Source organism: Narcine bancroftii, chromosome 9 (genome assembly GCF_036971445.1).
Source record: "Narcine bancroftii isolate sNarBan1 chromosome 9, sNarBan1.hap1, whole genome shotgun sequence".
NCBI classification, from domain to species: Eukaryota; Metazoa; Chordata; class Chondrichthyes; order Torpediniformes; family Narcinidae; genus Narcine; species Narcine bancroftii.
In genome coordinates, this window is record NC_091477.1 from 24,130,513 (window position 1) to 24,274,691 (window position 144,179).

Below are 144,179 nucleotides of genomic sequence, written 5' to 3' on the forward strand. Positions count from 1 at the left end.
ATAAGAATGGACTGATGCCAAAGAAAGCTTCCGCCTCCCCCTATATTCAGGCTCCCCACATATTGAGGCAATCTCTATCCAACAAGGCAGCAGGGCCAGACCACATACCCAGTCAGGTACTGAAGGACTCTGCAAATCAACAGGCAGAGGTCTTCACAGACATCTATAACATGTCATTGCAGGAGTCCATGGATCCTGTAGGTTTCAAGACACCATCATTATCCTGGTACCAAAGAGGACGACAGCACAGGCCTCAATGAGTACCATCCGAGGCATTAACTTCCATTATTAAGAAATGCTTTGAGTGTCTGGTGATGGAACACATCAAAAGCACACCTCCTAGAGACACTGGACCATGCAGATGGGAACATTCTACTGATGATGTCCCTCCACTCCATCCTGTCCTACCTGAAGAATATTGCCTCATGTGCCAGACTACTGTTCATTGACCAGCTCAGTGTTTAATACAATCATATCTTCTTATGGAGAAGCTGTCCTTGCTGGGACTCAACATCCCTCCCTGTAGCTGGATTCTAGACTTCCTAACAGAAAGACCGCAGACCGTCTGGGTAGGCAGCAGAACATCGGGCACCATCATGCTGAACGCTGGTGCATCTCAGGGCAGTGTTTTCAGTCCTGCTCTTGTTCATGCTATTGACCCACAAATGCAATCCCAGAGACAGTTCCAAAAAATCAACAGTTGTTGGCCTCATCAGCAACAACGATGAGTCACTCTCCAGAGAAGCCGTGGAAAATCTCGTGAAATGGTGCAAGAGTAACAACCTAAGTCTCAACAGACAAAATATAGGAGATGATTGTGGACTTCAAGAGTACCAGGGACAACCACCCTCCATTATACATTAAGAGCTCAGTTATGGAGAGTGCAGAGAGCGCCAAGTTCTAAGGAATTCATTTAAGAAGTGACATATCCTGTACACACAACATCTGCCCACTTGTCAGGAAGATGCAACTGTGACTACACTTTCTGAGAAAACTGCCAGGCAAGACTACCAGCCATCATCCTGTCATCTTTCTATGGAAGCTCTATCGAGAGCATCCTGGCCAGCTGCATCGCTGTGTGGTATAGTTGCTATAGATCCACAGGACCATCAGTCTTCCATCCGGTCCCATCAGGAATGAGTTACAGGAGTATCAGAGCCAGAAACACCAGGCTGAGAAATAGCTTCTTTCCATGGACAGTGAGACTGCTTTATGACTGATGAACTGCTCATACACATCCACTGTGACTCTACTATGTATTTAACATTAATATTTATTTATTTTAATATTTGTATACACGTACTGTGCATATACATCATTTTTTATGTGTCTTATGTTTGTTTGTGTATTTTAAATGTTTTGTCATGAGGGCCGGAGAACGCTGTTTCATCATGTTGTACTTGAACAAACCAATGATAAATAAACTTGAGGGGAAGGTAGAGTTGGTGGCAATGAGAGGACAATAAAATGGGATTAATGTAGGATTAGTGAAAATGGTGTTTGATGGTTGGTGTGGTCTTGGTGAGCTGCAGGGATTGTTTCTGTGCTCAATGACTCGATCACTGGGATAATATCCTGGCATTAAGCATGTTGCCTTGCTGTGATTGAATCACAGCTGCTTCAAGTTCCTGTTAAAATACAAACACAAGATACTGCTGATCCTGGCAATCTGAAATCCACAGTAAAATGTCTCTCTACTCAGTAGGACAGACACCATTTGGAGAGAGTAGCACATTCATTTTGTAGGCTGATGACCAGTTCTATGGAAAGATCTTTAAAATTCAACATGGGTACCAGAGACCTGAACTGTTCCGTTACACGGAATTGTGTTGGACCTGACTTGTGTGCACCACCCATGCAACCCTATGACTGGACTTAATCTTTCATACCTTAGCAGAGACCATTGTATAGGCTGCCTCGTGGCTGTGGCCTTTTCGCGAGGCAGAGGTGGCAACTGAGCATCGGGTAATAGATTCTGATGTGGCCACTCTTGGACCACTCTGATAGCCAGATGGTTTGAACCAAATATTCATATCATGTAATCCCCAGAACCTTGGGTCATCCAACATTACAACTAGCCTATTAACTGCATCTTATTGTTTATTCTCACTGAATTTTTTTTATCCAATTGTTATATTTTCCGCTAACATTACTTTGCAGCAACCAAGAAATGATTTCTGCTTTACTCAACAAAAAAAAACAGTCACATTTAGCACAGATTCCCAAGGGCTGTCAAAAAGAATTTAGTTTTACAATATTTAAATGCAATCTTTCATTTCTTTTGACTTTACGTTTAAACTTTCTTTCTGAATAAAAGTGCAATGTTTTAAGTTTTGATTTAGAACTCAATTGCAAGTTCATTTACACTGACATTTATTTTGTGCAATCAATAGACCTTCACATCTTTAATGTTTTCTCTGGAAATGACAATAATTGAATCCACACTGGATTTTTTTAAAAATGAGGCTGCTTCCTTACATACATTTATCTTATTTAAATATTCATTCCTCTATTTGTTTCTCTCTATCAGAATTTTGGGTTTTAGAGAAAATGCTCAGAAACAGCCATAACATTCAATTTATGGAGAGTTTTTTGACTTATTGCTTACTGGGAATGCGGCACTGGTCTATGTTCAGAGCAGTACTGAAAGAGGCAGATGGTAGTACAATGGTGAAGGCTGATTAACCCTCTTTGTCTGGCAGATCAAAGCTTGGTAATATTTCAAATCAGAAGTCATTGAATTTTTACTATATCTTTCACTCCAACGGGTTCACAAAAGTTTAACGCCATCCATGCATGCTTGGCACTTTAACGTTCAGTTCACCTCTGATGTCACTACTGGTGAGCCAGAGAACTATCACCCTGTTGTTTGACAAATAAGAGGGTGCAGCGGCCCGTGCACAGAGTCGTGGACTGGCCCACAAAATGGTCGACGAACACGCGGACCTGGGAGTGATACTGGCTGTCATCCCAGGTGACCTCCCGTTCGGCAGGAAGGTGGTGAACTGTGGCGGGAACGCTGGCCAATCCCAGGCTGGCGCTCCCATGACGTGGGGCCCTGACGTCAGTGCCTGGGGCCCATATAAACACTACAGCCAGTGCAATAAACCAGTCTCAATTTCAAGGTTTTGGTGCATGTGTCATCCTTCTCCGTGTTCGCATAGCATGAACACTACATTGGTGACCCCAACAGATCCAACCAGCAGTTAGACCCAAAGATGTTAGACCAGGTGGAGCCAGCAACCATCCATGTGCTCTCACTCAGGCTTCCAACATTTTGCATGTCGCAGCCATATGTGTAGTTCGAGCAGGCTGAGGCTCAGTTCCAGCTTTGACACATCGCTGCCAGCAACCCCTGTTACTTCTACATTGTGGTCATGAGTGCAAGACACAGCGGCAAGAGTTGTAGACTTCCTACGAGAGCCTCTGGAGCAAGGCAAATATGCGGCCCTCAAAGAGCTTTTAACCACACTTTCCTGTCACGAAGCGTTGCCTGATTGCTGCATGTGGATGGATTGGGGGACAGGGCCCTGTCCGCCCTAAAGAGTGAGATGCTCACTTTGACTGAGGGCTATAAGCCTTGACTGCTCTTTGAGCAGATCTTGCTGGAGCAGTTGCTTGAGGATGTACAACTCTTGTTCATGGGCAAGGACTTCAGCGAATCTCGGAGGTGGCAGCCTAGGTGGACATGCTCTGGAGAGTGAAGAAGGACACTAGTGCTATCATAGACCACGTCAGCAAGCCTCATGAACAGCTGGCTGTGAGTCCAAGGGCAGCAGAGAGGAAAGTTAATACTCTGGGGCAAATCTGCTACTATCATCAGTGATGGGGTGCGGAGGCCCATCGATGCCGCCAACCCTGTGTGTTTCTGGCAAACGCCCTGGCCAACCGTCATTGAAGGATGCTGCGGTTGGCCCATGTGATAGCCTCCTCTACTTTTGGGACTCCTTGCCGGGCAGACGTTTCCTGGTTGACATCGGCGCGGAGATAAGAATCCTATATCCCACAGGCCTCAACACCCAGCACTGAGGGCCACCAACAGCTCCTCCTTTTGGTACCTGCACTTTCCCCCTTCAGTTCGACAACAGCCACTTTACATGGACCTTTACCCTCGCAGCAGTGGCACAACCACTCTTGGGGGCCGACATTCTTCATGCCCACTGCCTGCTTGTCGACGGCAAGGGACAGCACTAGGTGACATACTGAATCTCCTCACAAGGTATAACTGCTGGTGAGCCTTCTTCGTGATTGCTTCATGGAAGCTCAAGGGCAGATCCTCAGAGATGTTGACAGCCAAGAATTTGAAGTTCTTGACCCTCTCCACTACTGAGCCCTCGATGAGGACTGGGTTGTTTTTTTCCTGACTTCCTCCTGAAGTCCATAATGATCTCTTTGGTTATGCTGACGTTGAGTGCAAGGTTGACATTATTACACCATTTAAAGAGCTGATCTATCTCCCTCGTGTAGACTCCCTCCTCCACCTCCCTTGACCACACCTTCACTGTCTTCACCACTGGTACTGTGGTCTTCAGTTTCTGCTTGTTCGCTGGGAGTAGAAATACAACCAGGTGATCAAACTTGCTAAAGTGTGGTCGTGATATGGCTCGGTACGTGTTCTTCATGGGGATGTAGCAGTTATCTACTGTGTTGGTTCCCCTGGTCTTGCATGTGATGTGTTGGTGGTACTTTGTAAGAGTCTTCTTCAGTTTGGCCTGACTGAAGTCTCCCTCAATGATTGGGAAGGCATCAGGATGTGCTGTCTCATGGCTCTTAATCCCTCCAGTGCCAGCCTAATGCTAGCCTGGGGCAGAATGTACATTGTGACCAGGATAATGGCAGTAAACTCCCTCAGCAGGTAGAATGGATGACATTTGATCACCAGATGTTCCAGGTCAGTGGAGCAGGACTGGGACATAACTGTCACATCTGTGCATCACCATGAATTGGTGATGACACAAACGCCTCCTCCCCTAGATTTTCCAGATGCCTGTGTTTGGTCAACACGATGAGAGTGTAGCCCTTGGGCTGCAGCGCTGTGTATGAAATCTCCGCATTTAGCCATGTTTCTGTAAAGCATTTCACGCAGCATTCCCTGATGTCTCTCTGGTGTTGAAGTCTGGCTTGGAGTTCATCAAGTTTGTCCTCCAAGGATTGTACATTTGTCAGGAAGATGGCAGGGTGTGAAAGTCTCAGGTCCCAGTGTCTCAACTTGACCTGTAGCACTTCCCCCCCCTCCCCCTCCTCTGTATCCACATGGTCGAGTCTTCTTTACCTGTCCAGTGGATCTGCTGCTGGTAGTTCCCGTCGTGTTTAAATGGTCTGTGCGCTGTCCACTACCTGTCCTGCTGAGTATTCCTGTGTCTTCGGCTTTCATTATGTGGAAGGGAAAGATAAATAAGGGGCCATTTTCTCTTGGCCCTCAATATTTTAGACCTGGCAGCTCCTATTCCCATTTCCTGGTAAAAAGCACCAAACAAGAGGCGTAAATGGTTATAAGAACCTTTCTTCAATTTCAATACTTTGTGACTGAAACATCCAAATGAAAATTTCTGCAAGAAATTTGAATTCCTCTAAAATCAATCGCATTTCCACCTACACTCATCTCTCGTTGTTGCTTAAAAAGAAAACACTCTGAGAAGTTGCTAACGAACAGATGGAACTAATTCTTTGTCTCTGTGAAGCTGTGTCAAATGCCCTCAGCCGTTAATAGCTAATTCTGCAGCAAAGACGTAGGGTATTGGGCCAAGGGAGCTAAAATAGGGGAAAAATTATAAAGATTTAGGATATACTATTTGGCTTCAAGATCTTCCACATATCTAACACTTACATTACTTGCAGATAATTAAATGTTAAAAATTTAAATCACCATATAAGTATGAAAAATGGCAGCCCTGCCGGAGCTGCTATAAAGGCAGCGCTGCCACTGGTGCAGACCCATGTAGAGCAGGGAGTGGAATCACAGCGCTCCTGCAGGATCCATCCACCCTGACCAGCTGCTATCAGCTTTGTACAGGCTTTAACAGCCTGTTAATGGAGCTGATGATGTTTTTTTTTAAATTCAGTTACCTTGGGGCCTGCGCTCAAAATGGTGATGCCTATGGTTGGCAGTAGCCACGAAGGATTGCAGACTCCGTGGAGGCAGAGGCACCAGAAAATCAGGAGAACACCTTTGAGAAGAACAAGCAGAGGAGACAATCCATGGGATGGTGACCACGGCGGCGGACCAGTGAGGATTCTGCAGCTGAAGAAGTCAGTTTAATCAGGTCATAATGTATCAGGCCTCCTTACCTTCTGGATCCCCTAGGCTTCAGCCTACTCAATCTAATGGTTAACTCACCACTGACGGCAACTCCAGTGGAAGATCCACAGTAATCCCCAAGAAACTATGTAAAGAGTATTTATATGAATTGTGTTATGTGAAGCATTTTATCAGCTATGAATTGTAAACCCAGGAGTATCATTTGTAGAATTTAATGGAGCTGACAAATTGGGTTACATACAAGTCTTACTATATGTAGTGCAGGAACAGAACATTATTAAAAGTGTCGTTAATAGGACCTTATTGTGCAGGTCTGACCGTCATGAATTGCGAAACCATTTATATATTACAGATAATTCTGAATACCCTCATAATCCCAAGCATTTTGCTGCCCCAATGAGTTGATAGAGGGAACATGTATTTTTAATCAGTGGCTAAATCCACAATAATTGGTGAGTTTCCCCAATATTACACAATTGTGCTCAACCATTCGAAGAAGCAGATGGGCATTCTCATCAATCTCCTTGTCAAAATCAGTGAAAACAACAATCCTCTTCCATCGAAGGAACAAAGGAATGGTTTGCTTCCAGTGATTCCAATCCACCATCTTCTCTCTCCCAATCTTTCTCCATAAATGGGTGAACACCTTGGAAAATATTATCTGCTGTCCACTGACTTCCTGCAATAAAGTCGCAACATTTTGAAATAGCCTCTTTCTGGACACAAAGAGCATTAGTTCTCTATCTGTTAACTGATCACAAATCAATGAGAAACGTGCATCTGACCTTACATTCAGAACCTGACACTGCATTTTACATGAGTTGATAGTGAATAGTTGATAGTGAGCAAGATGTTGAATCATTCATCCAGATGTACTGATAGCAATAAATGAAAAAGGCAACAAATTGACAAAATCCCCTTTAGTGTTTATCTGGAACCAGGAATCATAAACTCTTATTTCCCCAAACAATCATGTATGCTGAAGTCCCGAACTCACCAATTATAAGCTTCTCCTGCCTCCATCCTCTTTCTTCACCTATAAGCTGATGGCACCAGAGCAAGCATGAACTGACAAAACAATGTGGCACTTACCTTGATTCTATAAGTTTATTTAGGTAAATTAAGTTTCATGATTTTACAGAATTACTTGACCAAGGGAAGAGTGAGATAATATAGTCTACCAAGAAAATTTAAATGATTTATAATGTTGGCAGAATAGCCATGATGTATCTACAATATTGGTGTACTTGTGATGGTAAAATGGTTCAATCTTTTTCACAGAGCGGAACAATTTGCAGCCAACATGCTCTTTAGGTCCAGAACACCCGATCAATTAATTGGCACTGTAGTTATTGTTTGGTCTGCTGAGAAAAGAGCTTTACAGATATTGAATATTCATTTATGCCTATGTCAATATATGAAAGTTAACAGACTTTACCCCCCAGAAAATAACTGAACAAAATAGAAAAACAAGTTCTCAAAAAAAATTAAGTTTGGTGATTCTCTTAAATTTCTGCTGTCTATTCAATAAAGTGTGCTGATTCTTGTGTTCTATTTAACAAACTAAGATCCCAGCTCCTGTATTCTCTTGAAACTCATCATGTTTTTGCTATATAAATATTATACTATTGCACATTATCCAAATATAAATAAATTAAAAATATGCTGGAGAATTAATTGGATTTAATTGAAATCTGTGAATCCACTAAAGTCCCCAGCAAGCGCAATTAACAACGTTTCACTGCACTAGAAAGATAATTTCTACTCATTGATTGTTTGTTCTGCCCCACAGCAAAGGATGTCACTTTGTCTGTTCCTGAACTTCTTTCTTCATTTTGTTTTGTGCTCAGGACAAAATAGACACAGTTAACAATCTTAATCCTCTGTAGCATGTTGACTCACTACATTGAACATAGAACTATCCAGCTAAAAACACAATGCTGGGGAACCCAGCAGGTCAAACGATGTCCATTATATAGCAAAGGTAACAATACGTAACCAACATTTTGGGCTTGAGCCCTTCATCAAGGTAAGGAAAAATGTCAGCAGGCATCTGAATAAAAAAGGTAAGGGGGAGGAGCATGGTCAGAAAGGGAGGAGGTAATAGGTAAAGAAGGGTGGGAGGGCACAGCAGCAAGCAAGGGGAGGAGGGATGACTAGGTGAATAGAGAGGGAAGGGGTGGAGAGCTGAGGGAAAGAAGACAGGGGGGAAAGGAGAGCAGGTTAGCAGAAACCGGAGAAGTTGATGCTAATGCCATCCGATTGGAGAGTGCCCAGACAGAAAATCAAGTGTTGTTACTCCAGTTTACAGGTGGTCTTAGTGGAATAGAACACAAGGCCACAGGCAGACATGTGAGTGTGGGAGTAGGATGCAGACTGACTTGGCTGGCCACTGGGAGGTTCCTGTCACTGTTGCAGACAGAGCAAAGGTGCTCATTGGGGTGATCTCCCAGTCTGCGCCCAGACTCTGCGATGTTAAGACCACAAAGGGAACAATGGATGCAGTAAATCAATCCAGTGGAGACACAAGTGAAGTGTTGGTTCACTTGAAAGGCTGTGGTGAGGGAGAAAACGAGGGCGCAAATGTGGCACCTCCTGTGGCCAAAGAGAAAGGTTCTGGGGTTTGGGAGGGAGGTGTGATTGGTAGGGAGGAATGAGTGTATGAGGGATTCACAGCGAGAGCGATCCCTACGCAAGGCAGAGAGGGGATGAAAGGGGAAGATGTGTCTGGTAGTGGGATCCTGTTGTAAATGCTGTAAATTCCAGAGGGTTTTACTTATATTTGCTGTGGTCCTCGGTGGGGGGGTGGGGGGGGGGGGCAAAGGGCCCCTGTTAAGATGACTAGTTTAAATAACCTCCAGTAAGTGCAAGAATAACAACAGCTGGCAGACTTAAATAGAAGCAGAGCCAACATAACTAGTGAAAGATCAAAGAAGATCAAATGGAGGCAGGAAGAAAACCAGTCGTCGAATAGAGTCATCCATAGATTTGAAACAGAAGAGAACAGAAGTAGAGGCCATGGAGACAAGTTCAATTAAAGTGAATGGGAGCACAGCATTCCAATGGATAGCAGGAGATGTAACAGGAAAACATCAATTCTAACTAAGAGTGTGTACCAAACTTTCACTTCTTTACTTAAAACCATACAAACTGATTGGCCAGTTTATTTATGCATATCCCAAAATAATCCTCAACTGAATTTTAAAAAATAAGATTTTTATTAGCTCTGATAAAGACCCAGAGAGTACACCCAGAGAGTTATCGTAAATATCAAACATTGGCCAGTAAAGTTTAACTTTAGCTAGAACCTCTGCTTACCGAATATGTCACAGCAAATCTCATCGCTGATAGCATCAAGAAGGAACATAATGCAAACTAAATATTTGCTGACATGTCGCATTGGAGGAAGGAATTATTCAGAAGCCAATAATAAAAAGTTAAATTAATAAGCTCATTAAAAAATGACTTTCCCATTCTTGTTTAGAATGAATCTGGTTTTAAGTATAATGCTTGTGTCCTAATCAATATCTTTATAATATTCATTTTAACCTTTTGCTAGGAAGCCAACATTGCCTACTTGCACTTCATTTCAAAACATTCACAAATTGCATGCTTCATACTTCTAGATATATATTCAGTCAGGTCTGGCTGTTCTTTGATCCTTGCATGCAAGTTTCCATAAACAGTTTATTTTCTTAATAAGGAAACAGCTCGAGTCTTGGTAGCAGTCCAAATGATGGTACATCTCACAAACCTTGGGGAGTGAAACTTTCAGCAATAGGTTCCAATTTGTAAACGTACTCACCAAATTTCTGTTCATTTGCAGGCATCTGCGACAAATACTTGCACTGAACGAAGCATCTAGCTCATGTACCAAATATACTTCAGAGGGTACTTCTGCCTAGTTTCAAAGTGTCAGATACAGAATGCAAGGTCAGGTGTAAGTTTATCATTGATTTGTGATCAATTAACCAATAGAGAATGATCATTCTTTCTGTCCAGAAAGAGGTTATTTCAAAATGTTACAACCTTTATTGCAAGAAGTCAGCGGATAGCAGATATTATTTTGCACTCTTCACCCATTTCCATTTTATGAGGTAAGAGGGTGGATTGGAATCACTGGAAGCAAACCATTCCTTTGTTCTTGAGATAGAAGAGTGTAACAGCTGATTTGTGATAGCTTATAAAGAATACACTCACTCGTTTAATTCAGCACACCATGAAGCCGACTTTCTGTTTTTATTATTCACAAGACACAACAGTGTATTCTTCAACTCCCAACCACCACCCAGCTAAACTCCTCTGACCCTCTCCTTGGCTCACTGCCACACAGGTGATCCTGGCACACTCACTCTCCTCCTCCTGTATACTGACACTTAACACACCTGTGTATACCCACTATTATTCTCATGTGTTGCTTCACTTACATCAACAGCGGCTGGTATCATTCCCGACAAAGATAAATACACAACTGTGACAAGAGGATTACCGATTTCACTGATTTTGGTAAGGAGATCAATGACAATGCCCACCTGATCAAATGTTTGAGTACAATTGTGCAATATTGGGGAAAACTCACCAATTATTGTGAATTTAGCCACCGATTAAAGATACGTATTCCCAGAAATCAAAATATCTATGCAGGTATTTAGTTCCAAATGCAGATAAAGTATCATCAAGAAGCATTCTTTCATCTGTATTTGACCACACTCCGTTAAAATGACTATGTGCAAGGAGAGTGAACAATATCGTAGGCTTACTTAATTGGACTGGGAATATTGAGCAGAAAGTTCTCGTTTGCCCTGATCATGGCCACACAAGAAATGTTCAATAATTGAATTTGAGTATCTGGATGGTATATAACTACTACTGAAGTAAATAGTTTATGGTCTTTGGAGACCAAGCTGTGATCAACCAAAGTTACTAAAATTGATTGCTGTTCTGTGATTATGATTGCTTTTTGTTTCATTCTTTAATGAATATTTTACTGGATTATGTGATATGGTGTCAGCTTCAGTTTAAATGGTATTTACTCATGATGATTGAACAAAATGCCAACAAATTCTGAAAATTAGCCAATAAGTTATTTGTTCTGAATTGTCAACAGAAAATACTTTACAAGATGGTGGTGGTTCACAGAAACTGGAGGCAACAGATTATTCTGTGTGGCAGATTTCATTTGAACTTTACATTTCATTTCCAATCAAAATAGTAGTGATTATTTATATTTACTTATCAATTAAAAAAACGAATTATATAGGCAGAGGTGAAGAGAAAATTTATATTTATAAAGCACTTCCTGCATGTGTGATATGATATTGCAAACTATCGCTTAATGTAGACTTTAAATACAATGCTTTTCAGCTGCTTTTATTATGCAGACAGTTATGACACAGAGTTTGTAATATATTCTAGTTGGGTGGAATTTTCAAGAACTTTGGGAGTAACATTTTACACTTAAGGCATAATTAGGAATAGCTTAACAATGGTTTTCATTGGGAGTATTAAAAGATGCAGTTGTATCAACTGTAGGAATCTCACATTTCTCAGTTAATATTTTTGTCCATGTCATTGTTGAGACAGAGAAGAATAATGCTGATAAAACATTATCAAATCATTATCAAAATACCTCAGTCCTGATGGAGGGTCTTGACCTGAAATGTCAACAATCTCTTTCTCTCATAAATGCTGTCTGACCCATTGAGTTCCTCCAGTAGTTTGGTTTTTTTTTGCTCCAGATTCCAACATCTGTTAATGTGCCTCCATGATCAAAATGTATACATTTGAACTGGATGCCAAATTCAACTCACTTTGCACTGATCAACATGAGCTGACCTTTGCTATCAAAGGATCAAACCTCATTCAGCATCCTACAGTAATACAATGCATTACAAGTGAAGCTATTATAAATGAGAATCTTCGGTCGTTCATCCAGAGAGATTCTAATACCAGTTAAATCTTTCATTTAATGATTCCAGGGTTTTTGTTTCTCTCATTCAATTTGGAAGTTTATAGTAATGTGCAAAAAAAGAACGATGTGTATTTCATCCTATAATTGCCTTTTCCGATTCGAACAAGGATCTTTCTCAGAACTTAATAGATGGCTTCTTGTGATTGTCTTCTTTTCTTGGTGACCACAAATGGATTCAAAATACAGGTTCACATTATCCTCTCATTTCTCACCTAGCCCGAATAATCCAACTTTTTTTTTTATCTTGGGTGATTGGATCAAAAATCTGTCAAATCTCAAGATTCTTCCAGCTTCAAATGTAGAGAGAAGATGTGGCACCTACTTTTCTGCATAGCATTTTATATTTTTTTTAAACACACTCTCAGGAATGAATATAAAAATTAATCAAAAGCTTAATATTTACAGCTACATTTTCAGAATCCCACCTCTTGCATTCATAAAAATATTTGTTCTGTGATAGCTTTCTGCAGGTCATATCTGGACTTCCTGAAGCGATCTGGATTACCAGCCTGAGACGGTATTTGATCTCACCCTCACCAGGTCGCAAATGTTTTGATCCATCCATGGCTTCTAGTTGAGTTATGTACGTGTGGTCACACACTCATCCATGCAGGTCTTGATGGTCCATAACAGCTGTGGCACATACCTTCAGGTTTGAGGCTGAGTCCTTCAATATGGTCCATTTCACCAATTCAAAGCAATCCTGCAGGTGTTCCTTCACTTCCCTCAACCACACTTTCACCATCTTCACCACAGATGCTGCTGTCTTCAGTCTCTGCTTACACATCAGAAGAAGTAGTACAGCTAGGTGATCAGACGTGGGATGACTCGATAGGCATTTTTCATGGTAGTCAGGTGTTCCAGCTCCTCTGGTTTTGCAGGTAATGCGTTGACTGTCCAATTCTCTCTGCGGATGCTGCCTCACCCCTGAGTTCCTGTTTGTTTGCTCAAGTTTATAGATTCTACAGTTCTTGTCTTTCTCCTAAAAAATCTACTTCCACCAGGAGTCATTTGAAAAAGCCAATTAACTTTCAGGATGTGGAAAGAAACTGGAGTATAAAGTGACAATATATAATATCACCAGGAGAATGTGCCTACTCTACACAGATAGCTTCAGGGTTGAACCCACATTAATGGAGCTGTGACGCAGTAGCACTCTTCTGCTTTACATCCCAAGCTTATGCCCCATGACCCCTTTCCCAGCTTGTGTCTTGCATGTGTTCTCCTTTCAGCTGTGCTCTGCCTCTCACAGCTGAAATTGTTAGACAGTCCCAAGCCTCTGCTGAGTATTCCTTTCCAGCTACCTGGGTGTACCTTTCTTGTGCTGGATTGCGTACAAGACCATGGCTGTCCCAATCACAAACCTACACGACCTTACACAAACTAGTATTGCCAGGTTCCTATATCTCCCACCTTCCCATGAGAGATTAAATTTATTGAAGTCAAATAAAAACAGAAAATGTTGGGAATACTCAGCAGGTCTGGTTACATCTGTGGGGAAAGAAACCAAACCAATGGCCCAGGTCAAAAGCCCTTGGTCAGAACTGTGAAATTTCTGTTTCTGAGCCCTGGTTTGGAATGGTGAAGTAGGGTTTTAGGAATTGGCTAGGGTTGTATGGCAGCATCCTGCATGGTTATTCCTTCATTTCTAGTCCAAAACCTTTATCCAATTGCTATATCTGGGAGATTGCTTAGACACTAGAAATCACCAATATATTCAGTTTATTTATAATCCTGAGAGGAGTGAGCCTTATTTTCCCATGATCCTTTAAAAAAAGTGTGGACTCAAGAGCCTGCAGGACAAGCACTTCCCTAACTTAGCAAAGTAAAAGGCAAGCGACTGTACAATTGTAGCTTGTAAACCTCTCACGAGCACTACATATTGCTGCTCTGATTTGGCCTCTCAACTTCTTCAACAAAATGCCCCCAGACCATTGCTTTGAACATTGGTTGCAATTTAAAAAAACAATTTGGCATAGCTTCAAATGATTGTGGAATTATTTTCTTCGTCTAATTGCAAAAATGTTTTCTATGATTAAACTTTAGAAATTCAAACCTTGAAATAATCAATGAAGTACGTGATGTGAAAGATTACAGAAACAATACCATTCAATCATGTGGATTTAAAATAAGTATTGTTTAAGCAGGGGGCCCCAATGATTCAGTATCTAGCATCAGTGGCAATATTCTGACAGTGATGGATATTTCCATTAAACCATCTCTGTATGTTTGCCAATTTATCACCAGGATTTGGTTAAATTAGAGCCAAGTTCAACGTACAAGGCAGACAGATAGGCTCGCATTAGAATTACGTGATTAATTTGCTGTAGTTGGAAGGATTCCATTGTTATGGGCAGATTGTAGACTGTCAAGCTGCACACCAATGCTCATTTGGTCAAATAAAAAAAATAATAAATATTCAGTCATAAATAATGTGCAAAATAAAAACCCCTAAATGATTCTCTGAGCCTGTTGCTGTGGAATCTGATGGTAGAGGGTAGCCACAGTTCCTGAACCTGGTGTTGTGAGTCCTGTGGCATCTATACCTCTTCAGATGACAGTTGTGAGAACACAGCATGTAAGGTGAGCCTTACATCAGTAGTGGGCAAAATGATGGAATCCATTATTAAGGATGTAATAGCGGAACATATGATTAGCAGAGAAGGGATCGGACAGAGTCAACATGGATTGACAAATCTATTTGAGATGGTGACAGGTGAAATAGATGGGGGAGACCCAGTGGATGTGGTGTACCTGGACTTCCAAAAGGCCTTCGATAAGGTCCCGCATAAACGACTGGCTTACAAAATCAAGGTTCGTGGGATTGGGGGCAAAGAATTGATGTGGATTGAGAACTGGCTGGCAGGTAGAAGACAGAGAGTTGGGATAAATGGCTCGTTTTCTGAGTGGCAGGCGGTGACCAGTGGGGTGCCACAGGGATCTGTACTGGGACCCCAGCTGTTCACAATTTACATTAATGATCTGGATGAAGGGATTGGATGTAATATCTCCAAATTTGCAGATGACACTAAGCTAGGAGGGGTTATGTGCACGGAAGTGGGGGGTCAGGAAGCTCCAGTGTGATTTGGATAAATTGAGGGACTGGGCAGATCCATGGCAAATGCACTACAATGTGGATAAATGTGAGGATATCCACTTTGGTAATACAAACCGGAGGGCAGATTACTATTTGAATGGCAATAGATTAAGAGATGGGGAAGTGCAGAGAGACCTAGGGGTACTTGTACACCAGTCTCTGAAGGCGAGTATGCAGGTACAGCAGGCAGTTAAAAAGGCAAATGGTATGTTGGCCTTCATATCAAGAGGGTTTGAGTATAGGAACAAGGATACCTTACTGCAGCTGTACAGGGCCTTGGTGAGACCCCACCTGGAGTATTGTGTGCAGTTTTGGTCACCTGATCTAAGGAAGGATGTTCTTGCAATGGAGGGAGTGCAGAGGTGATTCACCAGGCTGATACCTGGAATGGCAGGAATGACTTAGGAGGAAAGATTGCACAAATTGGGATTGTACTCGCTGGAGTTTAGAAGATTGAGAGGGGATCTCATAGAGGCCTATAAAATTCTGGCAGGACTGGACAGAATGGATGCAGATGGGATGTTTCCAAGGATGGGAAAATCCAGAACCCGGGGCCATGGTTTGAGGATAATAGGCAAACCATTTAGGACCGAGATGAGGAGGAATTTCTTGACCCAGAGGGTGGTGAATCTGTGGAATTCATTGCCACAGAGGGCAGTAGAGGCAGGTTCATTAAATCTATTTAAGAGGGAATTAGATATATTTCTTCAGTATAAGGGTATTAAAGGTTACGGAGAGAAGGCGGGGACGGGGTACTGAACTTTAAGATCAGCCATGATCTCGTTGAATGGCGGAGCAGGCTCGAAGGGTCGAATGACCTACTCCTGCTCCTATCTTCTATGTTTCTATGTTTCTATGTATACTTGGTGAATGCTGCTTTTCTCCAATGGTAGCATTTCACGTAGATTTTCTTGACGGTGGTGAGGGTTTTGTCTATGATGTACTGGGATGTGACAACTACCTTTTGCAGGACTTTCCACTTAGAGATATTGGTTCCCCCATACCAGGCCCTGAAGTAGCCAGACAGCACACATTCCAAGCTTTGTAAAAGTTTCCCAAGGTTTCTGATGTCATACCGAATCTCTGCAAACTCCTTCGAAAGTAGAGGCACTGATGTGCTTTCTTCACAATCACATTCATGTGTTTGGTCCAGGAAAGGTCCTCCAAGATAGTCATTCCCAGAAATTTAAATTTGTTGATCCCCCCGGTGATCAGTGAATCGCACACCTTTGGTTTTTCTTTCTTAAAGTCTAAAATTCTCTCCTTGGCTTTGGTGACACTGAGTGAGAGGTTGTTGTTAGTACACCATTCAGTGAAAGATGAAAGTCTGCAGATGTTGTGATTGTAGTAAAAACACAGAAATGCTGGAGGATCTCAGCAGGTCTCATAGCATCTATATGAGATAAAGTTATATAACCGATATTTCAGGCCTGAGCTCTTCTTCAAGGTATAAGTAAAGAGCAGGCAGATGCCTGAATTCACGTACTTTCCTTCATCGGGAGTAGTGCCGGCCGCCACTGATGAAGTAAGCGATGCGATGTGCAGGGTTGATAGCGTGCATGTGCAGGGGTGTTAAGCATCATATAGGGGTGATGAATTTCAGACACAGGAGGAAGGGAGTGAGAGTGTGAGGATCACCCATGTGGCAGTGAGCCAATGAGAAGGTCAGAGTGGTGCCAATGAGCCAATGAGAAGGTCGGGTGGTGTTTGGGGAGCTGAAAAATGCAATGTTGTTTCTAGTAATTAATAAAAAGAAAGTCAACTTCATGATGTGCAGAAACAAATTATTGAGTATATTCTTTATTTTCTTGTAAGCTGTGGTAAATCAGTGCCATTACATATGCTTCTTTGCAGCCCAAATGTTCCTGGTTTTTACGGAGAGCCAGTTACATGACATCTGCCACAGACCTGTGGCTATGGTAGGTGCATTGGAACAGATCCATGTCGCTGCTCAGACAAGAGCTGACATGCTTCAACACCAGCCTCTCAAAATACTTCACTGTGAATGTGTCACTAGTCGGTAGTCATTTGGGCAGGTTATTACCCTCTTCTTGGGCACTGGATTGCATTTTAAAGCATTTTGAAGGGAAACTAACAGAAGAGTTATAGAACAGATGGAGATTAAAGAGGAAGAGGTGCTTGCTGCCTTACACCAAATAACGGTAGATAAATCACCTGGGCCGGATATGATATTCCCTAGAATACTGAGGGAGTCTAGTGTAGAAATTTCAGGGGCCCCGACTGATATATTCAAAATGTCCTTAGCCACGAGTGAGGTGCCAGAGGATTGGAAGTTAGCTCACGTTGACCCTTTGTTTAAAAAAGGGCTCCAAAAATAAACTGGATAATTATAGATTGGTAACGCTAGTAGTGGGTAAGTTATTGGAAGGAGTTCTGAGAGACAGGATATATAGGTATTTGGACAGTCATGGGTTGATTAAGGACAGTCAGCATGGCTTTGTGCATGGTAGGTCATGTTTAATAAATCTTATAGAGGTTTTCGAGGTTACCAAGAAGGTGGATGAAGAAAAGGCTGTCGATGTGGTCTACATGGACTTTAGTACAGCCTTTGACAAGGTCCCACATGGGAGGTTAGTTCAGAAGATTAATACACCTGGTATTCAAGGAGAGGTTGTAAACTGGATTCAAAATTGGCTGTGTGGGAGAAAACAGAGGGTGGTAGTGGATTGTTGCTTCTCAAATTGCAGGACTGTGATTAGTGGTGTGCCTCAGGGATGTGTGTTGGGACCATTGTTGTTTGTTGTATATATTCATAATCTGGATGATAATATGGAGAATTGGATCAGCAGGTTGCTGATGACACAAACATAGGGGGCGCTGTGGACAGCGAGGAAGATTTTCAAAGCTTGCAGAGGGATCTGGACCAGCTAGGAGAATTGGCCAAAAAATGGCAGATGGGGTTTAATGTACACAAGTGTGAGGTGATGCATTTTGGAAGGGCAAACCAAGGTAGGACATATATGGTAAATGATAGGGAGCTGAGAAGTGCTGGGGAGCAGAGAGATCTGGGAAAACAAATACATTGTTCCCTGCAGGTGGCCTTGCATGTGGACAGGGTTGTAAAAAGGTTTTTGGTGTCTTAGCCTTTATAAATCAAAATATTGAATATAAGAATTGGGATGTTTCATTGAAGTTGTTTCAGATATTGGTGAGGCCAAATTTGGAATATTATGTGCAGTTCTGGTTTCCAATCTACAGGAAGGATATCAATAAAATTAAAAGAGTGCAAAGAAAATTTACTAGGATGTTGCCAGGCTGGGTCTTCAGGAATTGAATTACAGGGAATGATTAAATAGGCTAGGACTTTATTCTTTGGAGCAAAGAAAAATGAGGGGAGATTTGATAGAGGTTTACAAGATTATGAGAGGTATAGACAGAGTGGATGTGAATAGGCTTTTTCCACTTAGATTGGGGGAGATAAATAAGAGAGGTCATAGTTTTTAGCTGAAGGGGGAAGGTTTAGGGGGAAAGTTCTTCACTCAGAGAGTGGTGGGAGTGTGGAATGATCTGCCATCTGTTGCGGTGAATACGGGCTCGATAGTTTGTTTTAAGAATAAATTGGATAGGTACATGGATGGAAGAGGCTTGGAGGGTTATGGAACGGGAGCAGGTCAGTGGGACTAGGCAGAGACTAGAGGGGCTAAATGGCTTGTTTTCTGTGCTGTAGGGTTCTAAAATGCTTAAGAGGTTCTTACATAATTCCTAGGCACTTATCTATGCATCACGACATGTGAGTCTGTGTTTGAAACCTACTCTCACTGGAGTTGAAGCAGGCCCTACGGGACCTACAGGAGCAGAATGAACAGATAAATATTTAGGTTTTCTTCTTTCCCACTTCTGATGAAATACTGCACTGCACCCAAGGACACACATACAGACATTTTTTCCCCAAAATACTGTAAGAGCAAAGTTGATTATTGTTGCTTCTATATAAGGATTGAAATGTATAAATAATTTTCAGAGCAAAAAATATTGCAAATTTAAACATAGATTACAGGTTATAAATGTCCAAGTTACTAGTAACTTATGCATGGGTTACACACGGCTTCTGGTGCATTGGCTCGAGTAAGGAGAACGGTGTCTGCCATTTTAAGTCGGATTGCATTGCCATTAACACTGCGTTGAGTGTGCCTGCTTCAAGAAATTGACTCCAGTAGTTTTATATGAATAGGAAGGTAAAATATGTACTATATACTCAGACAAAATTTGATTAACTGATGCTAAGTAAGTAAGATCAGTATGTACCTGTTCTGACTTACCTACAAATTCAACTTAAAGACAGACTTAGGAATGGATCTCGTTCATAACCAAGTGACTGCCTGTATTCCATTCTTCCCGGTCTATGAAGACTCATTACTGTTTAATTCTGTGCATTCTGGGGAGGGTGAAGATCCTATGAGGGATCCATGGCCTTTACCAATAGGGAGGTAGGTGGAATATAATATTGTAGATGGGAGGATAATTTGATATGGTTTTTAAAAATATTTTATTTAAAATTTAAAATCACATAACAATATTAATGACTACATATTGATACAGACATAATGTGAATAGTTATTTATATATATAAAAACCCCAAGCCCTCCAACCACCCTAGTAATACCCTCCCTCCTCCCTTCCCTACCTACAAAGAAAGAAAAAGGAGATCATCATCTAATACAATCATATTTAAACTTTTTGGCTACAAGAACGGTGGCATCCATCGAAGCGGACTGAGAGATCAAATTTTAACACCAATAATTTTCAAATAAGGGCTCCAAACTTTGATAAAGAAAAAATATTTATCTCTTAAATTATATGTAATCTTTTCTAAGGGAATACAGGCTTTCATTTCATTATTCCATCTTTTCATAGCTAAAACCGAATCAGATTTCCATGTATTAGCTAAACACTTTTTAGAAACAGCTAGGGCCAAATGCAAAAATTCAATTTGATATATAGTCAGTCTTAAAGTTATTGACTTAATATCTCCTAGTTAAAAAACAATGGATAAAAAGGTAAATTTGATATGTTGTGCACTCTTTGTTTTCCCAAAATATATTTTTTTAGCAGTAGCTACACTGTTCCTGCAATAACACACACAACCAGACGGGTTGAGCTCAGTGAGCAGACTGGTCTATTGCAGGCTGCTGGGCTGTACTTGTACTCCCAGCCCGGATTTGGATGAGAACCGTGCTGAAGGGCGCTGACGTCAGCTGGGCGTCACATGGTCCCCTACCACGGGTTTCTGAGCCCCGTGCTGAGAGGAAGGGAAACTCCCGATGGCGCCATTTTGGCTGGCTGCCCCACCGCGTGGCTTACAAGTGGGGCCGGTTCATCTACCTAGTGGTGAGCCTCCACAGTCTGTTCATTCATAATAAATGCAGAATTACAATCGACACATCATCCTCTTCATTCATTATACCAATTCAATAAATTTACTTACCACACGTTATGTCATCCTTAAATGAAACAGTTGAGAGGTCATATAAAAGGCCCAGGGATCATTGTCCAGGAGCAGCCACAATTGAGCCCTATGGACACAATTCATTTTGGATCTCCAGAGATCACCGAGCACCCGAGCACCGTTCCCTCTGGCAATCAGGAGGAGGGAGCTGTACTGCTATAACTTTGGTTTCATCTTGGCTATTTATTCCAGTTGGTTCTTGCTGCACACCCTCAATCCACTGAATCAGATTCCCAGCACTGTCAGGTAATTCAGTCTGGCAGTGACAGGAACGAAGGATCAGTTAGAGCAGTCCGAAAGAACATGGTAGTCAAGGCCAGTTGGAACTGGTTACAGCTGCTGATCAATCTGCAATGAGACTGAGAGCTGTCAGCTTTAAATTAAGTGCCCAAACTATTTGTGATCATCTCCTTTTATATTCCATGTCCTTCCTAATTTATTTCCCTCAAGGATCAATACAACAAAGAGAGAGAGAGCAGGAAGAGAAGAGAGATCAGCCTTATCTAGTTCCAAATATGATGCGGAAGCTTTGTGCTTTCTGCCGATCATTTGAACTACACTATTGATAACTGTGCAGAGCAGATGCATCCAATTACAATTTCCCTGCCAAATTTCATTTTGGAGTGTATCAGGTACATATGATATTCTGTTCAAGGCTTTCTCCTAATCCATGTTAAGTGAGCAAATGTTCAACCACACGTGTGTGTGTGTGTGTGTGTGTGTGTGTGTGTGTGTGTGTGTGTGTGTGTGTGTGTGTGTGTGTACACTCTTTCAACTATTGTGCATGACCTCTATGTGTTGCCTTCATAGATACTCAAGCAGTCATGGGCCTGATATTCCCATAAGTGAATGAGGCTGCTACACTTTTTCAAGGAGACTTTGAAAACATCCTTGAAGGACTTTTTTCTGTCCTCTTTGAAATTTCTTGTCATGATGCAGCCTGGAACAGAGTAATTATCTTGCTCCACTCTCTCTCTCATCCTTCCCTGCTGCAACACGTGTCTCATCTGCAGCATTTCCTGTTGATATGAATTAATTGACAGATGAAATGGGGAACTGTTCAACCTTTGTCACCAATACTTCTGAACAAAAAACACTCTGATATCAGTCATCAAATTATTCAAGAGGAAAATGTTTGTGTGTATTTTGGTCAGTATGGTTCATAGTGTGAAAAATTTAAAAAACATTTTTAAAAATTACTGCATGCTGACAAACAAGCATATTTGTGTATTTGAAATCCAAGTTCCAAGTCACTGTTGACAGCCTCACTGAGGGATATGAAAGGATGGGACATACACTAAATATCCTGAAGATAAAGAGCCACCTCTTCAGCCACAAAATGTGACATCATTTAACCCTCAGATATGTGGTGAGACTGAGAAAAATGTGGATTATTTACCATGTCTTATGAATCCTCATGAAGGGTTTTTGGTCCAAAATGTTGACTGTCTCTGGTCTTCCATGGGTGCTGCATGACCACTGAGTCCTTCCAGCACATTCTTTGTGTGTAGGGGTGCAGTGCTAATTTTTTAGGTCCAGGAGCTCACCAAAAATAGCAACAAGGTCTTGCAAGACCTGCCCTTGGTGGCTGCCATGTTGTATTTGGCGTTGTATAATTGAGAACATTGTATACTTTAATAATATGTCAAATCAACAAATAAAGAAATAGATAGCAATCCTGTATTTTACCAATTTAAAATTAATTACCTTTCTGCCAGAAATAAAGCAATAGGTTTTTTTGCAGCTTTAGCCACCTAAATTGGAACCAAGTATGAAAAATGTATGTCTGATGAATGATTGCTGTTCTGGCTCCGGCTACCCCCCCCCCACCCCCACCTCCTGCTGTCCTGTCCCAGATGTCCCGGCTTTGGCTGCCCTGGCCACAGTTTCCGCACGACGCACCACCCCCTGACTTAATCTGCCTTCCTGACTTCCCTGGACCCAGCCCCCTCTGGCTTTGGCTTCCCCGGCCCCTGCTTCAGCTCCCCTGCATTCGCACCCCCCCCCCCAGCTGAACCTGCCTCCCCGATTCCCCAGCTGCTCCTCAGCCCCCTGCCCCCTCCACCCTATCCTACCCCTTGGTTCTCCCAGCTCATGCAGCCCCAGCTTAACCTGCCCCAGCCTCCAACCACCCCCCTCCCCCCGCCACCCCCACCCCAGACTGGGCTCTTCTCACATTCTCTCTTTCACTTTAATGTTTCTGTTACTCACTTTTTTATCGTTTTCCTCTTTAGTTCCTTCATTTTCTTTTTCCCACTGCTGAGCATGTGCTTTCGTCAGAGGGGCTGGAAATGATGATGGCGCCAAACTCCCCGTAGAACGAAACTCAGTATTTCAGATGTCACACGCACGTGACTCGTGCATGCACTTTCCCATAACATTCCCCATCCCCCACTCCAATACCTGCTTCCCAGAAATTACTACTGTGATTTATACACAACCACTGCCCCCACTCTTTAATCCCCACCGCAGTAGTTTAAATTCCCCACCTTTTTTTGCCATTTTTTTTTAACCGAGGAGCAGGAGCAGCTGTCCCATACGATCCTGCAGCACGGCACTTCTATTTGTGCATTACTTCACTTTACCTCGGGTCACATTTCTGTGGGTGGGCCTCATTATTTGCATGTCTGACTCTAAACTCAGAAATAACACCATGGATTAGGGTTTGTCAATACTATTTATTCTTGGCTGTTACTCATTTGCACAGTTTCTGTGGGTGATACTAACTATTTATGTGATTCTTATTTGGGATTTATTCATTAATGATAACATTTTGTTATGAAAAATTTATATACCACAAAGTTCAAAGAGCCAGACATTCAAATATTAAATATTTAAGCTAATTTTGATCATACCAGAAAATAAATAAAAATTTAATTTTTATAAAATTAAAATTTTTTTAGTTTTTAAATTTAGATATTTTGCACAGTAACAGCCCCTTTCAGCCCTTGCCATCCAATTACACCCAGTTAACCTACAACTCCGATAGGTTTTGAAGGGTGGGAGGAGACTGGAGCACCCAAAGGAAACCCACACAGACACAGGAAGAATGTTTAAACTCCTTCCATACAGCATAGGATTTGTACCCCAGTTGCTGGCGCTGTAACAGCATTGCGCTAATCATTACACTAAAACTGCCCTATTGATAGGGAGATTATTGTGCTAGATTACCCCTCATCTGTCTGACCCAGGCCAAGGCAGAAATAGAAATTTGCTTGCACCTTAGTTGTCATGTTTTCAGTGATCAGAGAGTAAAGAAATACTCTGCCTAACATGGGATTAGCAACTCCACCAGGCAACGGTGACGAGAAGCCCAAGGACAATTTTGCAGAATCCCACTTTAACTTTCCTTTAGTTTTTGCAGAGATTGGGATTAGCATTTCTACAATGCCAGTTCTATTTCAAACATCCAGCCATCATGAACTATCTTAAGGCTGAGGTCTCAGCTGTACCTGCAGCACAACAGGACTATCCAATGGAACTTCAGCAGACTTTTGCCTTACAAATGTAGCCTAATGCCATCATGGCTGGTCACCTTTGCTCAGAGCAGCAATGAAGGCAGATCTTCGTTCCATCCACCCTTTTGTAATGGTTTACAGTGATTGTTCTTGCTGAGTGTCAGCATGGATGGAATTAAATGCCCAGGTCTGGCTCTGTGCTGCCATCCTGACCATTATTGGACACCGTGCTCACCTCCCTTTAGGAGGGTGCTTACATGATGTCAATTGACATGGGTTAGTTTCAGATGCAGTGTGGGATTTTTAATGTTACTTGTGATCATTGTGCACTTATGAAGAAAATGCTATGATTGGAACATCCTGTTTCAAAATATCTCCCTCACCATAAACAATGCCTGAAGGAAATAGATAATACATTTTAAATAAAATAATGTTGTGCTCATGGAAGTAAACCTAAATTCATAGTACCTGATACATAATTCTCGGCGACACTAGATATTATTCTATTTAGGAGAATCCTAGCGAAGATTTTGCCTGCAATGGAGAGCAGCGTGATTCCCCTGTAGTTTGAGCAGTCTGATTTCTCGCCTTTGTTTTTGTACAGGGTGATGATGATGGCATCACGAAGGTCCTGAGGCAGCTTTCCTTGGTCCCAGCAGAGCTTGAAACACTCATGCAGTTTGGCATGCAGAGTTTTGCCACCAGCCTTCCAGACCTCTGAGGGGGGATTCCATCCATGCCTGCTGCTTTGCCACTTTTCAGTTGTTCAATTGCCTTATATGTCTCTTCCCGGGTGAGGACCTCATCCAGCTCTAGCCTTAGGGGCTGTTGAGGGAGCTGGAGCAGGGTGGATTCTTGGACTGAGCGGTTGGCACTGAAAAGAGATTGGAGGTGTTCTGACCATCGGTTGAGGATGGAGATCTTGTCGCTGAGGAGGACTTTGCCGTCTGAGCTGCGCAGCGGGCTTTGGACCTGGGGTGAGGGGCCGTACACAGCCTTTAGAGCCTCGTAAAAACCCCTGAAGTCGCCAATGTCAACACTGAGCTGGGTTCGTTTGGCGAGGCTAATTCACCACTCATTTTGGATCTCCCGGAGTTTGCGCTGATGATGGCTGCATGCGCGACGGATTTCACGCAAACAGAGGAACTACTGACATGGTCTTTGCCCTCAGACAGCTCCAACAAAAGTGCAGAGAACAAAACAAAGGACTCTACATCACCTTTGTTGACCTTACCAAAGCCTTCGACACCATGAGCAGGAAAGGGCTTTGGCAAATACTAGAGCGCCTCGGATGCCCCCCAAAGTTCCTCAACATGGTTATCCAACTGCACGAAAACCAACAAAGTCGGGTCAGATACAGCAATGAGCTCTCTGAACCCTTCTCCATTAACAATGGCGGGAAGCAAGGCTGCGTTCTCGCACCAACCCTCTTTTCAATCTTCTTCAGCATGATGCTGAAACAAGCCATGAAAGACCTCAACAATGAAGACGCTGTTTACATCCGGTACCGCACGGATGGCAGTCTCTTCAATCTGAGGCGCCTGCAAGCTCACACCAAGACACAAGAGCAACTTGTCCGTGAACTACTCTTTGTAGACGATGCTGCTTTAGTTGCCCATTCAGAGCCAGCTCTTCAGCGCTTGACGTCCTGTTTTGCGGAAACTGCCAAAATGTTTTGCCTGGAAGTCAGCCTGAAGAAAACTGAGGTCCTCCATCAGCCAGCTCCCCACCACGACTACGAGCCACCCCACATCTCCATCGGGCACACAAAACTCAAAACGGTCAACCAGTTTACCTATCTCGGCAGCACCATTTCATCGGATGCAAGGATCGACAACGAGATAGACAACAGACTCGCCAAGGCAAATAGCGCCTTTGGAAGACTACACAAAAGAGTTTGGAAAAACAACCAACTGAAAAACCTCACAAAGATTAGCGTATTCAGAGCTGTTGTCATACCCACACTCCTGTTCGGCTCCGAATCATGGGTCCTCTACCGGCATCACCTACGGCTCCTAGAACGCTTCCACCAGCGTTGTCTCCGCTCCATCCTCAACATTCATTGGAGCGACTTCATCCCTAACATCAAAGTACTCGAGATGGCAGAGGCCGACAGCATCGAATCCACGCTGCTGAAGATCCAACTGCGCTGTGTAGGTCACGTCTCCAGAATTGAAGGACCATCGCCTTCCCAAGATCGTGTTATATGGCAAGCTCTCCTCTGGCCACCGTGACAGAGGTGCACCAAAGAAGAGGTACAAGGACTGCCTAAAGAAATCTCTTGGTGCCTGCCACATTGACCACTGCCAGTGGGCTGATATCGCCTCAAACTGTGCATCTTGGCGCCTCACGGTTCGGCGGGCAGCAACCTCCTTTGAAGAAGACCGCAGAGCCCACCTCACTGACAAAAGACAAAGGAGGAAAATCCCAACACCCAACCCCAACCAACTAATTTTCCCTTGCAACCGCTGCAACCGTGTCTGCCTGTCCCCCATTGGACTTGTCAGCCACAAACGAGCCTGAACTGACGTGGACATTACCCCTCCATCTGATCTCAGATGATCAGACATATGCATTTAGATTCACAAGTGGAAGTGGTGACTGTGGTGATACAACCACTACACTGGCCGTACTTCTACCAGCCTACTCCAGTGGCCAACCATTTGGCAACCTGGGAGGCTGGGCTGACCTGCCCACTATCAATCACCAGGCCTTATAAAGACTTGAGCCAGCTCCTTTGGGAGTCAGTCGGGCACATGGAGCCAGGAATGTACAGACACCTGGTGTATACAAGTTTAAGCTCATTAAAGTCTGTTGACTTTGTGTCTGAATTCTTTGCACAGGAGTGCTTGCAGTCACAAAAACTACTCCCAAATTATTGGTTCATTGTTAACCCTGATATTAATCAATCCTGCATTAATCGTGTGAGATCCTGTGAAGTAAAATCCTGATATAATTTTTCTGAGATGGCCACTGGAGGCAAATAACTACCATGACCAACTCCCACTGTCTTTTTCCTTAGCTTTCTCTTCACTAGGAGTAATTTATTTTGAAGGAAAACATGTCTGAGTCTGTTTCATAGCACTGACCATCTGAACTGTTTGGAGATGGGAGCACTTACAAACTCAAAGAACTTCCTAGATAAGATGTATGCTGCTTTGAGCTGAAGACACATTTTTGGCAAGATAGGTGGCAAGACCTCAGGTTATTCTGTGAAACAAGAAAGTCTTAGGTTATTTTGATAGTTTAGCTAAGATTCTTGATCTACCAGATATCCACATGAGTAATGCAAGGTATCTTATTAAGTGTTATTGCATTATTTTTTATTATCCTTCTCCCCAAACACACTGATGAAGTAGATGAAATAGAATGTACCCATATATTCATAGATGCAGAAAGCTGTGTTCCTCCCTCCTCTCTTCTCTTCTCCCCCCACATGCCTGCTTTTTTGCTCAAACCTTGATGATGGGTTCAGCCCCAAATCGTTGTTTACAATTTACTTTCTGTAGATCTGAATTTCTCCAGCACATTTGCATATTGCATTTCCATCCCAGAATCTGTAGACTTACCTGTTTAACAGCAAAAAATTATGGATGTTTCAATTTGTTTATTTCTCTTTATTAATTTCTAAATGGTTTAATAGAATTATAGAATATGCTAAGATTGAGGAGAAAGATGGCACAAAAATATTCTGGGGCATTCTGTACAATTGATATACAGATAATAAAATAATGTTCACTTTGCCAATCTGAGAGATATTTATCTCAGAAAGCCATTGATGTATTGATATTCCAATGTAATTTCCCCATTGCCAGAGGTATAGTGAACTAGATTCCAATAATGTGCATCTCCTCTCAAACTGTAATGATTTAAAGTCAGAATGGCTCAGGCCTGCACCAGCCCAACAGAGGTTTGGTTGGAATTCCACAGGTAGACTTCACTTTCTAAATCAGCCCGAATAGTATAATGTGGGCTAAGTAAATTCTGTCCCTTCCCAAGCACTAACAGAAATAAACTTCTCACAGTGTGGCATTCTAAATCCCAAAATGGTGTAATCTATTCACTTTCTGTTATCTATTTCAAAAAATGTTTTAGGGAATTACTCATTTTTGTCCCCTTGGCATATTCCTTACAATGAGCACACTTCAAACTACTTGGGTTATGAAATGGTTTGGGAAATTATTTGTGTGTGTGTGTGTGTGTGTGTGTGTGTGTGTGTGTGTGTGTGTGTGTGTGTGTGTGTGTGTGTGTGTGTGTGTGTGTGTGTGTGTGTGTGTGTGTGTGTGTGTGTGTGTGTGTGTGTGTGTGTGTGTGTTACACGTAACATCCATTTGCATATGTCCGTGCTCCCATAATTATTCAGTTACCATGAACAAGTCCACAGCAATTTAGAAAAAGCTATCGCTATCTATAATAAATTGTGAACTGTATACCCACACTGATCCCATTGCCTTTCTCTCTCCTCACAGCCCTGTGTTGGTCCCCACACTGATCCCACTGCCCCGCACTTTGCCCACAGCCCTGTATTTGACCCCACACTGATCCCTACTTAATAAATAAAAAGTTTACAGGTGCACTACAGTATCCCATATAGCTTTGCTAAGTAGATAATATGACATTCGTACAACGTCCACCTCACATAACGCCCAATTTTACAGAATGCGAGAACGTATCGTGGATGTTAAACATCAGTAGATAGGCAAGGCAGAGTTAAGGTCTCATGTCAATGTCCTTTCTTTGAAGTAGTTATTTTATCCACCTATAACTTTTTATTCTCTTTACAGATGCTATCTAGTCTGCTGACTGTTCCTAGGGTTTTATTTTATTTGACTGGGTGTGTTGTTTCATGTGCTAGAACATCAGCAATCTGACTGATTTGTGCATATATAGTTTTTTTTATTTATAAATATTGTGCATTTCAATATACTGTATTTTTCATTATACACGTTTTCAAACATTACAGCTGTCAGTCACACAATTCTTTTAGTGTCCGTAATTTGTAAACCAAAACAGTGCAGTACCACAGAAATATTGACCAGTCAGATGGAGGTATTCAAGAACACTGTGCAATATATCACCTTAATTCACAAAAGCCGACATACCAGAGAATCCAATGAGCTCAATAGTTAAAACCTATGTCTTGGTGGCCTTTGGATTCGGCTGATGTTTTTCAGATTTTGAATCTTTATTTTGAATGACATAGGTGATCTTGATAATCCACAGAGAAAATAAACTGGAACCGCCAAATCGGCAATACTTTTCTGTCAATAATTTGCCACTGACAAGACGCACGTTATACCTGTGGCTCAATCCAGGCTGGGCTAACTTGTTTGAAAGGAGATACTTTGGATGTCATTCCTCACCACAAATGATATTATTACAATGAGGAAAAACCACAATTTCAAACTGGCAATCAAAATAATAGGAATAGAATGGGATGTGTCATTTGAGGGACCTTTACAATTTGGGACAGGAAATGGAAAATAACCTCGAAGACCTACAAACGGTATTTGTCACAACGACATCACACAGAAATGGGTGATATTTCAAACAACACAAAATTACTCCATCTGAATGCACATTTGAAAGACAGCAGGTTTAAAAAGTGACAATAAAACTTCTCAGTTTAATAATGCACCTTATAAGCCTGACATTCTTCAGTGGGCCTTTGTAAGATTTAAGATTCCTTTGAGTTATATCCAACTGAAAGAGAGGAGGAAAATTAAAGGTATGTGTTGTCTCATCCAAGGATTAGTTCATTAATTTCTAGATTCTGCACTAATATAATAACGAGGGGCACAGACCACAAAGAGACCAAAGCATCACACATAGATCACAGCTTTCAGTACCAAACATTCAAACCATTGAAATATAAAGAATCTATTGTTCAGACACAGTGTAGGGATACTACAATAAGCCCTCAAAGGGTTTAGTTCATCCATTTAACCCAAAATTGGTAAACTGATCATCAGAGACCACCATTGTTGCAATATTTCTTGGAAGAGACAGACTTGTGCTTCAACATCCCAGCAGGGAAACAGGTATCATAAACGCAATGGAATTTTTTTTTTAAAAGTCACGTGTTACAAGAGAGCTGCACAAATCTCCAAGGGAAGAATACTATTCATCAACAGACCGTCAATCATGATCCAATTATAACATCACAAAATGAATACTGAATCTCACAGTCACACTTGGTTTGGCTAAGTCTGCTTTGCACCAAACATGTCCTGTATAATTTTCAAAGGAAGTCATTGTCAACTTCAGCAACCACTAGAGTCAGGGCATTTGAACAGTCAGTGTATGGAATGTCTGCTTAGACCCTCATTACTGACACAATGTAATCAAACCTCTCAATGTGCTTTTTGTTCTAAGATGCATAATACCTTTGCTAATTTAAGCAAGCTGGTGACATTTGCTTGTGATGCAGTGTAAGATATTTCAGAATGGAATTGTGGAGTAAATTAAAACATTTTGAGAGCACTTCCATATGAGAGCAGATAACATTTTCTCCGTGATAAATACCAACATCGTTACAATGGACAGCACGTTAACTGAAGTCTGATTCACAATCTGCACACTTAAAACATGCAGGTGTCAGAGCAGGGAGCAGGAGGGAATCCAAACCAAGAGACCGGTATGACCGGGAGCACAATTGCCCCCTCTTTATTTTCAAACAAACATTTTGCTTTTCTTTTGAGTGGCAAATCTGAAAGTTTAAAATGTGACACAGCACAAGTCCCATTTTCTCACTTTCTCAGTGTATTATGATCTTGAATTGGTGATTAAGATTGCTCATGAATTTTGATCAACAGCAAATAAATGATCAGAATTCATGCCACATCTTTCTTCATCACCATGTCCTCGTTTAGTTCAGGACTCAGTGAAAGGAATTAACACTTCCCAAAAAACAGTTGGCGATGAGAGAAGGAAGCAATCTAAAGTTCGAAGGAACATTGAGCAAGGAGGGTCCATTTGTGCTGTGGAGAGGGAAATAGCAAATAGCTGCAGGCTGGGAAGAGGGAACAACAAGGCCCCAGGGGAATCGACAAGGAGAGAAGGAATAGCAGTCCAAATTTGGCAGTTATTACACCAGGACCTGGCATGGATTCTATAGATGATATTTCCGTAGCAGTTCTAGTTGCCATGGATATTTTCGCTCTGGGAACTTGTCAGGTATTTTAATTTTTAGAAAATCTTGGATACATTTGTCTAGCTCTTCCTCAATAGTCAGTTTCTCTTTGACTTTCTTTTTGCCTGTGTTGGACTCCCTGGATCCACTGGTGAGTGTCCTCAGCAGATCACTTTTCCTGCGGAATTCACTTTGCTGCACCTGTTTTACCGGCCCTTTCTTGGCTGGACGATCCAGGGTCTGGATGTTGGATTGCCGGGTCACTGGGCCACAAATCACCGTCTCCTGTGGGGAGCTGGCCTCAGACTGGCTGTCGCAGCTCGAGGTGGACAGTTCATTGCAGGAAGTTACACTTTCTCCATCTCGTTCACTTTTATCATTACTGCAGCCACATTCACAATGTGGTGAAGGCCATCGAGAAGAGCCACCTGCAATAGAGGTCACAAATACCATGAAGAAAAAGGAAAATCAGAATTATAGTATTCACAATCCAGTTTAATTTCTGCAATAGTTCATCAAAACATACTGGGTGGTCAGGAGTAATATTAATGACTGAGGCCCTGGACTGAAGGAATAAAAAATGAAAGAGTGTCAGTACCACAAGACTGGCTGTGGTGGTGGGAGTGTGGGACTTATCTCAATAGTTCCCTGTCTCACACTGTGCTACAAAACCTATTTTCCTCAGGAACAACAAGCGATAGTTAATCCTGGCACCACATGATCTAATTTTCCTCATAATAGTCCAAAAGGAATATTAGTTACAGAAATATTTGACTTTCTGAGGTGAAAGTCACATCAGGCATGTAAGAACAAATAAAAGCAGAATGCTTGATTGAATTTGTGGAGAAAGATAAAATGGGCCTGAAACATTTATAATTGCATTTCGCTCCAGGGCAAAATATTTTTTTTTGTTTGTGCAGCAATGAAATAAAAACACAATTTCATTTCCAGGTCTTAATAGACTATTTTTCAATGCTTCTGTTTTTTTTTTCCCATTAGAGCAACAATATTTTTGTACGTTACTCAGGTAATGTTTCCCAGGTTACCTGGTGGTCCATCTACACGGGTTTCTGTTAAACATCATTGTCAATTTGTATCAAAAATAGTAGATTCAGATTTCCTTGCCTGTTTTCCCAGTCTGTATCCAATTTCATCTAACCTACAGGTAGGTAATAAACCTGAGGTAATATTCTGTGGCGATGCTCCCATCACTTTTTGCCCTAGCACTTTGAAGAAGTGGTTTATCTTCTTCAATACTTAGGATGCAAAGGGAATCATGGAAAAATTCAAATAACACCATTCCAGAGATATTTGAAATTATCAAGCAATACTTCTTCTGCACGTTTTGCTTCTACACTTGAGCAAGCTGTTAAACTTTATAGCATTGTTTAAAAAAATATTGTTCCAGATTGGTTCACCAGATGAAATGGCAATTTTAAAATTTAATGCCCAAATTGAATTTTGTATTGCCTCTAAAGTGAGCAATGTGGTCATGGTGCACAATGGTCTTGTTTTGTATCCAGCAATAAAACATCTACGGCATGAAGCAACAAGCCAAGAGAGAGTTTTAATTCAGTTGTGACTATCTAGTCATTCATATGAACATAAGAAAATGAAATAGGTGTCAGCTTGAGCCTGGTTTAATATCTATGATCCATGGCCCCAACTATACTCTTCTGTATGCAACCCCCTTTTCCCTCATAACCCCTGACTCTAGTCCAGAAATCTATCAGTCTTCAATGATTCCCTCTCCATGGCTCTCTGGGAGAATGAATTCCAAGAGCTACACTCATTTATATCTTAAATGAGCAACCCCTTATTGCAAAGTTCTGGCATCTAATTTCACCCACAATGGGTAACAGCCTCTCAGCATTTTTATATATTTCAATGAGATGACCCTTTATTTTTCTACATTCTAGACCGCAGAGGATCACCTTACTCTAGATTTGCTTGTTATATTACACACTTTCTTATTTCACTTGAACATTTTTAAAATCAAGTTACAACATTACAAGTCATGAAGAAGTTCCAAGGAAATTGGTGGGGGAATAGGATTGTTGGGATTGCTCTGCCAACCAGCATAAACCTGATAGGACAAATGGCCTCCTGTGTCTTTTGGAAATGGAAATAGCCTGAGATGATGAAAAAAAATATGATGACCTTGGATGGTAGAAGGAAGTAATTTTAATAAGAAGTACTCCTCACATAAACTTGAACATTTAAAAAACTTCAAGCTTACTGATCATCAATACTATGGCCAGGTTGTCTACTGAAATATCTGTATCATAAAGTCATGGCTGGATTGTGCTGCTCTTCAGTCAATAGTTCCTTTTATAACTTTTGTTTAACATCTCTGTGCCATTCAGCTTGTTCCTGCTACTGTGTATTGTAATGTTTAATTGAGGAATTAACTAAAATTCAGGCAGCTAAATACTGATGCTTTTGAACTCCTGCTCAACCACTGGACTCAATCACTATCAGATCTGGGTAGCTGCTCACAGCACTTATGCAGTTGACACAGCTACACTAGTTGTAGCTCTGTGGATTCATTCATGCTGGAGGCCTTGGTGTTGACTATGAAGGCTACAGGTCAAGAGTGGCAACCAGGCCTCGTGATGGGTCCAGAGGGATTTGCTAGCAGACTCTGACCAGAAGGCTCTTAACATTTCACTGCTAATCTTTGATGATTATGGATAATGTAAAGTCTTCAAAATTATTTAAAAAATAGATTTTTTAAAGAAAATTGAGGTTGATATATTTACTAGAAATACTAAAAAATGTAAGAAGTCAGCTACTAAGCTTTATACCATGATGGGCCGGTATAAGAGATATTGTAGCGGCCCGTGCATGAAGATGCAGGCCAGACCAGAAAATGGCTGACGAACATGCGGACCTGGGGGTGACACTGGCCGGCATCTTGGGTGACCTCCCGCAAGGTGGGAAGATGATGGGCTGTGGCAGGAATGCCGGCCAATCCCAGGCTGGCACTCCGATGATGCAGAGCCCTGACATCAGTGCCTGTGGCCCATATAAACGCGACGGCCAGTGCAATAAACCAGTCTCGACTGGTGCATGTGTCGTTATCCTCCACCCCTGCGTAGCGCGGATGCTACAATATAACCCTGTTCAGTTAGATAGGGTTGCTGGCTGTGATTGAACCAATTAAGTGCATTTAAGTATTTTTTTTAAAACTTAATCATAATGCTTCAATTACATTTTTTAGTATTTCTAGTATATATCAACCTCAATTTTCTTTGAAAAATCTATTTTTTAAATAATTTTGAAGACTTTACATTATCCATAATCATCAAAGATTAGCAGTGAAATGTTAAGAGCCTTCTGGTCAGAGTCTGCTAGCAAATCCCTCTGGACCCATCATGAGGCCTGGTTGCCACTCTTGACCTGTAGCCTTCATAGTCAACACCAAGGCCTCCAGCATGAATGAATCCACAGAGCTACAACTAGTGTAGCTGTGTCAACCGCATAAGTGCTGTGAGCAACTACCCAGATCAAACACAAGGCACTTTCAGGTGGCCACAATACCTGACTGTAAAGCCGCACATTGTACTCCTGTGCGGATGTCAGGTGGCCATCTGAAACTGGAGTACCCAGTCTACTTACCTAACCCTTCACCAGTAGGTGGAATATCCAGCTCGGAGTATTCCCCGTGGCAGCTGAAAGCAGCTGGGCTGATTACGTCATCAGCCATTGACTCTGGGTTTCAGTTTTTTTAAATTACGCACAGCACCAGCAGCGCAAGTCGGGCGGGCGAGGGGGGAAGCACCTGCAGCGTGGGTCGGGTGAGGAGGAGGAAACATCAGCACAGGTCGGATGGGAGGGAGACCGGCAGCGCGAGTTGGGTGAGCGGGGAGGGGGGGGGAGACCGGCAGCGCTGTAAATGATGTCAGGGCAGCATGTGCGGGACTAGGCCACAGTCCCGAGGTGCCAGCTATTGCTGGTAGATGGCTATCCATCAGCTGGCACATTCAAGTGACAGAAAGGCGTCCTCTCCACGGCCACCTGAACGTGCCAGCTGCACTCTCCCAGCCACGACTGCTGGCACATGATCTTCCCTGGAGCACCTGAAAGTGCCTACAGTCTCACCGATTTCATAAAACTAAACAAAATCACACTTCTAGAGGGAGCAGCATTTGAGGGGACCACGGATCATTATTTCATAATGCAACTGTCTTCAATCCATCTATCCTTCCAGTACAAGTCTCGAGTGGGAGTATGACAGATGAATCAAACCTTTTATGTAGCGACATAGCCTTCTGCTATAAATGGGAAAACCTTGTAGAGCATCCTATCACTATCCTTTATCCCTTTATATATGTCAGACTTCTGAAGCTTTAGCCTGCGACAGATCTCTGTACCATCTGTTGTACTACGTTAATGTGTCTCTGTCTATTGTAAGATTCTATGGTAAAAGGAAATCTCTATGGATACTGCCTGCCATTTTTCCCAATCAGAGTCATCAGGTAGAACTTTAAATATCTCCACCAACACTTCTCTACATATCTCTCAGCTTATCAATGGCAGTTTTTTCTGACTGTTCCCTATAATAAGTTTTAAAGGCTACCTATTTAACCAATCAAGGCTGCCTGTCCTTAAATTTGGCACAATCAGATGAGCATCACGTATGCAGTAGAATCCCCATTATCTGGGACCTACGGGAATCATGGATGTCAGATATGCAAATTTTCCAGTTGACTGAGGCACACTCTTACAATGCCTCGCTAAGACACCTGCAATATGAAGAGACAGTTTAAAAGACAGTACAAAATATAATTTGAAAAAAATCAGTATTGTAGTATTTAATTATTTAAAGTTCACTTTAATCAGGTAATTCCCATAACTTAGAAAATTTAAATTCGAACCCCAGTCGCTGGCACTGTAACAACGTTGCACTAGCTGTTACACCAACCATGAAACTGTCATAATTAACCCACTATCTCTCAAATTTACAGATAAAGCCTACTAATATACCTAATATGAATAAAGATAAAGATTCTTACTCGGCAGGGAGACACTATGAGAGAGTTGACTAGGCTGCGAGCAGCATTGGCCAGCATTTCATCCTGGGCGGTGCCATTTTATTCAAACACAACTTTATTGAAACTTTATTCAAACATCTGCTGCGGGCAGGGCATGACCAGAGCTCTGCTCTGGCTGAATATTTGCTCCTGTCTTCACCAAGGGGTTGTGTTGCTTTGGAGAACATCTACTTTTACAATATTAAACTTTTATTTAAACTTGAATTTAAAATGTAGTTTATTCTTAGTTATTTTTAATTTTATTTATTTCCTCTATTTTTTTTGCTGGTTGTTTGGTGTGATAGTACAGATTCTATCACCAATGTACATATGTACAGATGGTAGTGTAGGATGATTGTGATTGGCTGCGAGTGTAGCCACACCTACTGGCAGGTCTTAAAAGATTGCTCCTAGCCAGACCAGGTCATTCTGGACTGGTCGACCTACTTGTGATATGCTTCAGTCTTTTAGTTAATAAAAAGCCTTGGTTTGGATCAACAAGTCTTTGGTTCTTTCGACACGCACGAATTTGGGTTTCCAGTTGAATGAAGTGGGGATAATGGGGATTTCACTGTATTAATAGAATGTTCTTGTTCAAAAATATTTTGCCCAGTTGGAATATTTAATGTAATTTAATTAAAAAAGATTGATGCTTTTAAATTTTCATGTTAGTTAAAAATATTGAGACAGAATCAGAATTTATTATCATGAACAAGTCACAAAATTTGGTGTTTTGCGGCAGTGTTATAGTGCAAACATTCATATTAAAACCATCTTACAACAATAAATATAAAAAAATGTGCACAAAAAGTAAGGCAGTGTCTTTGGCTCATTGATTATTCAGGAATCTGATGGCAGTGGGGAAGAAGCTGTCCTTGTGCTGCTGAGTGATCGTCTTTAGGGTCCTCTACTTTTTCCTGATGGTAGCAGAGTGAAGAGGGCATGGCCTGGGTGGTGGGGGTCTTTAAGGATAGAGGCTGCTTTTTTTTTTAAAGACACTGCCTCATGTAGATGTCCTCGACGGAGTGAAGTCTGGTGCCTGTGATGTCGCAGGCCGAGTTAACAACCCTCTGGAGTTATTTTCTTGTTCTGCGATTTGGCACCTCCATACTAGACTGTGATGGAACAACCAGAATGCTCTCCACGGTACACCTGCAGAAGTTTACGAGAATCTTCGGTGATGTACCGAATCTCCTCAGACACCTCACAAATGTATAGCTGCTGGCAAGCCTACTTCATGATTGCATCAGCATGGAGGCTCCAGGACAGATTCATGGAGATGTTGACACCCAGAATTTGAAGTTCTTGCCCTTTCCACTACTGAGCCCTCGACGAGGACTGGGTTGTGCTCCCCTGACTTCCTCCTGAAGTCCATAATCATCTCCTTGGTTTTGCCAACATTCAGCGCAAGGTTGTTAGTGTGACACCAATCAATGAACTGATCTATCTCCCTCCTGTACACTTCCTCATTGCTGTTTGTGATTCTGCCAACAACTGTGGTGTCATCGGCAAATTTGTAGATAACTTTGCAATTGTCCCTGGCCACAGTCATGGGTACATAATGAGCATGCATCCTTGGGGTATGCCAATGTTAATTATCAGTGAGGAGGAGACGTTTCCAATTCGTGCTGACTATGGCCTTCCGATGAGAAAATCCAGTTGCAGAGGAGGGTACAGAGGTCTAGAGTTTGTAGCCTCAGGGAATAGTGGCTGTAGTTAAAGAGCATGCGCATGTATGAGTTGCTGTTTGAGATGATCCATAGCTGTGGAGAGCCAGAGATATTGCATCTGCTGTGGAGTGATTTTGACGATAGTCCAATTGCATTGGGTCCAGATCTTTGCTTAGGTACATGTTAATTCTGGCCATGACCAGTCTCTCAAATTATTTCATCACAGTAGAAGTTAGTGCCACGAGGCGACAGTCATTGAGGCAGCCCACTCCGCTCTTTCTTGGGCACTGGGATGATTGAAGCAAGTGGGAACGTCTGACTGTAACAATGAGAGTCAACCATGATTGATCCTTGAATATAATTTGAGAGTATCCACTTGTAGTTCAGGAAGTGCAACAGCAGTTTATGGAATTGATTCCTGCGAAGGGAAAGGTTAAGCAAACTGCACCTACATTCTCTGGAGCTTGGAAGAATGTGAGGTGATTTGATTGAAATGTACAAAATTCTTATAGTGTTTGACAAGGTGGATACAAAATGATTTTTCTGGTTTGGTATCGAGAAACAAAAGGCATTGACTCAAAATAAGTGGCAAGCTGTTCAGAACTGACATCAGTGGACTTACTTTCAGTGGTTCTCGACCTTTATCTTTCCACTCACATGCCACTTTAAGTAATCTCTATTGTCATCGGTGCTCTGTGATTAGTAAGGGATTGCTCAAGGTGGGATGAGAGTGGGAAGGTTGAGAATCATTGTTCTAGACCCAATTGTTACTGAAATGTTTTGCTTGAGAAAAATTGTCACTGGCCCATTTCCTTTGAGTTATGAAACTGTGCACATAACAAGTCAATTAGGTACAGTGCCTGCCTGTCCCACATCGGACTTGTCAGCCACAAACGAGCCTGCAGCTGACGTGGACATTACTCCTCCATAAATCTTCGTCCGCGAAGCCAAGCCAAAGAAAGAAAGAAAGAAAGAAAGATGTGAGTGGAAAGAAAAAGGTCGAGAACCACTGACATAGATGTTTTAAATCTTTTGAATTCTCTACCCAAAATGGCTGTGGAAGCACAACTGCTGAGTATATTCAAGACAGAGGACCATTAGGTTTACAAATATTAAGGGATGGAGAGATAGTGGTGGTACAGGAAAGAGATACTGAGGTGAAAGATTTGCCATAATCTTATTCAATGGTGTAGACATGAAGGACCAAATAATCTACCCCTGTTTCTTTCCATTTCTTATGAAAGGATGAAACACTCTTGTTACTGTTTATGTACCTCAGTACCTGAACAATTTCAAGTGACTGCTTTTAGGAAACAAGATTTCATTTCACAACATGAATGTTGCAGATTCTTATGAATTTTATATAAGTCACACCTGAAAGGGTCACATATGGAAGTCAATGTCACATTTGCTCTTGACTGACTCAAATATCACACCCACACAATAGCAATAAACAGGGTTCATACCTGATGGATGAGTAGTTATAAAAGCACTTCAATATGTGCAGTGTGAATAACTCCTGGCTGATGCATGTAAACTAGTTACAGCAGATCACTTTTCCCTTGAAATGTGAATTTAAGTATTTACTCCATATAATTTTTTTTTAATTGAGATATGCTAAGAGCCAAAGAAATGTAGGTGTCTATGTTCAAGGGTCACTAAAAATATTGTAGCAAAGTGCAAAATTAATCAAAAATTTGCAAGGAAAAGTAGCCTTTATAACTGGTATTTATAAAGAGGATAAGTTTTTTCTACAAGACCTGTTAGGCTGTGTTCAGTCTGGCAACTGTATTCTGGAAGCAAATAGTCCTCATAAGAATCGTTGCAGGCTGCTCATGTTTAGAATATTGTTAGGAGGGATTACCAAAACTAATTTAGATTCCTTGCAAGATGCAAGCTTTGAACCTTTGGGTTTTGAAGGAATTTAAGAGGACAGAATCTTAAAATCAATGACAAATGATATAGTTGAGATGTTAGGAAATATATTCTCACAAAAAAGGTTAAAAAAACACAGACTCTCTACTGTAAAAGGACGTTGAATGCTAGTCTCATAATTTAATGTTTGAGCTAGTTGTGAGCAAAGTATATGAAAGAATATGATGTCATGTCATTGAAATGGAGTTAAGATGTACATTAAGCACAATCTCATTGGATGGAAGACCAGACACATGGGAATAAAATACCCTACTTTTGTCAGGACATTATAACATCAGAGAAAAGGCTTTCAGCCATTTCCTATTTCAATATGACCTCAGTTTCCATTTTACATTGACTACAACTTGCCACACAGTCTCTAAAATTCCTTTCTATCAAGCAATAAACAAATATTCTAAATACCACAGATTTATAGTCATTTATGTTTGAACTAGTTGGTAGAAAAGTATATGAAAGAATATGATGTTGTGTCATCAAAATGGAGTTCAGATAAACACAATACCATTAGATTGAAGAACCAGCATGAGGGATAAAAGGACTTATTTCTGTCAGGACATTAAAACATCAGAGAAAAGCAGAGAATTTTCCATCATCTCAGACCTAAACGAATCTGAGTGACAAACTGATCACCAGAGAAAATATCCTTTCAGAATCCTCTAAAGAGTTTTGTAGGTTTCAATTAGATGACTTTTCATTTGTTTCAATCGAAGCAAATATAGGCCCAATCTTATTAGAGGAGAATTTCACATTCCAGAAATAAGTCCAGTGAGCCTTAATTGCTCTCTCTCTAAGACACCATACTTTTTCTTATGATACTCCAGATGTAGGCAGTATTGCTCATTTAAGCACATACTCTGAGGTAAAGTTTCAAATCACCATCAGCTTGTACACGAGAAGGAACCTTACACTAAACATTACAAAGCAGCAGTTCTCTGCAAACCTCCTCCACGCCCAATCTCTCCTTAAAAAGTTATCAATAAGAATTTTGAAATCCAGACCACTTTCTACATCTCGGGACCTACCTCTCAGCAAAAGCAAGCATCAGTGCTAGCAGAATATTTGATGATCTGAGGACAAGAACAAGACATCGAAGCTCATGATCTATTAAGCAGCAGTGATTTCTAATTTCCTTCAACAGGTGTACCATGGAAAGCATTCTGCTGGCTGCACCACTGTTTAATACAGAGGAACCAACTCTCAAGGCAAGAATAAACTCCAGAGTATTGTTAACTCAGCCTGCAACATCACAGGCACCAGACCTCACTCCTTCAAGGACATCTACATGAGGCAGTGTCTTAAAAAAGCAGCCTCTATCCTCAAAGACCCCCACCACCCAGGCCAGGCCCTCTTCACTCTGCTACCCTTTGGAAAAAGACATGCCCTCAGTGGCACAAGGACAGCTTCTTCCCCGCTGCCATCAGATTCCTGAATGATCAATGAACCAAAGACCCCGCCTTCCTTTTCGTGCTCTATTATTGTTATTATTTTTTATATAAGTAAGACCGTAAGATCGTTTATAATTTGCATTATTACTGATGCTGCTGCAAAAACTGAATTTCACGACTTGTTCGTGATAATAAATCCTGATCCTATCCAAGAGCAACGTAAGTCTCACTCAGAATCTCGAGTTTCTTCAACGTAAGTCTCACTCAGATTCTCGAGTTTCTTCAACGTAAGTCTCACTCAGATTCTCCAGTTTCTTCAACGTAAGTCTCACTCAGAATCTCGAGTTTCTTCAACGTAAGTCTCACTCAGATTCTCGAGTTTCTTCAACGTAAGTCTCACTCAGAATCTCCAGTTTCTTCAACGTAAGTCTCACTCAGAATCTCCAGTTTCTTCAACGTAAGTCTCACTCAGAATCTCCAGTTTCTTCAACGTAAGTCTCACTCAGAATCTCCAGTTTCTTCAACGTAAGTCTCACTCAGAATCTCCAGTTTCTTCAACGTAAGTCTCACTCAGAATCTCCAGTTTCTTCAACGTAAGTCTAACTCAGATTCTCGAGTTTCTTCAACGTAAGTCTCACTCAGAATCTCCAGTTTCTTCAACGCAAGTCTCACTCAGAATCTCGAGTTTCTTCAACGTAAGTCTCACTCAGAATCTCCAGTTTCTTCAACGTAAGTCTCACTCAGAATCTCGAGTTTCTTCAACGTAAGTCTCACTCAGAATCTCCAGTTTCTTCAACGTAAGTCTCACTCAGAATCTCCAGTTTCTTCAACGTAAGTCTCACTCAGAATCTCGAGTTTCTTCAACGTAAGTCTCACTCAGAATCTCCAGTTTCTTCAACGTAAGTCTCACTCAGAATCTCGAGTTTCTTCAACGTAAGTCTCACTCAGAATCTCGAGTTTCTTCAACGTAAGTCTCACTCAGAATCTCGAGTTTCTTCAACGTAAGTCTCACTCAGATTCTCGAATTTCTTCAACGTAAGTCTCACTCAGAATCTCCAGTTTCTTCAACGCGTCTCACTCAGAATCTCGAGTTTCTTCAACGCAAGTCTCACTCAGAATCTCCAGTTTCTTCAACGTAAGTCTCACTCAGAATCTCGAGTTTCTTCAACGTAAGTCTCACTCAGAATCTCCAGTTTCTTCAACGTAAGTCTCACTCAGAATCTCCAGTTTCTTCAACGTAAGTCTCACTCAGAATCTCCAGTTTCTTCAACGTAAGTCTCACTCAGAATCTCCAGTTTCTTCAACGTAAGTCTCACTCAGAATCTCCAGTTTCTTCAACGTAAGTCTCACTCAGAATCTCCAGTTTCTTCAACGTAAGTCTCACTCAGAATCTCGAGTTTCTTCAACGTAAGTCTCACTCAGAATCTCCAGTTTCTTCAACGTAAGTCTCACTCAGAATCTCGAGTTTCTTCAACGTAAGTCTCACTCAGAATCTCCAGTTTCTTCAACGTAAGTCTCACTCAGAATCTCCAGTTTCTTCAACGTAAGTCTCACTCAGAATCTCGAGTTTCTTCAACGTAAGTCTCACTCAGAATCTCGAGTTTCTTCAACGTAAGTCTCACTCAGAATCTCCAGTTTCTTCAACGCAAGTCTCACTCAGAATCTCCAGTTTCTTCAACGTAAGTCTCACTCAGAATCTCCAGTTTCTTCAACGTAAGTCTCACTCAGAATCTCCAGTTTCTTCAACGTAAGTCTCACTCAGAATCTCCAGTTTCTTCAACGTAAGTCTCACTCAGAATCTCCAGTTTCTTCAACGTAAGTCTCACTCAGAATCTCCAGTTTCTTCAACGTAAGTCTCACTCAGAATCTCCAGTTTCTTCAACGTAAGTCTCACTCAGAATCTCCAGTTTCTTCAACGTAAGTCTTACTCAGAATCTCCAGTTTCTTTACGAGGGGTGCATGAAAGCTCAGCAAAACTGAGAGGAGTATATCACGCCCTGAACCATCCATCCTCTGAAGAATATCTTGCTCCGCCTGTATTAGAAATTTCCAATTCTATATCAACAATCTCAGGAAGCAAAGCACGGAGGTCTATCATGAATCTTTAGCATCAATTTTTCTTAACCCCCTCCCCCCCACCCAATCTCATTTTTTTTCCCCTAACACAGCAATTTCAGACCAGCATACTTAATATTCAATGATTCTTTCAGATCTGATTAAATGTTTCTTCCTTCTCCACAGTTGAGTATTTGCGGCATTTATTTTTTGTTTTTTTTAATATAATAGATTCTCGCAGTTTATCTTGTTCCTACTTTCTGGTTTTCTTCTTCCCTTCTTTCTTGAGTAACTCTCTTTCTTTTTAAAATATTTTATTAAGTTTAATATGCAAGCATAAATACAAAATTGACAATTTTACAATAATCCATCTGTATACAAGCAAGCATACATGAAAAAATACTTCAATTGATTCTCAGTTTCTCAAGTAGCAATTAAAACATTGCCATTGTAGAAGATACATCAGGGCTTGCATTAATTGTGACGGCAGTTCACTTTGATTTTATCAACAGACAGTTAGGAAACAATGTTTCACTTAAGTATGATATACAAGCTGAAGTTTCTTTTGGAAATGGAGTATATGCAGATTAAATATGGCACAGTGACATTTGTGAGTTAATGCTTAATATAATGCCGAAGAAATCCATGCAAATTTACTGTATCACTGCATGCAGATGCTGGATTTATCTACTTATTATTCATTACTTTGATATTTTTCACTGGGCTGCCATTCATTTTCCAGCAGAGTAGATGTAAAGAGATGAAAGGTTCTGAGGTTCAACCAATCAAACGCAGGCTGCCTGGAATCTGATGACTTGTACAAAGAGAGCTGTCGCCGTTATCTATACAAGATAAAGGTTCACAATGACAATATTTATTACAAAACCAACCTTTTAAAAAAATATATAATTCAGGTTTGTCAAGTCATCATACTTCCCACATTCCCCAAGTATACCTTCATCAACTTTAAGGGACTGCGGTCAATTCATTAGGCTTTGTATCTTATTCAGAAAATGGAAAATTTTCAAACTTGTGTCAACTTAAAATTAATCTTCACTTCTGTCCATTCGTATAAAATGTACATTTGGTTAAAAAAAGTATTTTTCATATGGAAATAGTTCACAGTACTGACAAGTTTATTTTCTGATCAGTGTGATCTATAATTGCCATGGACATCAAGATGAAAAGCTGATAATATGTTCAAGAAAATGGAGCAAAACACACACTGATAAATATAGTTTTTCTATTTATCTTCTCCATTATTAACTATCATTTAGCTTCTTTCTCCTAGTTATTTCAAGAAGGGATATCAGGGATATCAGAAACTGAATGGGATCAAAGATAAATGGATCTTCTTCAGGCAACAAAAGGTGTTGTATTTTGAAGGTTACCAATTTGAGCGGTATTATTAATAATGACATTATTTTGCTTGTTGTAATAATGAAGTCTTCACAAGGGACCCAGGGCACAAATATTATTGTATCTCATGATTTCCATCTGGCGTACATGGATAGAGAAGAGTGGAAAACTCTCATACGTTCCAGCACTAAATCCCAGATCCATACAGAAATGGGAAAAGTGCTTCCAATGGCAATTAATTCAGTTAACAAAGGATGCAACTGTAAGATAATTGACTGAAAGTTTAAGCCTCCCTCAAGACACCTTCATTTAGCCTACAAATTGCTGTATTCTGAAAGAAATAATAACAAAATTGATTCAATCCTAAATTTTCGAACAATTCTTGTCTGGTATTTTTCTTACTGGTATTGTATTGAATCCAGAAAGAAATAAAAATATTTAGGCTTATGAGAAGTGGGATTAATTAGAATGATCCATCAAATTTCTGGCACAGTTAAGGAAGACGCCACAGGGACCTTTTCTCTGTGATATGATTCTATGAAATACAATTTGTGAGGGAAGAATACTGAGAAGGAGCTGTCTGCCAAAATTAAAAATGATGGTCTAATGAAATAATTTAGTAGGAATATCTTTTGTTTGGAAAGTTGATAGTTCCAGGGAAATGGAAGCATCAATGTTTCAGACACTGGCCAATGTGGCCACCCCCTTGCTCATTGCGCCTGAGGCTCCTCCTACTTGCCCCTGAATAAAGGTGACTGTGCCACAGCTCCCTCTTCAGTTCAGGGAAGTCGACCAACATGGGCTGTAGTTAATAAAAGCCTATCAGTTTCTCGACAACCTCTAGCCTTTGATCTTATTGATGGTGCATCAGTCAATTCATAGTGAAATAAATAAGTTTTCTAATGAGTGCTTCCTTTCTCATCTGATGTTCAGCAACTCAGCCCTGCTCAGGATATCTTGCTATATCTTAAAGATGATGTGCAATCATTTTTAAGACAATAATTGTCACTTTTTAAAATAAATCTTATATTTTTCAAAATATGTTAAATCTGGTATTTTCCCCAAATATAATTCTTGCACAATTAATTACTCTCATAAAATTGCTTATAAAAATAGTTTATATGAAGAAAAGACAGGAGGGTAATTCTGTTGACAAAATATATTGTGTGCAGTTTTGGTTGGTGATGGAGGCTTTTAGGAAGGTACAGAAGATTCACTTGCATGTGGCCTGAATTGCAGTGTATTAGCACTAAGGAGAGGCTGGACACACTTGGACAGTTTTTTTTTCCTGGAGAGTCAGAGATTGCGGAGCAACTGGAGAGAAGTTTATAAAATTACTAGATATCTTTCCTTAGGTATATGGTGGAACAGATAAGGTTTAAAGCAAATGCCCAGAATGTGATTTTCTTTATTACCCAGAGAGTGCTAGGTGCCTGGAACCTTCTGCCAGTGAAAATGGCAGAGCAAATACAATAACAACACTTGGAGAAATTGACTCAAATACATGAACAGCCTGAAAATAATGGGCCATGTGCTGGCAGATGGAATGGGTTAGATTGGCATCATGGTCAGCACAGACATGGTGAGCCAAAGGGCTTCTTTCTCTGCTACACTGTGCTATGTTTTATTTGCATCATTGCACATTGGACACTAGCAGGGGACTAATTAACTTTCTGAAATGTGAATTATGTTGCTAATGACCAAAGACCTTCAGCTTGGCAGGTTAATTGACGACTGTAAATTGCCCACAGTGTGATGAGCAGCAGACCCTGAGGGGAGATGATGGGAATAGGGTAGGGTGAAATGAATGTTTGATGGTTGGTGCAGATTCAGTGGGCTGTAACCCCATTTCCATGCTGCAATTCTACTTCTCTCCTTGACTTTTCTTAAAGACTTTCAAATTACAACTGGGAAAAATGATTACTTTAGCAGACTTTAGATCAGAAACCACAACCACTGAACATAACCTTGGATCTAAAAATATAGAAACTAATTAGAACATCACGTTAGACACCAATATGGTGAATCATTCTGCCAGAAAGATTAGCTACCTCTTCATGTGGAAAGCAGGACAAATGGTATGCCTGTATTGATTGAAACATGGAACATTATAAACATACCACATAAAGAGCAGAAGTGTCATCAGTTGACAACAAGATGGATTAGTTTGATTTAAGAAGGCAGTTAAGAGAATAACCTTAGACATTTATTTACAAGTCAGAATGAATCAGGTGCAATGCTTGTGGAATTGCAACAACAATGCGCATTAGCGGACAGTGTAAGTGGAGGTTGCCTGCCCCTGTCATATCTATCAGAGCCAGAGCTCTTTAAAGGAGGGTGCAGCTGCCATTAATAAAATTAATCAGCAAATACAGCAGTGACCCTCCAAGTAATTCAAGTTCCTAATTAAAGATGTGTGTTTTCCTGGTTGGTCTGAACGCTAATGTTAACATTGCCAGAGAGCTGTTGCCTTGTGCTCCAGTAGCTCATTCTCTCTGCGCTGCCTTCTGGTTGAGAAATGGCCTAATTGCTATCGCTGAAAAATAATGGTGAAATAGTTCCACAGCCCAGGTAGGGAGATGATACAAGAATTTTATGAATACCTATAAAGACTAAGGAGTTGCACTGTTGAATATATTATCCTAATGCTTGTCTTTTCCTTGCATTCAAAGCTTTAAGATTTTCAGGAAGAGGAATCAAATAAAAGATTTCTATTTTGTGGATTAAATTAATGTAAAAATATTGAAAATTAAAAAGAATCACTTAATAAATTCAAAATCAGTCATTTGTAATCTTAATTATTTGCTTAAACAACAAGTAGTTAATTAACAAAAAGAGAATTGATTCTCCACTGCAGTCTCCCTTAGAATTATAAATCATTGTTACGTTTATCCTTCACACCATTGGGAGAAAACATTAGTTCATTAACGATACAAGAAACATGGACACTAGCTTAAGAAACAGAAAATAAACTCAACAATAAAGTCAGTATACGGGGTTGCTCTTGAATACTGTTTGCAATTATGATTCTGTAACACTGATGGCTGTTATGATAAGAATCAACAAATTATGCCGACCTTGTTGACTTTTGGAGAAACGTCACAGGAGGTTGAGCATAGTTGGTTTAACCTTCAAATTCAGAATGCCTTAATACTTCAATCAGGCTTACACGGAGCTTCTGTCCTTATCTTTGTTGCCACCTGGCACCAAATGCAAGGTCTCAGTTGGGTGATGTCCATTTAGCATTCCTGTTGAATGTCTATATATTTTATACGCTCTGATGAATCACAGGAAACTATTGCCAAAAAATAATAATTTTTTGAAATAGAAGTATCATTTTTTTTGTCTATACGACAACCTCTTATACAAGAGATTAATTTAGCCAATTCCAATGGGTGTATTCAGTGTTAGAGCAGATTGGGACTGACATTTGATATCATTCTGCAGTCCACCATTATTATGGATCCAATCTTAGTACAAAGGCAGATATCCAATTGGGTAGTGTGGGGCAGGAAGGAGGAAGATGAGAAAATGCTTGTATGTAAGCTGGAATTTTTTAAAAATAGCAAACGTTATACTCAATTTGGATTGGATTTCATCATTACTTTTTCTTGTTGTGTTTTGATTCCCCAAAGAGACGCACGTCCACTCCGGTCCGCCACTGAAAGGACAGTGGAGAAACTAAATGGAATTTGGAGTGGGGGGGGAGGATTCACAAAAGAAAAGCAAGAGTGGCATCTGGTTCCTGCTGCAGGGTCAAGTAAGAGAGAGATCATTTTCCTACTAATGCAAAGCTGAAAGCTGAGCTCTTAAGAAGTTGCGATTGGAGTTAAATGAACTGGTAAGCAAATTCAACAGTGTTGCAAGTTTCGAGTACTAACCAGTACATTTGTTGAAATGCAGACATCCTGTCATTTAAACCATATTGTCCCCATCCCCTTTAATCTTCTCCTTCCATCACCTCCATTAGCACAGTCTGATTGGATTATAAAATTATCGTTTTACTCAAATGTTTGAGAAATTCACCAAGTCCAGCAGCATTCTTTATGTAGCAATGATAAAGGTACATAGCCAATGTTTCAGGCACGTACCACTCATTAAGGTATGAGCAAAAAAGCTGTCGGTCAAATGAATAAAATGGTGGGGGGGGGGAGGGGGAGGAGCACAGGGAGAAAGGCGAAAGGTAATAGTTGGCTATGGGTGGGAAGGGCACAAGAGAAAACAGCTGAGAAGTGAGGGGAAGCTCACTGCTCCTCCCTGCACCATTTTATTCAAATGCCTGTCTGCTTTTTGCCCCTACCTTGATGAGGGGCTCAGGTCCAAAATGTTTGTTAGGTATCTTGATCTTTGCTACATTAGCGACCTAAGGTTATGCAGCATTTTTGTGTAAACAACAATCATAGTGTTTGCAGATTTTCTTGTTTAACTATTAAATTATCTTGATGTCCTAGCTCACATTTATCTCTCAAACAAAGAGATTAAACTATTTTCCCCAGTTGCTGATTCTGTGCCCTTGATATCTACAAATTATCTGTTGTGTGTGCCTCCATCACCACTTCAAAAATAATTTGTTGCAAACAGCTGTGGGATACCCCGATGATATTAAATATGCAATGCAAGTCCATTATTGTTTTCACAATAGGCACTTCACAGAACAAAGACCACCATTCATGCAAAGAGCTCACAACACAAAGTATCAGGTATTGTTTATTTATCGCAATTAAGACCATACAGCATTAAAACCGAAATAGTATTTCCCCAAAAGAACCAGTGAAATACTATTACACCAAGTGCCAAATCAACAATAATCAATACACTAATTCTCTGCATACTATTTCTGCATTTCTATTAGCAGTTGTGTACAGATTACCTAACACATTAAAGAGTGGTGCTCATTTGCTTCTATCTGCAATTATATTCAATAGCTAACACTATCTACTTATAAACAAATAGCTCTGACTAATTGCACATGCAAGAAATTGTTAATAAAAATGATACGACTCACTTGACAATAACTGTGGTGCAAATTACAAGTGAGCTGTTGCGCAGAGCTTTCTTTGCTAATATAAAATAAGCCACTTTAATTTTAGGTATCAGAATGAAACAGCAAGGAAAAGCTCTTAAATTCATCCAAATTGGTGATGAAAGTTAGCAATGTTAAGGCCTGGAAACAACTTTAGAGTTTGCCTTAAGGTGAGGTTAAAAAAACAGTCCAATCCATTGAAGAACTTGCAAGTTGCAATGTTTTGACAGTCAAGCTTCATTTAGATTTCACTGTCAGTCTGTTCACACATTTCCCTGTTGATGAGCAGCCTGTCTGACTTGAAGAGCCTCACAAGATCTCAAGTCCTTTCAAGAATGGATGTGGCTCTAAAAATGAGACCTCATTGAGCACTCTGATGGGATTTCTGGGAATAAAAACCACATTGCCTGCAAAATTGCCTTGATTCTTTAATATAGTGCTGGAAACAGCAGAAGAACAAGCAATTATACAGACATATAGCACAGTAACAGGCCATTTCAGCCCATGAGTCCATGCTGCCCAATTTATACTCCATTAACCTACACCCCTGGTACCTTTTGAATGGTGGGAGGAAACCAGGGCCCCCGGAGAAAACCCAAGCAGACATGGGGAGAATGTACAAACTCTTTACAGACAGCACGGGACTCTAACCCTGGTCCAAAACCAATAACTGGTGCTGTCAAGGTGTTACACTAACTGCTACACCAATTGTGCCGCATCCAGGTAAGTTCAGTTCCTCTCTAATGACATTGGGATACTTGAAAAAAAAACCTGAAGGGAGACGAGAGAGCGCCATCAGAAGATTTCAGTGGACTCAGCTTCCATCGAGGACACAGGTGGTGCTAGCCTGGATAAGATGGCTATTTCCTTATCACTGTTTCTGATATTAGTCCACAGGGCCCAGAATCTTTAACTCTTGCCTGGTAGCAACTACAAAAAAATTCACTCCTTGATGTCTGCATTACCATTTTACTAAGGACCATTTCCCTGTTTATTATCACTGACCCCTCTTCTGGCTCACATCTTCTCAGCTCACACACACACACACACACACATTACCCCAGTCCTTTCGAACGAACGCACACAAATCGTTTTGTGAAAAGAAATGTGTCATGGAAAGAGAGGACCAGCATGTGAAAGAGGCTTAAGGTTCTCAAACCCTGTGAAGGCCAAAATAAAATCCTTAAATGAAGAAGTTTAAGGGATAAGACCATATTAGGGTATATGAAGTTTTTGCACTGCTGCTTTAGTTGGTGGTTTAATGACAAAAGAACTTACATCTTACTATTATAATTTTTAAATTCGATCAGTTGAAGGATGCTTTCTAAAAGCTTTGTCTAATAAATCCAACATTCCAAAATCATGCGTTAAATTTATGGCTAGAGTAAAATTGCTGTCATCTACATCATGGAAAGTGACTGTTTCCAGTCCCAAGCCACCCACCTCCTGGACTGTATTTCCATTCACCACAATTCATGAGCACTGATTCATAATATGCAGACCCTTTAGCTTAGAGACCTGGATGCTAATTCCATTTTTTTCTGTATCAAATGGAAGGGATAGAATTAATGGTGATAATTGCTTAAGGGAATTATCTACCTTGCAAACACATCCTGCAGAGTTTACAGGGACCAAGTTGGATAGGGGTTGAAATCATGAGCTGTGAGCACGAATAGGATTAAATACGGGTGTTTGACTTGATAAGAGGAAGGACAGAAACTGTATTGCTATTCGATTCCTGCACCCCCGGTTATCCTCCACATCATGCAAACTTCTGAAGGAATTCAGTATAGATCAAGCAGCATCTGTGGGGGGAAATTAATTGTCATCTACATCGATCGTGATGCAGGGTTTCAACCTGAAACGTCACCAGTCCCATTCTCACCACAGATGCTGCTCAATCCATTGCATTCTTCTTGGGACAGGGTTACCTTATAGAGGGAATAATTCCCTACTGATTTCTAGAAATCTCTCTCCCATGACTGTTCAAAGTAAAGAAAGGAATGTCCAGATTTTTGAAAAAAAATCTGCAACTGCTGGAAATATGATACAAAAACAGAAGTCTGGATACACCAGCAGATCAGTCATCATCCAGTGGAAAGAAAAGCCAAGTTAGCATTTCAGCTTTGTTAGAATTGATCTGCTCAGTTGCTGCCGACCTGATGAGTGTTCCAACATTTTCTTTTGTGTTTCAGAATTGAGGAGGCAGTATGAACAAAAGTTGAAGATTGGAATGTATCAAATGGCAATTTTTTGCCTGGAATAACACCAAAAAGAAAATGCTAACAAATTGCTGGAGAAATGGGTTTAATTTTGTTCTGATCCCTAGGAAAATCATTGGTTATGACACGTAGTGAGAACAGAACTTAATCTTGTATTTATTTCAAGTTTAAACAGAAGCAGACTACGTGTCAAGAGGAGTCAAGGACATCTGCTCTAAATTACTTAGTCCTAATGACTGAGCACTTCTTCCAATCAAGTTCATGAACTGCATGTGCACCCATATGGTTGTCATTGATGTGAAAGAAGAGAATTAGGAATGTTCATGATAGTACACTGGATCCTGGTAATTAATTAAAGACCTACAATATTTGGTAGTTTGATCAAGTAAACTTCTGTGCCAATTTTCTAGAACAAAGCAAATCTTTTCTTTTTGTTTTTTTTTAATTTACAGCACCGTAGAAGCCAATTCCGCCATTTAAACCTGTGCTGCTCAATTGCACCCAAGTTAACCGACAACCCCATAAGTTTGAAGGTGGGAACACCTGAGGAAACCCACACAGTCAGTGGTAGAACAAACAAACTCCTTACAGATAGTGCCAAATTTGAACTGTTATAGAGTCATGTTACCTGCTAGACCACAGATTCAACAGAAGAGTGATGCAAGAATAAATTTAAAACCTGGAAAGGAGTGGATAGAAAATAAGCAAGGCACAATGTACAAGAAAAAAATAATTAATTGATGCATACAATCTTAATGTTCACTTTATGTCAATAAATTTACAGACATTCCTAAGCAATGAATAAACAGTTGTAATCTGCAAGATTTTTAACAGCTTGCCATTACTTTATAATATACTAAATTTATCCTTAACAATGTTTTTTGAACAAGATTACCCATCACATTGTACCATAAAATTATATGCATTATGTTCAAATTAAGCACTCCATCAGTAAGGAGATATAATTTTCTCAACATGCATTCAAGTTGCCATTAGTTTAATGTCTTTTGGATTGTTGATGTTGGGTCTTTAATTTAAATACAGATGAAAAGCCAAGAATAAGCAAGATAAAGTTAGGCATTATTTATTCTATCCTGAAATATAATCAAAACATTGATTAATCTGACAAAAATTTCTACAAAGTTCTTACCTTCCTTTGCCATAGAATAATTTCAACAGTTAAGCAACTAATAGGAAATTTAATGGCCAAAAACTTCCATTGCTTTTCCTTTTACCAAAGTGTATATGGTGCATTCCAGATTGGTGTGACTTGCTTCCTATAGATTCAGCATTATAAGTAGATTTCCCTAAAATTAGTTTCACTTGGATAAAGGAATATAAGGGGGTGGGGGGTGAAAAGGATCAATAGCAGTATTCTTGGTGGCAACCATTGTACATATTGAAAGACGACAGGAAAATAACTCTTCCAGGAAGCACCTAACTTCTTTGTTGCCTCCTCTTTCCAGTCTGCTCTCCTGCCTCCAGTAACATAGCAATACCCCCTCAGACTTGCATGCTGTTTAAACTGGCAATAACCAGTTTAACAACCAGGCAGCCATGATATTAATGACCGTAAAACTTTTGGCATAAAGTAAAGGCAACTTTTTCTTTGGAACTTATTTGAAGACATTAAAGAGGAACTCTATTAGAAGAGTTTAAAAAAATGACAAAAGTGTGTATAAGATCAGCATGAAGAATATCTCCAAGGATGTTGAGTTGACAGTAGATTCCCAGTCTTGTTATATTTTCAGTCAATTGGCTGCTGAGATAATCCCAAAAAGAAATTTAAAATGGAGACATTGAAAATAAGATGAATACTGTGCAATAAAAGGGAATTTTATTTTTCAGTTTTATTTAATTATCAACTTCACATGTTCTTGAATCAGTTCTCATCTGAAGTAACTACTTCTGCAAGGTTTTTAAACTGATAACAAGGCAGACAAGAAGGTATCAAAATAATGTGTGGGAGATTATTTAAATCTTATAGGTAAAGCAGAGAAAATTTCTTGCTGTTTAGGACACGGATTTCATGTACAGCCAACACTGGGTATTAGCAAAGATTATTGTGTCAAGATTTGGCAAGCCTACCACAAATTCAGATCTGCTTGAAGAATGGCATCATCAACAGAATATTCTACATTCCACAGACTGCATGTCTCACACACGCAAAAACAAACTGAAGTTCAGATACTGATAAAAGCAATTCACCCGAAACTAGTTCTGGGCCAATCTCTTTAATCTGGGGTAATTCTATTGATGATATTTATTCTAAGCAAGGACTAAGGCATTTGTTTCATGTCTAAAAGATAACAGAAAATCCACTTCATGCAATATGTAATCTGTCCATTTCAGTTTCTTTACCATGTTAAAATCCAAGAAACCAGTTCTATTTTGTCAAAAATTATTGCCAATAGTCAAATCTGAGGTGGTTCTTGGAGTTGGTGAGTACCTCAACCTCACTTCTTCAACCCATTCACTATCTCCATCACATCTGTTTCCAAGATGGTCTTCCAGTCCAGATCTTCTGAAATGTTCACCTTTTTCCATAAGAATATAGCTTCCCCTCCACCACCATCAACTCAACGCTCATTCGCATCTCCTCCATTTTCTGCTCATCTGGCCCTGGCCTCCTCTGCCCCCAGATGCCACAGGCGGAGGATTACTCTGGTCATTACCTACCTCCATATTAGCCTCCACATCCAACACATTATCCTCTATAATTTCTACCGCCTAAAACATGATCCCACCACTAGATACATCTTCCCATCTCCTCCCCTCTTTGCCTTCCATAGGGACTGCTCCCTCCATGACTCCTTCATCCACTCATTCCTCCCCCACAAATCATTCCACCCTTCCCTTGGCACCTATTCTCTAGGCCAGAGGAAGTACCTCACCTCCCTCACCACTATTCAGATCCCCAAACAGTCCTTTCAAGTAAAGCAACACTTCACTTGTGTATCTACGAGTTAACTACTGCATCTGTTGCTCCCTTTGTGGTCTTCTCTACATCAGAGAGACTAGGCACAGACTGGAAGATCACGCCACTGAGTACCTTTGTTTAGTCCGCATCAGTAATAGGGATCTCCTAGGGCTCTCAGTTCAATTCTGAGCTCTACTCACATAACATGTCTGCCCATGGCCCCATGACCACCCGTAATTTTGAGGAACAATACTTCAGGGCACCAGATGGCATTGGCATTAACATCAACTTCTCTGGTTTCTCCTTGCCTGCTCTCCATTCTCCCTCCTTTCCCTTTCCCATTATCTTCTTTCCTCAAGCTCTCCGTCCCCTTCTCTCTCAATCCACGGAGCCATCCCTTCTCTCCCTCCTTGCTGGTGTGTCCTCCCTACCTCATCCACCTATTACCTCCTTTCTTTGGGACCATACATCACCCCCTCCCCACTTCCCCGCCATTTTGTTTGGGCACCTGTTGACTTTTCATAACTTGATTAAAGGCTCAAGCCTGAAATATTGGTTATGTATTTTTATCTTTGCTACATAAAGTAGCCTGTTTGACCTACTGAGTTTCTCTAGCATTATCTTTTTACAAAGACATAACCACTTGCTGTGTAAGAGATTTATCAAGTCTCTTTTGCTGCCAAACACCTTTATTCTTTATCTCCTGGTTTTTGATAGCTCCATCAATGAAAAGCTTCTCTCTATTTAGAGTGTCAGTAACTTTCCCTGATTTTAAATAGTGTTATCTGATCTCCTCCATTCTAAGAAGAACAGGCTCAAATTTTTCAATCTATCCACGTCCATAAAGTTTCTCATCCCTAGAATCTTTTTGTATATCTTTTCTGTACTCTAACATATTTACATCAGAGGAGAAGTGCAATGCCAAAAACAGAATAAAATACTTCAGTTTCATCAAGGTTTGTCATGACTTCCCTGTTTATTCTGTCTTTATTAATAAAACACAAAATCCAGGATGTATTTAACCACTCATTCCACCTTCACTAGAACTTTCACTGAACCTGAAAAATATCCCATATCTCTCTTCCGTGAATCTCTTTCAGAACTCTGCCTCTAGGTTTTATTGGTTCTTCATTCTTCTTTTTAAAACTGAACCCTTTGTAGTTCTCAACAGTAATTTTCACCTTCCACCACAATGCCTGCACCTTCTTGATATCCTTTACTCTCCTCCTCATGGTTCACTACCCTCCACATTTTTATCATTTGAAAATTGTGTCCTGTACTCCAAAGACCAAGTCACAAGTCACTAATACATGTTAAGAAGAGCAATAATTCTGGAGACCCCTTGGGAACTTCCACTATGCATTTTCCACAAGTTTTAAAAACGACCTCTTAGTTACTACCTTGTTTCTTGTCACTTAGCCAGTTTTCTATCCATGTTGCTGCATTCCCCCTTTATTCCATGACTGTCAATGTTAATGAAAGGATGATTATGTAGGTCTTTATTAAACAATTTTTGGAAATCTATAAAAATCACATCAATTGCATTTCCCTCATCAGCTCTCTCTGATACTTTATTTAAATCTCTGCATTTAATGAATTCACGCTGGCATTCTCTAATTAATCTACATTTAGCCAAGTAATTGCTCAATCTGTCTCAGATTATTGTTTCAAGGAAATTCCCACTAATAGGGTCTGTCGTTATTGGTTTTACGCCTAAAAACAAAAGAACATGCTGTAAAAAAATAGAAGCAGATGCAGGTCATTCAGCCCTTTAAATCTCTGTGACTATTCAATCAGGGCTGAATTTTCAGCCCATTCCTCCTTTCATACACGGTCTCCCTATTCTTTGAATCTTTTAGTAATGATAATGATGAGTTTATTGTCATACACACAAGTACAACATAGGTAAAATGTACACATATACCAATATTCCTCCATGATGAATGTCCTATCTTCAGGAGAGTGAATCGAGGAATGGATCCAGCCCAGACGGAGTTCTTGGCTGATTATTAAAGATCTATGCTGACCAACTTATCAATGTATTACGGATACCCACCTGTTTCAAACAGGCATCAATCATATTGGTACCCAAGAGTGTAGAAACCTGCCTTAATGACTATCAACCAGTAGCACCTACATCAACAGTGAGGAGTAATTTGAAAGGCTCGTGTTGAAGCACATAAGCTCCGTCTGAGAGGTGACATAGATACGTTCAAGTTTGCCTATTGAAGCAACAGGCCAATGGCAGATGCCATCTCACTGGCTCTACACAAAACCCTGGAACTCCTGGACAGTAAAGATGCATTCATCAGCAAACTCCAAGACCTGGGACTCAATACCCACTGTGTAATTGGATCTTAGGTTTCCTCATTTCCAAACCATAATCAGTTAGGATTGGTAAGAACATCTCCTCCTCCACAATCTCCATCAGTACTGCAGCACCACAGGTTTGCATTCTTAGCCCCCACTCTACTCACTTTGCACCTACGACTATATGGCTTGGTACAACAAATAATACTATCTACAAATTTGCTGATCATACCACGATAGTGGGTTATATTAAGGAGACGAGTCAACATACAGGAGGGAGATTGAACAACAACCTCGCACTCAATATCACCAAAACTAGAGAGCGGATTGTTGACTTCAGGAAGGGAAAACCAGAGGTTTTCATTGGGGGATCAGAGGTGGAGAGGGTGACAAAATTTAAGTTCTTGGGACTAACTATCTCAGAAGATCTTACCTGGACCCATCACACTAATGGCTTCATGAAGAAAACATGTCAGTGCCTCTACTTCCTCAGGAGTTTGTTGAAGTTTGGTATAACACCAGAAATCTTGGCAAATTTCTACAGATGTGTCAATGGAAAGTGTGATGACCTGCTATATCACGGTCTGGTATGGGGACACCAATACACCTGAGCATAATGTCCTCTAAAAGGTAGTGTACACAACACAAGGACATCATAGGCAAAACTCTCCCCACTATCAACAACACCCACAGGGAACACTGCCCTTGGAGAGTAGCAGCAGCAATCATCAAGGATCCACGTCACCCAGCACACATTCTATTCTCACTGCTGCTATCAGGAAAGAGGTATAGGTGCCACAAGACTCATGCCCACTAGGTTCAGGAACAACTACTACCCCTCCACCATCAGACTCCTCAACAACAAATTCAATCAGGAACTCGTTTAAGGACTCTTACATTGCACTTTATTGATTTTTTAAATTCTCTATGTATTTCACAGTTTGTTTACATGTATACACTGTCTACAGTTTTTTTTGCACCGCCAATAAGAGGTAATTCTGCCTCACCTACAGAAAAAAAGAATCTCAGGGTTGTAGGTGATGGCAAGTATGTACTCTGGCAATAAATCTGAAATATAATTTGAGTGAGGACCTGTAGAAAATTAGGCATATCCTTACTATTTAAGTAAATGAATAATAATCATTTCAATGTAATCATTGATTGTGACTTTATTGCCTTGCTTGGCAGAACGTAAATCAACCACTTTCCGTGCAAAAAAAACTTTCTCTCAAGTCCCCTTTAACACTTTCCTCTCAACTTAAATCTAAACCATCTTGTTTTTGAAACCCCTCTCATGGGGTAAAAAAGATTATAGCTATTTTGTCTATACCTCTTATAATGTTATATATGTCAATCAGGGCCTCCTTGGCTCTAAGGAAATCAGTCTCTATCAATCTCTTCCCAGAACTGCAAGTCCTTCAATTCAGGCCACATTCTATCCTGTATACTCCAGTGCAACCACACTCTTATAATAGTACTACAGCACACAATACTCCAAATACAGATTGACCAGAGTTTTGTCATTTTGTAACATGAAGTCCTAACTTTTATATTCAGTGTCCTGATCCACAAATGCAAGCCTTCTTCACCATCCTGCCTAGCTGTGTTGAAACATTCAGGGATCAATCGACTTGAATTCCACTCCTTAAGGCTATATCATTTACTGTATTTGTCATACCCATATTTAACTTCCCAAAATGTTCACCTCACACTTATTGCAATTAATTTCCATCTGTCAATTCTCGACCCAACTTTGCATCTGCTCTGCATGAGGCTGTTGTCTTTGATAATCTGCTTAATTATCTACAAGACCAGCAGTTTTTGTGGCATCCGCAAACTTACTAAATGTCTTCTATATTCACAACTAAAACAACAATGCATTAAAAAAAAAAACAAGAGTCTCAGCTCCAATCCTACAATAAACCATGGCTGCAAACCTCCAATCAGGAAAGCATCCACCATTACCCTCTGCCTCCCATCACCAAGCCATTTTTTGATCCATGGTCAGCTTTCCTTGGATCCCACGTATCTGAACCTCCTGGACCAGCCTATCCTGGGGGACCCTTTCAAAAGTCTTATTAATGTCCACATAGACATTGCCTATCACCTTGGAGAATGCCTGCTGTTGGGCTGAGAGTTTCACTTACATGCTGTGAAATCTCAACTCAGACTCAACTTTACTGGCAACAATACCTAGGTTGGAACCCCATCTCCTTCACTCAAAACCTCAAAGATAAGTACGTCTTACTCACGAAAGGGATACTCTGCTTAGACTTCAATGATTCAAATGGCCAAATTCAATTGACCTGCCTAGAAACAACATACAGTAAAATCTTCAGTATCCAGATTCAAGCAAGCGGCAAAGCAAAAAAATGAGGAAATAAATAAATAGAATTGAAATAAATAAAAATGTAAATAGAAGTTTAAAATTGCAAAAGTAAATATTGTCTGAAGCGACACACTACCCATTGGTGAAGATGGGAGCAACCATTCAGCCATCAGACAGCCCCCATCTTGCCCCGCCCACTGCAGCTGTTTGAACAAGGTTTCAATATAGTTGTGCTTGAATAAAATGGTGGTGATCATGAGGAATAGCCGGCCGATGCTGCTCGCTGCTGGGGCAACTCTCCCAAAGTGTCTCCCTATCCCTGTCTAGTAAGAGTCTTTATTGGTATATTATTAAGTATATTTGTAAACTTGGGGGAAGGTGGGATTAATTATGATGGTGGCATGGTTAGTGTAGCGGTTAGCGCAATGCTGTTACAGTTCAAATTTAAATTTTGTAAGTTAGGGAATTACTTGATTAAAGTGAACTTTACACAATTAAGGACCATAATACTGATTATTTTTAATTACTTTACAGTTTGCTCTGTCTTTTAAACTTTATTCTTAGTTCAGGTGCATTAGTTAGGCGTTGTAAGAGTATCTCAGGCAACTGGAAAATTTGCATATCCATCTTCTGGTGATTTTGCTGTAAATCTTTGATTTATTACAAGGTTGCCTAGAATATTCAAGCTTTGTCATTATCTGTTACTTTTATATTTTATTGAGAGACCCTTTACACTAGACAAATCTATTTCATTTACAATATTAATGCAATAGGTCCTTATTCCCTGAGGTCTTCAGACTTTGCAAATAAGTGATTGGAGAGGAATGAAGTTCCTCTTCATCCTGATTTGTTACCAGGGGTAACATCAATTTCTGTGCAGAGTTGAAAACTTTGGTAATAATTTGTAAGGACAGAATAAAGAGTTGAATCATCACCCACTGGTTCTGAACCTCCAAAGTGAATAGGAAGTAGTCAGCGCCCAAAACCCTTCAGGATTTCTGCTCGCCATCGGCACCCTCACGAATCCCAGTCCCTATTCCTGGATCCCAGAAGCTGGTTGTCAGCAGCCATAGCCAGCTGTGAAGCTTTAAGCTGCCCAACTCTGCACTGGTGTGCTGCTGTGGTTTCCAGAGCCATAGGGTCCTTTGACAGGCTTCTCCTTCCTGGCAGAGAGGGAGGGATGCTATCCTCCTCCGGTGCACGGTGCCAGTCCACTGCTTCATCAGTATTTATTCCCTCACAGGTGCTAAGTTAAATTGTCGATAATTCTGTGGTTTCCTACATAATATAATGCTGTATGAACTTTTGCAATCTAAAGGAGTAGTTGTTGAATTGACATTTTAATTGCAACTTCATTGTCATATCACTGACTCCCTTTAAAATTGCAATGGAAACCATTTGGATCTTTTTAGTGTTGTTAGTTTCTTCATTGTTATTCCTTTGTTAATGTTAATATTAATGAATTATCTTCCCTGATTCAATACTGTACATCTGTTTCAGGTGTGGAATTCTAATTATCCATACCATGTACATTTATTTCCATTCTTTTATATTCACTGTCATTATACTTAATTAGAAGAAGGACCAAGAACTATAATTTGTAATCCGGAGTTTTAAATGCTGAAGGAATCATTAAGCTAAAGATAAATTCAGTAACAAATTATACTGTGTCAAAACAGGAGACACCAGAAGAAATTTATTAAATCTGTAACACCTACAATTAGAAAGCATGTTCAGTTCAAGTTTATTTTCCATCCGATTATACCAGTACAACCTGAAGAGTCTCGTTCTCTGGTCTACAGTGCAAAACACGTGTACAGACATAACACACATAGACAAATGATACATACGAATATTAACTCTTCAAACCCTAATGTACTTAGCCTCACATTTATTACTATCATTTACAGAAAGAGTTCCTGATGAATACTTCACTATTTGTATTTATCAATTATCCAGATCCTGTACATTACTAAGGAAAAATAGCTATGAATGATCCATCTGTTTCAACCATGAAGTGTCAGATTCAATACCCAGATTTGTCCCTACTTGAACTCTTTTGCTTCAGTCAGGGGAATTCGATCACTTCTCAGAAGCACTTACCAATTAAGAGCTATGCGATTCAGAAGCCTCCTTTTATAGTGAAAAGTAGAAAAATCAGACACCCTTCAATGTATTTGGTTTGATTCATGCTTTTTCCTACCAAATAGGCAGGGATTAATTGGAATCATAAAAGATTTACCACAAACCACAAAAGTGGTATCATGTTTCTGGGTCAGTTAACAGTGGGAAGGACAGATAATATGCAGAAAAAAATGGAAATCATATAATGTATGTTTAGTTTAGCAATTTGCAGCTGGGTCATGTTCTGAGAAAATGGGTGTTTTGCAGTCAATTTGTGATAAGCCACGGAATATTTCCAGCATTGGATCACTAGTGGCAAATTCAGTCAAGCTTGAAAATGAAGGCATTGTGTTCTGTGAACTTCATACATTTAAGGCAGTTGAATAGTTTCAACAGTAAACATAGGTCCCCTTCATCACACACTGAAGCAGATTGCACAGGCACTGGGAAAGCTTATTTCTGCCTGAGTAGCATGTAGCATGCACCATGCACGTGTGAATGAAGTGGTCAAAATGGCAGACCATGCATGTGTGAATGAAGTGGTCAAAATGGCAGCCAGGTATGCAAAGCACAGAATTCTACACTACTGTGTATTTCTGGAGTCTTTCATTCATTGGTCTATCAAATAAAAGAAAGATCTTGACAAAATAAAAGGCAACTCCCCTGAAATCCCAGATTTCAAACAGTGTTTGATTTTTTTCACTGAAATTGTCTGAGTATTGCACCTGATATTCCAATTTCTGCCACAATTTGATTAAAAACACATCTTTCAGTATTAAAAGGACATATTTGGATTCAAAATTATTTTTTCAACTTACCTTAATGTGAAATGACGTGATAGTCTGGCAGGAAATAGACAATAAATGGATGTAGACAATTCATGGTCAACTTACTTAGCCAAAGATATGCCTGCCTAGAAATTCACTGCTGCTCAGCAGTGGAAGCCAATGGATCGAATTTCAACAGAGCAATGTACAGATTCAACACCATTGGTTGGACCAATTAATCTAGTACACCTTTGGAAAATAGGAGATAACTGGAGGACCCAGAGGATGCCCACGCAAACATGGGGAGAACATACAAACGCCTTGCAGACTGTGGCAGATTTAAACCTGGGTCACTGGTGTTGCGCTGCCATTTCACACTAATTGAAATTTCTACTTTCTTGCCCTCCTTTTTTTCATCCTCAGGTCCTAAGATTGTCATACTGATATTATTCTCAAGTTTTTTTTCATTGTTAATAGCCCCTGTACCGTTTCTCTCTTCAAATGGTAGTATCCTACTGTCCCGTAGTGCCCTTTGTGCCATAGAGTTTACTTCTATTTTCCGTGTCCCTATCAATACTGGTTGTCCCTTGCATTGTTTAGCGACAAGAATATAAATTCTAAATAGAGTAAGATTAGTCCCTTAACAGGCTGTTAGCAAAACCTTTGTGCATTTAAATTTCTGAATAACCTGATATCTGTTTGCCTTTTAATTGCTTTGATACTGAGCCTCAACATTGAGAATGATGTTATTCTAGGGTGGCCATTCCAAAAGGAGGACAAGGCCATAGGTTATTTTTTTTTTAAATAAGATTTACACGATATTACAAAAACAACAAATGCATACACACTGCATATGGGAAACCGTTGACCATGTCCTCCTTTTGGAATGGCCACCCTATTACCAAATCTGTTGTAAGTTTCTCTCTACTAATTATATTTCACTATTGCAAACTTTTTTTAATTTCCTCATTGGAGGCCTAAAGCTTTACATATGAATTAAAAATTTAATTTGTATTTCCAATTGTGTGATTGACCCAAGTCCTCCTTCAAATCTTAAACATGAGGAATTTTAACTCATTCTGTCTGCTAGAAAGAGCTACAACTATTGTTGGGTTTATGCACACAAAGATTTGGACACTTTTGTCTCCCTGGGTGACTAAGATTCCCACATTACTCAATCTCGTAATAAAAGCTCCTCCCCTACCCTGAGGATCACCATTCATGCTTTTATAAATATAGCCAATTTCACAACACCAGCATTTCCCAAAGACAGATACAGAAGTCTCAGGCCTACAGAAAGGATTTGGTCATAGGAGCCAGTGTTGGTTGGATGTCAAAATCACCTTTTAATGTAAATTTTGTCAGGTTTCTGAATTTAACTAAAATTCAACATTTAAAATTAACTGGACCTCCTACAGTATCCCCAGCCAGTTTGACCGCATGTCATGAACAGAAAATTTCTCGTCTGGCTCTACTGCTCTCATTTTAGAACTCTGCATATGACCATATTCATTTTGTTCTACTGACCATTTTTATGCAGATTGGAAATAACACTGGACATATGTTTTTGGACACATTTTATGGATTCTTGGCTGCTGATCATGAAAATCACTAAAAACCTTTTAGATATAACCTTTTTTTGTGATTTCCTGTCACATTTTTAAACAAGCTTCAAGTATTCAAAACCATGTCATTGAAAATTCAATTTCTGCATTCGCAGTTGGACTTACTCCTGGCTGATCTTGGTGCAGTCAGTGATGAATAGTTCTGATTCTGACCACAGTGAAAGGTTTCGCCAGAACATTGTGACCATAGAAAAGCGGTATCAGGACAACTGGATTCCATCAACGCTGGCCGACTATTGTTGGACACTGACACAAGGGTCATCAGATGCTGAGTACAAACAAAAAGTAGCAGCAAAACACTTTTAGGTCATTTGAACTAGTGCAAAGTGTCATGCGATTAAACGTTCTAAATTCAATCAAAGTTAATTTAATATTTCTTCAACCTCCTTCATGATACAGCAAACCTGAAATGATCTTTGTGTTCATCTTGAAGTTGTCTATCATAATCCCCACTTTTTTTCAGGAAGGAAACCTTTAAAAAAGAATGTTGTCCAGTGTAATAGGTCCAAACGCTGCTTTCCACACGACTCTGTTCAATTCACATCCCACCTCCCACTCCATTCCACTCCACCTGTTCCAGTTCTCTGGCACAGCAACACTTAGATGAATTCCAATAAAAATTAGATTCAAATCCAAGTCATATTTAACCTTGAAATAATTTATAGTAAAATTGGAGTTTTCATTTGGAACTCTGCCCACATCTTGCTGTATGTCAAAAGAATCAGTAACTATTATCAGTTAATCATTTGCTCTCAGTCATCAAGATTTATTTGAAAGGTACTTTTTCCTCAAATTCCTAGATGCATTTCATTCATCAATATCTATAAAAGTACATCAACATCAAAGAATTACTTCCCTAAGTGTTCTGGAGGCACAGAATTGCAATTGCTTTGGTTTGCCTTAATCATTTTTTCATTATCCATGAGCTATTACCCTACACAGAATCTCGCCAGCTTCCCATGTTGTTTAACACCCCAAATTGGGCAATAGCTGCACCTTAGGACTCTTATATTGCCATTTACAACCCAGTCAAGAGCAAAATGATAAAAGAGCAAGATAATATTATATGATATTATCTGGTAGCGTGGTGAGATGGGCCAAATCGCCGACCCAGTCGATTGATACAAGATGGCGCGAGCCCCCTTTCCCTTCTCAGGAGAAGCCCGCGTTTGGTGACACACGTAGTCTGGGAAAACTGGCCACTTCCTGGCTGTGCATGGCTGGGCAGGCAGTGACTCCGCAAAGCGTTGACGTAACTCCTTCCAGACGGGACGTGGGTCGTCCCCTTAAAGCAGCATGAGAGATTCAAATAAAGTTCAATTACTGGTTCACCCTCAAGCTCGTGCTCCATTCCAGTAGCACTGCTACGAGCAGCTGCTACAATCCTTCATTTATAAATACTATCCGATATTTTCCCAATTACATTTTATTATTCTGCTTTCAACTATTCGGCAGCAATTTTTATTGTTTAGAAATCTAATGATTTGAATATCTCATTATCTAATGTTTGGAAATTGCTTTAGGATAAATTAAAAAATATTTGAAAGATATTGAACTTTAAATTTTATTTTCACAGCCACATTTGATAAGGTTATAGATTTATGAAAAGAATCTCCATTCTAAAATCCACACACAGCTGCAGCTGGGCTAAGGTCAAAGATCAATCTGCTTGTCTAATGGCTGAAGTCTCAGAGTAAAGTCGTTGACCTTCCACATTAGACGAGGACCTCAATGGCCCAAGATTTGATATTGATTGAGGATTCATGATGATCTCAAGGTGAGGAAGATGGGTTGGGGGAAGAAAGGTCCTTCTCCTGCCGTCAAATGAAAGAAAACTAAACAAATAAGCTGAACACCTTAGAGAAGCACAAAAGTTGCAGATCCTGGAATTTGGGCAGATGAATTGATGGAGGAAATCAGCAGGTCAAACAGCGTCCATCCATGGGCAGAATTGGTCAGTCAACATTTCAAGCTCGAACCCTTTAGGGTTCGCTCATTGATGTCTGACCTGCTGAGTTTCTTCAGCAGTAGATTCTTAATCCACTCAATTAAAGCACCTTCCTGTACTTTAGATTCTTATTTCGCTTCATTTTCTTTGGCCAGAAATGTGCAATAGATTTTCCACTTAGGTTGGATTTAAAATGTCCTGTCTGAACCCCAATCTGGAAATTTAACCAGCGAAGAGTCAATACTGAACAAAGCAGGAACCAGGTCAAATCTGCTCAGTCAATTTCACAAGATTGAAGTTCTCAGAGGGTGTGAAGTGGAAGGACAACAAGCAGACACTCACTGCAATCAAGACTAGTACATCTGAATGCACCTAGGAGGATTCAATAACAGATAGCTGAGGTAGAAATGTTATGAATTTGGGTGGTAAATAGGTTGCAAATTCAGCTCAATAAAATACTGCATCATGATAATAAACTAGTTAATGATTATTTTTCAATAGTTTTGAAAATATTTTTCTCTAGAACTAGGGTATTTTCAGCCGTACAGTATCTCTCTGTTATCCATAAGTCAAGCAAACGGGGGGGAAAAAAATCATTGAAAATAAAGAGCAAAAAAAAATACGCAAGCTTAAAATTGGTACCCCTCAACATTAGTTTACCAATCACGCAACACACAATCTCAAACAACTGGAAAATTCACCAATCCTGTATCTACCAATTCACATAGGTGCTGGATACCAGAGGGTTTACTGCATAATTCAGACTGCATGCTTTCTACAAGAGCTCATATGCCCATCAACTCCAGCTGGCTGTCGGAGTAATCCCCTCAAGCCCATTCTCCCACTTGTTTCCCTGCAACCCATTCTCTCTTACCTGCCTCTTAACTCTTCCGGTTCCACAGTCATCGACCTTGTAGTGTAAATTCCTCACAGACAGCAGTGGAAGTTAGGATTGAATCCAGATCACAGCAGCTGCAAGTGGTATCCCAAGAGCATTAAGCCAATCGACCACTGTTTTAGTTCAGCTCAATCCATTAAGGTTTTGCTTTTTAGAAACCATCATCTGGATTTCATGATGGCGACACAATTAATCTATCAATCCTGGGATGACTGCACATTGGTGATTCAGCCCTCATCACTGCAATCAAGACAAGTCACCTGCAGTGTCATGAACCGTAGGTTTTTTTAAAATTATCCACAAACTAGCCACATGATAAAAACCTTGAACATGTTACACTTCGTTGCATTAAATGTGAGAACACCTTAAGAGGCATACTCAGTTAAAGTGACAAGTTGGCAATAATCTGTACTACTTTTGTAAACATGGATTGTATTTTCCTAGTATTATATCAATAATGTAATCAATTTTAAAATTAAAGAAATATTTACTTGTGATATTTACCATTTGAATTACATTCAGGAGTACATGTTCCAATCTTAAATTAGCATACTTGTGGTGCGCTGTTAGCCAGAATCAGACACACACAAGGTAAAGACTGTAAAATAGGCTTTAATCCACAAAGACTTCCACAGAGCCAGGCTGGCTGTTGCTGCAGCAACTCTGAGTGAGGCCTCGGGAGGCCGGCGCAGGCTTATATCCCGGAGGGTGATCAACACCCGACTGGGTGGGGCTTGATCCATTCTGCCCAACTGATTGACAGCTGGCCAGATGTTGTCCTGTCCCCTTACACTCCTGCAGGTGCAGAGATTGCCCCCTGCAGTAGGCCAGCAATACACTCCTGCAGGTACAGAGGATGCCGCCTGCAGTAGGCCGGTGGTGTACTACCACATTGACTACCTTCTTAAAATTTTCCTGGGGGGGAGGGGGGGCAGTAACAAGGAATCGTACCCATGATACAAAATACAATATTTGCAGATTGAGGTGATCCGGTGGCCTCTGGGGTCTCTGTGACCGTCATAGGACTGACTCCTGGTCACTGGTCAGAGGGGAAGTGGGAGGGATGGCAGCAGGGGTCTGTGTGACTGGTGTGGTGCCACGCAGAGGGGTAGCCAAGGGGGCCAGGGTCGAGTCATATTGGATGGGTGAGGGGGCAGGTTCGTCCCCCAGGGCTGAAGCGGGCCCCTGGTGGTCAAGGACGTCCTGTGCGCTCCATAGCTGCCTGGGGACAGGGATGTATGCCAGGTCGGAGTCGTCCTGGGCTGAAGGATGCCATGGAGTGGTGGATGAGCCTGCTGGTGACAGGTCCCTGGTTGAGACTGTGTCCTCCCTGCCACCGCCGAACCTAACATAGGCATAATTGTGGTTCGCGTGTAAGAGAAAGACCTGCTCGACCAGGGGTTCGGCCTTGTGTGTCCGAACTTGTTTACGCAGGAGCACCGGTCCCGGGGACATGAACCATGCTGGGAGAGGCATTCCAGTCGCCAACTTCCTGGGGAATGTGAACAGATGTTCATGAGGGGTCTCGTTGGTAGCCGTACACAGCAGCGACCGAATGGCATGGAGCACCTCGGGCAGGGCATCCTGCCAGTACTCAATGGCCCACACTTTCGACTTGAGAGCCAGGAGGACTGCCTTCCAGACCATCCCGTTTTCGCGTTCCTCTTGCCCATTGCCTCTTGGGTTATAACTCGCCGTGCAGCTAGTCTCGATGCCCCTCGCTGTCAGGTACTGGCGCAGTTTGTCACTCATGAAACTAGACCCCCGGTTGCTGTGGATGAAAGTGGGGTAGCCAAACATGGGGAAGATCTGCCCCAGGGCCCTGATGACAGTGGCTGTGGAGGTGTCCAGGCAAGGGATAACAAAAGGGAAGCATGAATACTCATCCACTACTGTGAGGAAGTAGACATTTCGGTTCGTGGAAGGCAGGGGCCCTTTTAAGTCCCTTTGAGGGCCAAGTGACCTTTACGACATGGGCCTGGGCCGGGCAGAAGAAACGGGGTTTACATTCCGCACTGGCCCGGCAGGCCTCGATTAGGTGTCTGATGTCCCTGATGGTATACGGCAGGTTCCAGGACTTAATGAAGTGGTACAACCTGGTGACACCCTGATGGGAGAGGGACTCATGCAATGCCTGCAGCCTGTCGTCGTGCATAGACACGCAGATCTGAGAGAGGGCATCGGGGGAGTCGTTAAACTTCACAGGGAGATACTGGATGTTGTAGCTGTAGGTTGCCAGCTCGACTCTCCAGCACAGGATCTTGTCATTCTTGATCTTGCCCTTCTGGGTAGTGTTAAACATGAATTCCACGGCCCGCTGGTCCGTGAGGAGGGTGAATCTCCTTCCAGCCAGGTAGTGGCGCCAGTGGCGGACCACTTCCACAATCGCCTGAGCCTCCTTTTCAATGGCGGATTGCCCTGGGAAGAAAGTGATGGGGCGCCCCCCCCCATCCTTGGTTGAGGGTAGCGGCAAGGATTACCTCGGAGGCATCGCTCTCCACCTGGAAGAGGGAGTCCTCATCCACGGCCTAAATCGTGGCATCCGCGATGTCCTGCCTGATGCGGATGAAGGCCGCCTGTGCCTCGGGTGGGAGGGGAAAAGTTGTAGCTTGGGCCAACGGGCAGACCTTGTCCGAGAAGCAAGGGACCCACTGCGAGTAATAGGAGAATAAGCCAAGGCACCTGCAGTGGGCCTTAAGCGGTGTGGGGTGGGGAAGAGTTAGCTCCATTAATGGGCGCATCCTTTCTGGACCTGGGCCAACGACCCCATGGGCCACGATGTACCCCAGGATGGCGAGGCAGGTGGTGCTAAACACACACTTTTCCTTGTTGTAAGCGAGGTTCAGCTCCCCGGCCGTCTGGAGGAAATTTTCCAGGTTAGCATCGTGGTCCTGCTGGTCACGGCCGCAGATAGTGACGTTATCCAGATACGGGAACGGTGCCTTTAGCTTGTGCCGGTCTACCATGTGATCCATCTCCTGCTGGAAGACTGAGACCCCGTTCGTAGCCCAAAGGGAGCTCAGTGGAACTGGTACAGGCACCCGTCCACCTCGAAGGTGGATGGAGATTTGGTGATACACCGACTTCAGGTCAATCGTGGAGAAAACCCAGTAGTGGGCTATTTCGTTGATCATGTCGGCGATCCTAGGCAGGGGGTAGGCATCCAGTTGGGTGTACTGGTTAATGGTCTGGCTGTAATCCACGACCATCCTCAGCTTACTTCCCCCTTTGACCACTAGGACTTGGGCTCTCCAAGGGCTGTTAATGGGCTCTATGACACCTTCTGCCAGGAGTCGCCGCACCTCTGCTTTGATGAAGTCTCTGTCTGCAGCACAATAGCGCCTACTTCTGGTGGTGATCGGCTTGCAGCCTAGCGTAAGATGTGGGAAGTGCATCGGTGGGGTGATGCTCAGTGTGGAGAGGCCGCAGGTTGGCCGGGGCTGGTAGGTTGGCATGCTGTATAACGTGAGTGGAGGTTGGGGCCCCCCAAAGGCAAGGGTGACACTCTGCAGGTGGCACTGGAAATCTAGGCCCAGGAGGACTGGGGCACAGAGTTTGGGCATGACCAGGAGCCTGAACCCATTTAGGTCTTCCCACCTACAGTTATATCGGCCGAGCAGCGCCCGAGGATACCAACAGTCTTATCCTTGGCAGCGAGGGTGATCGAGAAGGTGGTGGGCTGGACTTTTAATCGCAGAGAGTGGGCCACGCTCAGGTGAATTGAGCTCTCGGGGCTGCCACTGATGAACAGGCATTTTGTTAGCTGTTCATTGATGTGCTGTTCATCAAAGAGCGCCCGAGGTCATGAAGGATGTCCCTGGTCAGCGTGGTGGCAGCCAGGAGTGTCTCGGGGATGGAGTCGTCACTTCAATCCTGTTGTGCTCGGTGATTTATGGTGTACGGAGGCATGGGGAGGGTCGGTAGGGTGACCTGGTCATCACTCATATTCACCACGTTCTTCTCCTCGTCATCGGGGGCCCTTCGTGTAGGCTGCTGCCTGGCCCAAGATGGCAGCAGCACATGGGGGGCCCACTGCATGGCTGGCCTCCTTCCCCAGTTGTGTTCGTTGCACCGGGGGAGGTGACGTCATCGCATCCAGTGGCAATTACGTCATTATGTCTGCCGGAAGTGTCATCACACTATGGGCCGGAAGTGACGTCGCTGTAGTTCTCGGCAAGCGGCGCTGGCAAGGGCTGGGGCTGGTCTGGGTACTCGGGGCACATGCTGCAATCATCGCTGGTGGAGCCAGATGCTGCACCGTTGGAGTTGTGGAAGGCAGAAGTTGTAGCAAGGACAATAGCGCCACCCAACATGCACACGTGGAGGGGTCTGCGGGGTAGGTGGGGAGGTCATAGAGGGCCACTGAGCTGCTGGCTGGTTTCGAAAGGCACACTTTTGCAAAGTGGCCTCTCTTGCTGCATCGGAAACAGTACTGGCTCCTAGCTGGGCAGTTTCGGTGCGATCGTCGGTCTGACCCACACCAGGACCCACAGTACTTACAGGGGCGCTGGGCACCTGCCGCAGCGACGTTCTCCTCCCCAGCTCAGTCTGGGGCTGCAGCTGCAGTGTGAGAGGGCCATAATGGAGCCTGGGGGATCCTGGAATCGAAGGCTTCGATGTGCAGGGCTGCAGCTTCCAGGGTTCGGACCACTTCCATTGTCTTGGTCAGGGCATAGATATTGTCTTCCAGCAGCTTCGGCCAGATGGCCCTCGAATGTAGCCGTCAGACGAAGGCGTCCCGGATCAGCCTTTGTGCCTACCCCTGGGTTCAGCCAGACACAGTTGGGCCAACTCTCGCAGGTGTCCCAGGTAAGACTCAGCCGTCTCCCCGGGTTGCTGGCCTCGGGTGTTGAGGAGGTACCTTGCACAGACTGTATTCATGGGGGGGCTTGTACAAGTTCTCGAGAGTGTCCATTGCACTCTTGCACATGGAGCAGCCTTTGATTGCCTGGAAGGCGTGGGGACCCAGCTTTGACTGGAGTAGGACCAGCCTCTTCTGATCTGAATCCAGAATGCTGCCTGCGTGCGCCTCGATGATTGCCTCGACCATGTGCTGCCAGATCTCGAAGCGTGTCTGGGCTTTGAGGCTCCCTGCGCTCAGGAATTTTTCCATGGCAGCCGTGGGAAAATTTTGTGGATTAAATTGTGGTGCGCTGTTAGCCAGAATCAGACACACACAAGGTAAAGACTGTACAACAGGCTTTAATCTACAAAGATTTCCACAGAGCCAGGCCTCTGAGCGAGGCCTCGGGAGGCCGGCGCAGGCTTATGTCCTGGAGGGTGATTGACACCCGACAGGGTGAAGCTTGATCCATTCAGGCCGACTGATTGATAACCGGCCAGGTGTTGTCCTGTCACCTTACACTCCTGCAGGTACAGAGGTTTCCCCCTGCAATAGGCCGTGGTGTACCACTACCATACTATCTTTGGAAAATTAATTACAAGTTGTACTTTTGCCTTTCTGGCTTGCAGTTCAGAAAAATTCTACAATGTGTCACCTCAGTTGCACAAAAGCAGAGAAACTCTTTTAAATTAATAGCTAACAGCAGGTGGTAGTGTAATAAAATCACCACCAGTTACATCTTCCCCTCTCCTCCCCTCTGCACCTTCTGCCGGGACCACTCCCTCCTCCCTCATTCATTCCCACTAATTGTCCCCTTATCCCCCTGTAACCCCAGAAAATGCTACACTGACATCCTCACTTCCTCCCTCACCACCATTTGGGGTCCCAGGCCGTCCTTCACTTATGAATCTGCAGGGGTCATCTACTGCATCCGGTGCTCCCCTTGTGGCCTCCTCTACATCGGAGAGTCAGGAAGCAGACTGGAATATTGTTGTGTTGAGCACCTTCGTTCTGTCGACTAGAATAACAGATCCTCCCAGTGGCCAACCATTTAAATTCTGTAGCCTACTCCCACGCTGACATATCTGTCCATGGCCTCATGAAATGCTAAACCAAGGACACCCGCAAATTGGAGGGACACCCGCAAATTAGAGGAACAACCCCTAATATTCCATCTGAGCACTTTCAAAGCAGATGGCCTTAACATCAAATCTGGTTTCTGTTAGCTCTCTTTCTCTCTTCCGCCCCCCCCCCCCCACCGCACTCCCCACCTATCTCCTTTCCTTCAGCTTGCCCCTCTCCATCTCCATTCAGAGTGCCATGCCCTTCCCATATCATTTACCAGCTTCTTTTTCACCTGCCCTCCCACCCACATCCACCTATAACCTCTCGGTCAATGCGTCTCCCCACCATAAGCAGATCCCTCTGCAAGTTAAAATTGTCCATTTTTTTAAAAAATCACTCCCTATTGGAATCACTCTACATACATGATAATATTTTTTAATTTCATTCAGTAATCACCCTAACTCTATCCAAAATTAGATCAATAGAATGTATTCAGTAATCATCCATTGCTGAATACCAGAAAACATTTTATGATGGAATTATTAGCATGAAAAGTGCTTTAAAAGGAAGAAATAGAATGAATCTGGATTTCCATAAGTCAGATGATTCATAACTCAATGAGCCCCAGCATTTTGATGGTTTCTTTTAATAGTTTTTTTAACTCTTGAAAATGATTTAAGTATTTTTACTATTTGGTTTTTTTTTTAAATCACTGACTACATATAAAACTGGTTTTTAAAGCTCTTAATTTCCCTTCTGCCAAGGATCATCTGGTTGTTTTGGGGGCCAGGGTCTCAGAAGTGAGCTACCTAAACTTGGTCACAAATAAGCTTTAAATGCCTTGCCATTGTTGGAGGGTCAACTTATTTAATCCTCTGCATCAAAAAAAAATTATTTAAAGAAAATAGCCGCGATGCCAGAGCTGCTGTAACAACAGACCCATGGAGAGTATAGACACAGCGCTCCCACAGGGTCCTCATCAGCTTTAAACGGCCTGTTACAGGCCGACCGTTGTTTTATTTAAAATCCTGAGACCATGGGTCTGCACCCAAAATGGTGGCACCTATGATTGGCAACAGCCACGAAGGTGGCAGACTCTGGAGAAGTGGAAGATTGGTGCAGGGCACCAAAAAACGAGGAGAATACCCCCGTCTGAGAAGGAGAAGCAGAGGAGACGACCTACAGAATGATGACGATGGCGGTGGTCTAGTGAGGGGATCTGCGGCTGAGGAGCACATAGGTGGCAGGCTGTTGGTGACTTGAGGAGAGGGATCCATGCAGGCTGTGGTATGCTGGAGAATGCGGCCAAGGGACTCGCACCAAGTGATGGCCTGCAGGAGTCTGGCAGAAACCAAAATGTGAGAAGGTGCTGAGGGCACTGAAGGGTTCCTAATCATGTCAGAAGTTTAGATCTGGAGCTCGGCTTGCCGATGATTTGGACACTGTGTGGCTGGAGAGGCTGTGGGAGAACTGGAGATGAATCCATGGACACTTGGGCGACGGTGGGGGGGGGGGGGGGGGGGGGGGGGGGACCCATTCTCTTCTGCTTCTCTTTCTCTGACTGTAAGAGGAGCTTCAGGCAATTACTGTCAATGGTGAATCTGTCTGCCTTGTAACAACTGAAGGCAATTTTGTGCAAATTGGCAATGTTTTTATTACTTGATAATAAATTGAAACTTGAATCAGGAAATGTTGAATAGGAAGGGCAGCAATTCAAATCCAGGAATATTTGTCACATACTTTGATTATAATACTGTATTATTATAGGATTCTTAATTATCCTTAAATGAGCAGGTGGACAGATTAACAATGGCTTTAAAAATTAAAACTGAATGTCCAGTTACTGCTGGACCTCATCAGCAAGGAAACATGTTGCTAATTGCCTTTGATGCACTTAACAAAAAAATTGCACTCTCCACCATTGTTTAACAAATGGTTAGACCATTAGATTGGCCTATAAAACATTAATGCATTATTGCTACGTGTTTCATAAGGGCTACTATCTCTAGATTGTATTTTCTCAACTTAAACACTTCAAAATTTTGTAATCGCACAATATTGCAGATTTTGTTATTTGTTACAAGTGCAGATGGGGTGCAGTGCTATTTTTTTAAGGTATGTTTTTGAATAGGGCTTCTAATAATGTCAAGCACTAAAGCAAGATAAAAGAAATAAATGAATTCCAAGGCTCCACAGTTAAGACATTAACAAGATTATAGCCCCTCACTACATTTCAGTGTATAAATGGTACAATAAAACATATAATACCTAATTTAATAATATGACGAAGTATTGCATGGATGCTCCCACTAATTATCTGCAACGGTTTGGTAGATTAATTCTAATGAGGAATAGATTGTCTAATCCAAAATTTGTCTGTTTCTGATCCTTGCTTTCTCAGGTCTCTCCCTTGTTTCTCTCTTTAAAGTGCCATCTCTTTCTGTACATACCTTGAGTCTATCTTTCCACATCATGAGCTTTTTTCTCTGTCTCTCTACGTCTGTCTTTCCTGGCCATTCTTTCTCTCTGTGGGGATTGCCTCTTGGAACTCTGTTTTATTTGATTCCTTCCTCTTGCTTTCCTCGTCATTCTTTCTTCCTCCACCTCAAACCCTCAGGTCACAACTCTCATTATTCTTATTCCATGTCTCCACTTTCTTTCCCGAGTCTCTTGCATCTATCTAGGCCAGGTCTCCCTCCAACCTGGATTTTCCTTCTTTCACTATGGCACCCCTTTTTTCGTTCTTTTCTCTTCCACCCCATCCCCCACATGATTTGGGTCTATCTAGAAATCTCCCTCTCCCTATTTATCCTAGATCTCTCTCTCTCCCCCTCCATTTCTTGTCCCAAATCTCACTCTATCCATACCCTAGGTCCCACCATCCCATGCATCTCCCTCTCTGACCTTCCCCCTAACCCAAATCTTACACTATTCAAGGTCTGTTGATCTATCTCCCCAGTTTCCCTCTATCCCAGGACTCTCTCTCTCATATTTCTCCCTCTTAGGGTTCCTCACTCTGTCCTGCATCACTCTATCTCAAATCTGAGGAAGGATATCCTTGCCTTGGAGGAGATGCAGAAAAGGTTCACTAGGCTGATACCGGGAATGGAGGGACTCGCATATGAAGAAAGATTGGATAGACTAGGCTTGTATTCTCTGGAATTTAGAAGATTGAGGGGGGGATCTTATAGAAACATAAAATTCTTAAGGGTTTAAACAGACTAGATGCAGGAAGGTTGTTTCCAATGCTGGGAGAAACCAGAACCAGGGGCCATAGTTTAAGGATAAGGGGGAAGTTTTTTAGGACTGAGATGAGGAAAAATTTCTTCTCTCAGAGAGTGGTAAATGTGTGGAATTCTTTGTCAAAGGAAGTAGTTGAGGCCGGTTCTCTGTCAATATTTAAGTGTAGGTTATTGTGGCCTAGGGGATTAGGGGATATGGGGAGAAACCAGGAACCGGGTACTGATCAGCCATGATCATAATGAATGGCAGTGTAGGCTTGAAGGGCCAAATGGCCTACTCCTACACCTATTTTCTATGATTCTAGGTTTCCTCTCTCACGGACCCAATTCTCCTTGTCGATTTATCTTTCTCACTATCCAAGGTTTCTCTTTCTCTCCCAGGTCTTTTTCTATCTCTCCCTCTTGATCTTGGGTCTATCTCCCAGATTTCAGTTCCTTCCCCCCACACCTCCCAATCTCACACACCCCACCTCCCACGTCTCTCAATTTCAACTCTATATTCCGAGTCTCTCTCTCTCTATCCTATGCTTTTATCGATCCCAAGCTTCTCCTTCTCCCCCTCTCTATCCAGTGCCTTTCTTCCTCCTCCCCCCCCCCCACCTATCCCGCATTTGTATCATTGTCTGGTATGGAGGTGCCAACACACAGGACAGGAAAACACTAGAGAGAGAGTTGTCAACTGAGCACCATCATGGGCCTTAGTCGTCACTCCATTAAGGACATCTACAAGAGGCGGTGTCTCAAGAAAGCAGCCTCTATCAAGAATCCTCACCACCCAGGCCATGCCCTCTTCCCACTGCCGCCATCAAGAAGGAGGTATAGGAGTCTGAAGGCAAATGCCCATTGGTACAAAGACAGCCTCCACCACTGGATTTCTAAAAGGACAATGAACCACAGACATTACCTCACCTTCTTTTACTCTATTTTATTTTTTTTTAAATAGTGTATTTATAGAAATGCAGTTTTAGCAGTTTTGTACTGGCAATGCAAAATAATGCTGCCGCAAAACAACAAATTTCATGGCACGTTCATGACAATAAATTCTGATTCTACAGCTGGTTCTGATAGAATCACATAAATGAAAACAGGACTTTCGACCACACATGCCCATGCTGACTGAGTTGTCTATCTAAGCTGTTCCAATCTAATTGCATTTGGCCCTTATCCCATGAAACCATTCCTTATCTGTATATCTTTCTCAATGACTTTTAAACATGGCAATTGTTCCTGCCTCCACCAGTTTCTCTGGCAGCATGTTTCACATATTTACCACGTTCGATGTGAAAAGCTGCCCCTTAGGTTCCTTTTCCCCTCTCATCTTAAATCTACAGCCTCTAGTTTCAGACTCCTCCACTCTGGAAAAAACAGCGTGGCTGTTGACCTGACCTATGTACCTATAGGATTTCCCTTCAGCCTCTTAGAATCTAAGGAAAAAAGACCCAGTCTATCTCATCTCTCCTTCTAACTCAATCTCCTCAGCCCCAGTAATATCCTCATGAATATTTTCTGTATATGTCTAGCTTTCAGCACATCGTATTGATTGTAAATCATCACGTTGCTCCATCAAATACTTCAATTTTATTATTGTTTTTCAAGAGACCAGAAAATCCAACAACAGTGCAGCTCTTCAGGATGGTGGTGTTACTCTTGCAGCTGCTAATCTCAACCTTTTTAATGCACAGTTAGTAATTAGATTTTTAGATAAGGATAATGTTTCCAAATGTTTCCTGAAACGAATGAGTAAGAAATCTTCACTTTGGGAGATATTAAAAAACATTGAAGCTGTAATGAAGTTTCTGCTACAGGAATGTTGGGAGGGAATGTATGGCAGCTGTCTCTAACAGTCAGTACTACATTGTGTACATGGAGAAACAAATGTCCTCAATCAGCATCCTGCTGCTACATTTATTCACAGTGCAGGTTTCGAGTTAAACCCCATGCTGTGCCAGTTCAGAGCATGCAAACGATTGTTACTGTAGCAACAAAGCTTCAGAATAATGCCTCTCTTGGCAAAAGCAGTGTTGCCAAATCTGGGTTCATGCCCATTCGGGCTTATTTTGTCTCCAATTGTGTCAGACAAATATTTGCCCAATTTTTTTTTCTTGTGTTGCGCAGAACCTCCTTCTACTCTCAGCTTTAAATCATCAGCGAGTGAAGCGCTACCACACAGTGTCCCTGATTCATGGCAGGCTTGCAGATTTGAAAGCATATCAAATGCATCTCTTTCCTCTCCATTTAAAAAAAATTACTATTTTTCAACAATAATCAAGCCTAAAACATAACCACAAACCATGTGCATCTATAACACAGATGCTGCTGTACATTGAGCTCAGATAGCAGACATTTCAAGTTGACGAACCACCCAAAGCAGTAAAAGATTTACCGTAAATATTTGTGTTTCGAGTATAATGCGAACTCCGCCCCCCCATTTTTAAGGGGTAAAAGGGAGAAAAATTTTACCCCCATGTATAATAGAAACCCCCCCCTTTTTATTGGGCCAAAATCATCGTGGAGGTGCCATTTTGAAAGGTTGTTTCAAATGGCGGCCACCATTACCACATTGCCCAGATTTAAGCCCACCCAAATTATGCTGCCGTATCCACCCTCTTCCAGTCACACTGGCATATTTCTCCCCCCCGCCCACCCAAGTAACGCTCCCATCTCTCTCTCCTCCCTCCCAAGTCGCGCTGCTCTCTCTGCTCCATCCCGAGTCGCACTGCTGTCTCTCTCCCCCCTTGCCCCCCCCGAGTCGCGCTACCATCTCTCTCCCCCTCACCCGCCCGAGTCTCGCTACTGTCTCTCCCCCCCCCCCCCCCCGACCCAACCTAGACACGGTGCCATCAATCTAGGCAGCTGCTGATAATCTTACTGATCATTAAACCCAACAGAAAAAATTGTTAAAATTATAACCTCGTGTATATTGCGAGCCCCTACTTTGAGCTCGAATTTTGGTACAAAATTTTTCGCATTATACACACACATTTACATTATACCTCATTTTGTATCACCTCAGGGTGCCCCAAAATGTTTTAATAACTAAGTATTTTTGCATTTTTGGAAATAATCCAATCAATTTGCCGATGCCAAAGTACCACAAATAACGACGACTTGAATGGTCCAATCTGTTAACCACTGTTACCTTCTCAGCTTTCATTGACAAATTGGGGCCTCCGAGCATCTGCTCATCAGCCACTAATCATTCATTGGTCCTTTGCAATGCCTCTGGAAGTGGGGAGTCTCCCATCACTGACAACCTAGAACTTACAGCACACCTGCATTGATTGGAGCTCTCCAATTGAGTGAGACCCAAGAAGCCTGAGACACTCACTCTGACTGAGATTAATTTTAATATTTTATTCTTTGATACCTGCAATAGGAAATGTCAATTTACTTCATTTATGTAATTTACAATTATGATGTTTGAAAGACATTTAGATAGATATCTGGAGAAGACAACTTTGGAAGGAAAGGGGGAAAATTCAGTCAAATAGGATGAACTTAGAAAGCCAACTTGGTCAACGTGGACAAATTAGGATGAAGGGCATGTTATGTGCTGTATGACTCTACAGCTCTATGACTGAATCCAACATCCATTACCAAAGGAAGTTTGAGTAAGTATGCATTGACTTCCACTCCCCTCTAGTTTATTGAGTGTCCTGTCTGATATTGAATGAAGAGAGTTCAAATCCAGACCAATATTTAACTGGTGGTATCTTCACATTTCCTTTCTTCCCCCACCGACCCTAAGTAATCTTGTTTAAGTTCAAGTTTATTTATCTGACTGTACATTTTCAACGATGAAGCTGCCTTTCTTGGGACCACAGTGCTCACACACACAAACACAATACACAGTGTATAATTATCACATATATGCAAAAAGATATAATTTTAATCTTGGGAAGATTTACTCTGCTACATCAGCAAGTGCATTGAGGATGTCACCAAGATCAAATGCTTCATAACAAGGGCTAGCCAGAAACTATGGTTGGATTCAGAGGTGTCAAGGTCAGGTATTTACTTTCTTTGGGAGGGGTTCAGCTGCTGCTGGTCATGTAAGCGACGTGATGCATGGGAGTAATAGCATGCATGCACGGGTGTGTTAAGTGCCAATATATGGGTGATGATTCTCAGATCCAAGAGGAGGAGAGTGAGAGCATCAGGATCACCTGTGTGGCAGTGAACCAATGAGAAGGCCAGAGTCCATGTCGCCCAATTAACCTACACCCCCAGTACATTTAGAAGGATGGGAGGAAACCGGAGCCTCCCCGGGGAAAACCCACACAGACTTGTGGAGAACATACAAACTCCTTACAGACCGCATGGGATTTGAACCCCAGTCCCAATCACTGGCACTCTAAAGGCATTGCGCTAACTGCTATGCCAAGTGTGCCGCCCAAGCTGGGTAATGTTTGGGGAGGCAGCAATGCTGAGTCTAGTGAATGATAAAAGAAAGTCAACTTCATGGTGTGCTGAAAGAAATGAATGAGTGTGTCCTTTGTTTGTAAGGTTTGGTAAATCAGTGCCATTACAGAGGTCTAGGCATTTCTCAGAACTCGTGATGATGCCTTCAGGACAGGAGAGAAGATGACACCAAGATCAGCCAGGGCTGAGCTCAATCATGGAATCCTAAAGGCAAAGTGGGGTTATACACAGAGATTCATAGATAGCTATGTAACAACGGTGATACAAAACATGTGTCAAGGGATCAAAACTATAACGAGACAATATCGCGAGTCAAAGATAACTATGCCTCCCTTCCAGACAGATGGAACATCTTCTATACACATTTCAACAAGAAGAGGCTGAAACCAAAGAAAGCTACGTTCCCCTGATGAACGAGTCCCCTACATAGTTGCATCCAAGGTGAGTGGATCCCTATCCAAGTTGAACCCACACAAGGCAGCAGAACCAGACAACATGCCAGATCAGGTTCTGAGTGACTGTGCAGATGAACTGACCAAGGTCCTTATGAATATCTTCAATGTACCACTGCAGAAATCCATTGTCCCCATGGGTTGCAAGACAGCTACCACTATTCTGGTACTAAGGTGGCCTCATCTACTACTGACCTCCATCATTATAAAATGCTTTAAGCATCTGGTAATGAAACACATCAAAGTGCACCTCACAGAGACACTGGACCCAATTCAATTCACCCTCAGACAGAGGGTCCACAGGACCATAAAAGTGGCAGAGAGAAGCACAGGGGTCTCCCTCCCCCCATCTTCCCCCCCCCCCCCCCACACTCCCCAATCAATGTGATCTATCAAGACTGTTGCTTGAAGAGGACGCACAAAACCATAGAGGATGAGGATCCCTATCACCCCTCACAGAACATCTTTCAACTACTCATTGGAAAAGAGATACAGGAGAATTAGAGCCAGCACCACCAGGCTGAGAAACAACTTCTTCCCATGAGCAATGAGACTGTTGAACAACTGAATGAATTCCTCACCTTCCAAGACTTTATTTATTTATATATACTCTTACCTTCCAAGACTTTATTTATTTATATATACTCTGTGTGTGTGTGTGTGTGTGTGTGTGTGTGTGTGTGTGTGTGTGTGTGTATCATTTGTGTGCATACATATCTTGTGTCTGGGTGTGTATTGTATTTTTTTGCACCAAGGACCAGAGAACACCGTTTCATTGGGTAGTTTTTGTACAATTGGATGATAATAAACTTGAATTGTTCATCAATCTCACAGCCTGTGGGAAGAAGCCTGATTTTGATGCTCCTGTACCTCCTTCTAGATGGTAGTGGGTCAAGATGCTGTGTGCTGGATGGAAAGAGTCCTCAATAATTCTTCGAGCCCTATTTAAGCAATGTTCCCGGGTAATGCCGTCAATAGATGAAAGGGAGATTCCAGTGATCTTCTCGGCCATCTTCTGTATTGACTTTTGGTCCAATGTTTTGCAGCTACCCCCACACCGAACAACGAAGCCGTCAGACATTAAACTCTCGTGTAAAATGGGTCCAGATTAGGGACCTGTAGCCTCGCCCTCTTCAACTTGATAGAAAGTCTAGGTGCTGCTGTGCCTTCCGTACCAATGAAGAGGTCTTGTGGGTTCAAGATAGATGATCCTTTACATGCACACCAAGGAACTTTGTGCCTCCACTCTCCCCGCAACAGAACCATTGATATGTAGAGGAGAGTGGCTGATTATCATCCTGAAGTCAACAATCATCTGCTTTGCCTTGTCCATGTTGAGTCTCAGGTTTTATTCTCGCACCACTTTATAAGCAATTTAACCTCCTCCCTGTAAGCCGATTAATCATTGTTGTATCGTCCAGAAACTTGATGATCTGTTAGAAGTAAATTTGGAAATACAATTATGGGTCAACAGCATGAGCATACACCCTGAGGTGCACCGATGCTCAGTGTGATGGGACTTGAGAATCAGACTGTAGACTCAGCTTTGCTGATTCTAAGCACAACACTGTTTATTTCTTACCTAAACGCCACTGAGTATTTTGTACTCATGCTTCAAAACATGGGGTGGGAATTGTACTTCAATGTGTGGTATGTTAACTTAGACAACAGAAAACCTAACAATAAATATACATCATAAAATAGAAAATAAAGCAAATATTTCCTGCTGCTTTCTTCTGAACCTCATTACGCAACCATTTCTCAAGAAAGAGGATAATTTTTAAATATGTATCTAGGGATTAAATTCCCAAAAATAATTAACCAAACAGGACGTTAGTATGTATGTTTCTTTTACCAAAGTGGATGATGAATAGCCAGAAAACATTTTTGGCATCCCTGCCATGGGAAAATTATTTTGATTACCTTCAAGCACTTCAAATTCAATTTCCCTTTGGTATTAAGCTGTGTTGGAATTTCAACAGATGCAACAAATCAAGGAAAATCAGAGAGGGAGGATTTTGTGTCATTAAGAGAGTTTATTTAAATTCCTGTCTGTTTAAGTGGAGATAAAATTAGATGCGATGATTGAGTGGTTCTACTGAGGAGGTTCAGTATAGCATGCTGAGGAATAATGAATGTGTCACATTGTCTCTACAGTATGTAACATCAGTGTTATCTTAGTAACCTATAAGTGCGAAAACTCAACATTTCAGAAAGCAGTGCCCTTTGCAATGGTAGAAACCATAAATAAAGAGTATGAGTGGGTCATAAATGATGGCATACATGTTGCATGTAGTGAGTGGATCTCGCCCACAGTTCACATTCCCTAGTCCCAAGGGAACATTCACGTGCGCGGTGACTACAAGCGCATGAACTAGGTCATTGAGGATAATGGCTACAATCTGTCCAATGCGCAAGATTTGTCCCCGAAACTCGCACAAGATGGTACTATGCCGAAAGTGTATTCAGTCATTGACCTAGCTGGTGCATTTAACCAGTTCTTTATTCGATGGAGTTGGCTGAACTCCTTGTGCTCAAAACTCACTTGTTTGCTTGCACCCAAATGCTTGTTCCAAGTGACTGTGGACGTTTTTGTTACATCGATTACATTTTGATCACGACTAATACCTACAACCAACACTTGAAGGTACTAGCCTACCTGTTTGCTTGGCTGGACAAACACAGTGTGTGACTTAATCATGAGAAGTGCCAAGTTCTGAAGCCATCTATCAGTTACCTTGGACACATTCTCACTGCTGACAGCATTAAGCCATTGCGGGGCAAAGTATCGGTGAACAAAAATGTGCGTTGACCTGAGAATGTCTCTAAACTGAAATCTTTCCTTGGGATGATAAATTACTATGGGAAATTTGTGGCGAATCTGAGCTCAAAACTATACCTACTCTATATGCTGCTACAGAGTAGAAATGGTGCACAAAATGCAAAGACGACTTTGATTATGTTAAAAAAAAACATGCTAGCAAGTGACCACATTCTAGTCCATCATGATCCATTGAAACCATTAGTTTTGAGTGAGAATGCAAGTCCCTATGGGCTTAAGGGTTGTCCCAAGTCACAAACTGGATGAAGGCTCAGAAAAGTCAACTGCATTACCATCGAGAACTGAGCACTGCTGAAAAGAAAACTGTCCTAATAGACAAGGAAGGCTTGGTGATTGTGATAGAAATTCATTTATTGCAGACTGTCAGCCTCTTACAAGCATTTTCAGTCCTCCCTCTGGCTGTTGCTCACTTGCAAAGAAAGGCTTTGCTCTTCTCTGGCTATTGATATCAAATTGAGTATCAATCTTTGGCTTGCAACACAAATGCAGATCTTTTGAGTAGGTTACCCCTGACTACCGCTACTCCTCATCCAGAGAAGGTGTATGTGCACTAAGCTACCAGTACTCAGGTACCAGTAACTGTACAGCAAATTGCAAATCAATCCAGAAACGATCAGTTGCTTGCAGAGGTGTATGAACACAGCTGCTGGGATGGGCAAATCATAGCATATTTCATGCATCGGCACGAGCTGTCCTTGGAAGATGGATGCATTCTATGGGGTAGATGAGTTGTCATCCCAGCACATACTCAATGAGTTACATGAATGTCATCCTGGCATGAGCTGAATGAAAGCTCTCATACAATCATTCATTTGGTGGCCTGGTACCAACCAGGATATCGAAGACAGTGCGCACTTGTTCTATGTGTAATGAAGCTCATAATGCACCTAAACAAATCCCATTGCTACTCTGGCCTTGGGTCACAGATCTATGGCAGAGAATTCCCATGGACTTTTCCAAAGTCAAAGGTCAGCAATTTCTACTTGTACTGGACAGCCATTCAAAGTGGCTGGAAGCATTTTCAATGAGTAGCACTACATCAGCTGCTACCATCACTGTGCTGTGATCCCTATTTGCCCATTTGGATTGCCATTACAGGTAGTAAGTGATAATAGCTTGCAGTTTACATCTGACGAGTTTGCTTCATTCCTCAAGGGTAATGGCTTCAAGTATACCCTTTACCCACCATATCACCCAATCAACAATAGATAGGCAAAAGGCATTTTCAGACTTTCAAGTGGCTTGTAAATGATGAAAAATCTGAGAAAAAGTTACTCATCCAATATAAGGTAGCAAATGCATTGTTTCATTACAGAAATCACTGCACACAACCACTGGAAAAAACTCCTGCAGAATTATTCCTCAAGCACACTCCACAAACTCAACCATCTTTAGTGATGCCCAGTCTCAAATAGAAGATAGAGGAGAAACAAATTGCAACCAAAGATCAAAGACACAGTGCATCCCAAAATGTGATAATTTGATCTTTATCAATCAGTTAGACACAGAAACATGAGAGAAGGGAAGGAAAGAGGGGACTATAATATTGATAAGGGGGGGGGGGGGGGGGAAATGGGGGGATGGACTCACATATTAAGTTAAAGTACCAGGAAACAAACAATAGAAGAGTTTTTCATGCAGAGCATCTGCTCCCAGATGACTCTAGGCCTCTAGATGCAGGTCATCTGATCTCAGACAACTCTTGAAATAATGAATCTGTAGATGACACATCTGAACTGCACACCCTTGTTGATTTAGATGATGATGTAGTCCCAATATTCAGTTTGCACTCAACTCCTAATTCTGATCTCAGAGACCAATCACTCCCAGCTCAAATTGTCAAAGAAATCCTGTTCATAGCTACACAATAAGGCAGAGTTGTTCAACCTCCAAAACGTTATGTTCCTTAAGCTCATGGTATAATTCAAGTCGGTGTAATGATCAGCTTATGTATGTTCTATTGTCATAATTCCAGATTTAATGTAAGATCTGAAATGACCCAGTGCACTTCCTCAAAATAAAAATGTACTGTAGTAAGCAATAATACTCCATCGTTGAGCAATTGATTTGTAATTGAAACAGCAGAAACAAAATCTTTGATTTTATTAAAAGGATACAGTACAATATCTATTTTTGTATGCACTTGTACAAAGTTGAAAAATGTGATCACGTTTTCTTGAAGATGACTAAAGGGTTAGAGAAGTCATGATCCTATAATTCAGCATCAATGCTGATATTATGTATCTCTTGACTATGCAATTATGCCAAGTCATTAACCTCAATGTTATGTCAATAATCTGGTTCATAATTAGTACCCAATGAATGTCCATTATAACCATATATGATACAATGCAAGCTCTCTACACTTATCACTGAACCAACTTGGAAAGCAACTTGACCACTTCTTGGTCCATGTTCTATGTGAATAAACCATTCAAGTTTTAGATCTCATTATCAAGTCATATATGCTTTGTCTCTGTACTTTTGACTGTATATGTTAACTACTGGAATGTCAAACTATACTCAGTGTTTTGCACTAACACAGGAACAGCAATGGCAAATTCAAAATAACCGTTTTTATTAAACTATTAGTGTGTGTGTGTGAGTGAGTGAGTGAGTGAGTGAGTGAGTGAGTGAGTGAGTGAGTGAGTGAGTGAGTGAGTGAGTGAGTGAGTGAGTGAGTGAGTAAGTCCTACACTGAAAATCAATCTTTAAAAGTTCACCAATATTTTAGTCTTGCTTAAAGGTCTTAAATTCTCAGTTCAGAAATAATTATAAAGCACTTTTAAACATTATATCTTCAGGAATTTTTACCCACATTGTGCTTATTTCCTCCAACATGAATTCACAAAACCAGACAAGGATTAAGCAAAGTGGCCAAACACAAAAAGAGACCCAGTAAAATTCTGTCCTCTTTTCCAAAGAGACAGCAAACTAGTCTTCATTAATTCAAAAGTCACTCTTTCCACGTTCCCCTTCTTCCAGGAGGAACACACAACAAACAGAACCATAGCTCTGGTTACTATAATTTAACCCTGCCTTTCACAAGGTCTCAACCCCTGTATTTCAGAGGGTTTTGACTTCTGTAAACTTCAAGCTGAACTGATCCAAAAATTGAACTCAAAATGTTTGAATTCAGTACTATATTTCTGCAAATCACGTGACTGTTACATCATCAAAGCTAGTAATAATTCTCAGAAACCACATGACTAGTTTTATTTCTACCAAAATTCTGTTCCTTTTTCAAAACCATTCCATATCCATAACAATCTCAGACCTCATCTCTGTTCAAGAGCATAAGTGGCTTTGATTAAAAACAGATGGCTTTCTCAGCCTTTCTTGAATAATGAAGATCCACTTGAAAGCCATTAGCTCTGACTTTCCAAGACTCATCCAATGAATACTCTTCTCTCAAAACAATGGTTCTCTATAAAAATGCTATGACCTGTATGTGACCCTGTACCAAACCACAGCAAATGTACCAAGAAGACAGATACAATATTTTAACTATCATTTACTTTACTAAGACATTTTTATAAAAAGAAATATAGTTTAATATTAAATGTGAACACAAATCTGTTATACTTCCTTCTCCTGGAGAAAAATTTTGAACTTATAAAAAGATCAAAATCTTGAACTGCAATCTACCATTTGTTTTTAATAGATTTCACAGCCTTAAACAAATATAGGAGAAACATACAAATTCAACATCTAGATATGCAATAAGCAATGACATTGTTTCTTAAAGTCATTATAATGTCTTATAATGAAGTTATATTGTTGTAAAATTAAACTCCAGTTCAATAATCATCTATACTTATTTTTAATTTTGCTCATAGTTTATGGTCAATGTAAACAATGCTTAATCACATAGCAATACAAACATATACTTCAAATTGTTGCAGAGACAATAATTATTTTCCAATAGCAGAATAGCTCTTGAGCGTTTCTTGAATTTCTTAGATATATAAGCCATTGGATTTTCAACAACATCACTGTCATTTCTTTTTAAAGAATACAGCACCGGCTGCATTTTAAGCACAGGTTTATGACATGACATGTCATTTCAGTTTGTCAAATGCTTCTTGACAAATGGCCGTCCAAATAAACTCTTCATTCTTCTTTAGAATATTAGTCAAGTGAAGAGCAAAATCAACAAAGCTTTTACATAATATCCAACCATTCCTAAAAATTTCCCAATAACTCTCCTACCCATGGGCATAAGAAATTTAAAAATTGTCTGAACATGCTCTAATTTTCCCTTTGCCAGTGACATAATAAAGATAACTCAAATGGCCATGACAAAATTCAATCTTAGCTAAATTAACATTAAAACTGGCTTTCAAAAATCTACCAAACTTCTTGTCTTTAAAATCCAGTGTGTTGTCACATGACCTCTCAAGAGTTTTAACTATGTTGGTAGCTTTATTTACCTTAGCTGTTATCTCACTGAACCCAGAAAATCTTGCTGCAAGATAATTAGACATTGTTGAGAACAGAATTGACACTTTATCTCCTGGTTCAAAACTTCTCTGACTTGCTTTCCTGTCTTTCCAGGCTTCCATTTTATCTTTCGCCATCTTTAAATCCTCTTCAGATACCTTACAAATTCTTCCCAGTTATCTTTAAACTTTGAAATATAATCCAACAAATTCAAATGCACATCCTCATTAACCCACTGTTCTTTTAACAACATTAAAGGTTTCCTAATCTCATGTCCAAGTGCTTCATCCCAATTCTTTTCATTTTCACAGCAATAAGTTCTGATCATAGTTTTCAAAGTTGGATGATAGGCAGACAACACAAATTGTTTAGCTCCCAGTTTATAAACTAACTGTTGAAATACACCTGTCATACAATTCTTTCCTTCATCCAATTTGATTTCCTTACGCAGACCAAACAAACTGAAAATGTTTCCTAGAGCCCTAGTTTTTGCTTTAATGTTCCTGAGTGGAACAGATAATTATTTCCAGCTTTTGCTTTGGGCATTGGACCAACACAGTCCACAATTACTTGAGAAAAAAGTTCTCCAAAAACAGGAATACATTTTAAAAATGCCACTGTGGGACATTCATTTCGGTTTCCCCACAACTCGACAAGTCTTACAAAATCTCTTAACGTACCTTTTTTTAAAATTAGACCAGTAAAATAGTTTCATAATTTTGTAGGTAGTTTTCTTTACCCCAAGGTGCCCACCTAAAAGTGTTTTATGAGCCCTGTTTAAAATCTCTCCTCTATATGCTTTAGAAACTACAACCTAGTAAAACACTGCCCATTCTTCATCTAACCTATATTTTCTCATTAATAAACCTCCTTTGAAATATTATCCAACTGGCACTTTCTTAACTTTTTATCCAGAGAGTGCTTTCCCTCTAACTTCAGCAAGATCACTATCTTGTTTTTCTATCAGTTTTGCTCTGGATTCTAAAAAATAATTTCCCAACTGCTGTGCACTGTCACTACTAAGTTTAAAATCAGAATCAGAATTCTCACTTCACAGAGAAATATTTAAAGTGAAATATTTAAAGTGACTGTTGATTCAGAATTTATCACTTTGATCTCACAATCAGTTTGCTTCTACACCTGACAGCTTGTTCCTTGTTTTATCTCACAGCTTGTTTCTTTCGGGACCTGACAGTCTGTTTCTTTCTGCTGTTGCATCGCACAAGCTTTTAAATCACTTTCTCCAGTATTTTTGTCACTGGGAAGATTTTTTTAATTAAACTTTAAATCAACAATCTCATTGGCAACAGTATCCCTTCAGTTTCAACTTTAATTGGATACTTTATTGCAGAGACAACCTGACACAAAAGATTGAAATTCCTTCCTAATTTTACCAGCAATTCCTTTTCCACTTCATCGTATCTTTTAATACAAGCATCTGGTGCTAATTTCCTGTTCTCTCTTTTCAAGGAAAACACAATTAGCTACCACATGTCCCACTCTCTCACAATAATTACAAAATGAACCAAAAGGTTTACCCCATTTATTTTCTACCTTATTTTGGTTCCTCATGTTACCCTATTGAAAATGTATTTTAGGCACAATTTTCACATTGTGATAATTGTCTGCCAATGCAGCAGAATTTTGTCTGTTTTGAAAAATTTCACTTGGCTTTAATTTAAGATCTGAATTTAACACATAACCAGCCGTTACCTTAAATTAATTTTTCAAAATCTCAATTTCTCTCTCAAATTCCCTCTGTTTCCTATCTTCCTCCACTCTGTTTTTCTAATTCTACCTCAAACTGCCTCTGCCTTTGTTTCCTCCATTTCTCTCTCTCTCTCTTCCTCCAACTCTTGTTTCTCTCTCTCTCTCTCTCTAGATCATGCTTTATCAGCTGTAACTGCTGTTCAAGACATCTACTCTCAAAAAATCATTTTAACTCCTTCTCATCAAAAATACCCTCTCTTACATAATAGCTAAAATTTTATGAATCACTAATTTTTTCATCGACACTTTTACTTCCGTAAGTTTCAATTCTTTACAGTTTTAAAGTTGTAATCAAACAATTCACATGTGATTAAAGTGCACATTCCGGATTTTATTCAAAGTTATTTATATATATGTTGTTTTGACCATGTAGAAATTACAGCACTTTTTATATACTGTCCCCTCATTTTAGGCACCATAATATTTGAGATATAGCAATGGTATGTATATTAAAGTTGTCATATTTAGTATTTGTTGCATATTCCTTGCATGCAATGACTGCTTGAAATCTGTGATTTATATACATCTTCTCTGGTGATCCAGGACAAGCTGAAAGCCAGATCACAGGCATTGACAACCAGAGATCCAGATCAATACAGAAGGGCAGGTATGACCTGCAAAAAGCTATCTCCCAGGTGAAGTGGAGATTCCAGATGAAAATGGAAACAAGGAACACCCAACAGCTGTGGCAGGGCCTAAATCCCATAACCTGCTACAAAACCAAATGCAGTGAAGTAGCAGATGGAAAGTTTCACTCGCAGAGGAACTCGATGCCTTTTATGTCTGATTTGATGACACTAACAGTGAAGAACAACCCCTCCACACCCCCACGTCCCCTGATGATCCCATCCTGTCCTTATATGAGCATGACGTGTGTTGCCTTCAGGAGAGTGAATTCAAGGAAAGCATCCAGCCTGGACAGAGTACCTGGCCGAAAATTAAAGATCTGTGCTGACCAACTTACCAATGTATTCACAGATATCTTCAATATCTCACTCCAGCAGGGTGTGGTAAGGGTGTCAATCATACTGGAGCCCAAGAAATGTTTAGTAACCTGCCTTAATGACTATTGACTAGTAGCCCTTACATCAACAGTGATGAAGTGTTTGAAAGGCTGATGATGAAGCAGATCAGCTCCTGTTTGAGGGAGACATGGATCCATTCCATATCGACTATCATAGCAACAGATCTATTGTGGATGCCTCCTCACTGGCTCTACACAAAGCGCTGGAACACCTGGACAGTAGAGATGCATTCATCAGGATGCTCTTTATAGCTACAATTCAACATTTAACCCCATGATCCCTCAAAACTGATCAGAAAACTCCAAGACCTGGGACTTGACACTTGACTGTGTATTTGGATCATGGATTTCCTCACCTCCAGACCAAAATCAGTGAGGATTGGTAAGAACATCACTTCCATCTGTACCGGAGCACCACACGGCTGCATTCTTAGATCCCTCTTCTACTCACTTTACACCTACAATTGTGTGGCTCAGTACGACAATAACATCAACTACAAATTTTCTGATGATACCACAGTAGTGGGTTGTATAAAGAAAGGTTATGGGCCAGCATACAGGAGGGAGATTGAAAACTTGGCTGAATGGTGCACCAACAACCATCTTGCACTCAATGTTACCAAAACTAAGGAGCTGATTGTTGACTTCAGAAAGGTAAAGTCAGGGGTCTACAATCCAGTGATTATTGAAGGATCAGAGGTGGAGAGGGTGATCAAATTTAAGTTCTTGGGGGTCACTATCTAGAAGGATCTCTCCTGGACTCAACACACCAATGGCATCATGAAGAAGGCACTCCAGTGTCTCTACATCCTCAGGAGTTTGTAGAGATTGGGTATAACACAAGAAACTCTGGCAAATTTCTACAGCTGTGTGGTGGAAAATGTGCTGACTGTCTGCATCACGGTCTGGTATGGGGACACGAATAACCCTGAGTGTAAAGCTCTCCAAAAGGTAGTGGACACAACCCAGGACATCACAGGCCAAACCCTCCACACTGTTGAAAACATCTACAGGGAACACTGCTGTCGGAGAACAGCAGTAATCATCAAGGATCCACACCATCTAGCACCTTGCTGCTGCCATCAGAAAAGAGGTAAAGGTACCACAAGACTCCCACCACCAGGTTCAGGAACAGCGTTACCCCTCCACCATCAGAATCCTCAACAACAAACTCATTTAAGGACTCTTACTTGTGTTCTTTATTGATTTTTTATATTCTCTCTGTATTGCACAGTTTGTTTACATTTGTTATCTGTTTACAGTTCTTTATTTATTTACATATATATGCTGTGTACATTTTTTTTGCACTACCAATAAGTGGTGATTCTGCCTCACCTGCAGGGAAAAGAATCTCAGGGTTGTATGTGATGTCATGTATGTACTCTGACAATAAATCTGAAATCTGAATTTGATGCTCTGCCAGGTATTTACTGCAATCTTTCGCTCCTGCTTGTTTAGGGAGTTGTCCCCTTAAGTTTTCTCTTCAGCATATAGAAGGCATGCTCAATTGGATTTAGATCAGTTGACTGACTTGGCCATTCAAGACCTTTTCAGTTTTTAGCTTTGAAAAGCTTTGTTGCTTTAGCAGTATGTTTGGGATCATTGTCTTGTTGTAGGATGAAGCACCGTCCAATGAGTTTGGAGGTGTTATCTTGAATGGATAATTTGTTTGTATACATCTTAGAATTCATTTTGCTACTGCCATCAGCAGTTACATCAATGGAGGTAAGTACGCCAAAACCTGCGGCAGCCATACATGCCCAGACCAAAGCAATCCACCATCATGGTTCACGGATGAGGTGGTATGGTTTGGATCTAGGGAAGACAGATGCAGGTTAATCTTGGTCTCATCTGTCTACCAGACCTTTATCCAGAACTCTGCAGCCTCTTTTAAGTACTTCTTGGCCAACTGTAATATGGCCATCCTGTTTCTGTGGCTCACTAGCAGACAAGTGTTTGGAGATTTTTCTTCATTACGATGAGAAATCTTCTGTCATCAGCAGTGGAGTCTTCCTTGGCCACCAGTCCCTTTGTGATCATCAGTACACTCTTTCTTCTTAATGAAACTGTTGGTTTGGGAAATTCTAAGGTTTGGCTGATGTCTCTTTGTGTTTTATTCTTGTTTTTCAGCCTCATAATGGATTTTTTGACTTTCATTGGCACAACTCTGGTTCTCATGTTGAGAAATGTGAGCTATAGATTCCAAAGGTGATCAAAAATTTAGAAGCAAGCCTATCTCTCTTACACCTACACCAATGAAACAATTAAACATACCTAAGTACTTACAAACACCTGTGAAGCCAAATATCCCAAATATTATGGTGCCTTGAAATGGGGAAACTATATTTAAAAAGTGCTGTAATTTCTACTTGGTCAAAACAAAATGTATACAAATAAACCTAAATAAAATTGGAATGTTCATTCAATCACGTGAATTGCTTTGATTACAAATTTAAAATTGTGGAACGCTGGGGCAAATAGAAGGAGAAAAGTGTATTTGTTCCAAACATTATGGAGGGCACTGTTGATAGGTTAGGAGGTCAAAATAATGTTTCACTGTAAGAGGGTATCAAAATAAGAAGGAATAGTTTAAGGTGGGAGGAAAGAGTTTTAGAGAGTATCTAATGAATTAATTTTTTACACTGTTGTTGATATCTGGAATTCACTACCAGTGGAGGTAATGGAATCACTACATTGAAGAGATTTACAATCACTACATTTAAGAAATATTTAAATAGACCCTTAAAGATGCAAGGCTTAGAAGTTTACAGTCCTACTGCAAGCAAAATAGATTAATGTAGATGGCATAAAGTCAGCATCGATGAGGTGGGTTGAAGGAACTCTTCATCTCTGTGACTCTATGACCGAAAAGAAATGTTGCCAATGCCAAATGTTCTTTTATTGGTTGAGCATTACTACTGGTTTGTTTTTGTTGTTGTTGTTGTTGTTGTTGTTTGTGGAGTTACTTGTTCAGGGAATTCATATCTGCAGATCCAACAGCAATGTGCATCAGCAAATATAATTGACACATTTGAGACTAAAATCAGCACCTTCATGTGCATGAAAGATTGAACAGGTTAATATTATAAACAAAGCAGAAGACACTACACTCAAATATCATTAAAATATATCTGTTTACAAGATAAGTTCTTGGATTTAATACTGTAAAGTTGCCTTCTATGTATTAAGATTCATAATATAGGCTATAAAGCATTTTCCTGTGTTCACAAAATGATAGAATTCACAGTGAGACCATTTTTATTCCCAGATTCCCTGTTGATAATAATGGAAAATTAGGTCAGACATTTCATACAACATGGAAATCGTCCAATTTGTCAACCTGAGCTATCTCATTTTTCTGCATTTGTCTAGTATTCCTCGAAACTACCCTATCCAGGGAACAAGACTTGCCCCTCATGATTTTATAAGCCACCTCTCAGGCTCCTACGTTCTAAGCATAGAAACCCCAACCAATTCAATCTCTTCATTTTACCCATGACCTCCAGTTCCAGTAACATCCTAGTGGATTCTTTCTGCATCCTTTTTCATCTTATTGACATAACAAAGTAATTGAGAACTGCAAATGAAACATCAATTTTCTTAATTCCTAAAAAGAACAAGGACCTTTCTGACTGAGCTTCCTATAGACCAATATCATTACTGAATGTTGATTCTAAATCCTTTCCAAGATTTTAGCTAATAGATTGGAGAATATTCTTCCTAGATTATCTCTATAGACCAAACAGGATTTATATATATTCACACTTTAATGTCCATATATTAATGAATATAATTTATTCCCTATTGCTTAAAACTCCAGTATGTATAGTGTCATTAAATGCAGAAAAGGTTTTTGATAGAGTGGAATGGAAATAACTGTTTGAAGTTTTGAAAAGATTTCATTTCGGCCCTGGTTTTATCTTTTGGATTAATTTGATTTATCAAGCTCAAACCACTGCTGTAATTATGAACAATCAAAATTCTTCAATTTTTAGGTTATTTTGAGGAACTAGACAGGGTTGTCCTCTTAGCCCTTTATTATTTAATTTTGCTTTGGAACCCCTAGCAGTAGCACGTCTGGATTCCAATGACATTCGGGGAATTAATAATGGAATTCACAAAATATCTTTATATGCAGATGATCAGATCCTGAGAGAGCTATTCCTCTAATGTTGTCTTTGCTTTCCCAGCTTCTCTGAATGTAACTTGAACCTTTATAAGAGTGAATTATGCCCAATAAACATGCATGTACCTGTTTATAATCATGAACCTTTTAGAGTGGTTGAAGACCCTTTTACCAATCTTGAGGTTAAAATTACCAAAACATTTGAAGATTTATATAAATGTAACTTTCTTCCTTTTATAGATTTTGTGAAACAATCTCTTTCTAAGTGGTCTCCGTTGATTTTATCTTTACTGGGTCTTATTAATGCTTATAAAGATCATCTTACTTAAATTTTTGTATTTATTTCAAGCAGTCCCAGTTTTTATTCCAAAATCCTTTTTTGACAATATTGACTCTAAAATATCTTCTTATATTTGGAATAAAAAGAATCCCAGAATGAGTAAATTCCATTTGCGGGAATTAAAGAAAGATGGTGGCATGGCTTTACCTAACGTTAGATTCTATTAATGGACACTTAACATCCATTATATTATTTTCTGGACCTACTATTCTGATCAATTTGAATCCCCTTATCAGGTAGATTTGGAATTGAATTGCATGCAGAGGTATTCAGTAGCCTCTTTCTTCCTTCACACTTTCAAAGATTTGTAGACATAACTTCAACCCAAATCTTAAACATACATTACAGATTTGGTTACAATTTTGGAAGTTCTTTGACTTGAAAATTTTAATTTATCTTGCAGTATTTCTCTTAATTATTTTTTTTCAACTATTTATAATTAATCAAGCCTCTTTTTGTAAAGTTAAAGGAATCATTTCTTTTTTCAGATTTGTTTATAGATGGTAGCTTAATGTCTTTTGAACAATTATCTAATAAATACCTGTCACATTTGTTTTAGATACTTCCAAATTAGAAATTTTCTGAATTCTTTACTGCTTAACTTTCTAACATCGTATCAACTGTATTTAGTTGATACTTTTTTTTTAAAATATGAATCCTTCTCATAAGGGTTTAGTAGGCAACATTTATAATAAGTTTTAAGATTGCAATCAAATTCTAATGACAAAAAAAAAGGGCCTGGGAAGAGAAACTTCAGTTACATCTTCCAGAGGAATCATGGGAGAAGATCTTTGGATTGGTTAATACCTCTTCAATATTTTTTTATTCTGTACTCCTATTCTCCTCATGTATTATTTACCTATAATATGATTAATAAAAAGATTGAAAAAGAAAGGCAAAAAATGCTCCAAGTGTGGTCTCACCAACAACTTATACAGCTTGTACTCAGTGCTCTGACTAATGACTGCAGGCATACTAAATAGCTCTTCACCACCTTATATGTTCAACAACATTCTCCAGGGCCACTGCCATTTACTGTGTAAGTCCTGCCCTGATTTAAATGACCAAATTACATCACATTACACTAGGTAAAACCACAATGCTGGAGTAACTCAGCAGGTCAAACAGTGTACTTTATAGAGCAAAGATGAAGATATTAACCAATGTTTTGGATTTGAGCCCATCATCAAGGAATGAGCAAAATGTAGGTAGGCACCCAAACAAAATGGTGATGGGTTGGAGGGACAGGGGGAGGGGCACAGTCCTACAGGCAGTAAGTAATAGGTGGATAAGGGAGGGCACTCCAGCAAACAGAGGGAGGGGGGGTGGCTCTGTGAATGGAGAGGGAAGGGGTGGAGAGCTGAAGGAAAGAAGACAGAGGGAAGAGGAAGAGAAGGAGAACAAGGAGTGGGCGAGCAGAAACTAGAGAAGTTGATGTCAATGCCATCTATTTGAAGAGTTCCCAAATGGAAAATTAGCTGTTGCTCCTCCAATTTACAGGTGGTCTTGGTTTGACAGTACACGAGCCCATGGACAGACACATTACATTGTCTGAATTAAATTCTATCTGTCATTCCTTGCCCATATTTCGAGTTCATCCAGATGCTTCTACAATCTTGGAAAAATGTTATCACTTTCAACTGCTACTTGTCAAGTGGGGAAGCAGGTTTCTGGAGGACATGCTGGTAATATTGGTTTCATCAACACTTTAAAGCCATTGACCACATCTGGTAATGACAACAGCACAAGGTTCAAACAAGGGAGATATTGCTGAATTCCTTTGGGAGATCAGGAAGGATAAATAAAGCTTTGTTGAGATGCAGTGTTACTGCCAGGTATGAAGTTGATCTTCCAGGCATTGAAACGAAACTGTGGAAGTCTCAGGTGGATTGAGCAATATGTAAAGTCATTAGAGACCACACGGGAAACGGTAGATACTGGAATCTGAAGCTAATCTGTCGGAAGAACTCAGCGGGTTATGCAGTACTGTGGGAAAAACGAATGGATGACATTTTGAGCTGAAATATTTTATCGAGTCTTATTAAATGTAGTAAAGATGCCAGTGTAAAGAGGCAGGTGGGAAAGGGGCCCCATAGGGATTGTTGAACTATATAGAGGGTAAACATGATAAGCCGAGGTAGAGGAATAGCAGATGCCAAACAAAAGGAGAGAGAGAGAGAGCGAGAGAGAGAGAGAGAGAGAGAAAGAGAGAAGAAAGTCAAAGAGGTTGGATAGAGGAAAATGAGGGTGGAGTGGGTATTTATCAAAGTATATATTGGCTTGGAAGGCTGTGCAGAGGAGGTTCACCAGGTTGATTGTAGAGATGAGGGGCTTAGCCTATGAGAAGAGTTGGGACTGTATTCACTGAAATTCAGAGGAATGAGAGGGGAACTTATAGGAAAATAAAAAGTTAGGAAAGAATTCACAGAGGCAAGAAAGTTGTTTGCAATGGTAGGTGAGACTAGAACTCGGCGACATAACCTCAAGATTCAGGTTTAAGATGGGGATGAGGAGGAATTGCTTTTCCCAGAGATTGGTGAATCTGTGGAATTCTCCACCCAGGTAGCCTTTACCTCAATGAATATATTTAAAAATCAAGTAGATATATTTTTTTCAAAATTGGGGAATTAAAGGTGATAGGGAAAAGGCAGGTAGGTGGAGCTGAATCCATGACCATCAGCCATGATCTTATTAAATGGTGGAGCAGGCGTGGCAGGTCGAGGGGTCTACTCCTTTCCTATTTCTAATGTTCTTATTAAAAGCCAAAGGTTGTTCATGCTTTGATCTGATAAAGAGAAAAGGTGACAGTGTGGTATAAAGAGAGACCAGCTGAAAATGGGGTGAGAGAGGAGAGACTGGAAGAATATACCAAGAAGATGCAGGTAGAAGGCAATAGAACCAAAGAGGAGGGGGATTAGATTGGGAGAGGGCTGAGAGTGAGAGGGTAGCTAATAGGACAAAAAAGGAAGAGGGGAGGAGCAGAAGAGGTAGGGAAGAAGAGAGGGATAACTCATTACCTGCAATTAGAAAGCTCTATGTTCATACTATTGGGCAGTAGGGTGATAATAGAATTCTCTATTCAATGGTATTGGTCCATTGTGTTGAAAGGTAAGATTAACAACCCGTGGCGAGAATCTTGAAATATTCCCCTCACCTCTCCACATGAGTCTTTTCCAGTTTTTATTTCATATTTATTTGATCGACAGGATTTTGCTTTCTCTCTGTTGCCGATGGTCTTCAGAGGCTCACAGCTGGAATGGCACAAGCATTACATTTACCTGGCCATTCCATTACACACAGTTCTGGATGCAAATACAGAGTAAGATATGGACTCTGATATTGTTTTCTCCTTGTAAATATCTGAAGAACATGTGGCTACTTTAATGCAACCCCTGCTACTATTCTTAGTGTTGAGCCAGAAGACAACATACATAAATTAATTTAAGTGTCTTTTTGATTTAAAATAACTCACTGTGTATAACTGATTTGGTCCAGCATACTGACATCACAACAGTCACATAAAATAATTCTCTTGGTGCCATCTGCAGGAACTGTACTTGCCATCTTTTCTTCTTCTTCTTCTTTGGCTTGGCTTCGCAGACGAAGATTTATGGAGGGGTAATGTCCACGTCAGCTGCAGGCTCGTTTGTGGCTGTCAAGTCCGATGCGGGACAGGCAGGCACGGTTGCAGCGGTTGCAAGGGAAAATTGGTTTGTTGGGGTTGGGTGTTGGGTTTTTCCTCCTTTGTCTTTTGACAGTGAGGTGGGCACTGCGGTCTTCTTCAAAGGAGGTTGCTGCCCGCCGAACTGTGAGGCGCCAAGATGCACGGTTTGAGGCGATATCAGCCCACTGGCGGTGGTCAATGTGGCAGGCACCAAGAGATTTCTTTAGGCAGTCCTTGTACCTCTTCTCTGGTGCACCTCTGTCTCGGTGGCCAGTGGAGAGCTCGCCATATAACACGATCTTGGGAAGGTGATGGTCAATGTGGCACCAAGAGATTTTCTTGCTTATGACAATAGCATAAGAAAAATATACATAATCCATCCAGAAGTTTTGTGTTCAAATTATTTCATTTACTTCCTGGCCATGTTTGGAAATCCTGCCCAATCATTTCTTCATATTCATTCATTGAAAATCTCCTAGATTATCAGTCCAATTTCACCAACACAATTGAATCAAAAGCTTTGTCATTGTCAAATTATTGCTGTTGCCACTTGCACTCTTGAATTTCCAGTTAGTTTCCTTAAATTAATGGAATTACTTCCATTTTGTCATTCAACAAAACCAAATATATCACAATAAACAATCACTGTAAAAGCCTTATCAGAATCCATTTGATATCAAGATTTTCTGAGGAGGCAGGCAGAATATTTGCAAACACATCACTCACACCCTTCTCTTCAAGTGTTTTTATTTTTATTTTACAAACTCAAAGCCATGACTTGAATCACAGCTGAACAACTCACACCCAACACTGATCTTCAAATTAAATTTTGAATTAAGTTCTCATTATTTTTTCACATCCCCCGGTGTAAACTTGTTGGATCTGGTCAGCTCTTAAATCAATGCTACCGTAACAAGGGATCAAAGTCAAGCCCTGGACATGGAAAACCTGAACAAAAATTGACAACCAGAAAAGTGACAGCCCTTGGTTTAACAACTGTCAAACACTAGGATTATATCTGAATATTTAAAGGTTCCATTCTTGTCACGTAATACTACATTTAGAATGTAACATACATGAAATTCTTTAACTTTGTCTACCTTAAGGCAGACAGAAAGTCACCACTTTGCCAGCACCCCTCACAGACCTACAGCATGTGGTGTTCCTAGGCAGTCTCCCCTCCAAGCACTGACCAGTTCTGTTCCTGCTTAGCTTTCAAAATCAGACAATCCCAGGTCTATTCAGGCTAATACCGGTAGGTGCTGTTTGTGTTATTTATGATAAAAATTACCCAGTGATTACATTTATTAATGTTCCAATTTTTCAGACCAATAAATAAATATTCTGTTCTGAAAGCATCTGATGGCTTGACATGGTGACAACAAAATCAATCAGGGACTCATTTAATGACTTACTTTTGCACTTTGTTGATTTTTTTCCCTCTGTATTGTACAGTTTTTTTATATTTCTTTATTTATTTACATATGTACATAGTATAACTTTTTTTGGCACTACCAATAAGTGGTGATTCTGCTTCACCTGCAGGAAAAAAGAATCTCAGGGTTGTATGTGATGTCATGTATATACTCTGACAATAAATCTATATCTGAACTCAGAGGGTCAAGCAGCACCTGTGGAGGCAAAGGGATGGTCGACATTTCGGGACAAGTCCCTGCATTACATCATAACCCAAAACATTTACCAAATTTTGACTTCACAGATGCTACTCCATGCACTGAGTTTATTTTTTGCTCTACATTCTTGTGTGTTTCCTGAGGAAAACTGATATACCGCAGTTTCTAAGAATGTTTATTTGTACTTGAGACTTAAGACAAACTTGAAATAATGCTACAGCTCCTTGCAACATGTTCTAAAGATGAACAAAGTGCCCTGCTCCTTCAAGTGTTTATACACATTCCATCATTAAGTTCAGCTCTTCCAAAAAATATTATTGCTAAAAGTCAAGATTGCGATTATCACCCTGTCCAGAAACAGTTCCAGACATAGCGTTACTTTTTTCTTCTTTCCTTCAACCAATTAACTACTCAGCACAGAATAATTCTGATTTGAGAATCGTCATCATCTCTTTGTCCCAGTTATGCATCACTCCATCCATTAAGAGTTCTAAGATAAATCAGTTGCAATTATTTTGGTGTGGTAAGTTATCATGAACTGCATGTTATAGTACAGTATAATCTGGATTGAATCCAAATTCAAATTACACTGGACAATGAAGATTTTTCTTCCTGAATACTTTTGGGTGTATTTTATGGATTTTAGGCAGCTGATAAGAAAAATAATTTTCCTATTATGTACTTTTTTAGATATAACCTATTTTTGTGATTTCCTGTCATATTTTAAGTCTACTTCAAGCTACTAAACCATGAAATGCAACATGGCATTGAAAGTTTATTTTCTGTATTCACACATGGATTTCTTCCCTGTTGATCCTGGTGCAGTCAGTGACGAACACGGTGAAAGGTTTCACCAGGACATTGCAACCATGGAAAAACAGTATCAGGGTAACCGGAGTCCATCAATGCTGGCCGACTATTGTGGGTCACCGACACGAGAAGCATCAAGTGCTAAGTACAAACAAAAATCAGTGGCAAAACATTTTTAGGTCAGTTGAACTAAGGCAATGTTTTAATGTCATTATGCAATTAAACATGTTACATTCAAAGAAGTTAATTTAATGTTTATCCAACTTCCTACATGACAGAGCCAATCTGAAGTTAACTTGGTTGTTCAGCTTGAAATTGTCTGTCATAATCCCCAATTTTTTTTTCAGGAAGTAAACCTTTTGAAAAAAAAATTGTTGTCCAGTGTTATTTATCGGCAGTTTACCCACTCACACAAGATTAATGAACAAACTGGGTAATTTTACCTGACATCTAAAGCATTGGGTTTCTATTTATAAATAAGACTTTCAATTTTTGTTAGGAGTTAGTGCTACAGCACATTCTACAGCTAAGGGAGTAATTCCATCCTCTCAGATGTCAAAGTTAAACTTTCTTCACTGTGATCCCGTTGCCTCAGATCAATTCCTTCCAGTCCTAAGCTGAACACACTCTGTTGAAGGAATGCAGTAGGCCAGGCAGCATCACTAGGAGAAAACTAATGGTTGATGCTTTTGAGTTGAAACCCTTTATTGAGATCTGGGAAATGTAGTACAGAAGCCAGTGTCAATCTACTACATCCATCTCAATAAAGGGTTTCAGCGTGAAGTATGAAGCATCCTTTTTCTCCACTAATCCAGCAGAGGGTATTTAGCTTCAAATTCCAGTACCTGCCTCCAATTATTGCCAATATTGCCTTCATGAAACTCTTCAGCAACTTTTAACGGCATTGATTTCCTTCTTAAATTAAAAGCCAGAATAGGATGCAATTTCTAATTGTATCATACAATATGCTCTGTATTAATTTGTCGTGAATGCTCTACATTTTCTCTGTGATCATAATTATAAAACCAAAGATTCCAAATGCTATTTTATTATTCACCTTCTTTTGACTGCATCAGAATCATTATCTCTATGCCTTTAAGTATTTTGTTATTCCCTCTGATAAAGAGAGATAGTTCATTTCTCCGCATTAAATTTGATCTATCTAACCTAAAGTTTTGATTTACGTAAGTTCTAATGAAGTGATCTTCTCTTTTAACCACATTATTTGCATTTGTAATAGTCGCAACACTACCTTCTGGAAGATATAACTGTTTAAACACATCAGACAATACTTTCTGTCCTTTAACCAATTTGTGGATTATCTTGCTCTCCCACATGGCTGAAGCCAAGCCTTTCTAAATATCGACTTCTGGGCATGAAAGCTTGCTGTGTTTCAAAAACCAAATCACCTCCATCCATCGGTACCAATGATGCACAAAATGCATTGCCTCCATGAACATGTGTGGAACACACAAAGAAGCTTGTTTTATTTCCACACAATAGATGTACAAAATACCGAATCATGTTTAGAAATCATGCTTTAGATTTTAAAAAATCATCTAAGCAGCTGTTAAATAGTTGCTGTGGATGAGAACATTTTTCATTTCCTCTTCTATTTTTTATGCAAAAAGGACTTCCTTGCTAGTTCTCTTAACCTGTGAATACCACTGTGCTGGCGCTTTGCTTCCTCTTCATAGCTCATTTTCCCACCAAGCTTTACCTTCTCAGCAAAATTGATGTCCTTCTGCATCATTAATATCCATTGTAAATAGCTGATGGTGCAGAGCTGATCTCTGTGTCAGCCCAGTGGTAGCAGTCAACAAAGCTGAAAATTATCCTTTTATCCCCATTTTCGCTGGTAGCGTCTCCTTTGTCAATGCTCATATGTCACCTTAGAATCCCATGAGATTCTATTTAAAATAATGCCCCTTTGTTATGAATCTTAATAAATGCCTCATTTCCCCAATTGATTACATTCCTAAAAACTTTAAAAATGCATACTTAAACATTGCAGAGATATAAAACACTGTCTTGGAACCCTTTGTTTCATTGTAATTCTAAAGATAATAGATCCTTCAAATCTTTTCATCAAGAGCTTAATTTGAACAGCATCTCTACAACAAATTTGTTTTCAATTCTTCCTCACACAAGAGCATATAGTTCAAATTGAATAATAACTAATCAAGATGTCATACGAATCAAATAATGCTGGGAAATGCCTGTCACTTATTACGTTACGATTTTGAGGGCAACTAATTGGGGTCTCTGCACCATGCAAGCTTCCTAAACTTATTGCCGTTCTTTGCCAGCCTTTTCCAGATCACAATCTGATCCACAACAAGCAAGAACACCCATGAAGGAAGCAGGTAGAGGCAATTTTCATGTTTTCCAATCAAATAATTTCAATTTTCCAAAAGAGTCCTTTAATGTTATGGTTTTAATTTATTCACTAATTTTCACCAAAGTTTAACAGTTAAAACTGCTTGATGTTTAATAATTTGTGCATGCCAATTAGTTTGACAGCTTACTAAGACTAGCTGTTTGGTTTAATCAATTGTCAGCCTCTTCAGTAGTTTTGTGATAAGTAGAAAATGATGGTCCACTGAAATTTGAAGACAGGCAAGAATGCACAAAGGTCTATAGGGGTGAAAGAGTTTTTACAGACACAGGGTTGCAGATCATGAATAAATCTCATTTACAAAGGAAAGACTGAATATCTTCAATGCATAGTTCAATGAGAAGGCTGACACCAAAGCAAGCTCCATCACCCCCTGAAGAACCGACCACCTGGAAAAAGATACCACATACGCCAGGCTGCTGTTCATTGACTTCAGCTCGTCATTTAATGTAATTATACCCCAGCGGCTGGTGGAGAAGATGTCTTCATTGGAACTCAACACCCCTCTCTGTAACTGGATTCTGGACTTCCTAACGGAAAGACCTGGGTTGGCAGCAAAACGTCAAGCACTGTCACGCTGAGCACTGGTGCACCACACGGCTGTGTGCTCAGCCCACTACTGCTCACATTATTGAACCACGACTGCAAGGCCAGATCCAGCTCCAACAGAGTCATCAAGTTTGCAGATGGCATGACGGTAATTGGTCTCATCAAGTCGTACCAAAAAAAGAGATGGAGAATCTCTTGAAATGGTGCAAGAATAACAACCTGCATCACAATGTAGATAAGACAAAGGAGATGATTGTGGATTTCAGGATGACCATCCTTCACCACACATTAATAGCTCTGTAGTGGAGAGAACAAAGAGTACCAAATTTCTCAGAGTCCACTTGTGAAGTGATCAATCCTGGACATACAACATCTCCTCACCTGTCAGGAAGGTACAACAGCGAATGCACTTCCTTAGAAGGCTGAGGCCGGAAAGGCTACTAGCCACTAATCTATCTACTTCCTGCAAGAACTCTATCAAGAGCGTCTTGGCCAGCTACAACACAGTGTGGTACTGTTACTGTAGAGTGGATTGGAGGTCAATCCACAAGAACATAAATGCAGCAAAGAGGATCACTGGGATCTCCTTCTACCCCTCCCCCCTCTCCCCCCCCCCCCCCCCATTGATGTGATTTACTGGGATCATTGCTTACAGAGGGCTTGTAAAATCAGTGGGGCTCCTACCACTCCACACACAGCATCTTCCAGTTAATCCCATTGGAAGTGATACAAAAGTATCACAGCCAGCACCTTCAGGCTGAGGAACACCTTCTTCCCATGGGCAGTGAGATTGCTGGATATCTGATGAACTGCAAAAGCTACTCTCAGAGACTCCACTATTTATTAATAATATTTATTTTAAAAATATATATACATGTACTCTCTTTATCTGTATGTGTGTTGCACTGTTTTTTCACTGTAGACCAAAGAATGCTGTTTCATCAGATTGTACTGATAGACTGATAGACAACAGACTCGCCAAGGCAAATAGCGCCTTTGGAAGACTACACAAAAGAGTTTGGAAAAACAACCAACTGAAAAACCTCACAAAGATAAGCGTATACAGAGCCGTTGTCATACCCACACTCCTGTTCGGCTCCGAATCATGGGTCCTCTACCGGCACCACCTACGGCTCCTAGAACGCTTCCACCAGCGTTGTCTCCGCTCCATCCTCAACATCCATTGGAGCGCTTACACCCCTAGCGTCGAAGTACTCGAGATGGCAGAGGTCGACAGCATCGAGTCCACGCTGCTGAAGATCCAGCTGCGCTGGATGGGTCACGTCTCCAGAATGGAGGACCATCGCCTTCCCAAGATCGTGTTATATGGCGAGCTCTCCACTGGCCACCGTGACAGAGGTGCACCAAAGAAAAGGTACAAGGACTGCCTAAAGAAATCTCTTGGTGCCTGCCACATTGACCACCGCCAGTGGGCTGATAACGCCTCAAACCGTGCATCTTGGCGCCTCACAGTTTGGCGGGCAGCAACCTCCTTTGAAGAAGACCGCAGAGCCCACCTCACTGACAAAAGGCAAAGGAGGAAAAACCCAACACCCAACCCCAACCAACCAATTTTCCCTTGCAACCGCTGCAATCGTGTCTGCCTGTCCCGCATCGGACTTGTCAGCCACAAACGAGCCTGCAGCTGACGTGGACTTTTTACCCCCTCCATAAATCTTCGTCCGTGAAGCCAAGCCAAAGAAGAACTGATAAATAATGTGACTGAACTTGAATTTGAAGAATTTAAATATTGAGGCAATTAGTGGCCAGAGGCAAATGTAGAAGTGAAACAAGAAGTGTGACTTCTTAAGAAATTCTGGATAAGTGCGCTGTTAGAGGAGGTTCAAGGTTGAGAAAATGGTGAGCAATGATTCAGAATCAAAATTTGGAGGTACCAAAATCACGTTCCATAAAGTGCTGAGGCTGAGCTGAATTCTGGAACTGAAATTAGGCTCTTTTTACTGAGATATCAGTTGGGTTTGGAAATTCAATTGATGGTCAAAAATAACTAAATTCACCATTTGCATTAAAAGCAGACATTCATGGATATGTTGAGGAGACAAAAATGACAACTGCTTTGGTGAATTACAAAGTCAGCACATATGGTCTTAACAATGACAAGTTCACACTTTGTTTCATCTGCAATGTTGAACTCCATTTTTGAAACTGGGTGACATGAAGTCAAAGGAACCTCCAATTTGAAATTCCATCCGGTTGTAGTAATTTCCTTACACTTTTCACTCCTGTGTACCTAAAAGCAACTTCACTATTTTTAGCCACTTGTGCCTCCTAGCAATCAAAGTACATTGAAACACTTTATACTTCTGCTAATGTTAGCAGCTCGCTGATGGGTTATGTTCAGTAAATTATCAGGGAGATTCTTTATTGCCAGCAGTAATCTTCATTGAACGGAGCTACAATCATCAAAACCACAGTGGTATAGTTTCATTCGCAAAACGAGCTCTTATCAAATAGACTCAGTGCTGGGATTACAGGATCATTCAATTTTTTTTCCTTATCTTCACAACTCAAACATCATTCCCCAGTTGTTAACATACTTTCCTTTCAATTTGTTTTAATCCTATCCAGACATGGGTGGATTCTTCTTTACTACAATTGGTGGTCATGCAATTACTGGTGGCAGTACCAGAATATGTGTTTAATCTATTTTCTTTCCTTTAATTAGATTTCCCTTTTAAACTTCATCAGTCTATTCATCAGTGATTGCTTTAGCTTTTCAAATACCTGACCTTTATGTGGGGTGTGTGGCCAAGATCTAAATCACAGCCCAGGACATTTTCATCTTACAACTGTTGTTCTGAGTTTTGACCTAAACCTACCTTATTCTCAACTCCACCACAGGCTGCATGTGCTGCTTTATACCACAAAATGAAGTATTATTATTCCATATATTACAATCAGTTTGGCATGTGTCGGACATCTGTGATGTGCTTGAAGGATTCGAGTGATGTCATAATCGCTGAAAGAGAAGATCATTATCTGAACTATGAGATTGTGTTCCACCCCCATGGCATTCTGCACAAGGTACCTGCCTTTGTAATAATGCGTACTCTGGTCTGTTTTGCTATATGGTTCGTTTCTCCAGTTCCCACTGCCACGTTTGATCACTCAGTTTCAATTTTCCCGTATATCACCTAACAATTCTGCATTTTAATTAAACATACTTCTAGCAGCACTTCCGACTAACCTCAGTTCACTTGTCCCAAAATCAATATAGTTTTCATTATAAAAACATATCATCTGAAAGGTTCACCAATTTAACATCCATCAAAATGGCAAATATGACAGTAAACATTTATGAATTAAAGGAAACAATAAAGCGAGCAATTCATATTGAAATAGTAACAATATTTAGTATTATTTCATATAAACTAAAGTCCAATGTCCCACATGGTCGATCAATCTAATTCTGTTCAAACTACTATTTGAAAATCACAAAATGGGCTCAGTGATATTGGGCAGAGAGTAATAGAAGGGTGCCTTTCTGATTTGAAGTCCATGTCCAGGATCAATAGTGTATACAGGCATCAGTACAGGGACTTTAAACAATTTAGATGTGAATGAGGAAGGTATGATAAGCATGTTTGTGGGTGATATGAAAGTTAGTTGTATTGTTAATGGTGAGAAAGATTGTCCAAAGCTTAAGTATGATATATACACAAGATGGAAAATTGGGCAAAACATTGCCACGTGGAATTTATTTCTGACAAGTGCAGTGATGCATTTGGGGAGTCAAATTAAATCGTAGGACGTGAAGAAAGTAAATTATGAGAGTCTGCAAACACCGTGATTGAAAAAAAACAATGCAGGAAAAACTTCCCTCTCCATTCACAGGGCTATTCTCTCTCCCCTTGCTTGCTGTGGTGCCCTCGCTTCCTTATCCACTAGCCTGTGGGATTATGCTTCTCCCCCTACCCCTCTACCACCCCACCCCACCATTTTGTTCAGAAAACTGCCTACATTTTGTCATACCTTGATGAAGGGCTCAAGCCTGAGACATTGGTTCTGCATCTTTATCTTTGCTACATAGTACACCTTTGACATGCTGAGTTTCTCCAGCAATGTGTTTTTATTTTTAGGACATGAAGGAATGTGAATGAACAGAGGGAGCCTGGGGATTCAAGTTTATAGTTCCCCAAAAATGGCAATTTGGGTAGGTAGGCTAATGAAAAAATATTGTGTGCAGTTTTCGTCACTACAATTACATAGTAATTGCACTGGAACATGTGTTGAGGAGATACACCAGCATGTGGCTTGGATTAGAGGACCTTATTTCTGGGGTAGATTGAATTGGCTGGGGTTGGTTTTCCATGAAGTGCAGGAGACTGAGGGGTGATCAGATAAAGATGTATAAAATTATGAGGTGTAGATAGGGTGGATACTCAGAATCCTTTTTCCATAGGTGGGATATCAAGAACAAGAGGGTACAGAGTTAAGGTGAGAGGAAAGGCTTTTCAAGGGGATTTGAGGGGAAGATTTCTTTAAAAATAGAGACTGGTTGATATCTGGAACTCACTGGCAGAGGAGAGGGTGGAGTCAGATACAATTACGACATTTAAAAGACATTTAGTTAAGCACTTAAATAAACAATGCTTAGAAGGATACAGACCTAATTAATAGAAATTGGATTAGTGCAAATAGGCAAAATGATTAACTTGGTTGGGGTGAAGAGCCCATTTCTGTGGATATAGCTCTCTGACTCTATACACACACTTCAGAAGAGTACGCTTACATTAAATATGAAAATATTTAATAGGTTCAATAAGCCTTGATTGGGCTTCTAACATTGTAAATCAATTAGTATCAATAGCAAATTAAGCCTTAATGCCATACTTAAACAAAAAATTAATGGAAGAGTTCATTTGATCTCAACTGAAATACATTATTTTCATTCCTCATTTTTTAACTCTTTAGTTGTTGAAATTGTACTTATTCCCTTGACAGCTAAACTAATGTGTCAGTGGTTCTCAACTTTTTTCTTTCCACTCACATACCACTTTAAATAATCCCTATGCTATCGGTGCTCTGTGATTAGTAAGGGATTACTTAAGGTGGTATGGGAAGGTTGAGAATCACTGCTCAAGACCCAATTGTTACTGAAATATTTTGCTTGAGAAAGACTGTCATTGGCCCATTTCTTTTGGAGTTATGAAACCATGCACCTAACAAGTCAATTGGGTACAATTAAAATAGTGGTTTTCAAACTTTTTCTTTCCACCCACATACCACCTTAAGCAATCCCTTACTAATCACAGAGCTCCTATGGCATAGGGAATACTTAAAGTGGTATGTGAGTGGAAAGAAAAAGGTTGAGAACCACTGGTGTAAGTCATAGATATTCTGTACCATAAATTAAGTCTAATTTATGGTACAGAATATGCACATATCCCCTTTCTGTGTAGGTGGAAAAGTAGTTGTAACAATGTTGCCCATTCTGAACAGGAAATCAGAATCAGGTTAATTGTCATGAGCATGTGTCACAAAATCTGTTGTTTTGCGGCAGCAGTTTTGTGCATTATAGGTGCAAAATTGGTTAAAAAAAAATGACATTTCTATAAATGCAATATTTAAAATAAATAATTAATGCTAAAAAGAGAAGAAAGTGAGGTAATCTCTAAAGGTTCATGGTCCATTCAGAAATCTCATAATGAAGGGGAGGACGCTGTTTTTTATGACGTTGGGTGTGCGTCTTCAGGCTCCTGTACCTCCTTCCTGATGGTAGCAGTGAGAGCAGGGCATGGCCTGGGTGGCGAGGGTCCATGAGGAGAGAGGCAGCTTTCTTCAGCCACTGCCTTTAGAGATGTCCTTAATGGAGTGAAGACTGATGCCCATGATGGCAATGGCTGAGTTTACAACATGCTGTAGTCTTTTCCTCTCCTGTACATTGGCACCTCCATAGCAGCAGGGATGTAACCAGTCAGAACGCTCTCCACAGTACGCCTGTATAAATTTGCAAGAGTCTTCGGTGACACACCTTATTTCTTAAAACTCCTAACAAAATTTAGCCGCTGATGAGCCTTCTTCATAATTGCATCAACATGATGGTCCCAAGGTAGATCCTTGAAGATGTTGACACCCAGGAATTTGAAATTCTTTACCCTCTCCTCTTTGACCCCTCGTGAGGATTCAGTATAATCAGATTATGTCCAAATCTGAAAGATGTTCCTAGAAATTCAAATGCTTAACACAGTTTCTTACAACTAAAACTCTTTTTTTTCCAGGTTAAAAAACATTCATTAAGACAGATTCCGAGGTTCTGTCTCAGTTGCATGAGATTATAATGTCATTCCTCACACAAGAAATTTGAACTGTTATTCAGAGGGAACTAAATCCTGAGGAAAACTTGGCCTTATTTGCAATATAATTGAACAGTCCCACACATCTCACTAAAACAAATAAAATCTGTTCCCAATCTTTTCCCAAACAGATTGTTGGTCTCCTGATCAAAATCTAAGAAAATGCTCAATCCTTCAACCATATTGTCCAACTCCTAACCCCAATCCACCTCAAGCATTCTGCTGATCTGGCATTTCCAAACATCTAATCAGTCTTCTAGTCCCAAACCACATAGGTTAAGGGCCTCCAACTCTGACTTCTTTCCTAAATATACTGTAAATGACCTGCTCCAGATCCATCTGAAATAGATTGTCAGTCTACTAATGTTGTTCTTTTCTAAACACACAACCAATTCTTTTCCAAACACCCTGCAAACCTTTCACTCTCAAACCACTTCCCCTTATGTTATTAAAGCTTTAAGAATGGCTTTCTATTTATGAAACATGGGTTCAAACCAGAATGAAAGCTTTAAAAGTGCTAAATGGGGCCTCTCAATATGAAGTCCTACCACCTGATTCTTCTCCTAACTGTGTAGATCCTGCAACTTTACTGGCAGGCTTTTTCTGGGGCCCAGAGGACCCCAAACCCACCAGCAATAGAAATTCATCAAGACAAATGGTTACTTAAACAAAAGTTACTTTTAATTTTCTTTAAACATAAAAATAGGATCAAACTTTAACTTATTAATATTAACAACCTAACTTAACCCCCTTCTAATTCTAAGCGCATGTGTATTTAATATGTGTATAAGTTCAAAAAAGTTCTTTGATTCACTTCTCACTCCTCCAAGTTTACCAGTATCAGGCAATTGTTATACTGTGCACAGAATTTAACATTTATGAATCTTCACCAGGCTCTGGTACTTGGAAGGTTACCACTCAGGAATGTTATTGTCAGTTTTCAGAGAGAGATTTGTTGCTCGTTAGACACACACAAACTGATTCTTTCTGATCATCTACTTCAGGAACTTGCCAAAGAAGCTTGCCCCATCAGGGTTTTCCATATTGATAACCTCCTTCTTCCAGGACACCACAGAATTCCTTTTCTGTTTCCCTTATCTCAAGTGAAACACCACACAGCCAGCCACCTCTTCTTGAATGGACTACAAAGCCATTGAACAGGCTGAACTAAGAACTCACAGCCCGTATTCAAAATGGAGTTTCAAACAAACTTCCAAAAGCCACTGCAGAAAACCAACAGTCTCTCTCTCTCTCTCTTTCTCTCTGTCACACTTAGACAAAAAAACCTGCTTAACTCTCTCTGCTTGCAGAACCACATGACCTTCTTAGAACAGCAAACTTCTGAGTTCATTCATCTGTTGCTTTCCAAAACAATAATCCATTACTCCATAGCATGTCCAATTAACACTTTCTTGTGAAGTCCTTATATGCATTCTTCAAAGTTTTTGCAAAGGCATTTGGAGTCTGGACTGTCTAGTTTGAGCCAAGCACTTGCATTTTAAAAGTTTGAAGTGTTTGTATCTATGTGTGACCTAACTAAAAACCTCACAATCTATCGTCCAAAAACATATCTATATACAACATAAAACATAACATAATCTGCCACAAGCTGTAGATGAGTGTTTTGTTCTGTTCAGCTGAGACTGGGGTTAATGTCCATTATTATGATACAGAAAACCTTCTATCTTATGTAGGATTTGACTTAATGAAGTGAACTGGAAACGTTTGATGCAGCTGTGGAGTAATGGATTATTGTTTTGGAAAGCAACAGATGAACAAACTCAGAAAATTGGGTCCGGTGCCACAGTCTGTCTGAATGCAGTTTGCTGTTCTAAGAAGGTCATGTGATTCTGCAAACAGAGAGAGTCAAACAAGTTTTTTTCTCTAAGTGTGACAGAGAGAGAGAGAGAGAGAGAGAGAGAGAGAGAGAGAGAGAGAGAGAGAGTCTGTTGGTTTTCTGCAGTGGCTTTTGAAAGTTTGTTTGAAACTCCATTTTGAATCAAGGCTGAATATTGTATCTAATCTGACCATATAATATCAGTAAAATTACACTTATAATAGGCTAATCCTCATCTATATTTGGGTTAAAATTCATGCCCTGTTCAAATACTAATGGTATGATTAGTCAAACCCATGCATATTACTTATAACCTACAAATCAAACATGGCAGTTGTGACAACTTTATGTGAAAACATTGAGTGGACTGCTCCCATACTGACTGCTTGCCATTCCTCCCATCCATTTTCACACCAATGTTGGCTATGCCCAATTATAGAGGACAGTTCAATCTATTTCATTAAGACATTTTCTCAGCATATGATTTGCTTCTTTTTTTTCCAGTTTACCACTGATTAGGCTATAAAATTCCAACAGTCTCTTCCAACTCAAATATTCTGCTAACGCTAAATACACAAATCATTGGACAGTGTGTCTATTGTAAGGAGAGAAGGAAAGAAAGCAGGAAAATAAATTTGGACAACATGTATATACAGCAAAGACCACATAAAGAGACAGTATTCTCTAGCTAGGCAGTAGCTACACTTCTGAAGAAAAACATTTATGCAAGACCAGTTTCTTTAGATGATTTGGAAGAGCCTAATTCAGGTGGTGATCTGGAAGAGAATCTCCTCTTCCATCTGAAGCAGAAAGTTCTTTGGAAGACATAATTGTCTTCAAAAGGAAGGTTTATGTCAGGAACCATACTGCAACAAAGCTCAATTACATGAACTGTTACATGTTCGCTCCTTGAACATTACAACTCTGCCCACCACCACTTCTTGTTACTTTTCCCCAATTACTGCCCCAGACATTACTTCATTTTCTTCACTTCTACATACTGTGCTCATCCTGCTCTCAAGGCTGTTCACTTCTAACCTAGTATCAATCCATGTCTATTAATCGGGGATTCATACTAGGCTTATCAAGAAGATCAAAGTACATATAATCCACAATGACAGAGCAGAATGGATTCAAAATGGCCATAGAAGGGCAGTGGTGGAGGGGTGTTATTCTGAAGGGAGGTCCGTGGACAGTGGTGATCCTGAGGGATCAGTGCTAGGACCTCTGTTTTTTGAGAAACATGTTAATGATTTGAATGAAAATAAAGATGAAGTTGGCTGAGTTGTGGATAGTGAGGAGGGCAGTTAAAGGATATATATCAGTTGGAAATGTGGGCAGAGAAATGATAACAGGCCCTTTCGGATCATGACCCCTTTCTGACTAATTACATTCAATTGACCTACAACCCCCAGAAGGTTTTGAATGGTGGGAAGAAACCAGAGCACCCAGAAGAAATCCACGCAGACATGGGGAGAATGTATATATAGCTTTATTATAGATTACAGATAGTCTTGGATTTGAACTCGAGTTGCTGGCACTGTAATAGCATTGCTATGCCTACTGTACTGCCCAGTTTAATCTGGACAAGTGTGAGGTGTTGCACTTTGGGAGGTCAAATGTAACTGGAAACTATACAGTAAATGGCAAGACCCTTAGGAGCATTGATGTACAGAAGTATCTTGAAGTGCAAGTCAATAGCTCCCTCAAAGTAGCAACACGTATTTAGGGAACTAAAGTAGCCATAAATGCCTTTATTGATCAAGTGGTTGAGTGTAAAAAATGAGCAAGTCAAGGTGCAGCTGGTTAGACAACATTTAGGGTACTGTGTGCAGTTCCAGTTGCTTCTTTATTTTAAAAAATGCCGAGGCTTTGGATGGGGTACAGTAGAGGATCACCAGGGTGTTGCCCAAATAAGAGAGTTTTAGCTAAAGAAAAATTGAACAAATTTGGATTGCTTTCCTTGGAGCATCAGAGAGTGAGGAGCCACATTTCAAATATAAAATTTGAAAGGCATAGATAGGGTAAATGGTCAGTGTCTGCATCCGAGGATTGAAATGTCAAATATTGGAGGGCATAGATTTAATATGAAAAGGAGAAAATTTAAAGGAGATTTGTGAGAGAATGTTTTTTTTTAGAGAGTTGTAGGTGCCTGGAAAATGTTGCCATGAAGGTGGCTGATGCAGAAATGACACTTCCATTGGAATGGCATTTAGAATAGCCGGACAATGGAGGTATATCATTCATGTGCAGGCAGACGTGATTATTATAAATTGGCATCATGTTGGCACAGATATTTTGGGCTGAAGGGCCTTTTCCTGTGCTGCACTGTACTGTGTTCAATGATGCCATTTTCGACAGTAGCAAACCAACTTTATAGAAGATCAGTAATATAAGAATGGGACTTCAACTTAAATATTAATCATTTAATATTGTTTCTGGCACACACCCTTGATGTCCTTGAAGGAGAGGAAACAAATATAAAGAGATGTACATTTCATGAATAGAATGAATGAACACTTACCATTCACAGGCTGTCATCCAGAGTGCCCCCTGCACATTTGGAGAGGTCATGAATTAATTTATGAACTGAACTGTCAGTCCACAAATGTTTTCAGGTATAAACAAATCACTCATACAAAAATTACTGTGAATGCTGCACAATAAAATGCTTTGTTATTTTGTGATTATTCAGAAAACATTTAAAACCCATCTTTTATTACTTATACCCTGGGAGGTACTCTCCATAAATGCATAATGCCGACACAAAACAGGAACAGACAGAAACAATGGATCTGAAAATTATGATGAAACACAAAGAAGAATTCATTTCATTTGATTAAAAGAAATGGATTAAAAAGTAGCATTTTATAGAACCAAGTGTCGTGAAATAATTATTCAATGATAACAGTGATATTTTTTAGATTTGGACTGTAATATTCAAATAATTTTGATACGTATTTTCAGATGGTCTGGTTCCTGTTGTAATGTGTCTGTCTGAAAAATCCATGCCAGTAGGGCAGAGCTTTTGCACTAAGCCACATCCTTTGACAAGACAAATTGGTTAATATAATAAAAGACACATTGGGGTATGATATCAAATAAGCTCTTCACCTTATAGGGTGAGACCTTATCAGAGGTATGTTTGTTGCATGCTACGTGCACATTATAAATAAACGGTTGAAGTATCCATGGTTTTTTATCCATTAACAGGCAGCTCACAAAACTCAGTGAAAACACAGAAATGCTAGAGGAATTCAACAGGTCTTGCAGAATTCATATGAGGTAAAGATAATATTACTGATGTGTTGGACCTTCAAGGTATAGTCACTGAGAGACCTGCAGAGTTCCTCCAGCACTTCTGTGTTTTCACTATAACCACAGCATTTGCAGACGTTTGCATCTGCAGACGTTTGTATTTCACATGGATTATTTTCTAGGCAAAGAACATTAGAGTTTCTCAAATCACTTCTTCAACCATTTCTTACCATCTTATAATCTTGAATAGTTGAAGAAATGGAGATAAATTTGATCATAAATAAATACGTCATTTATGGTTCTATCTTCATAACAGAAAACAAAATAAGGTGTTCTTATTTTGTTTCCTATTATAAATATGGAATTTACTCACAGGCCATCAATTTCCCTCATCGTGCCAACTACACTGTTTATAAGCCCAGCAATTATTCAGTTCTACTTTCTAAAGTTCAGGTGTTCTACAATCAGAAGCATGAAAATAACTAAACTCTAGTTTCATTACCACAATAAAGGAGGTACAGTACAAGTGGAGTGATGGCCACTACTCAGCAGAAACATTTATTAGGTCCTATAAAACTAAACTATGTAGATCGTTAGTTTTAATTAGTTTTATAAGAATGTCGAGAACATAATCATAGATCAAAGAGGCACATAATTTTTAAAGCTAAAGCAATATGGAGAGCAAAATCCATCCCATGTGATGTCCATCATATCAAATTCCTCTCTTAGTTTCTGGGATTCTCAACTCAGTAAGGTTCAGAAAAAATATAGAATCTTCTTTTCACAACCAATTTTTTTTGTTAATTGAACAAACGAAAAGGAAAGGAGCATAGATGAATTCACACTTTGAAACAAGAGGCTGAGGTTGGAATCATTCATGGAGATCGTCGGGAGAAACTAATCGAAGCTCACCACAGCTTCAGGTAAACAGATGGCCACTAAAGAACAAGCCTGGTTATAAAATAAATCAGCAGTTTGCAATTCATGGAGTAGAATGAGTTAAAGCGTCTGGCTGCTAGAAGAAATCGTTTACCAAATAACAAAGGACTTATTTCCAACCTATTCACATGGATAGAAATTCCTCCAGTAAAATTATTCATTTAGTCAGAAATTCCTCCACTGTCGACAGTGGAACATAATTCTACCTATTCTTCTTTTCTTTTTCTTCGGCTTGGCTTCACAGACGAAGATTAATGGAGGGGTAATGTCCACGTCAGCTGCAGGCTCGTTTGTGGCTGACAAGTCTGATGCGGGACAGGCTGACACTACCTATAGGCCAATGCAATTCATCAAGGAGTTTCTTGACAATAATGAAGGGACTTATCATTCCTGCTTTTTCTAAACCTTTCTTTCAGGTGTCTCATGTTACTGGTAAGTTACATTAACATGGCAAAATCTATTCTGAGAGTTAATGATTCTGAAAGTCAACCACCAGCTCACTTTCATTTGGTTCATGTATGCATGAAGGAAGGTAGGTGAATCATGGGCTTTATTTAATAATGATCTGCACAGCCATTTGCACTTTTAATAACATATTTAATTTGTCCTTCCTATTCTATATTGGGATTGTATCACCTGAACAACCAAATAGCAATTAATAAATTTGTTGACATTCCCAGGAAATCCTGAGAAATAGTAGCATGGAAACAGCTGGAAACAAAACCAGGACTGATAATCTAGCCTTCCCTACAATGTAAAATACATGCAAGAAATTGTGCTTATTAATGCCAATAAAAGACATGTCACAAATGCCACTTTTTAAAGTGTTGTACTGACAACCAACCTTTTCTATGTAAATAATAAACTATCTCTGATAGCTTCATGTTCACATTATGCTTCCATTAAGTATTGTTTTGGGAACAGCAGGTCTACCAGTTCTTCAGCACCAACTATTTATATTTAAACGTAGACATTAAGCACAGTAACAGGCCCTTCCAGCCCATGAGCCCATGTCACCCCAAATTAACCTACAGCACCCATATGTTTTGAAGGGTGAGAGGAAACCAGAGCAACGAGAAGAAATCCTCACAGTCAAGGGGAGATCATACAAACTCCTTACAGCAACGGATTCAAACCCGGGTCACTGACTTTGCACTAACCACTACACTAACCGTGCTGCCCACTACTGTGACAGTGATCACCTAAAGGGACTCGAGAGCTATCAAAATGTCCCCAAATATTGGCACTAAAGATTGATGGAATATCTTGCCAGAGACTAAGGCCTACCTAATGATGCTCACTTCTGACTGCTGATTCATGCTGACTCCAGGAAAAATAATGGAGAGAATGCCAGGAAAATACACCAACAACTGAAACCACTCCTTCCTTAGCCACCTCCCCCACCCCCCCAATTCTCAAAGCAGCTCCTTCCATGTCAGGGACCAGCCAATCACCAGTGATTCAAGTGAAATCATAAAGAGAGCCTGCCCTGCTACTTTAATGGAACAGCTTCTTTGATTTCTGATCTATTTTCAAGCAAATGATGGCATTTTTAAATTAACACCTTCAACTAATGAGTGATTTTTAGTCCGAATGATATTGTATAATTAATATAGCTGACAAGGACTGCTTTGCTCCCTGATAAAAGTATCTACAAGTCTTTCCTCAGATGCAGATATTGAGAGATGTGGAAATGTTTCTAACATTCATAAAGACAATAAGAATAAGAGCAGAAATAGGCTATTCAGCCCATCAAGTCTCATGATCTGATCCACTCAACCCTACTGTCTGGTCTTCTCCAATGAACCTTTGAGCCCATGACTAATCATGAACCCATTAATCCCTCCCAATGACCTGGCTTCCACAAATGCCTGTGGCAACAAATTCCACATATTTTCCACCCTCTGGCTAAAATAATTCCTCTGCATCAGTTTTAGGTGGACACCCTTCAATCCTGAAGTTGTGTGCTCTCGTCCCAGACTCCCCCACCATGGGAAACAACCTTTCTACATCTACTCTGCCTATCCCTTTCAACATTTGAAATGTGTCAGTGATATCTCCCACTCATTCTCCTAACTTCCAAGGAGTATAGGCCAAAAGCTGTCAAATGCTTCTCATAAGGTAACCTTTTCATTCCAGGAATCAACTTTGTGAATCTCCACTGAACCCTCTCCAATGTCAGCACATGCTTTCTTAAATGAGGAGCCCAAAACTGCTCATAATACTCCATGTGAGGTTTCACCAGGGCCTTATAAAGCCTCAGCATCACATCTGTGCTCTTATATCCTATTCCTTTTGATGTGCGCTGACATTAAAGTACATTAATAGTTTGCTCTATTCATCTATACTGCAACTAGAAATACACACTGAATACATGGACGGGAATGGTTAGGAGGGGTATGGGCCAAATGCAGGCAATTGGGACTAGCTCAGATTGGCAACTTGGATGGCCTGTTTCAGTGCTGTAGGACCCTGATCCTATGACTCTCGGTTTTTATGCTTTTGGGCTGAACTATGCTGTCTTGAGGAATTATTTTTGGAGAAAAGGTGTACACTCCTGCTTGAATAGCCAGCTTTGGCAGTACAATGCTTGTCAGAATCACCACTTTAGCATTCATTGGATAGCTCATTAAATAAATTATAGAAGACTCTGGATAGAACAATTTACTTTCCTGAAGTGTTTTACTTTTCTCAAAAGAGAGAAATTGTTGAAATCTGATATGTCTCACTTTAATTGTGGTTCAGCTAATCAATCAAGGAACAGTATTAAAAGCAGTCATGGAGAAATCTATGAACAGAAAAATGTATGCATAAAGCATAGGGATTTCAAACACATGCAAGTAACAAGTCAAAAATATTAATGTCATTATGTGCTGTGCATTGTATGCATATTCGTGGGCACCATGGTGCAGAGAAACATTGTTTCACCTTCTATATGTACAGTCAGATGATAATAAACTTGAACTTGAAAAATATTTGAGACAGTTTTCTGGATCCAAATATTAATTTTATCAAACTTCACATTAGACTGAACATGAAATCTCAATGATATGATCATTTGACTACTTAAACATCAGGGGAATGTTTTCCTGACTTCTTATTGCAACATCGAACAGGAGACTGACAGACTCCTGAGCTTTTATGCCATTTTGTCTAGTACTTCTGTTAGCACTTCCATTTACCATCAGGAGATCAGCTGGCTTATCAAAAAATATCAAAATTTGAAACACACCGTTAACCTTCAGGGCAGATGAGGGACAGAGCCTAAAAGGTTTCAAATCTAATGGGTAGTTTATACTACACATTGGCCAGTGCATGCTACACTGGTCCACCCACCATAAGGGAGATGCAACTAGGCTCTGTATCCTTGAGTTAGAAACACATGATTTGGATAGCATCAGCTTGCTATCAAGTGACGTTGGTTTAGCATCAATATATGTGGACCTCAGGTGGACATATGATGAGTCTTGGCTTGAATATGCACCCTGCATTGTAAATTCCTTACTAATTACTCTTAACCACCCAGGCAGCTGCGATATTTGCCTTGGGAACATGATGAAGTTAGAAATAATTTTGATATTCCTCCTCTATTCCCTCATCTCAATTTTGAAAGCCAGGAGTACACAGGCAACCTCAATGTTGCCTAGATACAAATCATTATACATTGATCATCTGGCATGTGTTTATCACCTGCTTAAATTATAATCTACCCACACCGTGATAACTTAAGCAGGAAACATCAGAAATAGCTGAAATGGGAAAGGAAAGGTGAATGAAGGAGTTTCCATTACAATTCCTTGGAGTTATGTGTGGGAGGTGATGTACACCTTGTGGAAAATCTGAGCCAATCCCTTTACAATGAGGGGGATTGAATAAAATCATCCAAACGAAGGAGGAAAATAATCAAGCTGACTCTGTTAGCAGCAGAACTGCTTTTGATTAGTTGCAGTGTGGTATAAAAGCTCTTGTGTATAATTTTGTTTTACTTAGAGACCTGCTACATAGAGATAAATACCTAAAATAACCTTCTTCAATCTCCGTTCAAGAAAGTATTTAAACTGGTCCATTCAAATAGTTTGGCAAATGGATTCAATTTGTAAATTTATAAAATTAAAAATAAAATTGGAGCAAAAAACAAAATCCAACCTGCTATCAATTTTCATCATAGTTCAAAATTCAGATGAATGATCTAATCTGTTTAAATTAGGGCATATGGTACTTTGCACTTCTGATAGATATTACATTTAAATATTTTATGGCCTGAAGATTACTGCCAAAGACGGGAACCTTCTTATCTTCTAAAAGACTGTAAGTTTTACCACTGAACTTAATTTTCCTTTATACCTACATTAAAAGCCTAAACAAATGAATCTTGATATTCATATGAATCTCTGTAATTGCTGGATTTGCATTTTTTTTCCCAGGGATTTCACTTTATTGACCGACTGAGAGGCCTGCTCTGAAAGAGACCCGTGCCCCTCAATGATAATGATGTAACTTACCGGTATGAAATAAGTCTGAAATTGGCAAGCAGATTAGTAAGCCAGTGATGGAGGATGCACAAGGGAAAATGTTACATGACAGCAACAGTATTTGGCTATCTATCAGAGATAGCACATGAACACTCCTTTTCCAGTATAATACTCGGAGAGCAAACACATTTTTGTGTTGTTGATTAAGATTCTTTCCAACACTGAGATGGATGTGTGCATCCAACCATTAAAAAGATATTACTCAAAAATGGCCCATGCTGAACCTGAATACAACCAATGGAGAATTTTCAAATAGAATATATTCATTACAATATTTCCATATAGGATAGATAACTCATTAGAAAGCCAACATTGATATATTCTGTGCTTCGAAGACAAAATAATCCACTGAGGCCATGCATTAAATCTTGTCCTAGCATTTTAGTGTTACCATTTTATTACAAGTGACTATATAACTCATGCAGGTGACTTTGACTTGGTTCAGACATGTGTGCTGAGTGGACGCTATGGCCCAGAAATCTCTGTAGAAATGCAAATAATCTTTGACAAAGCAATGCTTGTGTAACTTGAAATGTCAAGAAGGAGCCTTAAATCATTTGAATTATCATAATTTCGACCACTTTTCAAAAAGTGGATAAGAAAGAAAAATCTGGCAGAAAAATAATACTGTACATAATAAAAGTAACCGAATTATTTTGCTTTGATTATGGCCATTCAAAGTCAGAAAGCATTAATATTTCAACCACGTAAAAAGTAACAGACCAGCAATTCTTAATAAGCATGAAATGAGGCTTCACAAAGGATCTGAACCAGTTTCTTCCTTATCAGAGCAGCTTGCACAGGTTCACAATGTGCATGGAATTGGGTGCACCAAGGCATGAATCACAGGCTTGTCATGCGATTCTGTGCAGAAAGCTCCCATTATTCAGCAGCAGGAGAAGAAGTGTCAACTTACATGTATAATCACCTGCCATGCAGGTAGCTCTTTAAGTGACATTTATCAATGGAAACCCTTCAAGATCCCATTCAATTACCTTTACCCGAAATATTAGAGGAACCATTGCTACAATGAATCTTCATCAAAGAAGATTCTCCATGCTTTTCTTCAGTGACATTCTCTCATTTCAGTTGCAGCCTTCTCCTTTAAATCCCATTCATGGAAGTTTTCATCCTCCTGTTCAGGTCGGCTTTCCCTGCAGAAGCAGTTTCTTCAGTATTGTTGCAGTGACCATAAACAAGCGAAGCATGCTGGCTGGCTTCACTGTTGTACATTGTGCATCTTCCGTGCCCCGAAGCGCCACGCGCAAGAGGGACAATGATCGAGTGTTATGTTCTGTGCTCTGCAGGGAAATGCCCATTGTACTTGGTGAAAAATGTTGCACCTCTGAGCAATCAAATGGCGTAACCATAAAAATATGCTGAACAATTGAATTCCTCGGCTTTTATTTATTTTACTAATCAAACCAATGTTGCTTCAGGAGTGATATTCAGATGGGGGCCCTAAACTTTTGAAAGTGCCCTGAGAATATGGTGATGCTTCAGTTGAGGCAAGAATAAAGTCAAATTCATACTAAATATACCAACCAAAGTGTCCATTGGCTTTTAGTTAACATATAGTTTAACTTCCTTTCCTAAGTAATTATCTGTATAACTTCACAAATACACCTACATAGATGGTAGATTTAATAATTGCATGTACCAGGATTTATAAATGTCTCTTTAAATTCTTATGTATTAATTATCTTAAGCAGTCATATTTTACAGAAACAATCAATCATACCTCACCAGGAAGTTCAGATCAGATATCAAACATATTAGATACTATTTATTGTCATGTTATAAAACAAAAATGTAATAATACATGTGTAGAGCGCGTCGAAAGAACCAAAGACTTGTTGATCCAAACCAAGACTTTTATTAACTAGAAGACCGGAGCATATCACAAGTAGGTCGACCAGTCCAGAATGACCTGGTCTGGCTAGGAGCAATCTTTTAAGACCTGCCAGTAGGTGTGGCTACGCTCTCAGCCAATCACAGTCATCCTACACTACCATCTGTACATAGACACATTGGTGAAAGTATCTGTACTATCACAACATGAAATTGCCATTTGTCTGCCATAAGGCAAACAAAGGTTCGCCATTAGCATTACCTGGTGCCCTTACAGTCAGAGAAAGAGAAGCAAAGGAGAGTTTTGCAGAGTCACCGAAAGTCCATGGATTTTCCTCCAGCCCTTCTGTGCCCTCTGCAGCCACACATACTTCAAACCATCCACAACACGAGCTCCAAATCCAAACCTCTGACACAATAAGGGAACCTTCAATCCCCAGGCCCTTCGGGAGCCCTCCTTGTCCCCCCATTCAAACCCTGGTTCTGATACCTGGTTCTTGTGAGCCAGTCTCCAGCAACCTGCAGCCTGGTTTGAGTCCTTTGACCTCAAGCTGCTAACTGCCACCTGTGTGTGTCCTTCAGTGGCAGAGCCCCACATTGGTCAAACACTGTGGTCACCATCCTTAGGGTCATCTCCTCTGCTTCTCCTCAACAGGGGGCTGTTCTTTCCCCATTATTGCTTCCCTGCCCCCATCTGCTGCTCCTTTGGAGTCTGCAACCCTCAAGGCCACTGTCAAACACAGGGACTTTGGCTCAGACCCTACGGTCCCAGGATTTTAGATCCTGTAAATCCATTTAAAGCCTGTACAGAGCCATCATCAGTAGGACTGTCCAAATGAACACTACGGGGAAGTGCTGTGTCTCTGCTCTCTTTGGGCCCACACCAGCGGCGACGCTGCTGTTACAGAAAATGCAGCACTGCCATTCTTTTCTCAGAAAGTTCTCAGAATTACAGATCAGCAGAATGATTACTGCAGAGAAAGAGGTCATTTTGCCCAACAGTCAGTGCTGGCTTCTTGTGAAGTTGGCTTCCCAGACTCATTTCCCCATGCTCTTCCACCAGAGCCTGCAAATTAATCTGTCTGTTTGGGTGTGTGGTCCACACCCAACCATTATCTTGACTCAGCAGAGAAATCTCTGGGCACAGGAGGGCTGCGTAGCCAGACAAAGAAAGGCAGAGACAGCAGTTTGTATGATACCTAACAGGAGGTAATGAGAGCAACTGCAGGATCCAGGCAGTCTATCAGCACATGGAGCAGGTGCTGCTGGTCCGGAGAGGCCTGCACTCACCATGCTGGCCAGGGTGCAGCCCCATACATTCATCTCAGTGCTGAGCAGCCACACAGCTCAGCATAGCCTTCACACCCTCAAGGACAGCCCCACCACTCTGAGGTGTTGGTGATTCTTGCTGCCTGAGCACAAGCGGTAGGCAGGGTAATTCTGCTAACCTTTCCACATCCAAATGATGTCAACTGCTGTCCTCCACATCACTGGGAGTTTGTGCCATCCGCAAATTTTACCTTGCACCCCTTTTTCTATGTAATTAAGGAATATTTTATAATGGTCATGGTTGTAGCACTGACCTATAAAAAATGGTAGCGCTGCCAGAGCCACTGTGTGAACTCGGGGAAACAAGGAGTGGAGACTTAATGTTCCTCTCCAGGGTCCAATTACCCAGTCCTAGTGTCATCAGCTATGTACAGGCTTTAAATGGCCTATTAAAGGACTCCTGTGGTGAGACAACTACAAACCACTGCTGTGCAGCCGAACAGGGCCTTTATCAAGGATGATAACAACTCCTGGTGGAGGGAGTTATAGAACCCAGCGACAGTCCCTGGAGAGCCCAGGTCCTAGTAGCACAAGGGGGGCAGCAAACCAAGGATGGTCATTGATTAAAGCCAGACCATCAATTGATACATCTAGCTGGACGTCTACCCACTGCCCAGCATTGCTTACATTGTTAATGAGATAGTTCAGTACCGGGTCATCTCCACCATTGACCTGAATTCGGCCTACCACCAGCTCCCCATCTGTGCCCCGGATAAACCTTACACTGCCTTTGAGGAAGATGGACACCTCTACCACTTCCGTTGGGTCCCATTTAGGGTCACAAACAGAGTCTTTGTTTTCCAGCGGGAGATGGACCGCATGGTAGACTGGCACAAACTAAAAGCGACTTAGACAATGTCACCGTCTGCAACCATGACCAGCAGGACCACAATGCCAACCTGGAGAGATTTCTCTGGATGGCATAGGCGTTAAATCTCACCTACAACAGGGAGACATGAGAGTTCAGCACCACCCGCCTTCCCATCCTGGGGTGTATCATGGAACATGGCGTCATCGGTCCTGACCCAGAACGCATGCACCCCCCCTAATTGAACTGCCCCTCCCTCCAATGTACAGCAACCAATTGGATCCCTCACGAGGGCCTTTTCTCCTTTGCTAGGAAATTGGTGACTGGCATCTCTGGGACTGGTGCTCCTCGTAAGGATGTGAGGACCCACAAGTCTGAACCCCTGGTTGAGCAGCTACACCTCTTCCACGCGAACCCAAACTATGCCTTACATCAGGTACCCCAATGGATGGGAGGATACCGCCTCGACCAGGGAACTGGCACCAGCAGAGGCCCAACCCCCCTACCCCAGCCACTCCTGGCCCATCTAGGACTGCCATGGGGATGACGCCCACCTGCTGCCTCTTCACAGGCCCCTACCCCTCGCGGACCCACCCCACACCTACGCCCCCACTCTCTGTCAAGCACCACCCCTCTCACACCACCGGCCAACCTTCAAGCAGCCCCACCCACACAGACCATTGACCAGGAGCCTGCCCTGTGACGGTCCCAGTGACAAAGGCAATCACTGGACCACTTGAACTTGTAAATACCCTAGAACATCTCGCCCCCCCCAGGGACTCTTTTAAGAAGGGGGTAAATGCAAGAAAGGGGTAAAAGGGTGTAAAACCACTACACTGGCTGCACTCCTACCAGCCTACTGCAGGGGTGATGTTTTTATTTAAAATCCTGCAACCTTGCGGTCTGTGCCCAAGATGGCAGTTCCTCTGATAGCTGCAATCTCGAAGACTTGCAGACTCTAGGAGAGCAGCGGACCAGTGCAAGGCACCAGAAGCAGGAAGATCATGTCCTATTGAGAAATACAAGCAGAGAAGATGACCTTACAGGACGGCATCCTTAGAAGCAGACCAATGAGGGGCTCAGCGGCTGAAAGATCCACACAGGCTGCAGGAGATTGGCTCATGGGAACCAGGTTATCAGAACCATGATTCGAGAGGATGCTGAGGGCAAGGGTTCCCATAGTACAGAAAGCCTCCTGATCATGTTGGAGGTTTGGATCTGGAGCTCGGGTTGCCAACAAATAGAATAGGAATCTGTGCGGCTGCAGAAGCTGCGGGAGAGCTGGAGGGAAATCCACGGACAATCAGTGACTCTGAAGGCACTTTGTTTTGCTTCTTTTTCTCTTAGGCGCACTAATGGCAGACTAAAAGAGATTTTGTGTAAAATTAAGTTTTCTGTATATTACATGATAATAAAAAATATTGAATCAAATAAAGAATCTTGGGAGCACCACTAACAGGGGGTAATGAGAGCAACTGTAGGATCTAAGAAATCTGCCAGCACATGGAGCAGGTGCTGCTAGTCGTTCTCCAGCCTGAAAAACAATCACTTACTTTGATTGGAGAAACACAAAAACTGCAGATGCTGGAATCTTGAACAAACAGAGAAGCTGGAGGGTCCTAGCAGGGAAAGCAGTGTTGATGCACAGAAATGGTCAATCACCCTTTATCAAGAATGATGAGACTTTGATATCAATACAGGTTTCTCACTCAAAAGGTTGACTGACCATTTCCATCCATGGATCTTATCTGGCCTCCATCTTCTCTTTGTTCACTTACTTCAACTCTTGGTGTTCTGTCCTTTCACCCAATTGTTAGCCAATCTGTGATACCATCAAGTTCTTTTTTAATAGTACTTGGTTAAAAAAAAATCCAACAGTTCTCAATAGATGATGTATCTCTTTCACACCTCAGTAAAAGATTGATTAGGTTCATCGAAAAATAGTTGCTTTTCAAAATGTATGTGACCACTCCTTTTTTTAACTTAATCAACTGTTGAAGAGAAATTGAAAGAGACATGGCTGACACAACTGAACCGTGACTCTAATGCTATGATTCTTCAAAGAACTGACACAGCACAACAGAGTGAAAAAAATTCATACAAATTCTGGAGCAATGCCACAAGGATGTCATAGTAAATTAATATGCATAACATTACTTTGATTTTTATAATTTAGTTATTTCACATATAATTACTTCTGAACTCTGCATTTTGTTATGGGGTCGGGGGTGGGAGGGGGGTGGCAGAAATTCAATTTCTACAAAAATGTCTGCATTATGATTTACCATAACCTGAAGCCATGTCATCTGCCCAAGTATAAACACGTGAGCTAGAAAAAAATCTTAATTAATTTTTATCCACATTTTATTTCACACGTCAAATATTTTGGTTAGTAATTTGTGAATTCCATAAAGGTAATTTCCATCACCTGTAATACGATGCCATTAATTTCAGTGTTAATTTAATCAAGAATAATTTGGCCAGTTGTAAAGGAAGTTGGATGAAACTGTGGAGCAACTCTGAAGAGCAAATACGGTAGTTATCAAAGTTTCAGTTTCTTCAGCAATTAAGGAAAATTGTGGCCATAGAAATATCTCAGAAACAGGAGAAAGCGAGGAAGAATGGAAACTAAATTTTCTAAATTTAGACATACAGCATGGTAACAGACCCTGCCGGCCCACAAGCCTAAGCTCTCCAATTTCACCCAATAAACCTACAACCCCTGTATGTTTCGCAAGGTGGGAGGAAACTGGAGCACTCAGAAACGGGGAGAATGTACAAACTCTTCACGGACAGCACTGGATTCCAACCCGGGTCACTGGTGCTTTAACAGTGTTGTGCTAACCACTACACTAACCGTGATGCCCTAAAAGAAGCAAAAATTGTTGGCATGTGAGCTGTGGTGTAGTTTCAGTGCAATGAGAATCATGAAGTTAGAACTGGGAGCTATAAGAAGTGAGTTGAGCTGTTGAAATAATTTGCAGGCAAATACAAAATAGAACAGTGGAAGTATTTGCTTATTTATGTAAGCAGATGCATTTGTATTTATTTCTGATATATTCTTTAGACGGTACACACGGATTGCCTGCAAGCAATGTTTTGTGTCATGGCAGGTCTGCAGCATTGTTATGTAACCCACAACTCCAGATGCTATTTGCTGAATAATTTGCTCCTGACATCGAGTTGCATATTTAGAGACTTGTAATAATATACATCATTAACATTGACATGGGCCCTTGTTAGTTTCTATTTCGTATTTCCTTTGCATACATATTTCTGACACTGCACTCCAGGGATAGCTGTATACACACGTAATGATTTATTCTTGTTTTAAATTCTCTTCTAATAATGTCTACAATTCTAATGCTGTCAGGTCAAACGTAAAATTATTATTTATGTACTAATGAAGTATAAATTATGGACACTTGGATTGGTTTTTGCAGTTTGCTTCTCAAAAACAAATGAATTCTGCAATGATTGGACTTTTGAAATTTTCAAAAGTGCCAACAATGTATTTATAGAATGTGTAGGTTGTTCCTATATTTTATTATTCATTCAAAGGATTTTGGCATTAATAACAAGGGTACCATTTATTGTCCAATGCTGGTTGCTCTTCAATCTTCTCCAAACTTTCTTGTATCCAATAATGTAGTCAGTTGCACAGACACTGCAGTGGCACATAGGAATCATCCTATATAAGGCTGAATTCCTGGTTTACTTTCAGACACAAAGTGAAGCGACAGGTGCACAGTGTAAGCAGCGAGTTGTGTGCTCACATTAAACCCATCCTTATTTTTTTTAGACATACAGCATGCTGACAGACTATTTCAGCACACGAGTCCGTGTTGCCCAATTTACACACAATAAACTTGCACTACGGTACATTTTGAATGATGGGGGGGGGGGGAACCGGAGCCCTGGGGAAAACCCATGCAGGCAAGGGGAGAACATTCGAATTCCTTACAGACAGCAGGGGATTCAAATCCCAGTCCGATGGGTAGTGCTGTAATGGAGTTGGAGTGATTGCTACGCCAATCATGGTGCCTTAAGGTTTACTTCTGAAGGAGCTATATCTCATTTGGCCAAAGTAGACCAGTGTTGGCAGTTTGGTCCCAAAATGTATTAGGCTGACAAGTCCATATTTCACCTATTTTCTTAATTACCTGTGTGATGCCAGGTAATAACGGCCATTTAAAATCTGACATCAGCTAAGTTAGGATTGAGTGGGTGAAACCAGGTGAGCATTGAGCCCTTGTGATGTTAGTTCAAAGAATTATCTTCCAGATCCTGTTGGAAATCCATTAGTCTTCTTGCTAATTATTTTCAATAGCCTTCTGGAAGTCTATTTAAGGTAGAGATGTACCTCTTCAAGCTTAGTAGCATTGACTGCCTTTAATTTTGGCCAAGAATACTAGCAGTTCAAATAAATCATTGGACGTTGTCCCCAGAGATAGTAAAGCATTCAGGGCAAGGTAATATTCCCTGGCCACCATCAAAGCCACTCTTCAGGAAGGTTGGACAATGGTTGTTGACAAAGTTAGTCCCATCAGCATTAACCCAAGGCCTGGCTAATATGCATAGTTCAGATTTCAGATTTATTGTCAGCATACATACATGACATCACATACAAACCTGAGATTCTTTTTTCCTGTAGGCGAGGTAGAATTAGTAGTGTAATAAAAAACTGTACATAATGTACACATGTAAACAAATAATGAAATGTAAACAAATCTACTGTGGAATACAGAGAGGAAAGAAAATCAATAAAGTGCACAAGTAGAAATCCTTAAATGAGTCCCTGATTGGGTTTATAATTGAGAAGTCTGATGGGAGGTGGGTAGCAGCTATTCCTGAACCTGGTGGTAAAAATCTTGTGGCATCTATAACACATTCCTGATGATAGCAGTGAGAACAGTGCATGTACTGGGTGGTGTGGATCCTTGATGATTGCTGGTGCTCTCTGATGGCAACGTTCCCTGTAGATGTTCTCAATAGTGTGAATGTTTTTGCCTGTGCTGTCCTAGACCGTGTCCATAACCTTTTGCAGGGCTTCACACTCAGATATATTGGTATCCCCATACCAGACCGTGATGCACACTTTCCACTACACAACTTTAGATATTTGGCAGGGTTTCTGATGCCATACCAAACCTCCGCAAACTCCAGAGGAAGTAGAGGTGCTGACATGTTTTTTTCACAATGCCATTAGCGTCTTGGGGAAGTAGAGATGCAGACATGCTTTTTTTCACAATGCCATTAGCGTCTTGGGTCCTGGAAAAATCTTCTGATAGTGACTCCCAAGAACTTATCATCCTCTCCACCTCTGATTCCCCCGATGATCACTGAATTGTATGCCTTCGGTTTTCCTTTCCTGGTCTACAATCAGCTCCTTGGTTTTGATGACATTGAGTGTGAGGTAGTCGTTGGTGTACTATTCAGCCAAGCTTTCAATTTCTCTCCTGTATGCTGACTCATTGCCCATTTGATACAACCCACTACCATGGTATCATCAGCGAATTTGTAGATGGCGTTGTCATACCAAGCCTCACATAGATGTAAAATAAGTAGACAGGGGGCTAAGAACTCAGTCCTGTGGTACTCCAGTATTTTTTTTTGCAACTTAACTTTTTTATTTTTCACACTATAAACCATACTGACCAAAATACATACAGACACCTTTTCTCTTGAATATATAGTGTCATTTTCTCCCCTTTTTCCCCCCTCCCTTCCCTCCCTCCCTCACCCCCCCTTCCCATTTATTTAAAGTTCAATCTATAAGATACATTAAACCCGTTAAACAATGTTGTCACTTAATAAAAATAAACAGAAATTTTTGTCTTTATGGAGTTTGTGGAGAAAATGTTCTTTCCAATCTTCACTGATTGTGGACTCAAGGTGAGGAAATCCAAGAAGCAATCGCACAGTGGGGCGTTGAGTCCCATGTCTTGGAGTTTGCTGATCAGTTTTGAGGGGATGATGGTATTAAATGCTAAAATGTAATTGGTAAAGAGCATCCTGATGTATGCATCTTTGCTGCAGGTAAATGTTTCATTTAAAATAGTTTAAATTATATGCAGTCACTCTCATCACAAATGGTTTTATCAGAGGAACCAAATCATCTCTGACTAACATCGCTGAGCATCTGGGCGACGTCTATTGAGCAGTGATTAAAAAGAAGACTGGCTGGCTACATTTAAAACACAGTGCTAAGGACTTTCTCTCCAAGTATGCAACAAACTTATCCCATTCCTATAGAGCAGGCAAAGATAAAACTAAGTCCTAAGCTATGATAGTTGCAGACATTAATAAATCAACACAAAGAAAAATGCAGGAATAAAATTGAAAACTTTTAATCTGATGGGTGTCAGAAACATGCAGATATCCACCACAAAGTTTTAGAAATCCAACAGTATATGATTGAAAATGCCTACAATTCCAATTCACCCAGTATGGAATTAACACAGTCCATCTCAAAGGGAAAAGAACCACTTTTCTACTTTCTGTAATTGAGGGAAACTGGCTGGTGTGAAGAAGTGAGATCTGACTGCTTCAAAATGACATTACCAGCTCTGTCACAAGTTGCCCTACCTTCATCACCAACACTACACATGTTAAGTTTTATTTTTAAGCAACTAGACTAATAAAATAATCAAATTACCTCCTGTAATATGAGTAACCGGTTGTCCAACTGAAGATAGACCTTAATAAAACCAAAGCTGGTTCAAAGATGGGCTAATACATAATTTTTCAAACACTGACAGAGATCAATTTACATGGCATTTTTCACCTCCGGGCACCCCAAAGTGCTTTAAAGCCAATTAGACGTTTTTGAAGAGTTTTCACTGTTGGAGTGTAAAGAAACATGGCAGCCAATTTGTACACAGCAAGGTCCCACAAGCAGCAGGAAGAGGTGAGATCACTGCCAGTGAGCCACAGTTAACATTAACTACAGTATAAATAATGAATCATTATGTAATGGCCCATTATTTGTCAGTATCGATCTATTCAAAACAATGAATAATTCATGATACTCTCCTTAGCACAGTCTTGGCACTGGGATTAGACATTAGCATACGCTTCTTTTAGAAGAGAGATAATTTTGAATGCAATTATTTTATTTTTAATTCACCTTGTCAGAAGTGGGGATATGAGTATATAGCTCAGTAAAATTAAGAGGATTACTTAGAGAATCAATTTATGAAACTAATTACAATTTAAATCAAGACTTTTAAATCTGGCTTTCTTTTTGCTTATGGGTATTTCAGACAAATTATAAACTGTGTGTCAGACTAGATTTCAGATTCTATAATGTGGAATTGTTTACTCCACATAAGAAATCAATCAGACTATTAAAGCACCATCTGCTTGAAAAAAATAACAATAGCTTTAATCTTCTGAGCATCACAGCAAAACTTGCCTCAGCTGAAAGTATTTTTAATCATATTGTTGAAATGGGATAGTTTGTTGTCAGGATTGGAGGGGAGATGGAAAATAAATTATTTTTTTAATAATGCATTTTAGTTTGATTTATATTAGGGTCAAAAATAAACAATAACATTTAATAAATATTCTTTGATAGTTTTTTTGCAATTTTTTAGATTCATTTATGAACTGTATTAATTGGCATTTCAAAAGAGTTCAGTGACACCTTGTATAATAGCCAAAATATTAACATGAACAATGCACCGAACAACTGAGAAGAGCCAAAAATGTATGGGCGATATCCAGAGGTCAAATGGCATTGCCAGAAGCTGCAAACGTAAATCAACTGAACCAATTACATCTGACAAAAAGAAAAGGTGTAGGTGCTAAGATTTTGAGAAAACATAGAATCGCTGGAGGAACTCAGCTTGTCAGAAATGGTCAGTCAACATTTCCCCTTTATCAGTACACAATTAAAATAGGTGAAATTATATAAAGGGGAAAAGAAGCTGAGGGAGAGGCCTGACGATGAAAGGGGCAGAAAGTGTGAGATGTTAAGGGAGAGAATGGGGAGGTGGGAAGAAAAATTAGAGAGTAAATAAAACCAAGAAAAAATGTTCAGGAGTAGGTAAAGAAGTAATAGAAACAGTGGTATAAGATCAGGGTAGGAGTTACCTAAAATAAGAAAACTTATTGTTCATGTCATTAAGTTTAATGCTGTCAAGATTTCAAATTTATTGTCAAAATATGTACATGACATCACATACAACCCTGAAATTTTTTTTTCCTGCGGGCGAAGCAGAATTACCATTTATTGGTAGTGAAAAAATATGTACACAGCGTATATATGTAACTAAAAAACTGTAAACAGATAACAAATGTAAACAGTCTGTGCAATATAGAGAGAATAAAAAATATAAAGTGCATAAGTAAGAGTCCTTAAATTAGTCCCCGATTGAGTTTGTTGTTGAGGAGTCTGATGGCGGAGGGGTAGCACCTGTTCCTGAACCTGGTGGTGCGAGTTTAAGCCACCGCTACCTCTTCCCTGATGTGATAGCAGTGAGAACAGAGCATGTGCTGGGACGTGTGGATCCTTTTTTTAAATTTTTTTTTAATTTTTCACACTATGAACCATATTGACCAAAATACACATAAACATTTCCCTCTTGAATATAGATCTCTCAGAAATTACCATTTGAGAAAATGCTGTTAACCTAATAAATCAAGGGGGAAATTCTATAAATACACTGGGTTGTGTTCCCAGCAAGATAATTTTGGACTTGTGGATCCTTGATGATTGCTGCTGCTCCCTGATGGCTGCATTCTCTGTAGATGTACTCATTAGTGGAGAGGATTTTATCTGTGATGTCCTGGGCTGTGTTCACTACCTTTTGCAGGGCTTTACACTTAGGGTTATTGGTGTCCCCATGCCAGACCATGATGCAGTTAGTCAGTGCACTTTCCACCCTACATCTGTAGAAATTTGCCAGGGTTTCTGGTGTCATATCAAACCTCCACAAACTCCTGAGGAAGTAGAGGCACTGAAGTGATTTTTTCACTATGCTATTAATGTATTGGGTCCAGGGAAAATTCTCCAAGATAGTGACACCCAAGAACTCCTCTGATCCCCCAATGATCACTGCATTGTACACCTCTGGCTTTCCTTTCCTGAAGTCAACAATCAGCTCCTTAGTCTTGATGACATTGAGTGTGAGGTTGTTGTTGGTGCACATTTTCAGCCAAGTTTTCAATCTCTCTCCTGCATGCTTACTCATTGCCCCTTTTACAACCCACTACCATGGTATTATTGCAAATTTGTAGATGTTATTATCGAACCAAGCCACACAGTCGTAAGTGTAAAGTGAGTAGAGCAGGGGCTAAGAACATAGCCCTGTAATGCTTCAGTACTGATGGAGATTGTAAAGGAGATGTTCTTACCAATCCTCACTGAATGTAGTCTGGAGATGAGGATATCTATGATCCAAATACACAATGTGGTGTTGAGTCCCAAGTCTTGGATTTGCTAATCAGTTTTGAGGGAATATGCTGAACTGTATTTGATAAGAAGCATCCTGATTGTGATGTTTATTTTTATTGTAATAAAGAAATGTGGGTTCTTTTAAAACAACTATACTTTATTAACTTAAGAACTTAATCGGGACATTATGGAGACATCCATCTTGAATCTAACCAAAGCTGGAACAAACTAGTCTTCATCTCCCTCGAGTGGTCAGGAGGATCACTAGCACTCTATCATTACATCCCCTTTCCTTGAGATGTTTAATCTAACAACATCACACCCTAATACAGTATTCATTTCAATTAAAAGTTCAACACAAATGCAAACACAACATCTGCAGCACAAAATTTTTAAGCCCATGACATTAGATGGGTCAGTGATATCTAGTGCCATACAAAATAATAGGGACCATCTCCAACACTTTACAATGCATCACTGATCTTCAGACAGCAAATATGTGGTAGGTGCTGCGGAAGTGATGAAAGATGACATGGCAGACCTCACAAGAGCTTCAGATCCAAAGGTCACAGGACAAAAGCATCTTGCTGTTTCCCTATTTTGATTAATGTCCATCTACCCTTGGTTCCTTTTGTTGCCATGTGCTGTCCAGGACAGAAAACACCTCTGAACAGCCTTCATTTTGATTATACCAGATCTGACCATGAATTGTAAACTCATCTTCAACAAATAGTACCTCGCTCTGACAATTTGGTGGTTACAGGTTTGACACCAGAGCAATATCTATTCCTCACTAACTGGAGGTTCTCCAAAATGTCAAGGACAAGTTTTCATCAACTCCTATGCTCCAATTCTTAAATCTAGAGTAAAAATATAGACTGTTTAGTTGGACTGAAGCATTCTGAAATCACGAACCCTGATCCTATAGAATCCAAGGTGCAGGTCGTGTAACCCCTCCATTTGTCTGTGCAAAAACAAGGATGTCGATAGGTCAATATGTCTTCTGACTGGTAAAACAATATAGCCCTGAGTATGCTGTTAATGTCACCATCTATCTGTGGGATTACAAGTAGAGAAATGCATACTACTTAACTCTGGCAGTTGTTACATCAGGAGCTATTGTCAACCTTGATAAACAATTTTTTATTTGTTTATAGTCTTATTTTGTGATCTGGCATTCACTGACAGGGCCAATATTTATTCCCCATCCTTAATTAGTCTGAGAGAAGATGACAGCGAGATGCCTTCTGTAATTGTCTTATGTAGTCATGTTTTTCTCACTGGTTACATTTCCTGTTCTTCCTGCAAGGGCCCAGAGGCAAAATGGTTGAGGCCAACAGTCACTTTCACAATCACTTACAATATATAACCCCTGGCTCCAGAAACTTACTCTTAGCTGCTGCAAATGCCTGATGATACCTGATGCAACAACTCCAGATTTTTCTGAAAGGTCAAGGAAGTGGAGCCGTTTTCCACTCTCCTGTGCAATCCCACCAAAGTCATGGATTGTGTTAGTACTCTTCCTTTCCGTCACAAATATTTAACATGCCTCCCATCAAGATCTTGATCTTATTGCTTTGAAAAATCCTAAAACATTGAAAAGCAAGCTATCTACACAAATGTAAACTCTCCACCCCTTCCCTCTCTAATCATAGAGCTATTCCCCCTTCCCTTGCTTTCTCTTGTGCTCTCGTTCCCTCATCCACCTATTGCTCTTACTTGTGGCCCTGTGGTCCTCCACCCCCCACCCCCCCGACCATTCCATTTTATTCAGGCACCTGCCTACATTTTGCTCATATCCTGATGAAGGGCTCAAGCCCAAAACATTAATTATGTATCTTCGCTATACAAGACCATTGTTATACCTGCTAGGTTTCTCCAGCATCTGCAGACTTGTGTTTCCATCAAAATACTGACTGTCTGTTTAGCTCACACATGTCAAACTCAGGCCCGTGGGCCAAATTTGGCCCGTGATATAATTATATTTGGCCCACAAGATCATATCAAATATGTATTAGAGCTGGCCCGCTGGCTGCCGTGCCAGTATAGTACATGCACAGCTAATACTACAAATCCCAGAATGCTTTGCAAATGCGTTGGCGCCGGCCCGTCAGCCCGCTAATCGCCCCCACCTCCTCTCTTTACTTTCATTAGCATCTGTGACCTGTCGCCCAACTCACATGTAATAAACCCCTTACGGAAAATGGCCAAACGAAAGACAGAAAACAGGACCTTTCACGACAGGTGGGAGGCATCGTTTTAAAAGACAAACCTGTTTGTCATTGAAGCAAGTTGTTTTTTTTTGACTTGTTGGATTGTGAAAAAAAATACATTTGAAAGGAGCTTAAAGGCTATAGAGAAATATTATTTATTGAATATTTTATTTCTCATTTGTTAATGCTTCTTCTGCAAAAAGTTTAACCAAAACTATTATTAAACATTTATTTTAATAAGAAAAAGTTTAACATTACATATGTTGAAAAATAAATATTTAGTTTGGCCAACGAATTAGTCCAAGTTTTTAATTTTGGCCCTCTGTGAATTTGAGTTTGACACCCATGGTTTAGCTCCATGGATGCTGCCTGAGTGTTCGCTTCTCCTCTTTATTTGCACAAGTCAATTGCCCCATTAAGTACCCAACCACATCCTATGAAGACACCTAACTCTGCCACAGATCTGACCTGTGCCTGATATAAGTCCGAAACGCTGTTAGTTTATGGCTTTCAATCATCTTGCATAATTGTTTTGATGAATTTTCAAATGCAACTTATATTTAAGGCATTTCAAAATAAAACCTGCTTTACAAACATATGTCTTTTTAGTTTGGAAGAATTAAACTGAGAAGTCATTCCACAACTAGCATGGAGGTGAGCAGTATGGTATTTTAAAGACAGATAGCACTATTTTGTATTATGAACTTCATTATGTCCCAAGAAGGAAGATTCCTCAATTAGTCCTGCTTAAATTTTCCTCTCTATTCAAATTTATTTTTAAGGGATTTTTTAACTCTCAGAATTTACTCTTAATTTCTCCTTAAAGTATCATTGATATTTTCCTTTATATCCTCACTTTTGTTAGAACACATCGACCAAGGATTGGATGAAAAACTCAAAGTCTGAGACAATACTTTATTGAAAAAAAGATTCACAAAGATGTTACTGTGTTTGGAGGGGTGAAATATAAAGAGTTAATGGATAGGCGAGGACTATTTGCCCTGGAATATAGGAGTGAGAAGCGTGATCTGATAGAGGTATATAAACTCTGAGTATAAAAATGATCAATAATCATAGTTTTTCCCAGGGTAGTAGAATCTAAAACTAGAGGAAACAGGTTTAAAATGAAAGGGAAAGATTTAAAAGGGATCTGGGGACAACTTTTTCCAGATAGATAAGTTGCCAGAGGAAGCTGCATTTGGATAGGTACATGAACAGGGAAAGTTTAGAGTGATTATAGGGCAAACAAAAGAGAAACAACTTGGTTAACACAGTCAAGATGGGCTGAATGCCTTGCTTCTGTGCAGTATAATTCTATAATTTCACCATGTATGAAAAGGGAAGAAATGGAGACAATGACGTGAATCAGGAAACTCGAAGCAAGATTTGCTAAAGAATGGAAGAGGGAAATTGAATGCTTTGTAAATAACCAACATGAAAAACAAACATCCTGGCATTATGAAGAATGCAAGGCACTAAAATAAGTACAGCCTCAAAAAAGTTTATTTAAAAAATGTTCATAAGAATAGATCAATTTACCAAGCAATGTATTGCAAATCTATGAAACTTGATCTTGTTATCTTGATATTAGCACTCTCCACACATCCCCCCGCCCCCCATAAATGAAGCATTTCTAATAATGATGATATTATTCCTGTGATCACCACAAGTATAACTCTACATATATACATTCAAACAACTATACAGGGTGTTCTGAAATCGCTCTCTTTCATCAGATATTGCCAGACTGTAGCATCTTCTGTTATTATATATAAATTCATCTCTCGAGTGTAGGAAATTTTATTTTATAGAACATTCATTGCTGTTGACACTCAACACCCTGTGCATTACCACCTGCAAGTGTGCTTTATAACAGGCTAGAAACATCCTGCAACACTACCCTGGTCCAGTTGGTTACAAGTCAAACCTGACTGCAAAGACAATCATTATTTTGATCTGAAACAGATTGAATAATCCAGTAACTGCACTACCTTTTATTTCTTATTGTAGCATATTATACATTTTTTAGCAGTGCCATGGAAGTATTCTGTGGTAAAAGTTGCTCTTTAAAGTTTAATCATCCCTCTTGAACCATCCCAAGAGGTTTGAATCACGATAAGAGACTTTTAAAGCACTATGTATTACAAATTGAAATACGTAGATGGGTAGAATGGTTTGAGGATCATAACCTCTGGGTTTTTTCCTGTAATAATACCTTGAACCCATCTCTTCACAACAGTCTGAAAATGTAAACTTCCTTGACGTCTTGAACATTTCACATATAAGACAGAACGACTTGATCCAGTGTATAAAAGTAGATAATACATTTTTCTTGTTTATTTTTCATTGTGTGATGACATTGCTTAATGGTTTTATTGTATATGTTGAATATTTATTGGTTTTGGAAGGGGGTGGGAAGGGGGGAGGGAGGGTTGGGAGGTAAAAAAGGGAGAAAATGCCACTGTTATATTTAATGAGAAACATTTGTATATATTTTGGTTGATATGGTTCACAGTGTGAAAAATAAAAAATTATATTAAAAAGCATTTCACGTACTTCTTTGTTCTTTCTCTCAAAAATAAATGAAAAAAACAAGGGGAGTAAGGGTAGGAAGAGCTGGCCTTGGATAACTGAAGAAATAAATGAAGGTTCATGCATATTAAGACATTAAGAGTAGTAGGAAAGAGGTAGATTGGGAAAAATTTAAAAAGCAACAAAGAACCACTAAGCAAGCTATATAGAAAGGGAAGATTGATGATCAAAATAAACTAGCACAAAATACAAAAACAGTAGAAAAAGTTTATATAATTATGTTCAGTAGTAAATAGTGGTTAATGTGAAAGTAAGTCTCATGGAAGAGAAGAAGGACAAATTAATATTGAGTAATGAGGAAATGACCTAGGCTTTGAATGACTATTTTGTGTCAATCTTCCTAATGGAGGACATGTCAAACATGCCACAGTGAGATGTGATGGCAATGGAAGGTAAGGACCTGGATACCATTGCTGTCACTAAAGAAGTAGTGGTGAGCAAACTAGTGGGCCTAAAGGTAGCTAAGGCCACTGGTCATGATGGAATGCATACCAGGGAACTGAAAGAAAACCCAGGCTATTTCTTTCAGTAAGAGCAGAATTAGCCCATTTGGCCCATTGAGTCTGTTCTGTCATTTAAATCATGGCTAAAGTACCTTTGACACTCTTATTAATCAAGATGTTTATCAGCCTAGACTTGAAATATACCGTCTGGCTACAAATTCCACAGATTCATAACCCTCTGACTGAAGAGATTTCTCCTCATCTCTGTTCTAAAGAGATGTTCCTTATTTCTGAGACTGTGCTTTCTAGACCTAGACTCTCCCACTACTGGAAACCTCTTCTGAATATCTATTCTATCTTGCATTTTCAATATTCAGAATATTTCAGTGAGATCCCCTCCCCACCCCATCCTTCAAAACCCCAGCGAGTACAAACCCAGAGCCATCAAATATTAGCTCATACGTTAACCCTCTCATCTGTGGGATTATTCCTTAAATGTCTGTATGCTCTCCAACACCAGTACATCCTTCCTTAGTTATGGAGCCCAAAACTGTTCACAATATTCCAAATGCGGTCTGGCCATTGCCCTGTAAAGCCTCAGCATTACATCTTTGCCTTTGTATTCTGGACCTCTCAAAATGAACACTATCATTGTATGAGCCTTCCTTACAACTGACTCAATCTGCAAGTTAACCTTTAGGGAATCCTGCATTGCACTCTCAAGTCCCTTTGGACCTCCACTTACCCAGTTCTCTCTACATTTAGAAAACATTCTGTCTTTATTCCTTTTACCAAAGTACATGACCATATACTTCCCTAAATTGTATTCCGTCTCCCTTTTTGCCCATTCTTCCAACTTACCCAAGTCCCTTTGAAGACTCCCGTCTTTCTCAACATTATACACCCCTCCACTTAACTTCATATAATCCACAAACTTGGCATATACTCACTGGAATTAATGAGCATGAATCTTATAGAAATACAAAATCAGAAAAGGGATTGATAGGATAAAGCAGGAACATGGTTTCCACTGGTAGGTGAGACTGAAACTAGGAGATATAGCCTCAAGGTTCAGTAGAATGATGGATGTAGAGGGATTGTTTTTCTCAGAGATGTCAATCTATGCAATTCTTTGCCCAAGGAGACAGTAAAAGCTACTGCATTAAATGTATTTGAGACACAGTTGGACAAATTTTTCCATGGTTGAGTAATTAAAATTCATGGGGAAAAGGCAGGTAGATTGACTCCTGTTCGTATTTTTTATATTCATGTATTTAATGCCATTAGAAGTTTGTTCCACACACATACAAAAAGTCTCATTTTCAAGTTAAATCATGTCTTAAATATATAGTGTTCAAGCAACTCTGGTGTACTTCATAATAAATTTTATTCCAAATTGCTATTGTGAATCAATGTATTAGCATTGCACCTTTCTCCTATATTATACTCCTCGACTATATTATACTTCAAAAATCAGATTTGATTTATTTCTTTCGGGTTCAGGCTGCAGACATTGTATAATATCTGCAACTTAGATTCCAGACTAAAACGCTTGGTGAAATGTATCTATACCTTTTTTGCTTTGTATCATTTTGTGGACTCAAAATCAAATTATTTCAAAGCCAATATTAGTGTCATCGATTAAATTGATACACACCACAATCTGATTTAAAAACAATATCTCAAATCTAATTCCCAACGTCTTGAAACTGTGCAGATGAAGTAGTAATTATGAAAGATTTGAGAAGTTAAAGAGGAAAATCTATTCCAGGAAGGCTAAACATAATCGAGCACGAGAACACTTGAGCAAAGACAATGTTAGTGATTCTTTGAGGGGGCAGACATTCGCCATATACGACAGGCCCCAGTCAGGATTTCTACAACTATATTCAAGATTGTTATAATCCCTGAGAGAAATGCTGGAACTGTCTCACAAGAAACTACTGCTGTTTGCATGTTGCAAGCAGGAATGAAGGCCTGTACCACACCCTGCAGGGATGGCCTGGCTAGAAGGAGGAGTATTTTGGGTGCAATCCCAGATAAATACGGACTCTAATAACCCCCAAAAATTAAATCAAAGCAATCCAGCATTCCTATGCTTCCTTTTCCCTATTACCTTCAGAAAGAGGTTTCTCATTCCATCAAGGCAGAGGGCACCTCAAAAGTGTCCAATTATGCCATACCTTGCCATTGCACTAATAGAGCTAACACTAATATGGATGTACCAAGTGCCAGAAGGAACAACAGCTCTGTATGTTCCAATGAAATGCATCCAAGTAACAAACTAGTCATGCATCCAGGTGACTTCACAATATCCAAAACTCAGGAGGGGAAATACGACCACTGATACATGAACACATCCAGAATTATTGAAGTCACTAGAATTCTTTTTCTCTCATACAAATCATACAATTAGCCAATTTGACAAATAAGAGATCAATATATTACAGGTAATTGGGGCCAAACTAACCACACCATGCACCTTTTCTGCATAATGCTTCACTTTATCTACAACATTGGATTTGAAGCATAACTAATACATATCACCTTAAATCACAATAGCATGTGGAAGTTCACAGGATCTATTTTACATTCTTTGAAGGATTCTCTTCCTTTAGTCCCCAGCACCTGTCTCTCAATATCATTTGTCTCACCAAAACCAAGATGAGGAAATTTCAAATGATAGTAGCCCAGGCCAGCAAGATCTGTGCATTTTTCTATTTCAAATGTACTCCTCTGACCCACAGAATAGACTGGCCATAATGAAGAGAAGGACACCAGAATGAGTCCCAAGAACAAAGTGGACATATAGGACAGATGTGAGCAGTTGCAGCTCCAAACCAATCAGATGATTATAGGGGTTGGGTACAAGATATATGCACTCAGAATAAACATCCATCAAGAGTTTCAGGAACTCAGAGGGAAGATTCAAAAATGGTTTCAGGAGACTTGAGATCTGGCAACATCCCACCCGAGTCCCCTGAAACTGCTAGCTGCCAGTATGCAGGAGATGGTGGCCAAGATGACAGTTCCTCCTTGTCCAGAGCTGGTGGCTAGGGCAGAGGCTGAACCAGCAGGACAGTCCAGTAGTTCTGCTTCACAGGGGTGCACACAGAGTGGTTGGCAGACCTACAAAAGACAAGAGGATGGATCTGTAAACTTTGGGCAGAATACCATGAACAATATTTTTTGCTTGTTGCACGTGTTCTGCAATGTGACACAGCACCCTTTAATTGTTGTCTACCCCCAATTGTTCTGGGATAGACAATGGAGATGGCACAAATTTGTGCAAATTTTCATTTTGTTTGGCAAGAACATTTCATTTCTTTGTGTCGATAGGTATGTATGTTTTGTCTGAAGTGGAGCAACTCAAGAGTGTGCAAGGTGAATAAAGGAGAAATAAAATCACTCAAATGTTCAGCCACTCAGATGGTACCATGAATTAATGTTCCAAGATGAAGAATCTGAGCTGTTAACCCTATTTCTCTTTCCACAGGTAATGAGCGTCCTGCAGAACATTTTCAGCATTTTCTGTTTTTATTTCAGATTTCCCCATCGACAGTTTTTAAAAAAATTTTTAATTAGATTGAGAGTATGTTTTCACAAAGGAAACGTATTTATATAACCAAAAAGTGTAATGGATTTCATGAATGTAACATAACTAATACTCATTGCCTAAAGCCCATTACTTATTAGTCTATAATGGATGAATAAACCCATACCATTCCTAAATAATTAAACACAATTGTAATCTGCTACATCGCTTCTACTTCAGAGGCCAGTTGTACTGTGTGGGCAAAGAAAATATTCAACATTGCCTGGAACTAACCACAGTTTTCTATTGGTATGTAACATTTGCACTAATACATTTAGACACTAAAATAATTTCTTGAAAATATTAGCTGCATAAACGATAAAACAGAGTGGAGTTACAGAACTGATTGAATTCATTCAGTCAGACAGACTAAAAGCTGGAACCCGATGAACAATTACTGGTCCTATAAATAAATCCACTGAGTGAGGAAGTGGGCATACTTCCAGACAGA

The 144,179-nt window shown here is 40.4% G+C and overlaps 1 protein-coding gene and 1 long non-coding RNA gene across 2 annotated transcripts; one reads left to right on the plus strand and one right to left on the minus strand.

The window, feature by feature from the left end:
* Positions 1-29,150: 29,150 nt before the first annotated feature.
* On the minus strand, positions 29,151-70,199 carry LOC138743527 (BTB/POZ domain-containing protein KCTD16-like). Its single transcript, XM_069899020.1, has 3 exons — positions 69,954-70,199; positions 64,250-64,412; positions 29,151-31,812 (listed from the first exon to the last, which is right to left on the minus strand). Exons 1-3 carry the CDS (start codon positions 70,197-70,199, stop codon positions 31,364-31,366), a joined length of 858 nt encoding a protein of 285 aa, XP_069755121.1. The 3' UTR covers positions 29,151-31,363.
* Positions 47,302-52,804, plus strand: LOC138743311 (uncharacterized). The gene is made up of 4 exons (XR_011344808.1): positions 47,302-47,395; positions 48,460-48,665; positions 52,043-52,413; positions 52,522-52,804. It is a non-coding gene; the product is annotated as an uncharacterized lncRNA (long non-coding RNA).
* Positions 70,200-144,179: the final 73,980 nt, after the last annotated feature.

Excerpts from the sequence above, each read along its gene's own strand:
- LOC138743527 (XM_069899020.1), bottom strand. The coding sequence starts at position 70,199 with ATGGTCGTGGATTACAGCCAGACCATTAACCAGTACACCCAACTGGAT. Across the intron at positions 64,413-69,953 it reads AGCAGGAGATGGATCACATG|CATCTGATGACCCTTGTGTC; the intron begins GTAGACCGGCAC and ends GTTTGTACTCAG. Across the intron at positions 31,813-64,249 it reads TGCACCAAGATCAGCCAGGA|GTGGCTCTTCTCGATGGCCT; the intron begins GTAAGTCCAACT and ends CCTCTATTGCAG.